Below are 140,856 nucleotides of genomic sequence, written 5' to 3' on the forward strand. Positions count from 1 at the left end.
GTATGGTGCCCCGGTGCCTGCGGACATATTGGCCTCAAACGCTATAAAAAAAAAGCGAGGTGACGAATATGGATCGGGAGTTCCTCACTACAGTGTGTGCCATAATTATATCGTGGTTTGGCGCGTAAAACCCCAGGATTTAGTACTCGATTTCCTGTTATAACACAAATCAAACATGTAATGTTGCAGAAAAATCACACTAGCATGCCCCAAAAAGAATTCGTTTTCTTAGGCATAAATGTATCAGACATTACGCGAACTATATGAAGTATTACGCGAACTATATGAAGTTGTATTTACTGATTTCTTTCGAACCGTGTGTTTTCTTTTTAGGCGTCATAACATTGCACAACTCTTTTTATTTCCAATTGCATTCCTGGCGTTACCGCTGCCGTTCGGAAAACATGCCGCTCATTTTCTAGTCTTTTTTCTACGTGATATCTTGCGCAGCCAGAGCCATCGCTCAAGCTACTATGCGGCTTCTCGTCAAAGTAATTATGCACGAAATTATTCGTCGTAATATCCACCATGACTCGGTGTGATGACGTTTCTTTAATTGCGTTGACTCCTCGAAACGTGGGGCCCACTCAGTACTTGCTGCAGTGACAAAGCGTTTCTTCTTCCACCTGTACGTTTTAGGCTGCATCTGCTGCCGACACTGCAAATACTGCCCATACTTTACATGTCCAGCTAGCGAAACCCTCACTCGCTCTCCCTCTTTTACTGTGTGAGGCTCCCGCCAGAGGCTCGTCCCGGTGTAACGGCTCATCCATATTGCAAAGCATGCGAGAACAAATCCGAGACATTCGCGCTTTACTCCACGCTGAGAGTGATAAAGTATGAAGGCGGGGAAATCAACGAGGCACAATACGCAGGAGTGCGACTCTATGCGCATAAAAAGGGGGTACATAAAACGAGGAATACAGGGCAAATAACCGACAATTCACGCTTTCGCCGTTTGCTTCCAGAGCAAGTTCAAGAGTAGTGAGCTATGGCTACCGCCTATGCACTCTCATAATTCCTTGCGTCTTTTTTTTTTTTTTTTGCGACAGAGTGCTCGTCATTTCCGTCACGCCGTCAAGTCGCCGCCAGGTCACCTACTCGTCTTCAGCTTAACTCTCGCCATATGGCGAAGAAAAACAAAACTTTGCGCCTATCCAAGTAATGCCCCTGTGGCAATGTGCACCAGATAGCCGAACTTGCGAACCACTGCGCTAACGGACTTGAATTTTTTTCTGGGCTTTGGACGCCGCACAAGCTCTAGGAGTTGTGGCATCTGTGCATGTATTTCAGAAGCCACGCTAGACAACACTCGAGTGAACAATTCAAGTCAAATCAAATTATGGGCTTTAGCGTTCCAACGCACCACACTGGCAACGATGGACGCCGCAGAGTGGAGAGCTCGATATTAATTTTGATCGCCTAGATTTTTTTTTAACGTGCCCGTAAATATCGCACGGACGTTCTCGCATTTCGCTCCATCGAAAATGCGGCGGCTGTGGCCAGTAATCGAAACCGTGACCTCGTGCTCAGCATCAGAACTCCATAGCCACTGAATCACCGATGCGGTGTCAGAATTTGGAGGGCGATCTCACCGCTGGCATCCAGTTGTAAGGCTTGTAATAATAATAATATATGGGGTTTTACGTGCCAAAACCACTTTCTGATTATGAGGCACGCCGTAGTGGAGGACTCCGGAAATTTCGACCACCTGGGGTTCTTTAACGTGCACCTAAATCTAAGTACACGGGTGTTTTCGCATTTCGCCCCCATCGAAATGCGGCCGCCATGGCCGGGATTCGATCCCGCGACCTCGTGCTCAGCAGCCCAACACCATAGCCACTGAGCAACCGCGGCGGGTTGTAAGGCTTGTAGTCGGGCATGAACTATGTGGTAGCTGGCCCATGCCGTCGTCCAACTCACCCACGCTTGGGACGTGGTCGTAGGGAGGAACTTGCTCTCATCGAGAACTATAGGAGTACAGGATTTAATTACAGTATTTACATTAAAACATGAGATAGATTTCAACAGTCTAGCATGACTCCCAAAATAGAGCACGCAAGACGAAGCACACAGCAGATGAGCTCCAAGCACCAAGCACTCCGCTTGTCGAGCGCACAGCTGCTTAAAAACACTCTGTCCTCCCTAGATCCTTAGGTGAGAGAAAACTGTTGTCCAACCTTCGTCCAATCGGACCGTCCACAGTCGTTGGAGGCATAGTAGACCCACCTTTGAGGGGGAGGGCTCACACACTCACGTACGCACTTCGAATTCCCAGAACCCACCGAGTTGAGCGGGTCCTCGGAGCCAGATTGTCACGCTTGACCCCAGCCGGCGCCTCTTAATTCCAGAGCTGACTTCTCCGGTAGCATCCACGAGTGTCAGAAGACTGTGACGAATCCTGCGGATCGAGGAAACGCATCGCAAAACACCCTTTGTTAGAGAAGCTCTCTTGCTGCAAATAGACCACGAAGGCGACGGCGAATCAAGCAACAATACTCGGTCCGCCGAACGGCTAGCCTGGCCGACGCCGCTGGGCTGTACGAGGAGACGCATGGTTGATTAACTTTGCCGTGGTCTCCAGTTCTCCGAAGGAAGTGCATGGTCGGTTAACGTTGTCGGCGTCGCCGGTTCTCTGAAGGACGCCACCCCCGCGGGTCGATCGAAACAACTGCAGCGGGCTGAGATAGGTTTGCAGAGCAGTACCCCTGCAGGCCAATCGTAACAGCGGGTACAACCGCGGACGAAGACGGTGCTGTGTGCATCGCAAAGTTGGTTTTTATGTTAATGCGAATATCATTGTTGGCATACTCAGACCAGTTTTCTCTCCGGCTATCCAACCAAAAATATGGGACGATCCCGGAGATAGTGAAATATAAATATGTGGGCCTATCCCGAAGGTAGCGCCGTCTAAAAATGTGGGCGATTCGCGTGGGTATGTGTCACTGGATATGTGCCGCTCTTCAATGAACCTCTTTTGCGCCAACTTGGGTATGTGACATTGAGTATGCACGGCTCTTCGACGAACCTCTCTGAGAGTAACTTGAGTAATTGTATAAAGTGCCACTGAGTATGAGCGGATTTTACGGCGGCGCCACCAGAAGGCGCCACGAGTCGAGAGGGGATCGGCGAGTCCAGAGGAAGTCCCGAGGTGCTCCTTAGATGGAACAAATGCCGAGAAAATAAAAGTAGGGCGAGTGCGCTCGTGCAAGAGAAAATTAAATGCGCGAGTGAACGTTGGGTGCGTAACATTCGCAAATGACACAAAGGCGCACCAAAAAGATCCTCGAGCCATCTAAGAACACTCGGAGCTCCAACTAAATATTTGTGGACGGTTATAAGGGGTGAAGACGGTAACATCTTCGAAGGAGACGATGCCTTGCGATACATCACAGACACTGTTAGGGCTAACTTCGGCACAAAAGAAAGCATATAGTTGAAACCCAAAGAGATGAAGCATCAACAGAGAAGTCTGAGAGATCAAAATTTACCATTAAGAGCTTTTACTGGAAAAAAAGAAGAAGAAAATGTCCCTAATAACACCGCCGCTGAACCCGATGCAATTGTAATACAGCTAATCAAAGACCTCGGTCAAAAGAACAAGACACTGCTGACTAATGTCATTGAATAAGTGAACGAAGAAAATTCAAGTTGGATGGCATGAAAGCAAGATGAACCTCATCTACAAAGGCGAAGGTGATAAGAACAGGACAGCTCTTATAGGCCAGTTACAGTATAACGTCAATGATATATAGAATGGCAATGCAAACCATAAAACTAGAACTGCCGAAGTGGGTGGAAACAAATAATGTACTGGGGGAACTAGGTAGAATGGGCTCAGACCAGGCAGACACTTAGAATATTTTTGTTCGAACTCAGCGTATAGAGATTTCAGTAGCTCATAATAGACCTTTGTGGATAGCGTTTCTATATATTAAGGGAGCTGACGACAACGTAGACAGGGAATTGTTATGGGATGTTCTCAAGCACAAAGGCACAGATGGCGATTTCGTGGAGCTGCTGAGGGAGATACATAGAAACAACCGAGTAAAAAATTGTATAGGTAGGCCAAAATTGTAATGAAATTGTGGAAATTCACCAAGGACTGAAGCAAGGATGCCCTCTGTCTCCATTGTTGTTCACGCTTTATGTTAAGGGAACAGAAAGACGACTGGAAAACAGACAATTAGGATTTTATTGATCACACGCGTGTAGTGGACAAATGGCGCAACAGAAGGTCTACGCACTGATGTATGCGGACGAAGCTATAGGACAATGCAAGAGATTTACGGACACTGGCCAGTATCTGTGGCAATGTAACGACAAATCTAGGCCTTAAATTTAGCACAGAGAAATCGGGAATTATGACCTTAAATGAAGAGAGGAACTACGTGCTGTCAATTCTACAGCAAGTCATACCCATATAAAGCAAAATGAGTACATCGGCATATAGATAAACGAAGGAAAGACTCGAGCGCCCACTAAGATAATCTGAATATAAAAGGCAAGCGGAATGCAATAACCAAACATAGGGCACTTTGGGGCCACAATAAACATGAGGGGGTGCGTGGTATCTGCAATGGATCGAGTAATGGCGCCAGCGCTGACGCTTGCAAATGCACTTCTGTGCCTAAAATCGGATATATTGTCGGGGTTAGAAGTTAACCAAAGATCGGCGGGCCGGTTGGCTTTGAGAGCCCACGGTGAAACCACAAATGACGCAGTGCAAGGAGACATGGGTTGGGCCCCGTTTGAAGTCAGAGAAGCGCAGAGCAAAATTAGTTTTGAAGAAAGACTCGAGAACATGGATCAAAATAAATGGGCGGCTAAAGTGCACAAGTATCTGTTTACCTAAAAAGCGTGGACACAGAATGGAGGAAGAGGTCAAGAAGGTTGGCAACCAAGTGCAGGGTAATTGAAAGTGTACATAGACAACTAGAAGTAATCAGAAAGAAAGTGAGAGAAACAGAGGCAGCGAATGAATGCAAAAATGGAAACGAAAAAGACGATGGAAATTCACAAGAATTAGAAAAAAAAAGAACTTAGAAGGAAAAAATCTGTACGTTAACACGAAGGGAAGTGCTTTGCTATTGAGGCTCGGGCTTGTTGCCCAAGGACAAAAACATACCGGAGCAAATATCCGCAATTGGGTGAAGCATGTGTATGCTGCAACAAAAAACCCGGAGACCACTCAGCATATCCTAACGGAATGCGAAGGAATTCGCCAAGTAAGACCAGTACGTAACGTAGAACTTCCAAAAGCGCTTGGATTTAAAGTAGACGGAAGTATCAACCGTTCAGCAGTCGAGATAAGCAAGAGACGTTTAGAGTATTGGTGAAAAAAAAAGCAGGGAAGAGACTTATACGACCGGATCCATAACAGGCATAGGTAACGGTACAATTGGTAGATAGAGAAGATTAACGATATGTATACAAGAATGTTAGAAGGAGAAGCATTGATAGCATACCTGAGTAACTCAAGCAGGCTAGGTGATGATTTGTCCCCGCCTCGTTTCAAAGGGGATGTCAATAAATAATCATCATCATCAATATCCTCGAAGCGCGAGAGCGGAACCACGCTAGCGTACACGCCTCACACATGACGCGTTTCGACTATTCGCATACCTGGATTGTCATCGTAGATGAGTTCTGCCTGAATATATTTATTTATTTATTTATTTATTTATTTATTTATTTTTTATTTATTTATTTCTTTCTTTCTTCTGTTTTAGGATCTACTTTTGCGAAAATGAGGGGGGAGGCGCTTTACACGGAAAAGAAGTTTGGTGTTTCTGCGAATATTTCTGTCTCATGAATCTTTGCCTTGTTTTCTTGTGTAGGTCTCCCGCTGGCGGAAGACGCTGCGCCATTTGTGTTAACCTCATTTTAGCTGTGGTGAATTGTTATAGTGGTATTCGATAGATTAATAACTCCATCAAATAAAGGATATATTGAGTAGCACATAACCCGGTTTAAATAAGCGTGGTTAGTAAAAGCGAGTGATTAGGCTCAAATTCTAACTTCAGGCAGTCAACAAATGATGACGTTTTAAGTATAAACCACCCAGACATGATTCATCACCTCGTTATTTGCCCCTGGTTTGAGACTGTCTCGCGCGCCGTGGAGCGAACCACAACGGGTGCTTTCATGGGCAATTGCTGCTTTTAGCACTCGCGCTTCGTTGATGTCATAGTAGCCCAGATATTGAATTATGTATGGAGTGATGTTTATATCTTTCTGAAGTGTTCTTTGAAGAATATTCGAAAAGGCAGCAATGTATACAAACGAAACATACCCTTTACTCTAACCATGTTTTACTGACGGGAAGAGTTGCCGAATATTTCTTTTTTAAAACTATCTCCCTTTTTGAGCTGCTTTTTTATCATGGAAGAAGGTAAGGCGTGCAGACACGGACACAAGATAAGAGAACCAGACAACACAAACGGCGTTTGTGTTGTCTGGTTCTCCTCTCTTGTCTCCGTCCAGAAGGCGAATATACTTGAACCACATGAATGAGTTGTACCTGCGGTACAAAACAAATGTCAAAGGAGAACAGTTTCTATGAAGGATATGTTGAAAGATTTGGTGACGGTGGAATAAAATCGACGAGGGTGGTGATATGTATGGGCTTGTTGGTTGGTCATCATGGAATTGTATCTGGCATACATCGCCGCAAAACTTGAACACAAGAAGAAACTACAGACGGACAAAACGCTATCAACAACGAAATTTTAATTCCGGGATCGGTCGTACCTATATGCACACAAAACCACGTGTACAGCGATATCAAACCCTAAGATAAATGACGGCATGAAAACAATATTAACATCGGACATTACAAAAACACAAAAAAAATCCTAAATGATACATTGCAGATGAAGTCAGCTCTCGAGGCATGCGCAAATAACCAATTTTTTTTCGCGGACAATGGCAGTGAAGCTTTGCTTTACATTCGTCAGCGGCCGAGAGGGTGTGCTCGGTTTCTATTATTAATCTTCCGCACTCACGTTTATTCCTGTCTTTAATAACGGTGTCTTCAAGAAGAGAGTGACATTTACATGCTTTGCAATGAAACGCCAGAAACCGTCACCTGATACACTTTTCACTTCGTTTCCGTGCTCTCCTAAGCGTTCATTGATGCATGGCTTTCTAGAAGACACCGCTATTATAGGCAGAAATAAACGTGAGTGGGTAAAATTAACTATAGAAACCGAGCACACCCTCTCGGCCGCTGACCAATGTATAAGCAAATCTTCCCTGTCATTGTCAGCAAAAGAAATTGATTATTTGCGCATGCCTCGAGAGCTGACTTCATCTGCAATATATCATTTAGGATTGCTTCCTGTTTTTGTAATGTACCGGAGTTAAGATTGTTTTCATGCCGTCCTGTATCTTAGGGTTTGATATCGCTGTACACGTGGTTTTGTGTGCCTATAAGCGCGACCGATCCCGGAATTAAAATTTCGTTGTTGATAGCGTTTTGTCCGCCTGTCGTTTCTTCCTCTGTTCAAGTTTTGCTGCGTTATGCCAGAGCCCTTTCCATGGTGGAAGAAAAGCCATCTCTAGGACCACATGTAGAGCCGTCTTGTACAATTGTAGACATACGGAGGACGACGACGAAGTGTTTCTATCATAGAGCGCTTGAACCTTTGTCTCGCTTTGTTTATTTCCAAACTCTTGGAGCTGCCGCTCCCTTGTTGCGGCAATGGATGAAGAAGCCCTCGAAGACCTTCCTGGAGTCAAGCCATCACGTGGTGTCGCGTCCAGGAAACGTGGAAATGCGTCAAGTGACACGGACAGCGAGGCAACCGAGTTGTACTCGGACAGCGTCGACTCGTCGGACGACGATTTCACACTTGTCATGAGAAGAACCACAAAAAGAAGACTGCTACGGAGGTCATCGTCGCCAAGTGTCTCCACCGTGAAGACAACACCACAGCGCTGGCCGTACACCATGCTCTTTATGCCTGTGGACCCAGTGTCCAATCTGCGACTCCTAAACAGGCAAGTCCTTTCTGCGTTTCTTGAGGGAATCGCGCCAAACGAGATAAAGGACGTGAGAATAAACTCGCGGAAGAATGTCCTAGCAGTAGATGTTCTACACCGTAGTGCACTGCAAAGCCTACGGCACGTAACGGAGATCGACAAAATACAAGTGCGATCCATCATACCTACAGGCTGCAATGGCACTGTCGGCGTCATTTATGATGTCGATATTTCTATACCAACCGACGACTTACCTATATTAATAAAGCCAACTACAGAAGGAACTCTTATCACACACATCACAAGACTTGGCAACGCACGTTGCCTGAAGCTGTGGTTTGAGGGCGACAGCCTTCCCTCACACGTCAAAGTTGGCCACGTCCGCCATCCAGTCCGCCCATACGTACCGAAGCCCCTGCAGTGCTACAAATGCTGCAAGATGGGACACGTAAAAGGTGTCTGTAGGAATAAACTCGTGTGCCCACGGTGCGCTGAATCTCATTCAGCAGATGCCTGCCGCGCAACTGTGTTGAAGTGCCCTAACTGCCATGGTACTCATGAGGCCTCATCCAATGATTGCCCGCAGGTGAGGAACGAGCGAGCAGTGCTCAAACGTATGGTACGGGACCATTCAACACACAGAGAGGCTGCCGCTACTCTTAGGCGACGACGACATCGCCATCGAAGAGCATCACGAAGAGTAACATCTACTGAAAGATATACACCATCATCTTCCGGCAAAGCGGCTACCGTATCAACGCCGACTTCCACAAAGACAGACACTGCGAAAACGAAGAAAGAGGCAAGACTCGCACCTCCTGAAGAGTGGCCAACACTTCCACGAGCACAACCTGCATCGGAGTCACATCAAATTGCACCGCCCTCAATGACCTCACGAACCGAGGATGCGACGACGACTGAGGATCGCCAAGTCATAGTGATGCTAAAATCCCTTATGGACGCCATGCGTATTCTACTGAGCACCATGAAAACCCCGTCTGCACAGAGCGCATTGCAGGTGCTGGACACCTTGAGTCCGGTGCTTGCGGCTCTAGGGTAAAACCACGGCCCGAAAATTGCCGTCGTTTCAAGAGGAGGTCAAGAATGCATCTGTCTTTCAGTGGAACGCCAGAGGGCTTAAGTCACGCATGTCCGACTTCACACAGTTTGTATTTACGCACCAATTCCCCATTATCGTGATTTGCGAACCCAACCTATCAGCTGCCATCAGACTGTCCGGGTATGAGTGCTTTATGTCCTCTGCCCACGGAGAGTGCAGCAAGGTCGTTGTGTTTATACGCCGTGACTTGACTTATGTACATCACACAGTGACTCCTGACGAAGCAAATCAATACGTTTGCTTAACGGTGAAGAAGAAAAAGCTCACGTTCACAATTCTTGGAGCCTATTTATCTCCAACAAGCCGTCTGGATTGTGAGCGCTTACGGGGAATTTTGACATCGACTCCACAGCCGTGGGTGCTCACTGGTGACTTTAACGCCCACCATTACCTATGGGGAAGCTCCAAAGTGAACTCCAGAGGCAGAACGTTGGTGTCCTTTGCCTATGACCTCGAATTTTGCCTGTCTGTCACAGAGTGCATGACCGCGCCCCTCTCAATATGGCCGCCATTGCCGCAGCAGCAGCAACGCCGCTTGAACGGCGATGGGGAAGAGAGCTTCCCATTGTCCCGAGCTCGCACGACCTGTTTGGTCACGTGTGTCGCCTGAGCGCGGCGGAGGGACGAGGCGGCTCGGCGAGCCGGCAGAGTGGCTTGGAAGACGGAGCAGGGTGGTCGTGCACCGGGAGACAGCTGAAGATGTGGTCGGCAGGCTGAAACCTCCAGGCCGAAGTCTTCGCCGTTCGACCGACAGACGGTGCAAGTCCGTCAGGATCTTCGGCAGCGAGGTACCAGCAGCCCGACGCTCTTCAGACCGGGATCTCGGCAAGCACGCCACAGTTAAGCCTCGTGTTCCAGCCCGCTCTCAGAACTTTCCGCCGGACTCTCTTTTCTAATCGCGTTTAATCTTTCATTTATTTATCCATCGCGTGTTACTTCTTTTATGTTCTGTTAGTGTAGTGCTTGCCGTATTTATTGTCGCGTGTATTTTTTATTTCTGTCGCGTATTTTTTGTTTATTCGCGAGTGTTAGGAGCTCCCACGTGGTGGGCTTAGTGTCGCGCGAGTGGCGTCAGGGCGTGTGCTGTGTGACCCGCACGCCTTCCGCGAACTAGGCCCCACGGCTTGTAATTTGTATGTTCTTTTTCTTTTATTATGTTTTGCCCATGATTTTATTTTATTAAATTGAATGTGTTAGTGGTACGTCGCCCCCCGTCTCATGCCTCTGGTTCACGGTCGATCAGGCGTGGACCTTATCGCCGGTCAGCAGTCGAACCCTCACTAAACGCACGCGGGGTGGGTTTGTTGTCGCCCCATCCCCTCCGGTTCGGAGAGTGCGACTAGCTCACCATCAATCTTTGACAACTGGCGTCCGCACGACAGGACTTGCTGACCACGATCTTCCGTGACCACGAGGCATAGCGGGCGTAACAGACGCTTATCGCCGAGAGCGGGAGAAGGCCGAGATATGGCTGATGGACTCCTCGAGGAATTGGAGCGCATCGTGGCCGTCGGGAGGCAGATGGGCCTTGAGGGGCCAGCGCTCCGGGAGTTTGTGCGCGACATGCGCTCCAAAGAAGAGGCGGATCGTCGCGAGCGCAGGAAAGCGCGAGAGCTGCGACAACGCGAGGCGAAGGAGTGCGATGCGGCACGGTCTTCCCAGCGCGTCCTCGAGTTAGAGAGGGAAATTGCGCTGTTGCGCGCGAGGGAGGGCCGTGACGAGAGCATTCGGAACACAGAGTGCCTGCCGGGCTCGACCGTCGCCGCTGACCAACCTCATCCCTCTGGAGTGAGCCTTGCGCAGGTTCGTGCCCAGCCCGAATCCTACCTCGTGCCTCAGCCCTTGGGCGCCGGGGCCTTCGAAGCGAACGTGAGGCCGGTGCTCCGAGAATCAGGCGGTGTGGCGGGTAACGATGGTCAGAAGCCGACCACGAAAAACATCAGCCGCCGCGCAGGCAAATTGTGCCATCGCAGGCCGAGAGAGGCGGCGAAGTGTGTGGCGCGGCGGAGGCTGGCGGGTTACCGCACACCGCGGAGGTACGAGGTACGGACCGCTAGCAGATTGCAGAGGGTGAGGAAGAGGCCACGCAAAATGGTGCAGAGGTCACGGAGGCGTCGACAGAGCTCGGGGGTCGCGGAGCGTTGCTCGTCGCCGCGAAAGAGAGCGCGAGCGATATATTCGCCGCGGCAGGTGCCGCTAAGCCGTGCACTTCGTGACACCCGGTTGGTCAGGCGCTGCGCGTGGGTGAGGACCCGGCAAGGTTCGGTGTACCCCAATCACCGAGCCAAAAGGAGGCAACCGGGGCGCGAGGTGATATGTCGCTGTGGAGCGGCTAGTGCGTCTCCCCACCTATGTGTCGGGAAAGCTCGGGGGACGGCAGGAATGCGACCCCAGCGAGCCCGTTTGAAGAGCAGGGGGTAGTGAGCAGGGCAGCCGGCACTATGTTGACATTTTAGATTTGTTGATAGTGCCACGTAACTTTTTTTGTTTGATTGCATTTATTAGCGATTAACTTTTCGGCCCTTCAATTCACCGATCTGTTATTTTGTATGTTTTGTTTTGTGTGTGTGTGATAGGTGTTCCGTGTAGACTGCGCGTACCGGCTCTGCCGTGGTTTGCGCCAGTCACGCGACCCAAGGGGAACAATACAGTATCACATCAATTTTTAGCAGCTGATTTTCAGTAATGTTGTTTTATCCGGCATTGTAGTTGTGTTGCGGAGTGCACTGACTGGCTGAGAGCGAGGCGGCGATGTGCGCGGCGAAGTGCCTTGTGCGGAGGACTTCACGAACCGTGACCCACACGACGACGTGATTGTGCGCGTGACCTTCGAGTGCGTGGGGAGTGCGGTCTCCTTAAGGTGCGCGTGCATGACTATGTGTTAGTTTGAATGTTATTAGAATAACATTCTTGTCGTCGGGGTGGTGTCACAGAGTGCATGACCGCGCCCCTCTCAATATGGCCGCCATTGCCGCAGCAGCAGCAACGCCGCTTGAACGGCGATGGGGAAGAGAGCTTCCCATTGTCCCGAGCTCGCACGACCTGTTTGGTCACGTGTGTCGCCTGAGCGCGGCGGAGGGACGAGGCGGCTCGGCGAGCCGGCAGAGTGGCTTGGAAGACGGAGCAGGGTGGTCGTGCACCGGGAGACAGCTGAAGATGTGGTCGGCAGGCTGAAACCTCCAGGCCGAAGTCTTCGCCGTTCGACCGACAGACGGTGCAAGTCCGTCAGGATCTTCGGCAGCGAGGTACCAGCAGCCCGACGCTCTTCAGACCGGGATCTCGGCAAGCACGCCACAGTTAAGCCTCGTGTTCCAGCCCGCTCTCAGAACTTTCCGCCGGACTCTCTTTTCTAATCGCGTTTAATCTTTCATTTATTTATCCATCGCGTGTTACTTCTTTTATGTTCTGTTAGTGTAGTGCTTGCCGTATTTATTGTCGCGTGTATTTTTTATTTCTGTCGCGTATTTTTTGTTTATTCGCGAGTGTTAGGAGCTCCCACGTGGTGGGCTTAGTGTCGCGCGAGTGGCGTCAGGGCGTGTGCTGTGTGACCCGCACGCCTTCCGCGAACTAGGCCCCACGGCTTGTAATTTGTATGTTCTTTTTCTTTTATTATGTTTTGCCCATGATTTTATTTTATTAAATTGAATGTGTTAGTGGTACGTCGCCCCCCGTCTCATGCCTCTGGTTCACGGTCGATCAGGCGTGGACCTTATCGCCGGTCAGCAGTCGAACCCTCACTAAACGCACGCGGGGTGGGTTTGTTGTCGCCCCATCCCCTCCGGTTCGGAGAGTGCGACTAGCTCACCATCAATCTTTGACAACTGGCGTCCGCACGACAGGACTTGCTGACCACGATCTTCCGTGACCACGAGGCATAGCGGGCGTAACAGACGCTTATCGCCGAGAGCGGGAGAAGGCCGAGATATGGCTGATGGACTCCTCGAGGAATTGGAGCGCATCGTGGCCGTCGGGAGGCAGATGGGCCTTGAGGGGCCAGCGCTCCGGGAGTTTGTGCGCGACATGCGCTCCAAAGAAGAGGCGGATCGTCGCGAGCGCAGGAAAGCGCGAGAGCTGCGACAACGCGAGGCGAAGGAGTGCGATGCGGCACGGTCTTCCCAGCGCGTCCTCGAGTTAGAGAGGGAAATTGCGCTGTTGCGCGCGAGGGAGGGCCGTGACGAGAGCATTCGGAACACAGAGTGCCTGCCGGGCTCGACCGTCGCCGCTGACCAACCTCATCCCTCTGGAGTGAGCCTTGCGCAGGTTCGTGCCCAGCCCGAATCCTACCTCGTGCCTCAGCCCTTGGGCGCCGGGGCCTTCGAAGCGAACGTGAGGCCGGTGCTCCGAGAATCAGGCGGTGTGGCGGGTAACGATGGTCAGAAGCCGACCACGAAAAACATCAGCCGCCGCGCAGGCAAATTGTGCCATCGCAGGCCGAGAGAGGCGGCGAAGTGTGTGGCGCGGCGGAGGCTGGCGGGTTACCGCACACCGCGGAGGTACGAGGTACGGACCGCTAGCAGATTGCAGAGGGTGAGGAAGAGGCCACGCAAAATGGTGCAGAGGTCACGGAGGCGTCGACAGAGCTCGGGGGTCGCGGAGCGTTGCTCGTCGCCGCGAAAGAGAGCGCGAGCGATATATTCGCCGCGGCAGGTGCCGCTAAGCCGTGCACTTCGTGACACCCGGTTGGTCAGGCGCTGCGCGTGGGTGAGGACCCGGCAAGGTTCGGTGTACCCCAATCACCGAGCCAAAAGGAGGCAACCGGGGCGCGAGGTGATATGTCGCTGTGGAGCGGCTAGTGCGTCTCCCCACCTATGTGTCGGGAAAGCTCGGGGGACGGCAGGAATGCGACCCCAGCGAGCCCGTTTGAAGAGCAGGGGGTAGTGAGCAGGGCAGCCGGCACTATGTTGACATTTTAGATTTGTTGATAGTGCCACGTAACTTTTTTTGTTTGATTGCATTTATTAGCGATTAACTTTTCGGCCCTTCAATTCACCGATCTGTTATTTTGTATGTTTTGTTTTGTGTGTGTGTGATAGGTGTTCCGTGTAGACTGCGCGTACCGGCTCTGCCGTGGTTTGCGCCAGTCACGCGACCCAAGGGGAACAATACAGTATCACATCAATTTTTAGCAGCTGATTTTCAGTAATGTTGTTTTATCCGGCATTGTAGTTGTGTTGCGGAGTGCACTGACTGGCTGAGAGCGAGGCGGCGATGTGCGCGGCGAAGTGCCTTGTGCGGAGGACTTCACGAACCGTGACCCACACGACGACGTGATTGTGCGCGTGACCTTCGAGTGCGTGGGGAGTGCGGTCTCCTTAAGGTGCGCGTGCATGACTATGTGTTAGTTTGAATGTTATTAGAATAACATTCTTGTCGTCGGGGTGGTGTCACAGAGTGCATGACCGCGCCCCTCTCAATATGGCCGCCATTGCCGCAGCAGCAGCAACGCCGCTTGAACGGCGATGGGGAAGAGAGCTTCCCATTGTCCCGAGCTCGCACGACCTGTTTGGTCACGTGTGTCGCCTGAGCGCGGCGGAGGGACGAGGCGGCTCGGCGAGCCGGCAGAGTGGCTTGGAAGACGGAGCAGGGTGGTCGTGCACCGGGAGACAGCTGAAGATGTGGTCGGCAGGCTGAAACCTCCAGGCCGAAGTCTTCGCCGTTCGACCGACAGACGGTGCAAGTCCGTCAGGATCTTCGGCAGCGAGGTACCAGCAGCCCGACGCTCTTCAGACCGGGATCTCGGCAAGCACGCCACAGTTAAGCCTCGTGTTCCAGCCCGCTCTCAGAACTTTCCGCCGGACTCTCTTTTCTAATCGCGTTTAATCTTTCATTTATTTATCCATCGCGTGTTACTTCTTTTATGTTCTGTTAGTGTAGTGCTTGCCGTATTTATTGTCGCGTGTATTTTTTATTTCTGTCGCGTATTTTTTGTTTATTCGCGAGTGTTAGGAGCTCCCACGTGGTGGGCTTAGTGTCGCGCGAGTGGCGTCAGGGCGTGTGCTGTGTGACCCGCACGCCTTCCGCGAACTAGGCCCCACGGCTTGTAATTTGTATGTTCTTTTTCTTTTATTATGTTTTGCCCATGATTTTATTTTATTAAATTGAATGTGTTAGTGGTACGTCGCCCCCCGTCTCATGCCTCTGGTTCACGGTCGATCAGGCGTGGACCTTATCGCCGGTCAGCAGTCGAACCCTCACTAAACGCACGCGGGGTGGGTTTGTTGTCGCCCCATCCCCTCCGGTTCGGAGAGTGCGACTAGCTCACCATCAATCTTTGACACTGTCAAATGATGGAAGCCCTACTTTTCTGCGTGGATCAGCGTATAGTAGCTGCTTGGACCTTACCTTCGTTTCACGTTCGCTTTCGAGAAGAGTGCACTGGTTTTCGGATTTAGAAACGCGGGGCAGCGACCACATCCCAACCTATTTGAAGATCGAAGGTTTGACTAGCTCCAAGTCCTCCAGAACCGTACAGTGCACCGATTGGCCTAAGTACAAAATAATAATGGAAGACTGTTGTCGTGACGGCACCTCCTATAACCTACAGGGCGCGATAAAGGATGCCATACATACAACCACGCATTTGCTTTCGAAGAGTTCTTCCCGCACCGATTTCGACATCGAACTAGCGAAACTTCGAGCAATTCGCCGTCGTGCGGAGCGAATATATAGACGCACGAAGTCCAATTATGATTTGAGATTGGCTAGACGAACACAAAAGAAAATACAGCGTCACATGACCAAGCTGGCTTCGCGACAATGGGTATCCTTTTGCGAGTCCCTGGATCCGCGAAAACCTTTGTCGCTTATATGGAGGACTGTTCGTGGCCTTCGCACAACCTTTGGTCAGCGCCACCCGTTTAAATCTCTGGCACTCCATCTACAATGTAGAGATATTGATGTCGCTGAATCTTTCTGCAGAAAGATTGCTGGCGAAACAAATTCCGATGGAACGGGTACGGGAACGCTCGAGCACCCACCGTTCTCACGCGATCCCCGCATGGAATGCCCTTTTTCTATGGAAGAACTAGAAGCTGCGCTGGCTTTGTGCAGGTGTTCTTCAGCGCCAGGACCTGACGGCATTACATACCGTGCCCTGTGTAAGCTAGGAGACCAAGCTCGGAAGGCACTCTTGCTCCTGTACAACGACTCCTGGCAGACGGGTACGGTTCCGCAAGAATGGAAGTCAACTCGCCTCATTCCACTTCTGAAAGCTGGCAAGTCGCCTTTGGACATTTCCTCATACCGTCCGATAGCACTTGCCAGCTGTGTCGGAAAAACAATGGAAAGAATGATTTTAACACGTCTAGAATGGTACTTAGAGTACTATGAAATCTACCCAGATGCTATGGCCGGATTCAGACGCGGTCGTTCGTCAACAGACAACGTTGTTGACTTGGTAACATTTGTGCAACACCAAAAGGCCTGTAAGCGACTATCTGCTGCTCTGTTTCTAGACGTTAAAGGGGCTTATGATAATGTCACCCATGAAGCCATCCTTAGCACGTTAGAAGCTGTCGGACTTGGTGGTAAGATGTATATGTGGGTGTGCAGCTACTTACAGAGGAGACCATTCTATGTAGACACAGAAAATGGCCCGACATCCGAGCATTACGGTAGCCGAGGAGTCCCTCAAGGCGGAGTGCTTAGCCCGACTCTTTTCAATCTCACCCTCTGTGGATTAGTTGACAACCTGCCAAGCACCGTACGACTTTCGATCTATGCGGACGACATCTGCATTTGGACATCAAGTGTGACACGACTTCAGCTTCGCGCTCGGCTTCAGAAGGCTGCCACAATGACATCTTGCTACCTTCGTGAACAAGGACTCGAAATTTCATGCGGAAAGTGCGCAATGGTGGCATTCACGAGGAAGCCAATGTCTGGTTACGGCGTATCTATTAACGGACAACTTATACCATACAGCAGAAGTCACAGGTTCTTGGGAGTCGTAATTGACAGAGACCTGTCTTGGACTCCGCACGTCAATTACGTGAAAAAGCGGCTGACTGCTATCTGTCACCTGTTCAGGTTCCTTGCAGGAAAAAGTTGGGGAGTATCTGTACACGCTATGTTACAGCTGTACATGGCGTTGTTCGTTGGATTCCTGCGATACAGCCTGCCTGCAATATCCAACACCTGCAAGTCTAACCTGCGTACGATACAGAGTATTCAAGCCCAAGCCCTTAAGATATGTCTTGGCTTACCACGCAGTGCATCAACGGCTGAAACCATTGCCCTTGCGCAGGATTACCCAATCACGACGCACATTACCGTTGAGACAATGCGCATGCACCTCAGGCATTATGCTAGGACCCCTTCCCACCACTTGGCGAGCCTCACTGCTGCAAGGCCCTGCTCGACATTTAGCGGCATTGTCAGTGCACATCGTCCGTCGTTTACTTCAGGGTACGCACCTGCGGCCAAGCCAGCGTTTCCTCCGTGGTGTTTGAGCCGTCCACAAGTACATCTAATGATTCCAGGACTACAGAAGAAGACAGATCTACCGGCCTCTGCTCTAAAACAGTTGACCTTACTTCTTTTGCATGAAAAGTACAGCAACTACGTGCACATCTATACCGATGGATCAACTACGTCGTGCAGTTCCGGTGGTGCCGTGGTGATACCAACGCGAGGAATGACACTGCGCTTCAAGACATCGCATGTCACGACCTCAACGGCGGCAGAACTAACGGCCCTGCGTCGAGCGCTGGAATTCATTGAATCTGAAAGAGCTAGAAAATGGGCTGTGTTCTGTGATTCAAAACCGGCATTACAGTGCACGCAGTCAGTTCTCCGACACGGATGCCATGACCAACTGACATACGAAATCGCGAAACTTTACCATCATGTCCAACAAAAAGGTCACGAGGTCGTTTTTCAATGGGTACCTGGCCATTGTGGAATCAGTGGCAATGATTCCGCCGATAACGCTGCTCGCACAGCACATCAGGAAGAGCAGAGCGTTCCAATTCCGCTTTCGAGGACAGACGCCGCTAGGCAGCTTCGATACCTGGCACGCAGTCTCACACTGACCGAGTGGAAGTCGCCAAACTTACGACTCACACGACTGCATCGACTAAACCCCTCCCTGCAACTCCGGCCTCCACTCGGACTTCCTCGACGTGAAGCTACGCTTCTCTGTCGCCTTTGGTTAGGAGTTGCCTTCACAAAGGCATACTCTACATTAATTGGACAGACTGACAGTGGAGCATGCGAGGTCTGTGGCACGGAAGAAAACATCGACCACCTGCTGTGCCACTGTCCACGATACACCCCTGAGAGACAAGAACTTGCCAAAGCTTTTCATAAACTGGACAATCGGCCGCTTTCTGTGCAGGTGCTGCTGGAACACCGCCCCCATCGCCCGTCGGCCCATAAAGCGGTGAAGGCACTTTTGTGCTTCTTAAGGACGACGGGCTTGTGCGACCAACTGTGACTATTAATGCAATTTCTGTAAGGCCACACACGTCAGCGAACTCACTGCAATTTCCTTCTTTCCTTCCCTCCTCTCTCTCCCTCTCTCTCCCTGTGACCGGACATATGCCACGTTTTTGTTCGCATAGCCTCTGACGTTGTACGATGTGCGAAAGATTTGCTGAAACGACTAGAGGTTCATTAGGTCGTTGCTTCTGGAATAGGCCAGTCATATTTGCAGTGCTTATGGCCCATGCGGCCAAGGACAACCTTACTGGACGTTTGTAAATCTTCTGAACTTTCAGAACATGTGGTTAAAATCACTTTAACTTGCTGCAGTATATTTTTTTTTCTTTCCAAAACTGACATTTATTCTTCTGTAAAAAGAAGCAGCGTTAGCTATTATTTTGGTATAACCGGCCCTGTTTGGCCAAACTTCTCTCGCAGCTAATAAACAACAGCAACAACGACAACAACATTCCTTTGAAATCAAATGAGTCTGTGGTGCTCCCAATTACCCTGTACATAGGGGAAAAATGCATATGAATATATATGTGGTAGCTTGTACGTGAATACTTTATACGATTAAAAATTTGACACATGGAAATCATACTTGTATCTTGATATCGCAAATAATAGTTTTATCGTGGTTAGGGCCCTGCAGCTGCCTTTGCTAAGCTGGGAATTATTTTTGTATTCACAATGCGGCAATGCGTACCTCACCAAAGGGAGGTACGCATTACTGCGGTGTCTTTGTATACATCCCAGCGTGTCTTTCGAGCTTGGTTGGAATGCATTGGTCGGACAGGACCACCGCACACTTTGGACTGTAGCAAAGCGTGCGACGCATCTCACAACCGTCGTAATTTAGGATAAAGGCACTGAAAGTGGGCAGTAGTTGGTCGTGATTCATCTTTAAAAGGACACTAAAGTGAAAAATGATTTCTTCTGCATCAGTAAATTACCGTTCTACAACACCAAAAACACCACTATCACAACAATAAGACGTTTGGTAAGTCAGAAAAAGCGCAAGAACGAAATACGGGTGGCGACGCCTATTTAAGTTTCCGCACCTGGGGGCTGTGACGTCTGGGATTTTGATGGCATCTTCTAGAGCCTACTAATTAAATATAGCGGTACAGATTGACTACATTGTGTTCTAAAGGAACCAAATATTAAACATGGCAAGTTTCGGGAACCTTCATTCAGCCAACGCGGCCCAAATGCGAAAACATACTTTGGAATCCCTGACGTCACGCTGACGTATCGGCGCGAAATTCAAATACTAATACCTGGACCTTCATTTTCTCATCTAATAATCAAACTATTTTTTGAAATGACTGCCTGCAGGGTTCCCAAGCAATGCTTCATTAGTCTAAACTGATTTATTGTTTCGCTTTAGTGTCCCTTTAAATGATTTTTTTTTCACCGCCAAGTAAAGACAAAGCCGACAGAGAAGCACACATGGACAGCGCTGATTCGCAACTGAACTTTGAGGCAGCAACAACTGAACGTTTATTGCACAAAGCACGAACGCCAAATGGAAATGCGCATGTGCAACAGGGCAAAAAAAGAAGGAAAAAAAAAAACCAGACGAGCTAAAAAACATGAACAGCAGGGCAATCTAGCGCTTGTGTCTTTCCGAAAATTCCGTCTCGCACAAAAGCACAGCGACATGAACGAAAGAGAGCCTTATCACATAAGCAGGCGCAGTGCGCTGTGCATCGGCCAACCTTCTATCTACTTGAGTGATAACGAGATAGAATTTTTTTTTCAGAAACACACACAAATGTTTAACACAGATTGCCTTGCATTTCGTGCTTTTGTTGTTTCGCCTTTTCTCTTTTGTTCTGTTGTACATGCGCATTTCCCTTTGGCGTTCACTCTTCGTGCAACAAATATTCGCTTGGGAGTCAGCTCTGTCCGTGTGAGATTCTTTGTCGTTATTGTCTTTCCCCCTTGCACTGAAAAAAAAAATAATCATTTTGAACATCGTAGTTACGTCGCCGTTGGTGTCGACGATTTCGAAACCTTACATTTTTATTTCCTCGTTTGCCTCGTTAAGAGCAGGTGAAGAACTGAGAACTTTTCGGCGCGCCGTGGTGGCTCAGTGGATGTACTGCTGAACACGAGGTAGCGAGTTCGATTCCTGGCCGCGGATTCCGGTGTAGAGGCGGAATCATGCACAAGCGCTCGCGCTTTCGGTGCACTCTTGAAGAGCCTCATGTTGCGAAAATGAAAGCTGAGCCCTGCAGCTACGGCGTCTCTCGTAGTCGGGCTGTGCTGTTTTGGGACATTAAACCTCACAAGGTCATCACCATCATAGATCTTTCGCTGCCAGGACGAAAAAAATGCTAGAGTTTTGAACGGTTTCCGAGGTGTGAGAATAGGACGCTCTTCGCGTGGAGCAGAGATCAGTATTGTGTAGTTCAGCGATGGGGGAGGCCTGTAGGCTCGCTGCCCGTGCAACGGAGTTCGAGTGGTCAGGGCATATGCGCGCCGGGCGGTCACGCTCTATCTGGCGTGCTAGACCTCCCGGTGGCGCCGGAATCAGCGGTGCGATACAGGCGCGCTGTAACAGAAATGGAATGGCCGGGCACTGTGCAAACTTCCTCCGCGGATAAGGCGCCTTCACTTCCAGCACTGGCCCAGCGCGAGCAGCGCGGACGTTGACACTGTTGAGCGGCAGGAGTCACTCGCTGATTTACGGCGCCCTGATGGGCCATCGGAGCGCACGCGGGGGAGGATAATCGAAAGAAAGAAAAAAAAAAAGGAGGAAAGCTTCTCGTATTGTGTACGCGGGCGCCCTTGGCGCGATAGGCACGTCCTTTCGGCTATGTGTTTCGGCACTTCCTATACAAACGCCGGCCGATTGCCTTCCCTATAGTCGGTGCTCCAGAAGGCCTGCACTCGCCTTCGCGACGTCATTCATGCGCAGGTGCGACGAGGGCTGCTCGCGAAAGACGAGCGCCTGTCGATGCGGTCACGGTGTCGGCGCCTCTCACGCAGACGCGCCCTTCGTTCGCATCACGCTCGCTGAGCTGAGCACCGTCTTCGGGCAGCTCGAATCCGGACGCTCGGGGTCAGCGCGCAGCTGCCCGTCTTCGCACAAACCTGCAACAAGTTTGACATGTTTCTGTTGGGATGCAGGTACAGTGTATACCCTACGCAACAAGGAGTTTTGCAGCAATGGCGTCTTGCGTGCCGTAGAGTACGCGCATTTAGCGTGCGGCATACAGAAAACAGTGCTTTGAAACCTCGCTCTTTATTTATTTATTTTGTTGTATTTGTAAGCCGGTGCTGGTCATTGCGGCTGACTCAAAGCTAACGCAGCTGGCTTGATATCTCGGTTTTGCGCTGACGCGTGGGTCCCGTGCTCCCGTTCTCTTGACTTATTTTGCTCTTGGCGGACAAAACAGTATAACGAGATTTTCCCTCCTATAAGAAAGGCTTTCCGTGCCCGTTGAAAAGTGCATCACGTAGTGCCATCAGGAGCGACTTACGAGACCTTGAGGTCTGGAAAGATTGTAATCAGCGAGTTGCAATCAAAGTCAAGTTGAGGTCGGCCTAAAAAAGTGCATGGTGCGCAATCAATATCAAGTAGGATTTATACACCGAGAACACGAGGGAGGAGTTGGGGACTCTGGGGCGAAGTGAAAGCGAGAAGTCTGAAGTCATTAAAAACGACGACCTCACATGTAGAAATGGGAAATAGCCGACAGAAGGAAATAACAAGAAAAAAAAATACTAGTATGGAGGACAGAGTGATGTACCAGACAGATATATTTCGGCACAGCACCGGGTAAGTGCTCGAAGCTCTATACTGCGCATGCTAAAGGCCGAGGCTTCCGAGGCGCGCATGTGCACGGGCTTAGGACCAATCCATACAGGAAACCTATTTCCGGACTGCGCCACCTCTAACGTTTCTCGCGATCGAAGCTCGCTTACATTGCGTCTAGACGAAAAATGTGAGGAACGTGTTGACGCAAACATGGCGTTCGTGCGCAAGCGTTGTTGTGCCTTTCCCAGACTGGAAACTGCGCGAGAAACGGGGTCTGGCAGACACCACACGAGCGCTGCAAACAATTGGGTTTGTTTATTGCGTCGCTGATAAGCCCCGTGACAACACGTGTTTTGCCGCATGACGTCAAATTAGAAAACACTAAAGAAGGGAGAGATAGTATAAAGTCAACAGAACAAAAAACCTGAGGGCTCCTATAAGCACTTCTTTGAGTTGCGAATGCCAAAGCACGAGCGATCCTTCGAGTTATGAACTCGCAAGCAAGCGAGTGCGTTGAGACGCTTTGCCAATGCCTGAGCACAAGGCCGGCCGGTGCGCTTCGATCCATGACGTCATGCTACCTTGTCCGACTGCCATAGAATCTAATGGAGACGCTCCCGAGCATAGAGTTTCCTACAATATACTAGAGGGAACTCTGTCGCTGAAGTCGTTGACCCACCATGGGAATGATGGGAAGTACATGGATTTGTGTGATCTTCGTGCTTGTGGATTCAGACGTTCTTGTGGATTTGTTTATTACGCTTTATATGCATTCATTGTCGTAAATTTCAGAGAAACCTATACTCTTCGAAGTGCAGAAGACGCTGCGAACACGCACAATCGCTACTAATTGCAACGGTTCAGCTTGTTGAGGTCGCCAAACGTCCCAAGGCACTGCCTTGCCCGCGATAAATTCATAAGGGCGTTTCGTATCGCTAGTCGATGCGGGCGTTTGTGGCGTAATGGTTTCAATATCGGGCTTCTGTGCTAGAGAGGTCCTGTGTCCAAATCCTGGCGTATGGTAAGTTTAATGATGTTTATTTAATTATGTATTGCGCAGTACTTTGTTGAAAATGACGACTTTACAAAGTCACGAAGCCATTTGAAGCCAGAAGGATGAAGTTTAGGCAAATCCATATACTTCCCATAATTCCCTGTCTGGCTCAACCACTCCCATTGCAGCTCTCGTAGACACCAGCACCAGAGTTTCCTATATAGTAACTATTGTATGAAACTCTATGCTCCCGTGTAAGCCACGGTGATTTTGACGTCACCGCTTTCGTCATGCCGGGCTGGGCAATGGAAATTTCGGCGCAAGTAGCATGATGTCATAAAGCAGAGTGCACAGGCCTGCTGTCTAGGAGGCACTCGTTTAACCCAGTGGGTCGGGTTTATGAGCGTGTGATCCTGGTTCGAAACTCAATTATTTCTTTCTAATATTAATTCCCTTATAGCGATTACCGAGGCGAAGTTCGAAAGCAGGCGAGAGCTTGCGCCGCGCAAGCCTTGTCGCGCAAGTTGCGCGACAAGGAACGCGCGGATAACACAGGATTCCGAGAGCGATAGCGAGGTTGACGTGGCGCCACGGCGATGCCCTCTCCCCTCACGCTGGTGCGCCAGCGTGGCAGCAGTTGTGCCCTTTGCCCTGCTTTGCTCCCTCGATGCGCGCACGGGACGTGGCTTCGCAGCCGATAAAATTTAGGCGCCGTTTCGCTGCTACAGACGTCTTCTTTCTCGCTCAATTGGCAATTTGATGCTTTCGCATAAAAAATGCGCATGTCAAACGCGCCACTGACACCGTCTAATCGCTAAGGCATTCTAAGCATAGCTAAGACACACTATTTAGTCGCTGGTTAGGCTAGTAGACGGCGTGTTGGCACAACTGTTGGGTATTAGAAGAATTCCGCGGGCTTCGAACACCAAACACTCATATGGGTCCTATAAATGGCTTTAGCACTGTGCATTTCTTTTTAAATCCAGTTTGCACCCCTGCACAGGTTTTGCAGGGGATGGTCACTATGCTACCGCTCTTGATTCGTATGTTGTGCGCGTACTCACCCAGCCCTGTATTAAGACATCACCCGGTCTGTCCCACGCAGCAGTGACCGCAAGACGACAAGAGCACATTGTAGATCATTTACTTTACTCCGCCTTTACTTTACAAACTGCCTGGTGGGACCTTCACACTTAGCCGAGCGTAATGCGCCTTTCATAACACATTACGGTCGCCCTTAGCCTCCCCCCCCCCCCTTCTGGAGTAACACTCCGTGTGTATTGTCGAAACGAAAGCGCACGCCCTCAACATCTGCGCTACAAGTTACCTTCTGTAACTGCACCCCCCCCCCAAAAAAAAAAAAAAAAAAATTCCTTTCGAAGTTCCATGTTTTCACAATTCTATTACTCAAACTACGCGTCAGTCATCCGTTACAGCCGCAAAGTAGCATGCCCATGTTTAACCCCGCGTGGCACCGTTGCAAAGAGAGCTGTGTGGGAACGGACAGATAGAAAGTGATCCCAACATCATTGTTTTGCCGACGAGGACTTCACGTGCGGTGTGCATAGGATGCGGTGAACACAAGTAATACACCTGCTGGGAAGACGACGCCGTTCCGCACGCACTAAAGGCACAGAACGGCGCACACAGCCAGAACCGAGGGCACGGGCTCCATTTTCGATGCCGCATGCCTCTGCTCAGGCAGCGCCCTGTGAAGAATATTTGCGCTGAGGCACGCTCAATCGAAGCAGCCGCGTCGGGGAAGTCTGTTACCAGAGACTCAAAACCGCCGCAACTTATTGTTTGTCTAGAGGGACTTCGGGAACGCTAAATACTCCATTCATTAATAAGCTCGACAAGTCTGCACAGGGAATCATGGCAGCTGGTGCAAATAGGCTATGCGCATGCATGGGTACATTGTCCTATATGTGTAACCTTATTTCATGTCTTCCGAACGGCAAGCTATAGGAAAATTTAGCCTGCCACAACTGTTCTTGGTTATAATAAATAGACAAAAAAATTGACATCTAAAATGGCAGTTCCATATGTATGAACTAGTACTTTGCATTACACGATAGCGGTTTGTGCTTTACGAAGTGCAGAGATTAAGTGATGGTTCACATATAAAATGCAAATGAGTCGTTGAAAAGCAGAAAAATTCTCTCTCCTTCTCCTTTTTTTCACGTCCAGCCATTCAGTGAACGTATGCCTAGAAATGGTATTACTATTTGAATAAGAATGCTATCTACACACGAACAAAAAGAACGCACACACACCTGTGCGAGGAGCACATCCATCATTTTGCAACAACTGTATACATAAATTTACTCTTAATTTCGTTATTTGGCAGCAGCATCGTGAACAATAGGTAGTCATTATTCTTGTTATGTGGTAATTTTATATGGCTAAAGGCTTCAGAACAAGTCACTCCGTTGTTTTAAATGCGGTCTTTACTATCCCTGTCAGCGCGATAAGTTGCAGAGAAAGGGGCGGGGCTCGTACTTTATTTGCAGTGCTGAGTCTCACTCTGTGCCCCTCCTTCCTTCTCGTAATGCGTTTGTCTAAAGTGGTGCTTGGCATTTGTACAGAATCGCACTAAGATAAATTGAAAAAAAGAAACGTTTTAAAGCGACACCTAAATATCATGTGGCAGTGCAAAAAGAACTTCGGATAGGATAACATCTCCAATGCCACTCTTACCAACGCTAGCATGTTTCACAAACTAGGAAGACATGCAGATCAGATTGATGGCTCTTTACGTGTCACCTGAAATTCTCCCACGCCGCCTAGAAGCCTTGCAATACTCGCTTGCAAGCAGAGACACGCACACCTCATCGCTCATGGGCACAATGGAGAGCGGTGTCAAAGGAGCGGGTTTCTTTGCAATGAAGCAACAATAATCCTGGAGAATAGTGGCAAAAATGTTTTATTCGCTAAGGCAGAGAGCCGCCGCCCGCGACACAGAACGCGCGCGCAGCCATCGGAGCGGTTGGTGCTGTCGGCTGCTTGCCCCCGGATGAGCGGGCTTAGCCACAATGCTCGCCGCCGCCGCCACCGCCCCGGACTACTTTCGTCGCGAGAGTGCGCGTCCGCGCCGCCTTCTCACGCCGCCTGCGCAGCCCGCGATGCGCGCGCGCGTTGCTTTTCTTCTAGCTGTCAAACGCTGCCGCCAACTGCCACCAGTTGAGTCACAGTTCGCTAGGCTCAGTACGTCTGCTTCTCGGTGATCCGCTGTCGCAGGCTGAGCACCGCTCGAGTTTTTCGCGTAGGCATTTAGCTGAAAAGAGCAACTCGTCATGTCCGAGACCGAAGCAGCAACGAAGACGGAGGAACAGAAGCCGGCGGCAGCAGCGGCCGCCCCGGCGGAGGAAGCGGCGGCGGCCGCTCCACCGGCCAAAGAAATGCGGGCCATCGTCCTCACCGGCTTTGGGGGTCTCAAGACTGTCAAAGTCCTCAAGAAGTCCGAACCCACCGCGGCCGAAGGAGAGCTTCTCATTCGAGTCAAGGCCTGGTAAGCATGGCTGCACCGCAACGAGCTCCCCGGGCGCTCTTTTTTCAGTGCGTTCACGCGGATTCGAACTGCCGAATTTCGGAATGGGCGGTGTCTGTAAGATTGGCCGCTGCGGACAGGCTACCAGACGAGGTGCTGCTACAGCCGAACCGGGCCCTTCATGAGCCCGCTTTGTGGTTGTGACAGTTCCTCCGGTTGGAGCCAACACCCCCGTCAAGTGGGATCGCGCTCCCGCCTACCTACATCAGTTTTTGGGCCGATAGGCGCGACAGGCGAGCGTTTTTTTTTTTTTTTTTTCTTTCTTTTTTTTTTTACGTTGGTTTGGCTGCTGTGCGTGCAACAATTCTGCTAAGAACGGTCAGGTGAATAGTGCCCATTTCTTGAGCTAGTTGTGCGTATTGAATTTTTGTTTTCGCCACTTTCTTTAAATTTAAAATTCCAAGGGAGCGGAAAATACGACCGTGCGCACTCTGCGGATGAGTAAGTATAGTGCGCTGGGAACTGCTGAGATTCCGAGTGGAAGGCGGCGGCTGTTGTTGGTACTTTTGTTTTTAATGCAACAGCTGTACGATTCGTAGCAATATTTCTTACGCATTTCTGCGGCGTTAAAAAAAAAGAGTAAGAAACAGTCTGCTCTAGTTGCGTTTGTTGCATCATACTTATTGTCTGAGACACCTGTGTACATCTTAGAGAACTAATACAGCTGCTGCGAATTACTAATGGTTGTATAGTGACTTAACAGAATGATGGATAACGTTTTCAACCGGTTAATAATTTGAGAGGGGAAAGGGAAGCGAACCGGCGATGCGGTGTCGGATCACTCTTGGGATGACAGGTTTTGCAGCCAGCCCCCCGCACCCCTCCCCTCCCTCATTTTTTTAAATGTTTCTGCCACCCTTTTCAGACTACACGAGTGAGCCATCCTAGACAAATACATGATTTATTCATTCATTCACTTCTCCGGTTAAGGATATTTTGGGCGCAATAGTGCGACAGCGAGTTCGCGAATGACGTGACGTTTGACGTTGCCTTAACTTGCGCCCACTTCCTATATAATTCAGTTTAGCACCGATAGCCCGGCGATTCGCGTCCCATCCTGCTCGGTTGAGACGGTGCTGCACATTAGTGTGCGGGGATAAAGCAGCTGTCATATTCTCGGTTAGGTTGGAACATGGCGTCAAATCTTTACGCATGTGTATAACACATGCGTGTTTGCACGGTCAGTTAACTTCAGACAAGTTACGCCGCTTGAAATTTTCAGCGCCTGCACGCTTTATCGCAGGAAATGGCTAGCCGCTGGGTTTGCGAGGACGGACGAACGGAGGGAGTGACAGAGGAGGCTTTGGCAAACTATACAATATGCATGCTGACTGCAACAGGCAACTCTGTTTTTGTGCGAAATCAACGAGGTCAGTTTGTTTCCGTAGTTATGACTCAGCGCCGCCAGCGCACGCTCAAGGCGGTGTCGCTGAGTCACTATGATGCGCGGCGGTGAACGGCTCACAGGATGCGTGACCGCGTAACGCTGAGTGTAAGTGTATGCCCTTCGTACGCTCCGTGTCCAGTTTGTTGCCATCTGCCAGCATGTTTGGTGTGCGGTCAAGCAGAAAAACTAATCTTGCCATCTCGTAGAAATACAATAGCTGCTTCATTCTTTGACGCATTACGCAATAGCGCGCCTTGCCACTTGTCCAAATGAATCCGTTGCGGACAATGCAGTGGGGTATTGCGTAAACCCTCAAACGAGCACAGTCTCGCTGCATTTGTTTAATTTGTGATTTAGTACTTAATAGGATGTCATGACCTTGGGTCTTAAAACATAACGAGGTGTAGTATGGGCCTATAGTTGAGTGTTAAGTGAACGATAACCGGGTTGAAGCCGCGTCCCTAAATGTTCGGCGTGGCCTCTTGCTTATCTAATCAGTAAAGTGCATCGCCCCTTCTCCTACGCCCTCACTTCCCCCGCCGCCTCGCTCAGCCATTCTTTCCCGAGAAACTGGGTGGGCGGATAAATGGCTGCTACGTGGACTATACCAAGTGTTCCACTGTTACATTTTTTATTTCGCTTGGGTTGTCACGCGGCTATAACGTCACAATGGAGCTAAATATAAGCATTCATGCCCGTTTCATAGATACTGCAACAGTGACTTCTAAAATGTGTTGTCCATAATCCACCTTTCATAGTCTTCAACTTGATCTCTGTTCAATTCACACCTTTAAAAACACTTTGTGGTTTGTCTTTGTCCCAGGGTACGTCCAGAGTAGATAGCCGGCATCCGCCCTGTAGACGCAGGTGCAGAGCACTTCGGACACTACTACATGCATTTAGGCATAACCATGGTATACAGCCGGCGAGAACGCCCAGCACAATACGTACATGCTTAGTTTCGCTGCTAGATATATGCTAACAGATTGCAAATTTTCGGCTCGCATTTAGTTTACCAATTACAGTTAGCTTGTCGAACTAGTGGCACCGGACTCAATAAGTCGCGGTAGGGCGTGTCTGGGTTGGGTCGGATACGCGTTTAGCGCACACGGCGGATGGTGTTAGGCAAGTGGCTACATCGCAGCGCAGCTGCGTAGCCTTGCTTAAAGCATTGCTTACCGCCGGTGCTTCACACTGCTGGCAGCATCTTTTTCAAATGCCGCTTGCGGGCTCAAGTGATCGCCGTTGTTGTAGCTGAGCAAAAATGCGCTTCGAAAGGGCGGCAGTGAAGGTTATTGCTCTGCGTGATTAACGGGCCGCAGTCGTTCGCCGCGCTGAAAATGGGATTCAAATGCATCTGGCTGCTAGCAGACGACAGGAGAAGCGAGCTGGTGGCGTTGGGTTCTTCATGGTTCGGTTCAATACGAGAGTGCGCTGGCTAGCTTTCCGTGTCATTCCCCTACCCTAAAGCAGACTGAGCTTTCAGATAAAATGTGCCGAAAAAATGTAAATTTCATGTGTACAAGCACACAACAGCGGAAATTGGCATGCACCTAAAAGTAGCACGAAAGCTACGCAGGAAACTTGCTTCTTGCTTATATATCCGCAGGCTTATTAAGCGAGCACCTTCCAAGGGCATGCAACCACCTCCACTCTTGCCAGCTGGTGTGCGTATGACTGGCGAAGAACTTCAGTAGTGTTGAGAAGCATACATGAAAAGCGAACGCTATATTGTCAAGTGGCCTGTCATTCAAGGTCGGCTGCACAAGGCTCCAGCCAGTTAATGCATTTTATTGTGAAAACGCTCGATCGCACTAGTCAGCTGCTGTGAAGTGACACTGCAGTCTTCGAACCTCTCGTCGGGTCGACATGTTCGCAAATCGGAGCGCAGCTGACAGTTATCGATTTGTATTCTCGTCCAACTGTTTGGCAACGCCTGCCATGCACGGCTGCCTAGGCCCTCCCTATAAAGCGTGCTGAGACATGCGCTAGTTTTCAGTCGGCGGTTGAATGCATCGAATCCGCGTCGCAAAAAGGGCCGACGGCGTGCAGTCGGCCATCTTGCCTCTAATAGGTCCCGGCAGGCGGGTACCCATGTCGAATGCAGTAAGGTTATTCGCTTCTCTCTCGCCCCCTTCCCGCACACATATTGTTGGAAATCTCTCCCCTGCGTCGCATTTTCTACGCGTTCGAGTCAAGCTAGGCTAGCAGTCTGGGTGATTGCAAACTCAATCGGCAAGTCTAAATGAGTCGGCCTGCGTTGATGTCTGCGTTTGCAGTTTTTTTTTTTCATTTGCTACAGAAATTGCACCCGTGGCACGCGCTTCGATGTGCGGCCGTTATCGCCGCCGCGTCGTTCGCTCCTGGTCGCCCGCTTGTGGATCAAGCTTTTCTCGATTCCTCCCCTGGGAACTTGTTATCGAGCGCGCGTGACAGACGAACCTTTGCGATAAGGGCCGCCTGCGTCATGGCGGCGTGGGCTGTAGTCGGTGGGCTGCTTTCACAGCTTTTGTCGCATGTCTTCTCTCGCAGTTCCGTGCTGTCGCCAATTCGAAGTTACCGAGTTGATGGTGGGCGCTCGTCCTGTGTCCTTCAGTGGCGTTTGTCAGTTCGCGCTTTTCCTAACAATGAACTCGCACAAACTCGCCCAGTTCGCCAGTTTAATCGGGAGACGGGCCTGCGATCTACAGTTCCCGCCGGACGCTATCGAGCAGCGTTCTCGTTATCCGTACGACGACCTCCGAATATTTTTGCCGAAAACCACTTAAATGAGCCCTAGCTAAAGGTGAACAAATTCGTCGCTATTCGAGCGGGGGAGGGTTATACGCTTCGAGCGTGGGAGGGCTATACGCCGCTGAAGTCGTAGATGATTTAGAAGTATACGTTAAAATGAGCCAGATCTTACCGATTTATTTCCCTACAACAGCTCTAAACAGCAGAATAAGCACATGTACAACGCTCGTATTGTTGATTTTGTGTGTGTGTGTGCCTTCTGTTTGGTTTGCGTTGTGAAAGGGGAAAGAAAAAAATCGCTAATTTTAAGTGCCAGGAACACGATCTGATTGTGAGGCACGCTGTAGTGAACTCCTGTTAATTGTGACCGCCTGGGGTTCTTTAACGGGCACCCAATACACGGTGCACTCGCGTTTTTTACTCCGCCCCCATCGGAAGGCGGTGGCCGGGATCGAAACCACGTGACTCATTGCGCCCAGCAGCGCAATGCCATAGCCAGTGGGCAACGGGTCCGCTGTGAAAGGGAAATGGTAGATGAGGTTTGGGCACATTTCTCTTGGGGGCGATAATCCGCAATAAATCTGCAAAAAGCGGTGCAGCTATAGGGTCGGTCTCGCACGGTTTCTGGAAGTTGCCGGTCTCGCGGAATCGACGTTTGCAGGTCCCTCGGTTGACATCCACTGCCGGCTCGAGGGAACCACGAGATGGGTAATATTAGCTTTACCCACTACTGCAGTGGCCCGGCCTTCGCGTTCGCCCAACCGAATCCGCACCCTCGACTGCTTCCAAATAATGGGCCTCTAATTTATACTTCGGAGACATACTGGAGCCCGGCCACCGGAGTTCAGTCGAAATATTATTGACAAGTAGCGCACCTATATGCAAGCTTAATATCCAATATTAAGGTATTAAAGTTGAGTAAACGAAAACTAGTTTGATACACCGCATTTCTGCGGCGACTGTCACAGAATATGAAAAATAGGGGATTCGAGACGAAATGATATTTATACACCAAGATTTGTAGCAGCTGTAGACATCAGTTTCCGTAGCCATCGCCGATACAGTAAAAAAAATTCACTAATTAACTTTTAAGTAATGGCCTTGAGGAGCATGATGTAATTTCAGAATTGAAGTCCAAAGCACAAAATCATACCTTCTTGCTAGAAACTGACAGTACACGTTTCGAGAAACAACTGCTCAAAACGAAAAGCCCTTTATGCTTGAGTGCCTTCAATTCTGCAATTGCAGCGTGATTCGTAGTCGTAAAAATAAAACGTGAATTTTTGTTAACCATAATGGTGATCGCGCAAACGTATGTCCGCCACTACCATGAAGCTTCATCAGTAGAAAGTATCCCGAATCCCCTATTTTTTACAAAGCAGAGTGCCTTCTCAGAAACGCGCGGTATATATCGCTTCCAGAAGGGATATTGCAGACTTGAGTATAGCCTGAATGGCTCCAAGGAGGATGCGAACCTCTAAACCAATCGTACAATGTAGCAGCGCAGCTATACATTCGATGTGTCCAGAAAATGGCGTTTCTAAACATTCCCGAAGCAAGAGATTGGTTCACAGGAAGATGGAGGATAAGGAATGTCGCTGACTGTTAATCACATAAAAACATTACCGAGATTTTTTTTTTTTTTTTGCTGTAAGCTTATCGCAGTATTTTAAACGACCTCCCCGCAACATTAGTCGGATCTTCCGCCCTTGCGATACCTCACGAGCCGCTCTGGACGTCTCTTAAGCGTCAAATAGGTCGTTTACATCATAGGTCGGAAAAATAAACTGATACTCGCTATTTTCGTTGGCTATGCACTCATTCACTACGTTGCTGGTCACGCCCACTCATGCATACCAACACTCACTCCACGTATACTGACGCCCATTCAAAATCGCCGTCACTGATTTTCGTTCGTGTTAACCAGCCCTCCTTGACGCTCGTTGGCCCATTGAGAACTCATTGACACTCTCTCATTCCTGTCCCACGTCCACTCGATCACACCCATTGTCTGCTTCATCTCACGCCTGTGGATCAGTGTCGCGCGCGAGTATGAGTCGGTGTGCTTGCGAGTATGCCGACCTACGATTTACATGAACCTGGCAAGAGCGGATCGAGTGTCTGAAATGCCTGTCAGGTTCGCGAAAGCCGGACCGGCTGGGTCGGTCCGCCTGCTTGAGTCGGTCTGGTTCGCTTGTCAATGTGCATTTTGGGCCAGCAAAGAACCCGACACTGTTCCTCTTTCTGCTGCTCGCCTCGACTCTGGCTGCCGCTTAGCCCTGTCTTCGAGAGAAGCGCGTTTTGTGTAATCGATGACGGGGATCCGGACTTGTGTGAATCAATTCGCTCTCCTCGCGTTCATAACGAACCCAGTGGTTTCTGTCAATCGACATTTTCGGAGTGTGCCTCGTGCTCTCGTCAGTGCATGCCCGCCGACCGCGGAGTCGGTGGTCAGGCTCCGGCACGAGTATTCGTCGCAGAAAAAAAAGAACTCATTATCGGCGACAATGTTTTTTGCAGTAATTTGCGCAGAATATATCCTTTTTCCATGCGCTTAAGCGGCGCAGGCTCGATCCTCCGGCCTCCATGCTTCAGGTGAAGTTTCTGTGGAAGCTTCGCTATTACGTACACATTGTTTTATATATTGTTTTCAGTTAATTGCTACAATGGGTTTTGAAGCAGACCCGAGCATTTGTGCAGGTTTGTGCAGGCATTTGTGCAGGTGCAGGCATTTGTGCAGGTGCAGGCATTTGTGCAGGTTGTGCAATTTAGCTTAACACGCTATATTTATTTGGGCTAGTGACTGGATATCGATCAGGCGCGCGAATGCGGACTAGTATAAAAGCGAGTAATTAAATCGGGTGGTGATTAGTTCGACATCAAGCCGAGAACGCAAAGCTTTGTGTGCTAGTTGGCGCCGAACATTTGCCCAGCGTTCCTCGTTCTACGGAGTATTGGTTTTCGTATTCTTTGGTCTGATCGAACGAGCACTTGTGATATGACTAATAAAAATCGGTCCCTGGGTTAACACCCTTTTGTTCTAGTTAGTCTGATCGAGTCGTATGACTCATGAGGCCAGCGGCACAGCGTATACGTACGTCAGCACTTCGGAAGTCGAAAAGCATTGTGCCCTTTCAGGAGGCTCCTCCCACGCGAATACGTTGTGTTCAGCGTTGGCTGGAGTAAACGGAGCTGCGTGTGCGCACGCAGAGTATAGACGCTTCCTTTGATCCAGAACTTTCCTCCTTTTTAGTGATGAAAAAAATGATGCGTATTATATGTAAGCGGGGGAGCTAGAGCAGCTGAGTAGAATAACATATTCAAGTATGCCGTGGTGCCGAAGATCATACGCTCCCACTCCGGAAACGTTAATAAATTAGATCTATTTTATCTGCTTGACACGCTAGCGTAACGTAAGTGTGTGGCGACGCACAATTCCTTGCGTCCCAGGGGATGCTTGCGGCGTCAGCGCAGCAAATGCTGCAGTGTTGGAGGCGCTTAGTAAAGCTGAAATATGAGGTGCTGCCTCGCTTGATGCGCCTATGCAACTTGTTGCATGTACGTAATTGTTTGAGTGCGTTGAGTCTATACCCTGTAGTTGAGTGGTTGTAGGCTACTGGTGGGATTAGCCTTGCAGTAGCTGCCGGCAATTGCTCCACCGTAGCGACACTTAAAATACATAAATTAGACACAGACCTCACAACTACATAGTCACTCCTAAAACACTGTCACTCCGGGAAAACAATGTCCTGCAGAAAACTGAGGAATTCCTGTCTTCTTTAGGGACCCGAATAACACACTCCTTTCCGCGTTATACAGAATACAGCACATAAGGTAATGTTTTATGTCACCGCACACACCACACGTTGAACATAATGGAGACAACGCCAGGCCAGTCTTATAGATCCACGCAGGGGTACGAGCAGAGCCCGTGCGAATGCGGAGCAGTAAAGTGGCTTGGTTTCTTTTGAGACCCTTGGTCACACATGGCTTGTGAGGTGAGCTCCACAAAGAGCTGAAGTGGCACGACACCGCTTCTCTGAAGAGTCTCTTGTCCTCTTGAGGCACTTTTCTCAAAAGATTCCCAAACAGCGCTCTATTGGCGAGGCTGTCCGCCATCTCGTTGCCTATGATACCTATGTGCGAGGGCACCCATTGGAATCGTATGGAGAAGCCTTTGATATGGAGACTGTGCACCGAGCGTAGGGAGCTTAGACATCAGGCATCAGTAGGCAACCCGTGCTCTAACCTTTGAAGGGCGGATTTCGGATCTGTAAGAATGACAACAGGTTGAGGCGTACAAAACCGTAGCTTCTTTAGAGCTGCCTCATTGGCAACGCTTTCGGCCGTTGTGGAGGACACGACTGCAGTGAAGCGAACCGACCAATCATACTTCAAAGAGGGAATGTGAAAAGCAGCTGCACTAGATCGTCTGACCTTGTCCACAGAGCCATCAGTAAAAATTTGAAGATGGCGTGCATATTCAGTTTCAACATGTTCCAGTACGAGCGAACGCGTTGCCGCCAAAGAACTCCGCGTAGCACGAACGTGAGGAATTGTCAACGAACAAGCGAGGCTCGCGAAAGACCAAGGTGGTTTCAACCTCTTAATTCGACCTCTAGTGTCAAGACCCAGGTAACCAAGAGTATTTAGTGCCAAGTACGCTCGGGATTCAGATCTCTTTCGAAGGCGCTGTAGAAGGGCTCGGCCGGCTGCCGTCTGTTTGAGGCGGCCAATTTGCATCAATAACCTTTGTGAAGAGACTAGGCTAAGAGGTCTCGATAGACTCAAAGTACTGCATTGTTGGGAGCAGTCTGCGGAACGCTAAGAGCCCTCCTTAGGCCTTTTCTGTGCAAAACCTCAAGTCGTTCCAGCTGTGATAGCGAGGGGGAAATTAAAGGAAGCTGGTACGTTATTCGACTCGTCACTAGTGCATCGTGCAGCCTGATCATTGAAGGGTGATTTCCCCATTGCTCACTTGCAACTCTACGGATCACATTGAGACGCGGAGATAGTGATGTCACAATAGTCCACAGCTCGTCGCCACTGTAGACGGTAGTCAATAATGACGCCCAAAAAGCGCTTGTGCTTCACTTGACGAAGGCAAGATTGATCAAGGTCTATCTTCAGCCGCGCATATACCGTCTTCCTCTACCCGGAAACACGAAGCCAGATTTTTCCACCGAGAGTCAACCCAACACCTTGAAGGTAATTTTGAACTGAAAGTAATGCCTGTCGAGCAATCATAGCTAAACGCTTGTGTTGATATCCGCTTAACCAGATACAAATGTCGTCCGCATATGTCGACAAATGGATATGCCTGCAATGTTTTTGCACTTCAGCGGGAAGACCAGCCATTACAACATTAAACAGCGTCGGGGAAAGAACACTTCCCTGAGGTACACCTCGCGATACCGCCCTTTCGGTGCTTATGGTACTTCCTAACCGCACTTGAATTTTACGATCACTGATAAGTGAGTGAATGAATCGCTGAAGATAGCCCTGTACGCCTATGGCCTGCAAGCTATTTAGTATTGAGCTCTGAAGGACTCTATCATAAGCCTTTGATACGTCTAGGAAAATAACTAGTGTTGAAAGGCCGAAAGCTCTATGATGTTCAATATGGCTTATCAAGTCCAAGACGCTATCTTGCGCGCTTAAACCTGTTCGGAATCCAGTCATGCATGTTGGCAGAGCCCTTCTACCTTCGAGCCACCAAGATAAACGCTTACTTGCCAGCTTCTCCATGAGCTTAGCCACACACGCCATTGATATAGGACGATACGAGGCCAAGTCTGTCATTTCTTTGCCGGGCTTCAGCACTGGGACAACACAAGCCACCTTCCATGAAGGAACGTCACCAGTCTCCCACACTCGATTGAGATAGCTTAGGAGCATCTTCCGGTGTTCTAGAGGTAGGTTCTGCATCATCTGGTTGGTAATGCCGTCAGGACCTGGTGCACATCGACGCCGCAGGCTGCTGAGTCTGTAGCTCTCGAAGTGTGAACGCGGCGTCCATAACGGACGAAGATGTTGCAGGCCGAGCACATGGATGAATTCCTGAGCTTGCACGTACAAATGCATCTGCAAATTCCTCTGCCAAGCACGCGAGAGGTTTCTGCTTGAGCAATGCAAGCGCTTCGGAAGGCTTACTAGGACGAGAATCACCAGCAAGGCTACCATTGACTCGCCAAATTGTCGTCATCGGTGAAAAAAGTCAAGCTAGCGCAGGACACCCACTGCAACCTACAGAGCTTGTTCTTATGGCGTCGAATGGCAGAGTTAAGCCTGTTGAAGGTCGTCTTCAAGGATCTGTCGTCCTTCTTCCGCATCAGTTGTCGCTGCGCCCTTCTGCGCGCTGCGCAAAGGTTCCCGAGTTTTAAATCCGGAGTCGGAAAATGATTAGGCAACGTGACCGCCATGGTAGCAGCCATCTTACCATAAATCATTCTATCACATCTCCAGAAACACTTGCAAGTTGCTCCCTGTATTTGTCCCAATTAACAACATGGCTCATTTTAGCGCCGCGCATATGGAAGTCGGCAGTAAACACTAAAATTGGATAGTGATCACTTCCCATGCTGTCAGGTGCAGTTGACCACTTCACACGTCCGTCAGGTGGACGCAAGGTTAGGTCTATAGATGTGGCTGAGGCTGGAGGCCGGAAGAAAGTAGGGCTTCCGTCATTGGCCACGCACAGGTCCAAACTGTCGATAATTTCTACAAGTTTGCGTCCGCGGGAGTCTGTTCCTGTCACCCCGGACAAAGTGATGGGCGTTGAAGTCACCGCAGATAATTCGGGGCGCTGGGCAACGGTCACAAAGCTGCTGGAGAAACAAATCCATTGCTACCTTCTTCCGCGGAGACACGTATACGGATGCAACAGAGTTCGGAAGCCGAGCCGTATCCTCACAGCCGCTACCTCAATACTATCGGTGCAAAGATCGGTGACGTTCACAGCCACATGAGGAATCTCTCTTCGTATGTAAAGGGCGGCACTTCCTGCGGGAAATGACTATGCTGCAATTCGTGTGTGCGACATATCCAGTCAGATCTCCCCCTTGGTAGGCCAGCCTCCGAGAGGGCCAATACTGCAGGGAACACAAGTTTCTTTCAAAAGTAATTTCAGTTCTGCTAATCGACTTATAATCCCAGCGCAGTTCCATTGCATAATAAACGGCACTTTTCGGTGATTTTTAGTTGCACGAGGTTGAAGAAAACTAGCCATATTATAAGGTAAAGTTCGCTGCGAAGGCGGTAATCATGGACTCAAAGGAAAGAACGAGCTGTAGAAAGTTCTTCAGGGTGCCAGTCTGCATTGCTTGAACATATGAGCGGAGGACTTCAAACAAAACTCGCAGGTCTATACCCTGTAAAAATGTTTACACCCTTACGGTTGTTTTGTACTGGTAACACTTACCCTTAGGGCCTTGCAAAAAATTTAGAGGCCAACAACGGAGCTCGAACTGAACGTGCGATGACAAGACTTAGTTGAAAACTGTGTAATCATTCTGACAGCCTTGGGCGCACCGTAATATCCGACAGGAGTTTGATATCTCTCCCTGTGAAACTACCGGCCGTAGTTGCTTAGTGGCTATGGTGTTAGGCATGCTAAGCACGAGGTCGCGGGATGCCGAGGCCACGAGGCCACGGCGGCCGCATTTTTATGTGGGCGAAATACGAAAACAGCCGTGTACTTAGATTTAAGTGCACGCAGTGGGAACATCGGAAATTTCGACCACCCCAGGTGGTCCAAATTTCCTGAGTCTTCTACTACGGCGTGCCTCATAATCAGATCGTGATTTTGGCACGTTAAACATCATGATTTAATCTTTTTTCCTGTGAAACTCTCCTGTCGTTATTTGTGCGCGCCCAAGGTTGTCAGAATGATTACATTGTTCTCAACTACGCCTTTTGTTCTCGCACGTTTAGTTGGAGCTCCGTTGTCGGCCTCTATAAATTTTTGTAAGACCCTACACTCTTCGGCAAAAGTACACCCTTTGGAGTACATCGGCCACGCAATAATCGTAATCTGCCTTGCTTGCGTTTCCTCTCGTGAAAACGCCGCGCCCGCTACTTTCCTGTCGGGAATGCTGTGTCATGCTGATAACACGCATGCCGTTCGTTACTGGGAAGTACCGGGCTCGCCGCGTTAAAGAAAGGAAATGCAGACAAGACATGACGATTATCGTTGTGGCAAAATGGTGTAATCTTAAGAGTGTAACGGTAAGGGTGTTACCAGTGCAAAAACCCTTACGGGTGTAGACAGAGCGCACTTCGGTAGCACACACCACCTCCGCTCGGGGACAGCGTCGCTCGGCACGTTGGTTCCCGTCGCTAATTGAGATGTTAGCGCTTTAATTCGTGCTTCCAAATGACCAGAGTAGGCGTCGCCAGCGGATACCTAAGGTTGACATAGGTCTGGTTTGTGCTGCTTATGTTACGTTTAGAAGTATAGGCATTAACATAACGTGGAGTCGGTGCAGTGCGCTTCCTTGGCTTTGCGGCTAGTCTCTTCCGAGTGTCGCCGAACCATTTTCCGCGTGCTCTTCGCCGCCAGCAGCTCGCACTCTCGTCTGAACGAATGACCGGCGGCGTCAACAGGCTGCTATTGCCGTCCGTTAGTTTGCACAACCAGGTCGATACTGAGGCGACGGCGATCGAAGGGCTCCAAGTGCCGACTCGCCGGACCGACTCCGTGCGGCCGGAATACTTTTGTTTGTAAAAGCTATTAAAAGGCGCATATTTCAGTCGACACGGAACGGCTGGTCTCTTTGTAATGGGCGATTCAATTAAGCGCGTAGAATTTTTCAGAGTTTGAGAATTCTCGAGAATAGATTTGCATGCTTGCGCGGCATAAGTATGCTCTGCGATTTGTGTGCATAAGCTGACGGAACTTCCTATTCCAGCAGTATTGCAGAACATGGCAAGAGACGTTGAAAGATCGCGAAACTTCACCGGTCCGAAGGCATGCATGCATGCTGTATTGGTTGTCCGTCGCATGCTGTGATGTGTAGCAGATAGCCCAGCGCGCCCTGTTAGCGGTGAACTGGCAGCGGTCAACGGTTTGTTGTCGACCTTTGCTGGCGTGCCATTAACATGTCGGCACGTAGTTACTCACCAATCTCGGCTGCTAAACAGCGGGCGTGCCTGTGTCGAGCACGCGACTGACCGCAGCTACTCGACTTTGGCATGCCGCTGTGGGGAACGCGCTCTCCCTTATCGTTCCTTTGTTTGAACTTGGGCTGGGGTGGGGCCTGAAATAGACGGCCTCTGTGTTCCTTAGCAGCGGAGCAGTTGCCTCAATGTCCAAAACACTCAAAGAGCGGCTGATAGTCTTTCCGTCTCCGTATCGCTCGGTGTTTCCGTCCGTGACATCCCCTCTCCCAGTCAGCTACCGTTGTGCTTATCAATGCTTGCCGATGGGAGAACGGTCAATCGATAGTTTTCGAGTGCAGCAGTTGGTGGTTGATCGGCTGCATGTTGCGAAACACGGGATTCAGTGCTACGCTGCAGTCGCCGCTCTACGGGGAACACGTCATGGACCCCATTTTCCTGGATATGTTCCAATGAAGATGGAATTCCAGTGATGCATGTTAGGCGAAGTTGACCGCAGTACCGAATTGGGCGCGTGGCTTAAGAGCTCGCTGCTTTAGTTTTTCTGTGCTTTTGTTTTATCCCCTTCTCCACTTCGAAGCTTAAAAATTCGCAAATGTTCAACTGAAGGCTTTCTTAGTGTGGGTCATCATTGGTTGTGTATTCTGTGTAGCAGTGGCGGCGCAGTATGCAGTGCCGCTAGGTAGCGATAAGCCTTACTCGTGTAATACCCAGTCTGTCAAAATTTAAAGGAAAATGTGGCTCCTACGAGTCTGTCAAGTTTTTCAATTCAACGTACGTACGTACAATGTCATCTTTGTGAAAGGCAACACGCGAGCGTATGACAGCCGCGTCGTCATGTTGCGCGGTGCGACGGCGAGATTTGAAAAGGAGTGGGTGGTGCCTCTACTGCCTGCACCCTTTCATTCTGTGTTGATAATGCATGCGAGCGCAGAGCAGAAGAATCTGATTGGACAATGTTATCTGTCACGCTCACCGTTTCTGAAGTTACGATAGCTACAGTGCGTCCATATATATAAAATTAAATGGTTTTGTTTGCGGGTGTGCCACAAAGGATCAAGGTAAAAGTATCATTCGGGACGGGAGTGCAAGCAGAACGCGGAACGGTGGCCTCATCTCCTTTCGTTTTTGCATCTCGCCGCGGGGCCGCGCAACATGTGGCCGACGAGGCTGCTTCCCGCGCGCTCGCGTGTTCTTTCCTGCAGATGACGATTGTACGTACAGTAATGCCACTGCATTCGCAGAATGATAGTTGGACTTTTTAGAAGTATTTTCACAAATCCTCGTATAACGGGTTTTATCTTGAATCGGCAAACTTGTTCTAAGCTGTCCTTTACCGAGACACGGGAAAAATATCCCGGTAACCGGTCGAAACAATTGCATCGCGGCAACACTATTAATTCATGCCTGATATCATTGTTTAGCACGCAGGTATGTTTCTTCACAATAGCGCACTATATGTGGACATGATTAGGAACTATTTGAGAATTCCTGAAATTTCTAACAGTAAGCAGCCACTAAACAGCAACTTCGGCGAGCTACACTCTAAGAAAAGTTTACACCCTTTGGAGTGTATATTTGCCACACAACAATAAGTCATCTCTTGCCCGCATTTCCTTTCTTGAAAACGCTGCGCTCGTTACTTTCCTGTCGGGAATGCTATGTCATGCTGATAACGAGCCTTTTGGCTCGTCGTTTTAACGCAAACTGCTCGTCGTTACTGGAAAGTACCGGGCTCGCCGCATTAAAGAAAATGCGGACAAGACAGATCACGATTATCGTTGTGTGGGAAATATACACCCCAAAGGGTGTGCAACGGTTTTTAGTGTACTTTTAACAGCAAATGGCTTCCTCGTACTTGCAGTGACAACGATCTTGAGCTTGCTGTGACAAGGGCCCGGAAGTTTGCTACATTTGTGTCACGTTACGGCGGAATCATACTTCAAATAATCGAATCGCGTTATTTGTTGACGCCAAGAATGGTTTTGCCGAAACAGCCTCGCACTGCTTACGCAGCCGGCAGGAATTCGCGCTGTCGGGGTGGCCCGGGCTTTGTATCGAATGTAGCTCTGTAGAGTACGTTTCGTCTGTATTCATTTTTAACGTACATAGCTCAGATGGTACCAAACAGTGGAGCACGGCTGATGAGCTCCCCCTCTTCTTTTCTTTGCTTTCGTTAACCTTTAACTGCGCTTTTATACAGCTGTCAGTGAGCTTCAAGACGCACGCAAACCACCTGAAGACAACTCAGTAGGTATACGCCTCAGCCCTGAGCTAACGTTTCGACGAGAGTACTTGGTATTCGTCAGGTCTCCCATCTGCTTTCCTTGGCAAAGTTACCTCTTTCAAGGGCGATGAGCCTAAGGTAGGAAAGAGTAAAGTGATGACTGGGTGTAAGGGGATTTGTACACAAAACATCTTACCCCAGTCATCACCTTATGCGATTCCCTACCTTCTGTAGGCTCTTCGCCCTTGGGAAAGAGGAAACCTTGCCAAGGAAAGCAGATCGGAGTTCTGACGAATATCAAGTACTCTTGTCAAAACGTTAGCTCAGGGCTGAGGCGTATACCTTGCTCGCTCGCTCGCTGTTCGTTCCACTTCGTCTTCCTGTAACCCGTTTGCTTTGATGTAAATTCGAAACTTTACCTTTGATCAGACTGCCCGTGCAATTTTTCTTGCCATATTTGTGCAGGCTAGCCTGCGTACGTCCAGCGTCGGGATAATAGATTTAGTTTAGGGGACGCAAGCGGCTTGCGTCCCCTAAACTAACTCTCTAATGGGAGAATGCCACTAGCGTTTTTGGTCGTACGTCGTCCGGACGCGCACGCTAATGGCTTTTGAAAGCCGAACATTTATTTTCCTTACGAAGACATCTTCGGTTACAGAGGCTTACCAGTTAAATATAATGGAATATAATGTCGTCAGTGTTATGTAACCCAATTGGCTGGTACGTTGTTCGCATTAATTTAATCAGTTTTATAACCTGTAACACAATCGTCACTTGTCGACGCTTAGATTCTGCCAGAAGCTTGTTACGGATCCGTGCAATTATGTGCAGGAGACGCGAAAACTCAACAGTACATCAATTTAATTTGACAAGTACCTCGAGAATGTCACTGTAGCGTTGTATTACTGCTTTATCTCGGATCATAGTCGAGCTCTCCCTAAACTTTCACAAGTCTCACCGTACAGCGTATATGCCGGATGACTCTCTTCCGTATTTTTCCTTTGCGGCCGGAAGCACAGTCGTTACGCGGCGTCGTTTCGTATGTTAACGGTTAATATGGAAAGCGGAACCTTGCGTTTCATCTTTTGTTCCGGCATTAAGGTTAACCTAAGTGTAAATGTTTAGGTAGTGGAAAAACAGCTGCAGTTATCCGGCGTCATTCTGTTAACAGGCCCTTGTACGTCCGGAAATTCAGTAGTAGACACCTCTGCCAAGCAAGCATAGCTGTCCAAGACCGTTTAGCATATGCTTGCCGCGTGTGTTGGCCATTCTGGCTTGCGCTGCCGTTCCTCAGGTCCGGATGGAAGTCGTGCCGCATCGAAGGCGCGTTAATCAATGTTACTGCTTACGTCCCCGCGCAGCTGGCGCACGGTCAACGCGGAGCGTCCGAACGCGCCACGCGCTTTGACAGTGTGGCCCATTGCTCTGCACGTCACTGCTTGAAACTAGCATTGCTCCTTTTACAAAATGTGCGTTTTCTAATTGATCCGAGCTCGCGCAACTTTGCGCACACGAATTGCATGTTTCTAGCGGCACGTTTTTGAAACGCCGTGCTTTCGTCTGCTGCGCATTGTTCGTCCTATCGACAGCCTTTCCATGAATTGTGTACTACGGCTCCAGGTCTAAACGCATAATGCCAAGGTTCTGTTCTGTGTTTGTGTTAGCGAACTTGCTCGCTTAACTTAGCTCTTTACGCCGTATACGCGTCAGCAAGCAGCCGAGTCGCTGCAAAATATACACGGCGGCGGGACAACTGCTTTTCCAGAGCGCGGTACAGGGACGAGGGATCTTGCGCGCAGCTGTGGACTTGTGTGGCAGCCTGTGTGCTGCCACTGCTGCTCCTGCACTGCAGCAGTATAGTGCTTGTCGCGCGTTACAACCTCCCGCCAGGTTGGTCCACGCAGAGACGTTCCAGATCTTTGGCTAAAATAACTTTACTGCAAGTGGCTTTCCCCGTTCTCTCCTGTTGTCGGGCGCGCCTGTCTGGTAATCAAATGAGTGCAATGGACAGATTGCATTGGAAGATTGTATACATCAGGAAAATCAATTTGAGGTGCTTTCCGACAAGTTTCGTCTTCCATATGTTCAAGCGCCCTTCTAGCTGAGCTAAGTCCAACGTTGATACTCGAAATATGCAGGTTTGGTTTGATAATGCGATGTTGCTGAAGTCGTTAGCTTCAGTTCGCACAAACTTTTCGCACGACCGCGCTTGCATTCTAGCATCATCTTTGGTGTTACTGTATGTATTCACAACCAAGGCGGGGGAAGCAGGTATCGTGTTTGATGGGAAGCATGTATATTTAGAGTAATGTTTATTTTCAAGAGTGCGAAGCTTCGCATCCGTTGAAAGACGCCAGCTGCCGTCCGTATAAACACATGATCGAAAGTCCCCGCTCTGTTGCGTAACGCTTTGTTTTGTTAGGAGCAGGTTTACTTCGAAGAAAGTAGTCCTGTTAGCGAGCTTACTGTTCTGTGCATGTTGATGTAAGCTCGATAAAGTTGGCGTTTCTTGCGCCATTATAGTTCTTTTCGCTGCTCCATGGAGTACGTCCTGCAGCGTCGTCTAGTAGCTCTGGTGACGCGCTCAGCGCATGAGGTGTAGAAGAGAAAAAACTATAAATGAAAGCAAGTGCGTAGTATAAGGTCACTACTCTCTGGCATTTCCGAGTCCGGTGTGCAAGTGTTGATTGGGAACGTTGCGCGCGCGCACACACGCGCGCGCTCTGTGCTACTTTCGTTGCGCCGCGAGTCTCCCGTGGCGGCCGTCATATACGCAGCCGCCACAGCGCGAGACCGCAGCTGTTGTCGCCGTTGCTCAGCTGTGAACTTTGTTGCACCCGCACGTTTGTGGTGGCAAGCCCCTCCTCGCACGAACGCGCGCGCGCGTCGAGCTGCGCAGATTAGACATGGTGCCGGTCCGACCACTGTCATTGACGAGCACCGTTTACGCGTTTTTGTCCAGGTTGCGCGGACGAGGTATTCGGCGAACGTGGTTTTCGTGAGATCCATAGGCAAACGCTCTCCCCTCTGTTTGCACTTCCGTTTTTCTTGGGCCGTCATTCTCTGCACCCACTGCACATAATTTGATTATGCTTGTTAAAGAAAACTGCAAAATCGGGGAATCGGGGGGCGTGTTCTCCGACTAACTTTCGGTGATACTATCGCCTTCGCGTGTCGTATAGTGCTCAACCAGCTCACCAGGTTTTGCTGATTCACCGTAAGTGATCGTCCCAGAATATGTGCCCTGGTTACTGTAGAACCAGATTAATTTAGGCAGTAATTTTTTTTGCGAAAATTTCTTGCCAATCCCAAAATTAAGAAGCGTCGACATTAATGAGATTAGCAAGCAACGGAGCGAACTGCCACCGCCGAAACGAATCACGTAGCAGGTTGTACTACAGCCGGGATCGCCTCTCGACGCTTGCCTTTGCACACGCTGCGCCATGTAGCGGCGCCGCCGCGAATCTGCGCGTGGCTACCGTGATGCGCGGTGCGCTGCTGTCCGAACGCTGAGTAACGCTTCATTTGTGATGCATGTAGTGCTGCCGGACTCCATGGTGCTTAGGTGATAAATTATTGACCAACATCTATTCGTAACGAACTAGAAACTATTGGCCATTTAATTCCTTTTTGCCGCCGCTTCTTCTTACTGCGCACAATATTTCTTATTTCCGACTGGTAATCTGGTTCTATCACTTACAGCTGCAAACATATTTTCCTTTGTCAATTAGGCACAAGCCACGGGTCTAGTAATACTGCCGTACTTATTGAAAGACTCTAGTACTGCTCTGCCTAAGTTCAAGCGTCCGGAAGATTACGCTGCTAGGGTACCGACCGTGGTATGTTTTATTCTTTTCTATTTTTGAGTGCGACCTCAAATTGTATGCTTCAGTTGCCCTAAGGCTTCGTTTTTGTTTGCTTTTTAGCGCTCTGTCTTTTTGGTTGCACTTCATTAAATCATGTTTGACCAATCGCTTTCGTGGGTATGAGCCATAGCTTGAGGCAGCATCAACCTGAGCCGCCACACTGGTTCGCTGAGTATTAGATGAACTTGCATGTTTAAAGAAGTTTCGCTTCCGCCATTTTTATTTGTATGTGTATGAGTGTGTGTGTTTACAGAAAGCTACTTCAACGGAAATGTCACTTTTGCACTGAAGTTGTACAGGCAGTAACGAAAAAACTATTATTGGCGCAACTCGCTAAAGCGTAAGGCTTCTGTGCTGAAGAACATGTGGTGGCGGTGGCTCGATTCCGCCCACCGAAAAATTTCCAGGTTTTTTTATGGAAGAGACCGTTGAAAACGGTTAAAGGGCCCCTCACCATGTCTGGCTATTTTGAGCTGACAAGCGCAGTGCATACAATGCGCGCCAACGATCGTGTCTGCTAAGTATCTCATCCCTACGTGCCGCGGAAAAAGCTTAACATTTAAACCGAACGCCGTCTTCCCTTCTCCTCGGGGGCGCCGCGCCCCCAGCCAGAGAATTGACGTATATCGCGCAAGTGCGTCTGCGTACATGTTAGTACTGTGACGTCACTGAGTGACGCGCGGCTTCGATAATTATTCAAAGCAACATCAGTTATTCGTTGAATCTGTGGCTTCATCAGACGGATTATAAGAGTAATAAAGCATACAAACCGAATCTCTGCGTGTTTCTTGCTACGGTACGAAGTAAAACAAGAGATGTATGTACTTCCGTTTCGTCTGCTTGTTCCCACGTCGTGCAGTCGTGCGCGAAGACAACGGAACTGTCATTTTCTACCATGTTCCAGCGCCGCGATTATGCTTTCATCCTCTCGCAGCTGCTTCAGTGCTCGTGACTGTAGCACCGGCTTATACCGCTAATCGGGTGTTGTCGTGCATAGTGCGCAAAATCGTCCGCTGCGCGAAACGACACACAACAGCTTGCGCGCGATACCTGTCACCGGAAGTGCGCCACACAGAAATAACGCGACAGGGAAGAAAAACGAAGGCAGCGTCCGTGACGTATTCGTCACGCGCTCCTCCGGCTCTGACATGGGAGAACGCAGGGAAGCAATTTCGCATGCGGGAAGCTACACGGGGCAAGTGGAGTCTTGTTGGCGGTGCTACTCACCTCTTGAAATCATCGGTTCGCAGAACTTCAGTTATTTACCTCTGCTATTAAATTCTTGCTGTAGAACATGCCTTAGAGGGCTCGTAACTTCCAGCGTATAACCAAAATTTCCTGTGTGGCCTGGTGATGACTCTTTAAGAGACATACTGAAAAGTGCATTAAGTGTCATGAGAATGCTAATCGCATTGAAACGGGCGTATCGAGGTTTCCAACTCTAAATCAGTAATAAACGCAGTAATAATCGCAGTTTCGCCCGGAAGAATCAATTGCGATAGCAAATGTAGACAGTTATACGAAGTAAGGATAGTTTTATTGGCCGTATAAACTTCGAAACATTCGCTTACCAACTGAATTAGTAAGCATGGTGTCAGTGCGAACACGCAAACATGAACACATCACTCGATGAGCGCGGACACTCGCTGTCAAAACGCTGGTGTAAGCTAGTGCGGCAGCAGCAGCAAGCTAAGTGACCTTGCTGTCTATGGCTTCAGCGCAAGAGCGGCGAGAACAAAGGTATGAGCAGTCTGCAGATCCCTTTCAAGATACGGCGCGCGCGACCGTGCATAGTACGCACTTATTGGCGCTGTCGAAGCCGCGCCTCCCTCCCACCCGCGCTGCCTCCCCGCTTTCCTTCCTATCGTGCGCGAGATTGAGCCGCCGTCGTCAGTCCTTGCGTCCGGTTGCCAATGCGCTGCTGCTGCCGGAGCCCAACACCGCCCCCCCTTTCCTCCCCCACGGCCTTTCGCGCGACGGAAGACGGCGCGTTTTCTCTCCGCCTTCCTCCCTCGCGCGCGCCCGATAGAGCCGCAATCGTGTGGTCCCCTCGCGTGCTTTCACTCGCACATACAGCATACGGCGCGCTACGATAGTGTTGTCGCCTTTAGTCTTTATACGCGAGGCGACGGCAAAAGTGCGCCTGGAGTGTCCATATAATTGCTATAGCCATAAAACTATCACAATTGTGCATACTGCATCTGTCAAAACATCTAAAGCGTACAAATTTATAACTGCTCTCAAATGCGTACACCGCGGATTTGGGAGGACTTTTGCAAAACACTTGTAAATATTGTAACAATTTCGCGTAAGCTGTAAACTATATCAAATTTGTCCGCCTTAGATGCTTTAACCGATGGCAGTTTACAAAACCGCCACGTTTTTCGTGCAGAGCTATGGATTTGTAAACTTCATGGTTTTTTTCGCGAAGGTCCTGAATGAGGTTCAAGGGAGCTCCTAAATGAAGTTTCCTACAGATGCTAGGACTTTCTCTCAAATGCAACAAACTTCATTCAAATCGGTGTAACGGTCGTGTCACGTTCGATTCTGCGTGCACATGAAAGGGGAATTGGAGTTAACCTCGAGCGAAAGCCTCCTGGGCAATTGGCGTTGGCCCCGAGCTAAAGCTTCCTCTTAACAAAACTTCATGTGAAAGTAACCGCTGCTAAAACGGAGTGTCGGTGTTCAGTAGAAGTGGGATTTCGCGCATACGGTTAATCACTTGTGAATTAGCGCGCCGTTTGTCTTGCCTTGTGGATCACGTATGGGCATTCATAGCGCCTGCTTATTCCATTCCACTTCATGGACGCACGAAAGTAAAGCACCTAATTGCATTGCATTTAAAATGTAAAGATGAGGTGAACAAACTTAATTCTTCCGGTCTCACTGCGTACGTAGTTGTCTTAACACAGGTCAGGCGTCTGCGACGATATTTAGGAAAAGGGTGGTATCCATGATAGAAAGGGCAGCTGCAAGCAGTAAAGCCTGCGCCGAAAGTTCGATGCCCAGAACATTGCAGTCAACGGGAACGCTGAAGTTCCGCAGATTTCTAATGCGAAGTCGTTTTGCAAATATGCATTTCGGCGCGTAATCGCCGCCAGTATCGACACCCGACCCAGATTTACTTGGACATCGGCGACGTTTCCTTGCTCACGTTTGAAACCCACCGAAAAGCTCTGCGAGAGGCCGTTTGTTGACCGACAGCCGCTTGTTTGTCACGAATTTCTCTACATAATTACTGATATTGTTATCGTGTAATGGTTCCATCTGACGCGCGCCGCTTGCCGACGTTCTTGCGAGTCGCATTTGCACTGCCGCAGCGCCGGACACTCGTGTCGCCGACGCCTCGTCGACCGAGTGAAGCAGGTGGCCGGTGCTCTACACGAATTCTTTGCGCATTCGCCTTGGAAAGTGAAGACTGCCGGAGCAGCCGCTTGTTCACCACGTGCCAGCCAAGTCTTCAAACGCGAACTTGATGTGCAGTGATCCGAGCCAAGTCGGTCGCGTGTTTGGCCGGTAGCTCCGAAGGCGCGGGTTAGGTTCGGCACAGCCCACGAGACCCGTTTCGACCGAGCTGCATGCCATTGACAGATTCCGCTCCACAGTCAATGGTCTCGTTTCATGCGTTTCTTGTTTCGAGCCACTGTTCAGTGTCTGGCATCAAGCTGGGCTGGTCGGTTTTCGTACATGGCGAACTGCACAGAAGAGGGCCAAGGTGAACGCATATGTACTGTTCGTATCTCTTGTATGCGCTGTTCGTCAGCCCCTGGTTCCTTTCAGCTCCTTTCTGTTTATTACAAAACAACCTCAAATTCGGCTAGCTTCGTGACTCGAGACCGTCATCAAACATTTCGGCTGACGTACTGTCCGGTATATCACTTACTGTGAAATAGTCTAAGGCGCACCTTCGCCCTGGACGATTTTCTACTCGTGTCCGGTTCCTGTAGTACGCCGCTGCCAAAAATGGCGTTCGCTTGCGAACCTGGCATGCAATGTTTGGGCTCTCTCGAAGGCAGTCACGCAAAGCCGTCGTCCGACCTTCGCTCTATATTTAGGATGCGTGCCCTCCCGCGGTGCTGCCTTTGTTTATGGCTGAGCCTGCGTCTCGGGGGTGTGCGGTTCAAGGGGCGCGCAGGCCATGTGCGATGGACGCTGGGTTCGCTGCATGCGCTCGCAACGATTTCAGCTTGTGCAGCCCTTCGCTGTATATGCTCGGACCGTCGTAACGTCGCTTCGCGTGGTTCAATCGTCGCTTCTCGTTTCTCGGAACGGCCTACAGTTGTAGCATTTCGGCGCATTCCTGTACACCCCAGCGATATCACGTTAGTCCATGGCGCGGGCGTACTTCAACATCAGCTGCAGCCACGTATGGCAAACAACTAGCATACGTTTGACTATGTGGCCCGCACGGGTCGCACGTATATCCAACTCGATCGCTCGGGTGTCGGAGAGCCTGAACATTGCACGTTCAGCCCTAATTATACAGAAGGGCACTTGCAGGTTTGGTTACGAAGTGTAGTTGCTACTAAACGTCAGCATTCGCAGAGATTTTCCTTAAGCAGGATCAAATGACGTGGTGTTGACAGTGCTCGTCATCTGTGAAGCGTTTTATGGGGTCGAGGGACGTTTCGTTGTTCGGCTCGCCTTTTTTATGCTCATATTGCAGGGTTCTCAAACACGAAGCACACTCGCCATGGTGGCGTAGTGGCTTTGGCGTTGCGCTGCTAAGTCCGAGGACGCGGGATCGAATCCCGGCCGCGGCGGCTGCATTTCGATGGGGGCGAAATGCAACGCCCGTGCACCGTGCATTGGGTTCACGATAAAGAACCCCTAGGGGTCAAAAATTATCCTGAGTCCCCCACCATGACATGCTTCATAATCACATCTTGGTTTTGGCACGTGTTTAAAATCCCAGAATTTAATCGTAAACACGCCATACGCGAAGCCCTCTTATGTGGCCTATCATGCCTTCCCTATAGCATAGTAACCAACCTGGTTGCCGAAAGCTGTTTCTCACCTCCGAGCTCCATCCCTGAGCATCCAGGGGGAACTGAGTAATTTTGTGCTGCCTGCATGATAGTTAGACCCATGTTGGTTTTTCCAATTAGTCTGACGTTTGCCGTTAATGCATGCGCCGTCGTGGAGCTGACTTACGGCGCGCTCGAGCTACTGGGCGGACGCACACCGGCCAGCAGTGTAAGCAGGTGTCATTTAGTCTTTCGAAGACACGTGGTAAAATTTCACGCTGCACCACCCCTCGACAACATGCATTCGCACAAGTGTGATGTACACGATTGATGCGCGCAGCGACCTCTCCGAGAAAGCAGCCGCGCCGATATGTCGTCACTATAGGGTGTTCTTATAGTCATTTCAGTGCGAAAGCATCGTACGGGTCATGAGGCGGGAAATCCGGCGTATATATATAGTTGGCGTGACCACACGATCGTCCAAAAAGGCTACAAACCCTCGACCTTTGGTGTTCAGGCAAATTAAGGCAGTGAATTAAGGTGGAGTTAAGGCACTCGAACCTTTGTTGGGAATCGAACCCTCGACCTGTGGCGGCATGTCTAAGCATCGCGCGGTAGTCGCAGTGCTTTCGCATTCATCCACATAGGGATAACTAAGTGCTCCTTGAATTTTTTTGAGATCGAATCGAATGCTCCAAGAAAATGGAATATCGAGTAGGTGTCTAATAAACAGCCGTCATCAGTTATTATAAAGCGATGTTCACATCCTGGTATTTCTAAACTTCGCAAGCTTCTTACATAGTAAGTTATGTAGCGTGGTTTATTAAAAGCACGAATGTGGCATCAGGTGCAAACAAGTAGTTTCTTTGCATGCACAGGATTCTTCAGTATGCGAATGATCGCTGTAAAACCTGTAAAGCATGGCTACCTAAGCAACGTAGCCTGCTCCACTAAGCAAGTTTTATGTCCATACTGTGCCCGCGAGGGTGAAAACCTAACGTAGTTCTACTCCATTTCTCTTTAATTGGGCGCAGTTGACGATTTGAAGTATTCGAAAAGTATTCGAAAAATATTCCCATTTGAAAAAGTTTCGTATATTCGCAAAGCCCTGTCTCACCGTATATATGGCTGTGGCGTTAAGGCGAGATGAGCCTCCGAAATCTATTCTCATTACAAACAACGCTATGACCGGATGCAATTTATGAACTGTATAGTTTAAGCTCTCATTTTTAAACCTTGTTTTAATCGAAATGTTATGTTTCTGTTCCCCCTGAAAGTAGTAAAAGTAGGGTCTTGTGTACAAGTTCGGAGCTTCATATCATGACAAGTGTTGTAAGATAGCCTACATTGTTCCACATAGAGCACAGATTGCAAGGAATCTAAAAAATAATCGTGTTTCGCTTCATTATCATGTTTTTTTGTATATACCTAAAGAAACTGCCATTTTCGAGAACATTGTTTAGTGGTTTCCGAAAAATGCACGTAACCAATATTACTGACCGTTATAAGCATATTTTGCGTGCATATGCAAAATGATGTGTAAAATGCAAGTATCTGGGTCTTAAAAATTTCCCAAATTTTGGTTATGTGCATTTAGGGAAACTACTCTGCAATGTTGTCGAAAATGGCGGTGGAGATTAAACATTTACTTCAAATGATAAAGCGAAACAATTTTTTTAGCTTCCTTGCAATCTGTGCTCTGTGGAACGGCTGTTTGATAGCATTCTATTAAAGATTGATACGAAACTCCAAACTTGCCCAAGAAGCCATACTTTTTTTTGCACTTTGAGTGGACACAGAAAAATAAGACTTCGATAAACTGGACATAAAGCAAAGGTTGAACTCTGTAAATTTCGCCCAGTTAGCTTTATTATTAATCCAAATACATTTCCGGGGTGCGTGCGCGGCGGCCTCTGTAGCTATGGTGGTCCTGCTGCTCAGCATGACTCGCAGGTTAGACTCCCGGTTGCAGGGGTCGCATTCCCGTATATGAGCTGCACTCGGGGCTCGCCGCCGTGTAAATAGTCGTGTAGTTCTCGGTTTGCACTGTGAAAGTGGGCTATAAAAGGCGTACGCAGGAAAAGAAACGCTTCGTTTGTTCGCGTTTCTCGAATTTTCTCGGGAAATTCTGATAAATAGCAAGGAACGTTTGAACGATGCTTGCGAAAGCGTCTGGCGCATTTCTGCACGACAGCGGTGCACGAGCTCCCAGGAATCATCCGAAAGCACGCGTATCCGAATCGATGTATACTCTCTTAAAAAAGTCGGTAAATAGCTAGTAAATGCACGCGTTTATTAGATTATACTCTGCATTTTACTACCTTCTTTACTCGTTCCGTACGAGCCAGCGGCTAGTAAACCTAGTAAGTGCTGCCTTTACTATAGCCAGAAATGCTTCTCAGTAGTTCTAAGTAAATACTAAGCCCACTACTTATGCAAAGTATTAATTGTCCGATTAGGCATTTTGATTTGTCGTAGAATGGCCGCCTCATCGAGGAACTTAGAGTAAGGGTTAAAATTGTGCTATCTCCCGTGGGCAAGTCTTAAAAATTTGGTGCCGCAAAAAAGCGAACACCCTGCATAGTATATAGCCGCCCGGATTCCCTATTGGAGGCCTCTCGTTAAAGCATGAGCCAATCTAAATAGCTATAATGGCCACAACGGTATAATGGCCACACGCGGCTTCGGAGCTGCAATTTAGCCTCCTTGGCATCATGACATGCTCTCGGCTTCGCCGCAAGATTCATAGGCCGGCAGGGACCTTTCGTTGGGCGATGCATTTGCACGCTCCCGGAATCCATCGTTGGATCGATGCAAACAGGAATGTGTTACGGATTTCGGGAGTCTTATTCAAAGTGCTTCACTTTAGAACAAATTGTATACGTACGTCTTATGTCGTATCGCGTCTCGAACTCTTGACATTACGCCGCATGTTTCTTCTAAATTCTTGCAATTCTTCCCAGAGTTCCCTTTTTATGCGGGGCGTCACGGGTAACTTGCGGTAAGTTGACGCCCTCTGTTCGGCGCTAAACTCGTCCTTCGCAAGAATTTAGTAGCGTCTACACCGAAGATATATGCCCCGCGTCATATCTGTGCATTCGCATGGTCCGGCACGAAGCTCGTTTATTCGCGTCTCATTTGAGCGCAGCGTGAGAGGCTTGCGAATTGGCTACTTCGTGACCGTCTTTTTAAAAGAATTTACAGCACGTTTTATTTTAAGCGCCAGAAAAAAAAGCTACACGAAGCAGCTTGCCACGAGCAATTCACTCTCGTTTTCAAAGGCTGTCTGACAGTCCGGTACTCACGCTTAAACCTTGAAAGTAATAAAAAATCTACGAAGTAGTTCATTAATCATAACAAATAGACCTTCTTCAAAACTGTATAGCCATTTTTACCGCAGCGCAGTTTGCCAAGCTAATGGGCGGCATGGTCAATATTTTACCAAGTCAGTGAAAGCTCTTTATTCGAAGGCAGGTTTTCGCAGGCGCGCGTATCGCTGACATGCAGCTCTTCCTCGGAAGGGGAAAGATAAGTCGAAGAAAGGAAAGTAAAAAGAAAACGCGTCAGTAAACCTGATCTTTACAGTTGAGACGTTAGTGGAAACTTTGGGCCTTTCTCTATCGGGAACCTTTTTTTAAAGATTTTCGAGTAGGCCCATTTGAGAGGTATCAGAACAAATCCAATGCCTGCTGGTTTGGAGGTCAGGGGAATAGGGAACTAAGGCGCCACGGCGGTGCATATTATGAAGTGGAATATGTAGTCGTGGTTCTCGTCATACCGAATCAGCGTCGAAGTATTAGCCTGTACAATTCGCGCGTCGTATGGACGATGACGTACATGTTGCCAGTACTTATGCAAATGTGGAATGTGGTGAAGCCCACTTGTGGATTAGAAAAGGGGTCCAATTCGGAAAAAAAAACGATGGCAGTTTCTCCAGCGGCAGCTTACATATATTTTACTGCCGTACAATCTGTGCGCTTTAGAACTTCAGCTAAGCATTTGGCCGCCAAAAGGCTGGATTTCGCACTAGCACATCGCTGTTTGGCCATTTGTTTCACCATGCGATTTTGCAGTTTTTGATGGTATAGTTAGGCATTATTCACTGCGAACACAGATTGAGTCTTCAGTGAAAGAGAGTCGTTGGTCTAGATCTGTACATGTGCAACTGCTGCATTGCGCGCCGGAAGTTAACTAGATTTAAGACGAACGAGATGTACTGAAATAGCCCCTTCAGCCACGAATCATGGTCGACTGTCGATACATGTGTGAAACATGGATAACTTTATGTCGGGGTGCTGGAGACTTCTCTGAAAGAAATTAAAGTAGTAGAATGACTTGGTGCATTTTATGATCAGTCATTATTAGAGGAACTGTATATTTGAATATTGTAAAGTCAGTCATGCTACCTTCATAAAAACGATTGAATCACCCGCTAGAATTAGCCGCACAAGTTATTGGCCGCAACCATTTCAAGAAAGAAAAAAATTTCGAGGTTGCTACTGACATGCCTCATGTCAAACGTCGCATAAAACACGGTAGTGCCTTCACCAAAGCGGTACTCTGTGACGATACATGTCACTCAGAAGTAAGATGCAAGTAATTTAGTTAAGTAGGATGTTCAATTTGCCCTAAGCTTAACGTCTGTTCTATTCCTTGCTACCCCTGCACAGAGATTGCAAAAGTAGGTTGCGTCCACAACTGTGTACGCCTCGACTGAAGGGGATAGGGACAGTCTTACGCAGTCAAGTTAAAGTGAAAGCAGCAGGCCATACCTGTGGTGCGTACGCTTACACTAGGCGCCTTTCTTGTAGCAGCTGAAGCTAGCTGGGCACCTGCGTTTCCATTCCTGCGTCCGGAGGCCTCATGGAGCGCGGTTTATTTTTCCCGTAGATGCTGCATCCGTTCAGAACTCTTGTTCGGTAGGAACAGCGTGATTAGGGGCCTCCATTCTAGAATCCGGAGGCCTCGCGGTTCATTGTGGATTTATAACTCAAAAGGAAACTCTTAATTTTCGAGGCGAGATTAGGATGCCTTAGAACGCGTCGCTTTAAAGGGACGTACACGAAGGAAGGAGCATGTGCTTGCTGCGGTAAAGCTAGGTAAACGATGGAACATATTTTACTAGGTGACGATGTCTACCCGGGTGTCCGTCTGTAGGATCCGCTGGCCTCCTTGAAGCCCTTTAATTCAGGGATAGCAGAGGGAAGGTAAGCATGTCCGCATCAGATTAGTAAAGGGCGGTTTGAGGTTCGGTGCCAGAAAGGTAGACCAAACAACGAGGCGTACAGAAAGTTCCCGATAATAGTTCATAAAGTTTGATGGTGGTAAATTTGTCTAAAAAAATAGGTAAGACATTCGGCAAATTAACACGAGCTTGCATGGTGGCGCAACCCACCGCCCCGTTTCAAAGGGGACGCTCATATCATCCAACCATGCCTCCGAGATTGCGTGCGCTGGCAGGTTTTTCTCTGGCTGTCCCTTGCGCACGGAGAGAGCGTAGTTCAGTGGTGGGTGTGGTCGGCACTTTCGCACCGCGGCGCACGCCACCGAGGGCTTTCATTGCGCTGAGGAGGCTTTGTACGCACCGATACAGTTGCTGCGGCTTGGATGAAGCGACGAAATTTGGCACTGCTAAATATCCTTCACTGATTTGGAAATGACTGCTAAAGGTCTACGAGGGGCGAAGTCATGGCACCCATTTAATCTCTGCACCCACTACATTCACGTGGGCATGTAGAAGGGGAATATCTGTCGAAAACCCCCATGTACCGTAAACGCACAGTACTTCAGATTTTCCGGGTTATGTGTATATAATTTTATGAGCTGGTTTCAAAGCTCACGAAATGATATACATATAACCTGCAAAACCTGAAGTATGTCGGCACTTGCTTTTTTGTTTGTGCACTTCTCCGTCTCTTCTCCTCTCTAGAGGATGCTGCTGTGATAGTAGTCCTTGTACAGCACACGCCTTCAGGTCCTTGCGCTTCAAGTACTGTTAGGGCAGTAGTGCTTTTTTCGAATTTTTATACGAATGACCAGTTTTAGCACATTGTAATTCTTTTACAATGCATCTTGCGGGTCCTTGGCACGCTTGTCATTGTCATAGTTCTATTGCATGTAGCTCTTACACACTTTACAGTAACCGTCTTTTAGGCCCCTTTACAGCCCTGTTACATTCATTGCTCGTAAGTTATCGCTTCACTTTGATCTCATTACCATTGGCTTGGCGCTCTTTGGCCAAACGTGGCCCTTGCGCCATAAAACACCACACATCTCCGTCGTGATAGGACGCGACTTAAACGAGACGTAGCATGATCCGCCCACAGAAACGTATACCGCAATCGCTCGTGTACCTAATTTAGGTGTCCATTAGAGAACCCCAGGTGGTTAAATCTAATCCGGAGTTACCACTACGGCGTTGTCAAATGATACCTTGTCTCTGGCACGTACAGTTAACCACAATTTTACGGAACACGAAAACTGAACATGTGCGCATCCTCACAACGCAGCGTATAGTATTCGCATTTACAGCCTCTGCCAGTATATGTGACCAACGTTGTGATCACTTTTAATGACTGCTACAGGCTGCTCGGAAATTGAACGTTTTCTGAGATCTAGTTGTCCGTAAACTTATGTGGTTGACTGTACACCACAGAATTCACGTTTTTTGTCGCAATCGCGCAGTAACGCTTCGTTGTGCCAAGTCAAACTGTAATGGGGTCACTTTGCCATTTGATGCTGAAATTGTGAACCCTGTTTACCGACAGGCACCAGCGTTGTGCTTATTGACATGACATTGGCTAACAGAAGGCATTCAAAATAATTATACGAGAGTACAGAAATATATTGTGCTAATCTATGTATATACAGTAGGATATAACTTCAAAACGCGTCGTACTTGATACCTCCAGAGCGGCTGCTGTTGGTCATTTCATCGGCGGACGCGATGAGGTGTGCAACAGACATGGACAAAGTGACAAAGCGTATATGGCTATGCTTACGCGAGTCCGACATGATCGGTTCGAGTCGGAAATAGGGCTGATCGATCCTGACGTAACCGCGTCTACATTAACTCGCTTCTGAAGAGTCTCGACAACGACGGCCCGCAGCGTCGAGCCGACATCAACGCGTTCGAACTGGGCTTCCGGTTCCCGCAGCAGTCTACAAGTCTTAATGTTACGCTGGGGTTCCACTGCAGTGTTTCTATTTTCCCTTTCCTTATGCCGTACATTTCCGCTGCCGGCACATAACGACGTTTCAGTGCACGGTTCCGCGCAAGTATCGGCGCTGGCCAGCCTGACCAGTCCGTTTACATGCACGCTGCAAATGGGTCGGTCTGGGTCAACCTGCTCCATGCAGTCGGGCCGCCTCAGCTTGACTAGACGTTCGTTCAACCCGACCGGCCAGCGTTTACAGGAACTTCAGAGGCCGATTTCAAGTCGACGGGACCGGCCGCTTCTGTCGGGTTCATGTAAACGCCCTGTAAATACATTTCTAGCACGGTGGACCGGCGCTTGCCGCCGCGGAAAGTTTGCTGCTAGTGTGGATGCTCTCACGTGCCGGCAGCAAGTGCTCGGGCGACGCGGCGGTGCCTGCGCACCGGATTCTCACCGCAACAGCCACGGGGCGACAGAAACCGAGGCAAAACGCGTGTGCTTTCCGCACAAAGCTTTACTACTCCATACCTGCCAACTCTCCCGAATTTTTCGTAGTGTTTGTCCACGTTTTACAAAAAAATTGTTGGTGAAAAAGGTTCGCTCGTCCTCCGACCATACTTTTGAATTGTGAAAGGACACCAGTGGTGCCCGCTTAAAGCATGTTTATTCAGGCAAGTTCTGGAAGCAGGCAAAATTTGTCAGTGAAAAGTCGGTGATCTAAATAAGCGTTGCTTGTCAGGCTGTGCTGTCCCAAGTTTTTTTTACGCTTGTGTGTGTTGCGTTTAAAGATAAATAATCCGTAACAACGTACTTGTGTATCCCACATAATGTGTGTATTCTGGGCAAACTTAAGAAAATGCATGCTATTTCGCAGGTATGTGGTGACTGATAAGGCCCGCTGATCAGATAGCATCCAGTCTTTGTTGGAAGGCACATTTTAGTTACATAATATCGTCGCCGCGTTTGGATGCCTGCGACGAGATTTCATAAACTCTTCAGTAACTTTCTGATGCTCTATATTCCACTGAATATTCGAGGACGCTTGATTAAATGGGATCTTGGCCTTGTGATAGCCTCGTTACTTCAGAATAGGTTCAAAATCCCAGTGCGCGTTTTGTTACTTCTAGCTTACCTTGAACCGGACAGTGTAAATCAAACTAAGCCTACACCGTCCCATTGTTTCTTCGCGCAGGAAATTGTTGCGTAGTTTTTTGCCGACCTTAATACTTTGATAATGGATGTTAAATGTACGCGCTTCTTTCCGATCATCTCATCTTCATAAGTCGCACATTTACTGATACCCACCGCCGCCATTAATGCGCTGTGGAAGAATCTCCTTGGAACATCGCCAGCCAAAATAGAGCGAAAGTTTGACAGTGCAACGGTGATGTTCTTTATTCGACAACGCATTATCCACTGTTCAAATGTGTTCGCGAAAAAAAAAATTGTAATGCCTTTTCTTTCCTCTTCTCTGTTCATTTTTTTTGTTTTTTACAGAACAAGAAAGCTTATTGCTAGCTTATGCAGCTTTCATGTACAGTCGAGCGCCTCTGCAACGAAATAACCTTTATAACGAAATATAATTATGTCCCGGTTATATTGAGCTGTGCGGTACGCCGCTACCTTTCCAACAGTGATCCCCCTCCCTTCCTCCTTCCCACTTCGTGCATGCGATTTTTCGATGTTCGCAGCGCTGAACTTCATTTCTAAAAGGATTTACTGCCTCGATTTTCCATAGAGTAAAGCGCATGTATTCAAATCTGCTTAGGGAAACAGAATGCACTGAGTGAATATGGCCACCTAGGAGGCGAAAAAGAACAAATCCCGTGTAAATATGGCAAGCTAAGAACGTCTACGTTTGCTATAATAGCGTATCATACACATAACAGATCTATTATGCCATTCTCCATGTACATATGTGTAAAGGCTGTTCATTTGCTGACAGTCCTTGTAACATATGTACCCTAACAGAACAAACCGATAGGCCATAGCTAATGTTGCATTACGCGATGTGTAGCGCAAAAGGGGCAAGCAAGAGTCGACAAGAGTGATCTTCTTCTCTTTCGTCTTACGTGCCCCGTTTTTCCAACGCATTACGTTTGTCTAAGGTTTAGTCTTCCTATGAGAAATGAGGTAACCGTTCTTTTGCATTCGCATATGGCTTCAAGTACATGAAATTTGACTCGCCGCGCATAAAAAACGCAGTGATCCGCACTTGCGTTGAGCTGCATAAGGTGCTCCCACTGTTCCACGAATTCAGAAGGGCTAACGTGGTGCAAACACGAGGTCATCTCAAAACCTGCTTGGGTGGACTTTTTTCAGCCCAAGTATTTTTATGATCGCATAAATGGCTATTATGAGTTGGAGTTCGTGAGAAGCTGATTGCTTCCACGTGGTCTCCTCCCGGAATGTCTGGATTACGGCGCGTGTTCTTGAGGGTTCCAGCCAGGTGTCCATCCGTTTGGTGAGCTGCCCTCGTGGCTTTTTTCTGCGCTTTTTTGCTCCGTTTAGCTCAGGCGTTTTAGCTTTTGCTCTCGTGTAGTGTTAGCTTCACTTCGGATAGGCGCGGGCGCCATGTGGTTTTCACCGTGATGGCCCCTTCGCGGCTTCGTCCGCTGACTTTCTTCGGTCGTGTTCGGAAAGGTTCGACCAATGCTGACGTTTGTAAGGCGCTTGTGCAGCGCTTTTTGCAGTCCGAGTTGAATTCTGTTCAGGGTTTTGGTGCGGGTCGTTTTGAGGTGACATTCAAGAATAAGGCCGCGGTTGATCGCTTCTCAGCTGATCCCGCGTTGAAGGTTCGCGATGTCGAGGTTCGTTTCGTGTATCGAGGTGTTCGTGTGAAGATTTTGAGGGTTTTTGGCTACCCCGCGAATCTTTCAAACCAAGCTCTTGTCACCGAGCTGCAGTTCTTTGGTAGGATCCACGGGATCCCTGAAGAGTACGTGCCGGGGTTCTCTGGCAGGGAACCGGCGCATTCGGATGGAGATCGCCCGGCCCGTTCCTAACCTTCTTCGCGTAGGAGAGCGTGTCGTGCAGTTTGAATAGGAGGGAGTCGTTCGGTTGTGGCGTAAGGGTAACCTGGAAGATTCCCACGCGGCCGTGTGCGACACGCAGAAGTGCTTGCGCTGCGAGCAGTTCGGCCACGTGGCCTCTGACGCGGCGTGCGTACGATGTGGCGGAGACCACGCGGTCTCGGCGTGTAGTGTCCGCACCTACTTGTCACTAGCCGCGCTGCCAGAACAGCAGGAACTTGCAGCAGTGGAGGCGGTTGCTTCGCTGGTAGCTAGCACAGCAGCCGACTTGGAGGACGGGGACAGCCGGGCTTCTTTGAGCGTGGTAGACACCGCCGAGGGCGGCGACGACTGTTGCGACTGTTGCTGCTGCCCCCTTAGTTCTTGCGGCGCCGGCCGCGGCCTCTGGCAAACCGGAGTCGCTGACTGGCGCGACCGACGGTGTTTCTTGGACACCGAAGGCGAGCAAGAAGCGTAAACAGCGCAGTAAGTGCGCTGGCTCGGCTTCCGGGGACGCGGCCGCGCGGCGGGCGTCACTCTGATGACGGTGGCTCCCATAGCTCGGAGCCTGCGCTCCTGAATTCAAGCGTACTGCGGCGGAACCTTTAGATTCAGACTCGCAGACTGAAGTCCCTTCGGACACTCGAGTACTTCTACTAGTGTACACAGTAAGGGGATCGGATGCGACTGCTCCGAAATGTCATACCATGTACGTTTCTACTTATGAGGGGTTCCCAATCTCAGACTACCTCATAGGCAGTTCTAGGTTTTCTAACTTATTCGGCTAGTATTACTCAATATTAGCCAATTTCCTTTCTTGCCTTTTTCTTGTCTGCTTTTCTTAGCTTTCCGTTACATTTATTTCATCCAATATGGCTCCTTCTCACTGTAGCTCCTTTCAATTGTAGAGGTTTGTCTTGAGCTTCCAAACAGTTAGAGGTTGTCCATGTAGCTAAATCCAAAAAGGTATTCTCGTGCTCCAAGAAACTTATGTCAATAGATCAGATCATAGGTCAGATCAGCCACATTTACAGGACATTTCGCACTAGGTTATTCTGGAGTTACGGCAAGTCGTGCTGCCGAAGTACAGCCATTTTGACGCCAGATTTTAGTCGCCTTGTTCTTCGTCATGTCAGGGATGCCGAGGGCCATATCCTGTCGGTGGATCTTGATTGTGGCATTCGAATTAGTGTCTACGCTCCAAACAAGGCTAGAGGTCAAAGCGAGCTTTTCGCTGCATTAGATCCATACTTGGTAGGCCCCTCTCGGCTTATTCTTGTGGGAGATTTCAACTGTTAGAACAGGATGAGCGCGTGTTGCATAGAGGAACTCCAAAATTCAAAGATGGGGCTTGAAATGCTGTACTGCGAAAGCTCGTCGATCGGCTGGGGCGGGTCTATGCTTGGCGCGTGCTTCGCCCTGGACAGTCAGGAATGACTTGGACAGGAAGAGGCTTGCAGAGCCGCATCGATCGTTTTTAAGTCTCGTCGTCACTGGCTTCCAGTATGTATTCATGGTTGGTTCCTTCTGGTCTTAGTGACCACTGCTTCCTACTTCTGTGGTTTGCCGACTCGGAACAGTCTCGCAAGGGAAGAGACTGGCGCCTAAATCCACGGCTCCTAAAGGACATGCAGGCAACTGCAAAGGTATCGCACATTCTCTTGATCGCTGCACAACAGAGAATCTAGATGGCATAGAATGGGATGAAGTGAAGGCCAGTGTGCAAGAGAGTGCTTCAGGTCTTGGTGCAAGCGTCGAGCGCGCGAGATTAAAATCGTCTCCGACGCGATCCTCCTGCTCTCGAAGCCACTGTCCTGCGGGCCTGGTGTTGCTCCGGCGCTGGCCTCACTCCGAAAGGAACTTCGGATCCTCCTACAGCGACGTTAGGGTGACTTCAGAGCCACAACCCGAGCAGAGCAGAGGGAAATGGAAGCGCGGTCCAGCAGAAATTTCCTCTTTCTTAAAAGAGCACAACTCTTTCCTAGTATAGATCCAAGTGATGGAAGCATAGCAGATTCACCAGACGGAGTTGCACTGGCGAGACAGTTTTACACGAACTTGTATGCCGATCCCAGCTGCCACTCCAGCTGTCTTTAGTTTCACCAGCTGAGTCGCCGGAAGTCTGACTCAGCCATAGTGGAGGACTAGCTATTCTCGGCTTCGAAGTCTATGAAGCATAATCGCAGTCCAGGATCTAATGGTCTGACAGTTGAATTTTATGTGAACTGTTGGCCACTGTTAGAGAAGCCGTTATATCATTGGTGAACGGGCTACTCAGTGAAGGCTCTGTTAGCGTCTCAAAGAGAGGGGATAATCACTCTCCTTTGTAAGGATGAGTCAAGAAGCAGATTTAAGAGCATGGCGTCCAATCACACTTCTGAACTGCGCTTACAAGCTGAAGTGTCTGTATGTGAATAACTCAAGTACTCAACACTGTTTTGGGTCCATACCAGGCATGTTTTGTCCAGGGACGTTCCACCCTGCTTCACGGTTTAGCAGTCGGGGACCTTCTTATGTAGGCAAATGCCAGGAAACTTCGAGGTATTCTGTGCTCCTTCGATCAGAACGCTTTCGATATCATTAGCCATAGGTACTTGTTCCGGGTTTTGGAAGAGGCTGGCTTTAGCGTGGGTTTTCGGCAGATGGTCCAAGCTTTGTATTCTCGACCGACTTCTGCTGTTCTCATGCAGGATCGCATCTCGGAGGCATTCATTGTGGGACGTGGTGTACGGCAGGGGATCCTCTCTCGCCTGCACTCTACGTGATCACTCTACGTGATTACTGGCAGATGACCCGCTAGTTCCACTTACTAACCTATTCCACTTTTTAGAAACTGGTTATCTACACGAACTATAATGCAATGCAGGTTTACCTGGTCTAACCTTGCGTTTCCTTTTGTCTTGTCTGGCGCAGCACGGCATTAGTTGTCTTTGTGCCATTAAACCCCAACCAATCAATCTACGTGCTCGCTTTTAAACCGCTTCTGCAGAGGTTGTCCTTTGAGAGTAGAATTGGCAGGTTGCTATACTTTCACCAGGTTCCCCTCAGGTTGCACTCTTTGCGTATGCGGATGACGTGTCTATTGTCCCAGACGAGGCATCAGCTTGCACAGTCTTGGAGGTCATGGATAGTTACTACGCCCAAGTGGCGCAAGGTTGAATAGGTCGAAAAGTGCAGCCATGTACCTGACCTCCACTCCGTCTAGTCCACAGCCCATTCATGGTCTTCCAATACGCGGCTGCGCATTCTGTTTCCAATTCGATCCAGACGATCTGTCTCCTGAAAACTGGCAGCAAGCTAAGGATAAACTTGAAACCGGGATTCAGTATTCAGCGCGTTGCCATGTCCATTGACGGCTCGATTTCAGTCCATTTTCCCGCAATGTCCCTCGTTCAGGTTCCCTGTCCACCATTTATGCGGCGGCTGCGAACTCTCTGGTATGCCTCCGCAAGGTTCACCCCGGCATCGATGTAGTTTCAACTCCAATCCAAGAACTAGTCAATATCCTCAGCCCAGGTCTCCCTCCGCATTGCCAAAGGTACAATCTGTCCATCCACAGGCCAAGCTGGAAGCTCGTTACGGCCAATTTCCTCGATGCCAGGCGAGCTACGTTCATGTCCTGCCTGGTGCGAGGGTGCCTGCCATTGAGTGTGCCCCTTTTTGTGGCGGTCGTGAGGATTGGGCTCATATCTTTACGCAGTGTTTGCTTCTCTCAGCTCTTCTCCAACGGATTACTAGTCTTTTTAATCTCCCAAGTATTCCATATCAGACTGTTAGATTTTTGCACCCTTTGCCTAAGCAAGCGATCAACCAGTTCGTGCTTCTCGTGGAGGGCTCATACCAAGTTTGGTTGGCACGCTGTGATACGGTTTTCGAGGGGCGGGCACTGGGCCTTCACGAAGTGCTTGCGAAAGCACGGAAGGAGGTCTGGCTCTATCTCACCCGGGAGTGGGCATTACTTGGGCGACAAGAAGTTTCTCGAAGTGTGGGCTCGTCCTGCTGTGATTTTTGATGAGTCAGGTGGAAAGCTCTCCATTAAGTTATAATGCATGCTCCTAAGGTCGTTCGACTTGGCCGTGTGTGCCAGTCGATCCACGGGGTTTTGTTTGGCTCAGTGGAACCCAGAGCCGGGACCGGTCGTGGCGCACCCCCGTGTGGTCGCGCTGCTCCGCGGATGGCTTTGGTGGTAGTCTCCATGGTTGTATCACTTGACCTCTTTTGTGTTAACGCAATCCTTACGTGTCCTGTAAGACCGGCATAGCTGTTTGTGTTGAGTGCAATAGCTTGGTCGCGCTGCACCACAGCAGCCCCCCTTGTCCGGGAAGGACCGTTGGCCCGAACCAACCGGGTAGAGGGGGAGTGCCCAGTCAACCCGGGTAGAGGGGGAGTGCTGAGGTCAATGTACCGAATGATGGTGGCTTGATGAGTACATGTAAGCTCTGGGACGCGGCACCTCAGGGTGCCAAGTCCTCTTCCCATCTGACAACGGCACCTCGTGTGCGGATCAAAATCTGACCACATTCCATGCTTCTCGCGCCATTTCGGGCCTTTCTGAGCGTGTACGTTGTGACAACTGGAATTGCGTCTTGAACGCGTTAGTTCATCTTCTCGTAGCGTGATGGTTAAGAGACGGAGGCGCTCTCGAAAGGACCTTGAAGCCTTGTACGCCCGCTTCAAACTATTTAACCAGCCAGCGCACGCACGACATACTGTCAGACGGTTAAGGTGTACTGACGCTTCCGTATACAGCGCTTAAAATTCAGCGTATCTTCGTGACCACGACACTTTCATTCTCGGCCCGTTTTCTCTTTCAGTAAGATCGTCTGCTGCGTTTGTGAATGGAAGATGGTGGCTTCAATAGTAAAACATCAGAAGGTAGACGTACCTGTTCAAATCGTCAATCGTTTCTTCCTGAAGGAATGCCTCGTCTGCTTCATCACTGGTGTCACTATGCTACGTTCCATACATAGCAGTCAACTCTCTGGAGGCTAGACTTGATGCAGTGGCTTCGTTGGCACTTGGACATTATGCGAACAACGAAAAACTGCGCAAAGAGAACAAGACAGAGAAAGAACCACACGACACAGGCGCAGGCGTGTCGTGTGGTTCTTTCTGTCTTGTTCTTTTTTGTGCAGTTTTTCGTTGTTCGCATAATGTCATACCAACTAGCCCCTCACCGTACGCTTCTTTACTTGGACATAGTTCGATGTTTTTTTACAATTGTGCGCAACTGTTTATATACGCTCAGTATTGAATGAAACAGCTTTTAATCCTTAGCAACGCACTGTGGTATGCGGTTGCGTATGCGTTGTTTTAGGTCATTCTTATTTTTGTTGTGCTTTTCGGGTTTGCAACCCGTCGCGAGGAGCCACACATGCATGCTCGCGCGAGCGCACGCTGTTGGCGCTGTTACGAAGTCGGGGGTCCGTGCGGCCAACGAAAGTACCATTGGTGGTGCCGTGCCAGGTGCCGGGAGAACGAACTGTTCCGATCGACGTTGAAGAGAATGAAAAAAAATGATATTCAAAAAGTACATGGTTCAGTTTTACAACACGGCTCCAACTATCGGAGCACACTATGGTAGAATCTCTGCATGTCTGAGCGTCTCATGTCCGAGAGTCTCCTTCCCCACAGTCGTCCGGATCCGCTTATGTCCTTTTCTTCCCTCTTTCCCTCATTGAGGGAATTCACTGGCCAATCAAAACGCTGAATCGTTCACCTCTATCGCCCCTTACTGGTCTTCTACGTGCTGCTCCTGTCTTCAACGTGCTGCTCGTGGTGCTTCAGTCTTCTACGTGCTGCTTAGGTCTCCAACGTGGCTCACCTGTCTCCAACGTTGCACAATAGGAGGCAACCACCCGCCGTCGACGCTTTTCCCCGGGACTTACCCTGTCATCGATCAGTTGCCTCTTCGTGACGGTCTTCCACCGTGGTGCTCGGGCCTCCATCGTGGCACACTGTGAGGCAACCGCGTGGCAAACCGTGAACCCCGCCGTTGGTTTCCCTGAGTCCCTGTCAATGACCCTGTCAACGATTAGTGGCCTCTTCGTGACGGCCAGGAGGGCGTCATTGCTGTCTTGAAGCGAAGTGAATGATAAGGCGTGGTGAACATCAACCGTGACAACTGCATGTCGCTGGTGGTGCATCCCCCGCTCTGAAGGACCGCCAGGCACACCAGCGCCCAGCGAAGCATGGACGGAACGCGCGGAGTGATAACTTCTCTTGACCGATCTTGCGTAGCTTCCGCAGCGTTGACTGCTATGTATGGAGCGGAGTATAGATGGACAGGATTTCCATGAGGCGCGTAAAGCAGTGCTGGCCGACCTTATCGGTGTCGCGAATGTCATCAGCCTCTGGCAGTAGCTTCTGCAGGGAGGCAACATCCAAATCGTTTACGCAAGCTTTTTTTTTCTTTTTTTTTCTTAGCAATCTTGTGAACGCGTAAATAATCGGCACAGAATACTCGGACCGAGCTATGAGCCGCTGTCAGGATTGGGGGCTCAATCCAATCGCTCGTAATCAGTTGTCAAGATTGGAGTCCGGCATGAATTAGAAGGTAGCTGGCCCATGCCGTCGTCCAACTTATCCACGCTGAGGACGTTGATGAAGGGAAGGACTGCTTCTCATCGAGAACGAGGAATATGGGTTTATTTACAGTATTTACATGCAGTTCATCAGTCTAGCATGACTGCGAGAGAAAAGTACGTCAGTCTAACATGACTGCGACAGAAAGTGTACTGAGCATCCGCACAACAGCGGTTTATAAACACTCGGTCCTCCCCCGATTCCAAGGTGGCGGAAACGTTCGTCCAGTCATCGTAAACACGCCGCCTCTCCGCGGGACGATTTACACACACACACGCGCACACGCACACGCGCGCACACGCGCACACGGACTTCGTAGAACTCGGGGCTTATTGCAAGGACGGTGCGTGGGAAGGGGTCCCCGTCGACGTTGCCGCGGCGTTTCCACGCTCGCGGCAGACCAGGGGTGGCGAGTGCAGGCACAAAGCCTGCTTCGTCGAACTCGGCTCCAACGACGGAGAGTGGAGGACGCGCGTATTGTTCTCGACACACAGTCGACTTAGTCACGCCGTGGCTAGAGGTTTGCGGCGACGCTCTAGGAAAAAATGACGCCCGCGGTCGCAACTGGTTGGCAAAACTTGCACGTCAGCGGGCCGTTTTTAACACTGCATGCATAGCGTGTAGTGCACAGCTAGACCAAGTCGAAACGTTTGTACGGAACAGCACCACACTTTTTCTGCGTCGCTGTGGTGCCTCAACCTCCAGAACGTCACGGTTTCATCATATGGTCTCATGTTTTATGAACAAGGCAGTCTAAAGCTTTTCACTGTGAAAACGTGTGGGCCATGCTTGTTATCGAAGGACGATGTCCGTCTGGCGCTACCAGTGACCTCTGCTGTTCTCAGCGTGGGAAAGCACGTCACTTAGGTGCTAACAAATTACGCAACCTCGGCAGCCTTTGGCTCAGCCACGCCCCACTGCACTTTTCGGGACAGCTGAAATGAAGAGGTGAAGACGTTATCTGAGCGACGCGGAAAACATGTGATAACGGAAACGAAACAAACAGCTCGGGAAATTATTTGGATAAGTTTTTAGACAGGCGCAGTGCGAGTCGCACGCGGTGGTGCCGAAGGTTCCATTTAGCATATACAGTAACTCTAGTTACAGTATCCGTTGTATGTGGGGAATGGGGAGCAGGTAGTGAAGTCGCACCTCCATAATGGCGCACCTGCTGATTATGGAAGCGCTCCGTCGCTTACGGTTTAGCCTGCCTTGGCGACGCTTCTGTGTGCACCAGGCGGGTTTTGGGAGTCTGCCACAACATGCACTCGCGGTGTTTCGCATGCTGTGTGTTTCAAGCGAATAATGGAAGCGTAAGTGCGATGCCCACAGAGGTTGTAGGCTGGAAACTAAGTACGCGTTACCACTGTAGAGGGCGGCTTCCCCGCTAGCCGTAAATAAAATCAGACAATACATCTTCGTTGACAAGCTGCCAGAGCGAAGTTATCAAGCAGCAAAGAAATTAGAACTACATTTGTGTACAATGCAAACTGAGACAACCGCCAAAGGTACTGAAGCCAGCACGCTGAACATGGGCCACTTCGGCCCGTTAGGTTTCGTGAATAAAGTAAGAGGAAACATATTATTGCACCCACGTTTTGCCCGGCATAAGCGTACTTAGATCCATGTTTTTTTTTTTTTTTCAAAAATTGCAACAATTTACTTTTTTGAGAACTATTCTTTTTTTTAATCTAGAAAGCGCTGGGAGAGCACGACATCGTTCCAAACCTTCTCTACAATTTAACTACGTTTTCTTGTTTCATGTAGGAAGATACTCTGCATAAATGTTGCAGAGAACGTTGTATGTTCGGCACTTCTATCAAGTTTCTGTGTGAAATAGAAAACGCGCCAAGACGACTCAGTTTCATTTTTTTTTTTATTCGGGCCATGTTTGGAATATTTTTACATTTTGTTTCGATTGTGGACACATAAAAAAACTGAAGCGTACTAAAATGAAACGTTTTTCGACACGTTTCTAGTTATCATTTAATTCAGCCGTGAAATCTGAAAATACTGTGGTAAGCAATAGGACAGTCGCGCCGCCACCTTGAAATATTTTTTGGGGGGTTGCTGGGAACGCTTTTCTGGAATAAAATTTACGGTTCCGTGCAGTTTGAATATTCCTACATGGCACAGAAACCATGCAAAACAAAAATATCAAGTGGATAGGCATGTTTGATCTCTTGTGGAATCACCCTTGAGCGTTCGCACGGGATCGGCGAGAAGCGCTTGCGCCCACGCAGTGGGTGTGGGCGACCCGGCATTTTTTCGCGGCCGGAAGTGTGTGCACTGGTGGGGGAATGGCTTTCGCGGTCGCTGTCTAGTGACTGGTCGCCGCGGCATGCTCGACGAATTACTCCGGAAGCTGCGCGCTCTTGGCTGAGCAACAAAAACGGCATCTTTCCGGGTCGTCGCTTTGGGGCGTGACAGCACGATGCGGGTCCAGAGTGGCGTGCATGAGCGTTCGCTGCTAAAACTGCGCTCGATGTTAAAGCGTGCTGTGCGCAAGCTAATTCTCTAAGTTAATTTTTTGTGAAGTTTACACAAGCTGGGCACTTTCATGCATGTAGAACTTGCAGCAGTTAATATTTCACCTTAGACCTCTATATATCTGTTTCTGTTTGCTATAACCTCAAGCAAATTTGGTTAACACTGTGAAAATTAAGTACTATGACTACACGCACCTCTGTAAGCTGACAGTTTGACTATTGATCAGTTTTTTACATGCTTATTTGAGTGGTGAAAATTTGAGCAAGTACTGCTAAATGTATGTCACTTGTTTAATACAGTTGATAGCCTCATTGAATATATGGAGTGAACTTTAGTTATAGCAGTCTACATGCCTCTGTATGTTGCAGTTAAGTGCTTATCCCTATGCATATTTATCCCACCCATTAAAAAGTGCACTGTCTGAGCAACTGCCAGCATGCCTCTGCAAGGCTACATCTTCCCATAGCTAGCACAATCTTCCTCCTCTACCTGTCACATCAGCAGCTGCAGAACTATCAGCTTGGGGCAGTTTTGTTGCTGCTCTAAGCCAGCTTTACAGTGCATATGACAGTGCTTTCATATGGACCACATGACCAGTTGTCGTAGGAAATTGTGGAAATAAAAAGCTGATGAAATTACTTTTGTGTAGTTCCACGGTCATGGCATCAATGACACTGAATATGCAAACAAAGCTGCTCAAACACCACATGGAGACTGCTGCATTCCAATTACATCAAAGGGCACACTGAGGCAGCTTTGCTTTCTTACACGTACACTTGTTAGCTCAATGGAATGCCCTTAATACGCCTGCTAGACTCTACACTGAACTCCTAACTGCAACTCTGACCTCCACCTACGCTTTTCAGGCGGGAGAAATATATTCTATATTCGGTAGCTACGATCAGGAGTTGCCTTCACAGAACCTTATTCAACACTAATTGGAATGATTGACACTGCTGCATGCGACGTCTGTGGCGACAGAGGGAGCATCAACCAACTGCTGTGCCACTGTCCTCAATCTAAATTGCACTGTATACTTCAGTGGATTGCGATCGTAGGAAGATATCTACTGTACAGTAAGTCTATTTGAGTAGTGACCTAGCTGCTCATTGGCCTGCTAGGCAGTGAAGGCACTTATCTCTAAGAATAACTGGTGTGTGTGTGTGTGTGTGAATGCTAACGACTGCATGGTGCTGTCCATCTATGTGCATGTATTCAGTCTCCCCTTCCTATCTTTCTGTTCCTCTTCCCCAGTGTACGGCAGCCAATATTCCTTATTGAGAACCATACCTTTTTGTAACCTGTTGTCCTCATTTTATGCATTTGCTTAACAGAGCATCTGACAGGTTAAAAAGTTTACTGCTAGTTTTCTCCAACTCAAACCTTGCATCAAGAGTTCAGTTAAGTTAGGTGGAAGTTTGCCTAATAAGTGTGGCGTTGAAACCAGTATACTTGGCACAAATAGCCACGTGTATACAGTTCTACCTGGGTTGGGTGCTGTCAACTTCCAGAGCAGCGTGCTCCTGATTCCCACATTGTTTCATTTACCTTGCTGGGAGATGTTGGACTAGTTCCAGTGAATTGTATCAGTGCCACCAAAGCGTCAGTTTTATCACAAAGCTGCAACACAGGAAATTACCAACATTTAATGTTTGGACCACAGATCCTCTGAAAATGTAAATTATCTGTGTAACATTGCTAACACAATGGCATGACTCCTTGCTACTTGCTGTGCCTTCTGAATGGCCTTGCAGGGACAAATGTGTTTTGGCCACTTTACCGAAGGTTTGAGCAGGCAGGCAGTATTTTGCAGGAACCACCAAGCCTGCATGCTCAACCTATAGTATGCACACAGTATGTAGCACTGAAAAGTGGAGTTAAATTGTTTCTTGAAGCCACTTCCTGAATTAGTTTCTTATATGTTGCAGCATGCATATCTGTAACCATGTTTGTCTAGGATCACTTTACATGGTGTACTTGTCTCATTTATGCAAACCGTTTTCTTATTACTAGAAAACTATGGCAGTTTATGATTTAGCAGTTGGCGTGTTGCACATTCCATGCTTTTCTCACCAGTATGGCCTTTATTGCAGCGGGCTCAACTTTTTGGACCTTATGGTGCGACAAGGAGCTCTTGATAACCTTCCAAAGACACCGTTCATCATGGGATTTGAATGCTCTGGCGAGGTGGAAGCTGTGGGTGAAGGCGTAACAGATTTTAAGGTGAGTGCCTATGTGATGCATAACAGGTTGCAAGAAAGCTCGAGCCATTAATTTACATTGAGAGTGTTTTTGCATTTTATCCACTATAATCCAGGGCTGTAATATTGCTCCATCTGCAATAATAAAGTCCGCCTGACTAAGTTTGTCTAAAGAATGCCAGTGATTGGTAAACTGGGGATGTATGCTCAGATTATCACTTTCAGTAATACTATCACTTTCAGGTGACTTTGTACATGACTCATTAGAATATTCAAGCAGTTAGACTCAGTGAGCCAATTGGCATACACTGAAAAATGTCTACAAGAGTAACCGTTCGAGAATACGTCCAGTGATCACATGCTGACTGCATTTTTTACCCTTTCAGGCACCAATTATGTCCAGTGAAAATTAAGTTTTGAGACACTTTTTGTATCGGAGTCATGACAAGCATACTGCTGCTGAATAGGTTATGCATTTTCTAATCATTGAGTTTTGTCAAGTTTACAGAATGTGAACTCCATGTGAGTACTCTCTACAGGAACATCAGATATGAGAACATTAACTATTTCAGTCTAACATACTTGGAAACCACTTGCCTAGCACTTAAAATGTGCTTCATGTAAAACATTCTGCAAAACGATACATTTAACCTGATGCACATGACAACATACGACCATGAGCAAACACCCAGCAGTCTACCTTTCAACCTGTTTTACTAAAACACCTTACACAATATCAAACTTGCAACACAGGTCCAATCAGAAGTGTGAAGGTGTTTGGGAAAAATTTTCATTTTCATCAGTCTTTGCACTATCTCTATGCTCTTCCTAGATGCACAATTGTACATTCACCTCAAAGGGTTAAGCATGATAGATTGTTTGCACATGTACTGAAATTTTCATGCACCATTTCATGCCACATCTAGCTGTCAGGCTTTTCATTTTTGCTAGCACTGCTGTTCACACCAGATATCTGATATCCTGTTAACACAGTTAGACCCTTTGGAGTGTATTTGTCCCACAATAATCATCTGCCTTGCTTGCATTTTTTTCTTCAAAACGCTGCGCTCCTACTTCAGTGTCGAGAATGTTATGTCACGCTGATAACGTGCATGCCGTTCGTGACTTGGAAGTACCACCGGGCTCTCAGCGTTAAAGGAAATGTGAGAAAGACAGATGATTATTGTTGCAAGACAAGAAAAGCCTCAAAGAGGGTAGTATATGGCATATGGCAACTTTATGTACAGAAACTGTCTTCCATTGTCATCTGACCTACACACATTTCACTGTTAGAATGACTGCATACTTGTTTTGTAAAGTGAAAATTGCATATATATATATGCATGCATGCATACAGGCATACAGCCGCTTTAAAAATATGCAAATACCATGTAGCTGGACCGAACCAAGGTAATCTTTGCTGTAGCTTGGAAATACTCGGATTTTGTGCATTCTGCCTAATTAGATAATTAGTCTTAATTAATCAACTTCTCTATTGTAATTAGATGAAAAGTGTGAATGAGAAAATTGTAGAGCCACATGGGTACTCTCGATACAGCTTTGTTTCTTAATAGTACGTGCCACGTACGTTTTCACAGCATGAGAGGCCCGCGAATACACATGTAACTGGGTGCTCATGGAACTTTGCGTGTATCCGTGGGCTTCTTTCACGCTCTGAAAAACTTTTATGTCGCATGTATTCAGCAACTGAAAGCTGTATCGGGAGTTTTTCATGTTGCTATACAATTTTGCTTTACAATGGAACAAATCTGAGCATCTCCACGTGACTCCAAGCAATATTACCTTAGTTCGGTCCAGCTACGCGGCATTTGCATATTTATAAAGTTTGGCTCAAGTTACATGGGCCACTGTCTGTGCATGTGTGCGTGTGTGCACGCACACGTGCGCACAGTTCCTTTGAAGCCTGTTAGCCAGCCACACGCAGTGCTGCTGCTGGCACCATTGTATTGAAAGCACAGTACGTTTCAATAGTCTGCATTTATCTGAAACAGTGGCTTAGCACCTATGGTGCTTTTTTTGCTAAACACTGGTTACAGGTTCAATTTCCTGTGGCTGCATTCCACGTAGGCAGAATACAAATGTTCATGTACCACACATGTTCAAAACCACAGGTCAAAATTAATCCAGAGCACTGACATCTTTCATATCTAACTTTCGGGACATTGAATCCCATCAAAACAGCATGCAATTTTTATAAACAAAATGGCAAGAAATTCAGCCTTGTTGAATTTCAAAGTTCAACAATCACGTTCAATCAACAAACACTAGTCATTCGAAACACTGATTCTTGATATCGTAAGAGTTGAAATAAATTCTTGCTGTGCAGGTTGGAGACCGTGTGGCTGCTCTGACAGAATACAAGGCTTGGGCTGAGCTAGTTACTGTGCCAGCCAAGCATGCTTACATACTGCCAGCGTCGATGTCCTTCGATGATGCTGCTGCTGTGCTCATGAACTACGTCGTGGCCTATGCTCTTCTTTTTGACATAGGCAACTTGCGAGAGAAGCAGACTGTGCTGATGCATTCCGTTGGTGGTGGAGTGGTAAGTTGCACTCAATGAGTCATACAGTGCTCTTCTTTGAGCAATACCTTTCTTTAGCTACTTTGCCCACCTGTTGGTTGGACGAACTCTTACAATACAGTGGCACATACCCAGAGACCCAAGTTGTCTACTAGCTTGGCTCACTGGGTATGTGCCTGAACAACTTTAGCACTGCATATGTGATATTAACCACTACATATACCACTACCACTACATATACCTTTTTGTCAAGCACAAGCTGCTTGATGGAGAGCTTTTGCAATGAAGTTGCAGCCAGGATGCTAAGCATAGCAGGGATGCCCCAGTTTCAACTTGGGCGTAGTGATTACAAGATATACTGTCATGGTATCGCACAGCATTGTGGTTGGCAGCAAGATTGCCACTTCATGCATCTGCTGATGTACCCATAAAGTTTTGCGGTTCACGATTGGCATGGGGATATTCTGCCCATTGCAGCATGCAGATTACTCAAAGCTATCACTGACCTTGACAATCTTAAATTGTTTCTGCCACAGTTTTGTCCCCTTTGTGGTGTATCAAATGTTTATCACAATTTCTGGCCTATGCACCAATGTGTGCATGCTGCATTGCATGGTAACTGCTTTTGTCTATTTTATCATGGTTTACCAAAATGGGCTCACTTCATTACATAATTCCACCTGCACTTCGTCAGAAAAATTGTATCCCTAACATACCTAGCTATTACAGAAATACTGTGTTGTATAGTTTGTCTTTGCTGCTACTACTTGCCTTGTGAAAATGGCACTCGACAATGTCCATTGTTTTCTAGGGACATGCAGTGGCTCAACTTTGCAAGACGGTTCAGGATGTGACGCTTATTGGAACTGCCTCCAAGAACAAGCACGAGTCCTTGACAAACTTGGTTACTCACCTCCTTGACCACAGCTCTGACTATGTTCAAGAGGTCAACAAGTATGTGCAGTGCATTTTTGTGCTCCCATTGACTTTAAGTTTGCTCTGGATGAGTGTACCAGTTTCACTAAAGGTCTCCCTAAATACATGTTCAAGAGACCTTTCGTTATTCACTCTTGCTCTGTAAAAGTTATTGCAGCTTATAGTTCAATGTGCTTTCTTCATGCCTCCCTCTTCATTATTCATTGTTAAATTGCCATTTACAAATCAAACACCACAACTGGGTGCATTTAAAATATCTTAAATCATGCCCACTGCCATGTCATCAGTTGTGCTAGCAACTCTCTGTAACTAGAAAAGTAGCATAGCAACTGCTCATTTTGTTCATGTTTACTATTTCATACACTTCCGCGGTTTGTGTTCAAACTAAAACACAATACATACATTTACGCTCGGTGATATTCAAATGGGCTCAAATCATTGCACATCCAAGCCCAGCTCAAGTGGTGCGACACCTAGAAAGTTAAACAGGTTTCACTGTAAACCTATTCGAATATGAGGCCTCTAGTGTTGAAGCCCAACATATATATATTAGTAACGCCTATTTAATGCTGTAGTGTATGCAATAAAATGAAGCTATCCTCTGCTCACAACCACAGGGCTTTATTCTAGAGCTTTTTTAGGTATTCACCTTTAACTGTATTAAACTTTTTTCAAAATACATGTTAAGAGCTCAGTCCAATGGCATATTTCACTGATATGATTGAAGCATCAGGTCACTCATCCCTTTCCATTGTCCATTGCTGCCTATAGAGTGGCGATACACCATTGCCACTATTGCCGCATGGTTCTGTCAAGCCCTTCACCATGTCACTGCTTCATCTGACAAGGCACCACATTGGCCTCCCTAGTGCTTCTTCACGAGCATGCATTGCACGTATAGCAGGCTGCGTGCCCCCATGAAGCACTGCTCGCCATATGTACCACTGGGTCCACAATCATGACTGTGCCCATTTCCCTAATGTAGTTGCAAATGAAGTAAACTTGCATTTTTCATGCAATGTTAGGATTTGGTACCCTGTAGATGCTCGAATCCTAGAAAAGCATACTGTAACACAATCCCAAAATGCATCATTCAATGCATGCATTTGGAACATACATGATTTGCATTCCAATGTTGCACTCACTACAAATGCATTACTACTACTTAACTCATTAATGTTCTACATAGTAATTCATACCACCAAGGTAGCAGCGATTTGTTTTGCTTGTTTGCACATTCTGCTTGCTAGTTATTTCAGCTTCATATGACACTACAAATATGTTACACGTGGATGAAAATTTTCAATACAATAAGTGACCCTTGTGTCCTTCCTTGGTGACAGCCCAGTAAGCCTCTCTTCAGCTCATTATTGCACTTTGTGCCCATCATTGAGTCATGTTGACTGACCAAGGGAAGTGGTATCTTGCAGGTACTTAAAGGGACACTAAAGTGAAATGATTTCTTCTGCCATCAATAAATTACCGTTCTACAACACCAAAAACACCACTCTTACAACGATAAGACGTTTGGTAAGCCAGAAAAAGCGCAAGGACGAAATACGGGTGGCGACGCCTACTTAAGTTCCCGCACCTGGGGGCCGTGACGTCTTGGATTTTGATGGCATCTTCTAGGGCCTACTAATTATATATAGCGGTACAGATTGACTACATTGTGTTCTAAAGAACCAAATATTAAACATGGCAAGTTTCGGGAACCTTCACCCAGCCAACGCGGCCCAAATGCGAAAACATACTTTGGAATCACTGACGTCACTGACGTAGCGGCGTCGGGGTTTCGGCGTGAAATTCAAATACTGATACTTGAACCTTCATTTCCTCATCTAATAATCAAACTATTTTTTTTATATGACTGTCTGCAGGGTTCTCAAACAATGCTTTATTAGTCTGAACTGATTTATTGTTTAGCTTTAGTGTCCCTTTAAGTGCTAGCTAGCTGAAACACTCAACTGCTTCGTTGGCAGTATAGCATAAAAATTTGCAGCACCTTTGTGCACACTGCTGCAAGTACTAACATGTGTGAAGAGTGGTGTGCTATAGCACAGTGGTTTCATTGTTTAATGCTTGCTGGGAATAAATCTTGCTCAAGCTAAGTCATAAAGGTTGGCACACACCACCTGCTTGCAGTGCACCACTGAACAACGCACTAGCATTGTGCAGCATAGCACCAGTAGCTGTGGCTGTCTTGGACACATAGCTGCCTTGCCATCAAGTAGCGGCAACCAGATTCTTTTAAGTTCAACCACCTTTCCAGTATAAAAAAAATTCCTTTAATTTATGGAGCATTCACTGCACTGCCTGCACTATGTAGTGTGCTCTTCCACTAGTCAGATTGGCATGGTGCAGCTGTGGTGATGCTGCCATCGTACCATCATGTACACCTGCTGGCAGCTATAGCATATGGCATCTTGCAGACTGCACTTGTCACTGAGTAGGTGCATTTAGAGGATGTATGAGAGCTTGCGAAATTCTTACGACTCTCCAGTATAGCCAGAATTGCCTCAGGCACTTCAGTATTTCTTAGGGGCCCGGGTGCTCGAATAACAATTTTCCAATCGATTGCGAATGTTCAGGGAAAACAACCTTTGACTATGGAATTGAAAACCATAATTTTTAATTTTTAAACAATCAAATATAAATGTTGCTGGGAGTCTGTTGAGCAACAAAAGGCTTTTACATAAATACATCTAATGGCTTCAACATATGGATGTGGAGTTAGTGAATAGCTTGTAAATGAGAAACAAGGGAAAGTTGATATCTGGTGCACCAAGACAGTGACAGTAGTGAAACAAAGGAACAGCACGCAGTAGTGTACTGCTTGGTGAAGGAGCTAAGTGCAATGCTACAGCACTGCAAAGCATTTTAAGGGAACTTAAACATGCTGAGATTAACCAAATAATGAAATGCTTTTCCCACACAGAGACAAATTTATAGGCTGCCCAATTAAATAGTGGTCACTTCTACCCAAGTTCCCTTTCCTCCAAGAGTTCACTCAAGAATGGGTTCAGAGAACTGATTCTCTAACAGTGGAATCATTTGCACGTGTATCCACTTACATCAGTCGTTCTCCTGGTAGACTGAAACATATTCTTGTCCTTCATTGCTATTCAATTCAATAAATAACTATTTGAAGTTGACTGTTTGTTCTGTTCAAATATTCATGATTGACAAAAATATATGAATTGAATAGCAATTTCTATTCAAAAGTCTGAATATTCGTACTGTTCGTACTATGTCTTCAAAAGAAGACATTTGGCTGTATCAGTCATTCATGCCGCTGCAGTGAGCAATTATAGTTTATAGTGATTCAAAGGAAACTGACTAGAAGCTTGCTTTGTGCTTAAAGGGCTGCTGCAGATGTCGGTTCATTAGTTTTAGCAGTGTTGCTTCAGCTCCACTCCGCTCGGATTTCATGCGCTAAAGTGGCTGCAGAGAAGCGCATCTCCCAGAGACTCGACTGACGTGCAGTCAGCTTGGCTACAAAACATTAAAGGAGCAAGTGGATGCACACTGACGCTCCGCTCAGTAGTCTCCATAGTGGGGTGGAGGCATGCAGCGTTCTGCAATCCACTGCTGGAATGAGCGTTGCATGCACACACACTGCCGTTCCCGCTGTTACAAGACGCACTGTTCTGAGCGGAGCAAACCGTAAATGCTCTAAAACTGTCTATTGAGCTTATGCAAAGTTGAAAGGCATGTGCAACATGTTGCACTAGCACCTTTAATATTCTGTCTACTCTGCAAGTGCACCAGCTGAATTCTTGTGGCACCATGTACATACGACTCAAATAAGGCAGCTGTATAGGCAGATGTATAACATCTACAATTTCTGTCACTCTGACAGTGAAGACGGATGAAACGGAAGGTAACTTTTTGGTATGTTTGTCTGCTAATTCAATCAGGTCGGTTTATTTCCTTAGAGGCCCCTTTATCAGGGGTGTTACATAAGGGGTAATATGCTTGCATATTTCCATTTATCTACAAGTTTTAACTGCAGTTCAGGATATATTGTCACAAAATGCCCCCTTTTTTTAACGCGATGTAATCGATGCTTTCTTTAGCCATAGAAACAGTCCTGTGCATTCTGTTGTACAGCACATGCACCTGTGCATGGTAAGCTTGCACCCACCAGTTGGTGCCCCTATGCATGCTGAACGAGTGTTTTATGGGTGTGATGAATTTTTACTGAATTCAAAGTAAAATGTGTTCAGCTTTCAATTCAACAGGAAGTTTCCTATGTACATTTTAGTGTTTAGCTATAGTATTCAACTTCTCCCACTATTTTTCATTTCTTGTGCTATTCCTAACTGCAAAGGAGTCCTTGCTCATTCCTCAAATCATGCAGCACCTGTGTCAGAACATAAATTGCAAAAGTTCTTACAGATTTAACTGACAATTTTTAGGAGTCAAATTTTATACATTGCTTGTTTTCCCACTGGTTGCCACCTATCATTTTGCATAATCGCACCATAAGTTCCAAATGCAGAGTCGTCCACTTGACCATATAACATCATGTTTAAGCCTCTTGTCTCACCTTCAGGCATGAGCATGCATGCATAACCCCATTTTCTTTACCAGAGCTTTCTTTCTTTTTTGTGCAGGATTTCCCCTGATGGAGTGGATCTAGTCTTGGATTGCCTTTGTGGTGAAGATTGCAAGAAAGGCTACAGTCTCCTGAAGCCCTTGGGAAGATACATTCTCTATGGTGCGTGTGCGTGCGTGTGTCGGCTTTCCAGTACTGACATTAAGCCCTACTGGTTGACTGAGTAATCAGTGATGATACTTATATAGGTCTTTTGACTTGCTTGTGGATGGAATCATGGTGGAAAATTTATAAACCGGTGCATCAACTTGCTGTTCACTTGAAAACTTGGGGTCTAATTTTTTATTGAGCTTGTATATTCAACACCACCTTGCTCAAAAGTTGGTTAAACCTTGCTGCTTAGCTTTCAGTGATTTCTAGGAATTTTTTGCCCATTTATACATTTTTCTATATACATGTGTTACATTTCTTACATCCATGTCTAAAATGTCTTTTTGCAGGAACATCATGCATTGTTGCTGGAGAAACAAAAAGCTTTTTCAGCTTCGCCAAATCGGTAAGCTGTGCTTGCATATTGCGCTTTCCACATTGTCAAATCGTTAGTGCAGCAGTGAGTATTGTATTACATGAAATGTTGCATGTTCTAAATCAATGTTCTTCACTTATTAAATGTTCCATATGCTTCATAAGTTCATTTACTGCCTACCAATTCTTCTATTCGAAACAATTACCTGAAGATTATGAGGGATATATACTTCAGCAAAATGGCCATAATTGGGATTGTTACACATAACCTTTTACTGCCGCAATGCCTCAGTGGCTGGTGTTCTGGTGAGTATGAGTAAAGTCAGATTGGTGGATGTGGTGGCCACTACATTCTGATGAGGGCACAATTCTTGTGTACTATGCTTTAGGTGCATGTTAAGAATCCCATGTAGTTGAAATTCAAAATCTTGCATAGTTTCTCGTAGCCTGCAGCTTGCTTTGCGATACACTAACCCCCACAATTTCCATATTAGCCTGTTACCTTCATCTCCAGTGTCCTGCCTGGACCATTTATATGCCTTGCATCCCCCCTCCTCCCCTTGCATAAGAATTACCTGAGCTTGCCAAAGCTAAATCCACTACCCATGTACAATCAACTTACCTTGCTACTGTGTAAACCTGCCTTTCGCCCAGCATCCTGCAGTTTTGACCTTTTGCAGTACAGAGTTCCCCACTATTATGGAATCTATGCCAATTTCATTAGGTGTACTCATCACTTGGCTGCCACAACTGATCATGCCAAGCAGTCTGCCTATGTGGTGACTCAATATACCGGGTGTCCCAGTTAACTTCGACCAATATTTTTAAACCCAAGAGCTCTAGAGAAATCGTACTGACTGCATAGTAGCGGCAGTCGTGTGTACTTACAGCCAGTATTTTTTTCATCATGAGGTATTAATTGCTTTTAATTAGTGCATTTTTCTAATTGCTTGAATTGCAAACATGTCAATTACAAATTTGTAGAACACCTTGAATAACCTCTGGATCAAGCATTTATTTGGTGCTGAAGTGTGCCTGGTTGTTTTTCAGAGAAAAAAAACAAAAGCCCGCAAATTACGTGAACTATGAAAAAGATGCGCACTCTCACACTGTTACTCGGGCGCGTCCAAGCAACTTTTGGAAGATATACGGCTGCATTCATTTCTCGCATCGTACGAGGGTTCGTCATGTAGAATGGCTCGAGAGGTTTCACGACCTAAGTAGCGTGGTGCGATTAGTCGGCATCTGCGGACGCAAGGATGTTGTGCTCGATCATGAGGCACTCGGGATAGCTTTAACTTTCACATATCGTGAAACAAAGCTACAAAAGAAATTCAACTAACGTTTAAAAAAAGTGCACAAAGGAGCACGGAAAAAAAAAAGGCAGCTATAGGAATAACAAAGAGCTACTCAGGAATTCATTTCAATAAAACAAACAAAAAGCATGTAAGGCATCTCAGCCACCCACAAAGACGCACCCAAAGGTGCAACTGGTTTAGCCATTTCCCCTTTGTCTCTTGAACTCCGGAAAAAAGGCAAGTCTTTTACTTATTTCTATCTTTGTTGCAAGCTTTTTTTATCCAAGGATAGGGTGATATCATAAAGGTGCGTTAGTCACATTTTACACCAGTTTTGATTGGTTATTTTCTATTGCTATTTATAGCACGTGCTCAAACAGGTCAATCTGAAGAAATACAGTACTTGCTTCTTTCAAACACTTATGCTGTTGCAGCTTTGACCAACGACGTTGGAATCTTATGGCAAACTCTGCTTATTTTTGCCTTTAGGGCGTCCTGTGTGCTAGTTTTGCTGCTATACACGCAATCTTCCGCGTAGCCCCACAAGAAGTCCAGCGGTGTCATGTCTGGCGACCTTGCAGGCCAGGGTACACGTCCGTACTGGCCAATCCACTGTCCAGGAAAAAGCTTGCTGAGCCAAGCTCAAGACTGACTACTACTATGCGCAGGAGCACCATTGTGTTGAAACCAGGTGTTCTGAAAGTGTGCAAGTGGAACATTGCAACAGACGTTGTTCATTGGGCCCTCGATGATGTCGATGTAGCGTTGCGTCATTAGTGTAAAAAAGATGGGTCTGATGATGTTGCCATCAAAAATACCGCACCACACATTCAACGACCCCTGGTATTGGTGTCATGTTTGTGCCAGCCAGTGGGGATTCCTATCGCTCCAGTAGTGCACTTAGTGAAGATTAACTTGTGCGTTTCTGGAGAAATTAGCCTCGTCCATCCAAAGCACGCGAGTGAAAGTCTGGTTCTTCACATTTCGTAAAAATCTAATTGGCAAGGTCAAGTCTCTTTACAGAATTTCGTTTTTCAAGTTTTTGATGAAGATGCACGTGGTACGGGTGCATATTCGGAATTTTTCTTTTCCCACCTGCTGTTACAGTCATGTTATAGTTGGTCGGTGGAGAATTGGATACTCTTCAGGAATAAGATGTCTGCTTTGGTTAACCAATATGTCCCTTTCATTAAGATAACCAATGGTAAATCTGGTCGAGCAAACCAATAAAGTTCAAGGTGTCGCATGCCTCATAAATAACCTCAAGCTAACCACATCTTGTGGCATTGACGGCATTAATTCTAAAATTCTGAAAAACATTCATAGCATCTAGTAATATTGTCTCGCATCTTCAGGCAATCTTTAGAGGCTGACGTGCTGCCCTCAGACTGGAAAATAGCAAAGCTCATACACATATTTAAGTGAGGTAATAAACATGCACCAGAAAACTACCATCCGATATCATTCAAATCTATATGCTGCAAAATGCTAGAAGATGTAATTGCATCCAATGTCTACAGTCACCTGGAAGCCAACAAATTTTTCTTTTCTAATCAACACGGATTTCGGAGAAACTTCTCTGGTGAGACGCAATTATTAGAATTAAGTGATTTGCATACTAACATGGAAGAGGATCTACAAACTGCTTGTGCTTTTCTAGACTTTTCAAAAGCGTTTGACCTTCGAGCACATTGCCATTTGATTTTGTTACATAAATAACATCAATATTTTGCATGATGCTCAATATAAATGTCGTGGTGTTAACCTAACTTCAACTCGCTTGTAGTCGACGCACATGGTATACATCTGTGCCAATGCTTCGAGATCATTAGGGTACATAAGGTGCAAGTTACATAATTCCACTAAAGACATTCATACACTAGCTTATCTAACATTTGTTCGACCTCAGCTTGAATACGCCACATCCGTCTGGTCTCCCCATCAGAAATACTTGACCGAAAAACTCTAATCTATTAAAGGCTTCCTCACCATGTCTGGCCATTTTCAGCTGACAAACGCAGAGCATACATTGTGCGATAACGATCGTGTCTAAAAAGTATTAAAATGCTACACGCCGCAGAAAGATCTGAAATTTCAAACCAAACGCAGTTTTCCCTTCTCCTCGTGGCCGCCGCGCTCAAAGCTGGAGGATGACATACTCGTATACCTGCGCCTACGTACTGGTGTCAGCAGTGTGACATTGCTCGTGGTGACGCGAGACTTATTCGACTTCTGTTATCCGTCTGATCTGTTGCTTGCATTGACGAATTGAAGTTTAGATAAATAATAAAACACAAATAGAATGCCTGCATGCTTTTGTTTTACTTCGCACCGAAGCAGGAAAGATGCACTTCTGCTTCGTCTGCTTGTAATCGCATGCGCAGGTACCGAAACTACGCTATTTTCTACCATGTTCCAGCGCGTGATCATTCTCTGTGATCCGCTTGTTCTCCCTCATTATTCATGTAGCACTGAATTATACCGCTAGTCATGTATTCTTGTGCACAACACACAAAATTGTGTGCTGTGCGAAACAAGACAGCTTGCGCACGACGCCGTCAGCGGAATTGCGTAGCGCCGAAAAAGCGAGAACAAAATGAAGGCGGGGCTTGTGACGTATGCGTCGCCCGACCCTCGAGGTCCGGTATGGGAGAACGCACGGAAGGAATTTCGCTTGCGGAGGCTAGGCGGGGCGATCGGAGAGTCTTGCTTGGCAGTGGAGCCCGCCTACTGAAATCATGGGTTCACGGCACTGAAATTTCTATCTTGGCTATGAATGAGCCAATATGAAATTTTTATGGCAGAACACTCCCTAGAGGACATGTAACAACTTCCAGAGTACAACCAAAATTTGCTGTGGGGCTTGGTGAGGGGCCCTTTAAGAATAGGGCTGCACGTTTTATTTCACGTTATGACTAACAAAAGCATAACTCAAATTAAACTCGACCTCTCACTACAGCCCTTGCATGATCGTCGTGAAATAGCCCTGCTATCATTATTTTATAAATACGTCCATAATACAGCACCATCAGTTCTGCCTCTTGAAACTTGTTTCAGGTCACACTGATTGTACAATCGGTTCAATTTCATGCGCATCTATGGAAAGACTAATTCATTCAACTACTCCGCTCTTCCAAGAGCCATTCACCTTTGGAACAATCTTCGTAACACCATCGCTTAGGGTGACCGAGAAAATTTCCGGAGTCTTCCAACAACTAATTTTTCAAACTCGACAGAACCTAACATTTTTTTTCTTGCCTTTCCCGTTATTAAAGTGCTACTATCCCTTGAATACTGTTTTTTATAGCCAAATATGTCCTGCTCGCTCTGTAATTCTATTCATTACATTTTACTTTGTGAAAATTTCTTGAGTGACCTCTTGTGTTCAAAAGCATTTGGTTTGTCCATTGTACAATTTTAACACCACATTACTGTATGTTAGTGCATTTCCTACACATTTTGTATATGTATTCACACATCTATTCTAATTATTGTATATTCTAATCTGTGTGTATATTCTAATCTGAGTGTCTGCAAATATTCTGAGTGTATATTCTAATTTTACGCAATGCCTCTAGAGGCCTGTAACGTATCTTTAAATAAACCTTTTTTAAATCCTCCACACTAATGACCTTGAGGTTCCAACATCCGCACTAGCGTCGCACATACTGCCGTGAGGGTTAGCAGCAAAGAATGCCAAAGCATCAGTTTTCGCTTTTTGAACTACTGCCGCAGTCCTTTGTTGCTTTCTTGTGAAGCTACCCATCTCGCAAAGGACTTTGCACATTCTAAGTATTGTTGATGGACTAAGCTATTCTCCACAATGCCACATCCAGAATAGCTTGGCTGGCTTCCTCTTGTTGCCGTGCGCTGCCCCCAGAGCCAGGATCATTTTAGCCTTCTGATCATTCGTGAAGGTTACGACTGTCTTCTTGAAGAGCAGGTCACTGGCGTGGTACCGTTAACATCTCCCGTTATGATCTATGCACTGACACGTTGAGCAAAAATTGTGTAATCGACAGCAGCATATGCTGGCTGTACAGATCTGCCAAAATGCATTAGATGGACGTAGCCTGTGCAAGGCTTGTTTCTATTGCTAAAGCGAACAAAAGGAACATACGTTCCAGGCGCACCTATCTACAGAACAATGAGTGGGCAAAATTGGTCTCTAGTGCGCTGTCACGGTTTCCTGGTTTCAAATCCCCCCTCCCTCCCTACAGCTCCGCTTCACTTATCAATGCATCAGCGGCGTGTTCTCATGATGCCGTGACCATCACATAGCATGAAGCCCTGTATCGAGCTGCCGCCGCTAGTAAAGTCATGTATCCGTGGCTATGCACTTGGGAGTGCTTGAGTAGCGGTACGCGAGCGCTTATCTATTTCGTATTTTAGATGTTTTGCGCACTTTTGTTCTCTGAAAAACTGAGGCAAAGCTGAGCACGAAACAAATGCTTGATTCAGGTTATTTGAGGTGCCCTACACCTTTGTAATTGATGTTTGTGATTCAAGTAATAATTAAAAAGTTCACTAATTAAGAGCAATTAATACTTTGTGATGAAAAAAATACTGGCTGATGAAAAGTGATGCTGATAATGAATGATACTAGATGAAAAAGATTTAGCGCTTGTTTTTTTTTTTTTTTTAAATCTTCGTCCAGGTTAACTGGGACAACTAGGGTGGTTGCTTGGGCTAGTTGGTAATTCATTATAAAATATAAGTTGCAGCGTGAAGGACAAGGTCTCTGAGAGAACATACACTGTGCTGACTTCCAACAATATTTTGTGTTGCCACATCTTGTGTGTATATTCAAGAGGGGCATGCGCAGGCATGCGTAGAACACCCCTTGTGACTGCCTTTCATTTGGGAAATACTGTCATTGATTGCTGTGCAGCTTCAAGTTAACAGGGCAGTCCCCCATGTCTGCTTGACCATGCACAGCAGTTCTCATGGTATCATGTGCAGTACACTAGGTGCACTGTACTTTGCATACTGCTATATAGAAAAAATGTACAGGACTGCCATTGACAATAGCAAGATTATACATAGGTTCTGGGCAGGTTTGTGTGTATTGTGCAACTCTTCTGGATAAGTCGTTCTGCAGGTAAAAGTACATTGCAGTGCTTTAATTTCTAACTCTCGGCAGCTTGTGTACCTGTTTTGTGCCATGGTATCTCAGTAGCTATTGTGCGCTGCTGAGCATGAAGTCACTTGTTTGATCCCAGCAGTGGAGGCCACATTCTAGTGGGGGTCCCAGAGTACCTTTAATGATTTGAAGTCGATACTCGAAACATTATATTGTTTGTAATAAGTTTATAGGCCTGTGCATGCAAGGTCATTGATATAGCAGTTTCCATGCATGGCATGTTAGCAGTTCGCCATACAGTGTGGGGCAACCTGCTGTGGTGGCTTAGCAGCTATGGCATTGCACTGTTAAGTACAGAATCACGGGTTTGATTCCTGGCCTCGGTGGCCACATGTCAAAGGGGGAAAATTCAAAAATGTCATGCACTGTGCCTTGGGTGTACATTAAATAACCCAAGGGGATCAAACTTAATTCATAGTACCCTACTACAGTGTGCCTCATAATATCCTTGTCTTGGCATTTAAAACCTTACAAGTGTGTGTGTGTGGTGGTGCATTTTGACTGTTACTGGAAATGAAATTGGCCAAAATTTATGTCATCTTAGGTTAAAGCCAAAACTGAGATTTCTTTGTAGCTGCTTTGTTGTGGTAAGGCTGCTGGTTATGCGATGGATGTTAGATGATCTCATTAATAATTTGAGGTTGTGTTAATCTTGGTTGCTTCCTCATTAATGGTTTGATCTTTGACTCTGGGCATCAGTTATTTGTTAGGTAGTTCACAGGTATTACAGCAATAGTTGTGCTCTACACAGAATGAATCGCAGCAATGAAAACCATAAAACAAGTGCTTGTACTATGGTCTGTCTCGTTCATTTAATTGTTGCTGCTTGATTCCATCAAGCAGATCGACTGGCCCACAAGGGTTTCTTGTAACCTAGAGAAATAACAGCAGGGAATCTTTATATATTCAACCTTTATGCTGAAAATTGTGGCTAATGAAGTCGTTGAAATTTTCCTTTTTCTTCTGCAGTGGTGGCAGGTTGATAAAGTAAGCCCCATCAAGCTTTATGAAGAGAGCAAGGTGATCTCTGGTTTCAACCTGCGTCATCTCCTCTACCAACAAGGCATGCACGACTATGTCAAGGGAGTTGTCTCCAAAGTGTTCTCCCTCTACGAGCAGAAAAAGATTACTCCTGTTGTGGACTCATCCTGGGCTTTTGAAGACGTACGTGTTTTCTCCTTATTCCTGTAGTGTCAAAAATATAATTGCCTTAAAAATGCGATGTTAGTTTCACACATGGTTCCCATCTAATTTATATCTGGAGTGGTTGAGGCAGCACTTGCCCTTATTCTCATGAATGCAATTGCAAACAGCGAATACTGAATTTAATAATTTTGCCCAGCAATTCCCTAATAATCATGTACTTATTAGATCCTTACTGTGGTTTACTGTAAACCATACTTTTATATATTTGAACCTTATGCTGTGAAACATTCCTGCAGTACCTCGCCATTTGTTTGGTTTCACCTGCTCTATTCTCTCCCTCCTAATGATCACGCATCAATTGGTATTTTTGCAAGAAAATTACAGTATTAACTCTATCCCCACTGGCATGCCAGTGTTCTTAGATAAAACACCAGTGTGCTTAGATTTAAGTGCATCTTAAGAACCCCTGGTGGTCCAAATCACATTAGTCCCCCACTACGGTGTGCCTCATAATCAGATAGTGGTTTTGGCACTTAAAACCCCCATAGTTAAATTTTTTAAGCAAGCCATACCCCTTCTTGATATTTTAATTTTGTCTTCAAGCTATAAGAACACCTCTGCTTCAAATACATCAGTGACTATTAAATTTTCTCAAAATAACTTAGCGTACATAAAAAAAATTGATGTAACAATGGATTTGTTTTCAACAGCAGTTACGCTGCTTACATTTCACTATTTCCTCTCTTCAGCGTTTCATAGTACTGAGCAACTATATTTGCTTGCACTAATAAAAGCATCTAAGCAGGCATTGCCTTTTGCAGTTACATCCATTTTGCACTTAAAGCAAAATGAATGTCAATCAACTCTCCTGTGAACTTTGCCGTGCACTTAGAATTATGATCACTGTTTTTGCTCACTAAACTAGCTGAGGTGGCTTGGTAGGCAAAGAAGCTGCTGAACTTGAAGTACTGCTGAAAACAATAGGTGCCATTGTTGCAAAAAGCACTCCTAAAAAAATGCAGGCAATCTGAGAAACTGATCTCTAGTAGTAGTTTGTTGTATTAAGGACAGGAGGAAGGCAAATCAAGGGTAGCAGACATCCAAACTGTCTTGCTTCCCAGTGGACACCTGAACTGTTCCGCAACTGTGAGAGAGACTAAGAGAAAAGATAGGAGAGGAAAGTTACAATAAAATCTATGTGAAAAAAATTGAAAAATTGAAAAGTGAATATACCTATAAGTATGTCTAAAGAAACTGCATTTACAATAAGCACTACCTCACCCTGGCCACCTTACATGGGTGAAAAGTTCTGGCATGCTCATTCGCATGTGTTCTGCGAGTTGCCACATACAATAGCAGCTGTTTATTCTGTGCATTAATGGCAACTGATTATCGATGCTTAGCTGGCAGTTTTTGTAGCATCATTCAATGGTGACATTCTTTTCTCTCAGGTGACAGAGGCCATGCAGAAGATGCATGACCATAAGAATGTTGGTAAGCTGACGCTGAACCCCAGCCTGGAACCAAAGCCCAAACCCCAGCCAGAGAAGGTAGGCACACCTGACGCACACCCACGCCGTTTTAGTCTCAAAGTGAGCACAAGTCAGTTATCTCATTTCCTCACTAACACTAGCATGCTCATGTAATGCTGACTGGTAGTGGTTACCAACAATGCACTAACCTCTTTCCTTGTGAGTTTGCATTTATTTTGAATTTTGTGCTTCGTGAAATTCTGGTAATCCGACAGCAAGTCAGTGAGTTGCATGCTAGGGTTGTCCAGATACTGACTTTAAAGTATTTCCATTAGCTACATGTTCGGTTGAGCTGGGCAGAACCTTGATGTAACCATTTTCAATCAAATGAAATTCGGTTGCCTTTATGTAATAGACGGGCATTTTATTCAGTTCATCAAAGTAGTTCTGCATTGCAGCTCTTCAGGAGCCTACATGAGGACTTGCATGGACTTGATGAGCACAATTGCTGCTATTAGCTAACCTGGCAAGTGCAGCAAGTGTACTCTCCTGTTCACATATCACCATTCATGTCACAGGCTCCTGTTGCGATGTAATTGGTCATACTCTGCAATGTTGCAATAAGTTCCCAGTAAATTCAAGGTTGTGGTTGCTACAGAAGCTGCCATCACAAATGTTTTTGCTGCAACTCTGAACTCGGAACACATTAAAGCATTGGTGCAGCGAAGTTTTCATTCAGGCTTGAGTGCATTGGGACACTGACATGTGTACTACTACAAATTACTTGCCGAATATTTCTTGCGATATCAACTTGTTGATATCCCAGGACACTTGCCTCTTCCATTACTGCTGTTGCACGAGCCGTACCACAGTTCAGCTAGACTACCTTCTAATATAACCCTTTGAATCTTCGTCCACTTGCCTTCTGTTAACCCTTTCTGGTTCAATGATTCCTGCAGGAATAACACTTTACAACAAATATCAGACATAGAAAACAGACTAATCTTGGAAATCTGAGCGTCGCCAACTCTATATAATTTCTCAGTTTGGTGTTGCACATAAATGTGGTTTGCTCAGACATTTCGTAAATGTTCCTGCATTGCATCCTGCTGAGGTTAAGCCTTTACAGTCGACTTCAGTTAATCTGACCCTGATGGGACCGCTGAAACAAATAATTATGCGGTCGGTCAACTTAAGCAAGATGCAGAAAACGTCCAAATGCACCGCTGATTCGTTTGACAGTACTTTCCATATTCAACATGCCACCAAATCAAATGCACACCCACTTTCTGTGTCCAAAGTAGAGAACTAATGCAGAGATAACATTAAAGCTCTTAAAAAAAGCAGAAATTAATGTGCAGCTGTTCGTTTAGCAAGAAAAATGGGCTAGGGTCTAGTGTTGCACAGTGGTGGCCGGTTTATTGAACTCGGCTTCGCCGCAATACAGCAGTGTTATGCAGCAAAGCATAAAGGCCTCGAGTGTAGTTTTCGGCTCAATTTTCATGCAAAAACAAGATGCACCTTATGGTCCGGCAAATACTGTAATCTGACATTGTGAGCTACTGTTGCCTGAAAATCTTCCTAAGGCAGGCCACAAATCGTAATTTTCGACTTGAGTTTTTGACACATGTTCAATGCAGTCACTGTCCCCAAGCTCTGCCGAGACACTGCCAGTAAAGGGGTGGTTATTGGGGTCACCATAGGGGTCAGGTGCGTGCATGCTGACTGGTCAAGCTTGAATTATCTGGCAAAGACTAATTTTAGGGCCAAAATAACGAACTTTGGCCTTCAAGAGTGGAACACGATAGCATTCAAAGATCCCCAACTGCTTCTCGCACTTCCCAGCAACTGCAACTTATGTAACCATAATGTTTTCCTGGAAACACTGGTGGCGAATGCTATGCACGAAGGCGAGCTTTCTGGTTCTTTGTTTGTTCCCCCCCATGGCAGACGCTGTGGATGCAAGTGCCATGTGGATGGTTTCAAGGAACCGTGTGGGGTGCACCGCTTTTACTAAGACGGACCTCAAACAGCAGCTGGAAAAGGGCTTTGAGTTTCCGTGTAACAGAATTGTTTTCTCGTACATTAAAATTACACACCAACACTGTCTATAGCTTGTAATTCATACTTTACGAATTTTCTAATGCGTTTGAAATTCAATTAGTTCAGTAACGCCTATGCACCACACGGATTTTCCTTGTACGGACATCAGCGCCGACACTGATGCTGGATTTTCTGTGACACAGGGCCCTTAACGCTGTCACGTTAAAACTTATGCCCATAGAAATGCATGGGCGCCGGCTGGGACCTTCAGTCAGGATTAATCGGGATCAGGCCAGTGCATGTGGTGCAACTCGGTCTGCAAAAAACTCTCCTGCTCCTATATTCACTTACCTTGATATTACAAATGTCGCACCTTAAGTAACAGGCCTTGTGCTTGTGGCCATTCCTCTTTCTCAAATGAATATACATTCATGCATTGCCAAGTTGCATTTTCATTGCTACAAAAAATTGTGGCGCAAGCTTCGCAATAGTCAGTATCAGAATTTCTAATTAAATCTTGCTTAATGCTCATTCACATGCTTCACAGTACTGTTACAGGGACAGAACATTTGCACTGTTTGCAGTTTTCAACGCAGATTTAGTTACCTGGTTAGGATTTAATTTTGGAGAATGTTTAAAGGTACAGTCAACCACAAAAGTTTATGGACCACAGGATCTCGGAAAACGTTCAATTTCCGGGCAGCCTGTAACAGCAGTCAGTAAAACCGAACATCACAATGTTGTTCATATATATTGGTAGAGGCTTTTGATGTGAATACTTGGTGTTGTGAGGGGCTGTGCAGATATTCAGCTTTTTCTGATTTCATGTTCCGAAAAATTTTATGGTTGACTGTGCATATGCATGCAGTTCAGTTGCCATCCCTAGTGCATGCATGTGTACTGCCATAGGAAAATTACCACTGTCATGCATTTATACGTTTTCATTATATGTGTAGCAGTGCATGTCAAGGTTATGTGCATGGCAATACCATTGCTGTTAAGTCATTACTAGTGATGTGATCTCTTCTTTCATTTTTATGCACAATGTTTATAAACATTTACCAATTGCTGCCTTCAGTCAAAGGGAAAAGACAAGGAATCAAAGGACGGGAAGGCCCCTGTGCCTTCGGGTGAGAGTACGGATACAGAGAAAGATGCCAAAGAGGAACAGACCCCTCCTGCCAGTGAGTTTTTCTTCAGTGTTATTTGTGTTTGTTTTTAAGTACTTAACAATCTTTCCCAACTTGGTTACAACACACATTACCCAGACAACACAAGACCTCTTGGGGGTATCCTTGCAAGGTTCAAATTTCTTTGTTTGCACGGACGTCCCGGGGACGTCCTTGGTATGTAGCCTATAGAATCGTTGTAGTATACACTTGTGCTCCATCTGAAAACCAATATAGTGATTCCATTAGGTTTTAAGATCACTTAGGGATGTCATTGAAATACCTCACAAGTTTCCATATGAACAGTTTCCCTGCGTCGGCTTTTGTGGCAGCTATTTCACTTACATTTATATGATAGTACAAGTTTTTTTCAATTTGTGCAGTAGTTTACAAAACATAATAAAGTGCATGCAGTATATAAGATCAGATATGAGGCTGTTTTGCATATGCATGAAAGATGTGTATATTACAGCCTTGATGACTGCATTGCAACGGATATTTTAATTTCCTGTGTTCGCTAAGAATAGTGGCAACAAACAAGTTCATGCGGAACACTGTCTACTCTGAACCAGAATTCAACCAACCAGGTTGCTGGCAACACAAAGCACTTTCCAAAAATGTTTACTGTATTTTAATGTAATAATTTAATGTATTTCACTGAAAATGTACCAGAAAGTCTCCTGAAGGTGTACCCTCCACATTGGCTCACTGACTATAGCTGCTGCCAAGCACAAAACTGGGTTTGATACCTGCCTGTGGCAGCCACTTTCCAATAGGGACGCAGAAATGTTTGCGTGCTTACATTAATTGCAAGTTGAACTTCAGGGGGCTGAAATCTGGGGCAGTCCACCATAGTGTCTCAGAGCCTCAGTGTCTCTCTGGGACTAAACACCATGAATCAAATCCTTAACTCCCAAGAACATCCTGAAGTTGAGCAGTAAAGTATGAAAGCACTAGATACATTTGTGGGAAGGTGGGTATTTAAGAACGCAGAAACCAGCCTCCTGCAGATATGCACACACACGCAGACACCAACTCCATGCCTGCAAACTTGCCAGTACTTGCTGGCTATCCTTACAATTTACTAAAAGTCCTGTGTACTAAAAGTTTCCTTCGCTCACTGAGGGGTAGCAACTAGCAAAAAGAAAGCTTGTGCAGAACACTGTGCTGAACGGGATTCTTACACCAGAGGAACAACCAGAGCAAATTGGTTTAGTTTGTTGGCCAATGTGCCTCAGCAAGATACGACAGACTCGTAGTGGCAGTACATTTAACAGCACTGACCTGCTTTGTGTGTGGTTTTTAAGCATCCTCAAGGCCTCTTTAAATACTTTGAAATAAAGCCAGTGCCGACATCACTGCTGCTACATAACTGTCGTATTCAGCTGAATGTGCTTTGGCCTGATGACTTGCTTATGCTTTGGCTAGTCCTTATAAAAAGCCCAATTCTTGACCAGCTTAAAGAAAGGGGAATAAATCTCTCACCAACATGACTTCTTGCTTTCAAAATTGCTATCAAGGCAAATTTCATTTCCTTGCAAACCTGCCATGTGCTGCCTATATGTCAAGTTCTTGTGCTTCCCACCTTAAGGCATTCTTTGTGCTTTTCTGTGGCCGGTAGTCTTTGGCATACAAATAAGGAGCCTGTGTTTAAATACTTTACAGATGCAAGCTAAACAGCTTGCTGAACATGGGGCCCGGACATCTGTTGTTGCTGCAGGCTGCTCAGGAGCGTGAAGAAAACATTGCATGGTGGTCAAAGGAAATTTGTGTACTTCAATCTTGTCTGGAAGCTGCTTTGAAGCGAAGGGGTTTGGGACTAGCACTGCCAGCCCAACTCCTCCTAAACATGTCTTCAATCTGTGCTCGAATGACATTCCCTTTACGTGCAACTCTTTAAAGCCTATGCTTTGTCAGTGTTGTTCGAACAGTATCTATTCGAGTCTATTTGTTGTCTTGACTCCCAACTCTTGTTGACACTTAAATGTGCAGTTTTTCCATTGATTACATACTTTTGGGATGTTGTATCATGTGGTCAATCAAGATTGTGGCTTTAATGAAATGTGGCTATTGCTTCCCTTCCCTCCCTACCTGCCATTGGGGCTGTATCTTGGTACGACATATCATAATAGGCAGTTTTGCACAACTTTGGAGTCCCTGGCTGTGTTCACGAACGAACAGGTGCAAGTGGCTATTGATATTAAAATTATTGCACACATGTAATGTGAGCCCAAAATTTGCAAGCTTAATTTACAGCCTTCTGTGCACCCTTTGTAGTGCTGGTAGAGTGGTCCTTTCCTGCCCTTTTGTGGAACCTTTTCCTAGCATTGTGCATTCTCTCCAAAGAGCACTGCAAGGTGTGCCACTCCTGATTTCATCGGTTCTTCAGGCTGTGCATTACAGTGTTGGTCGCAACTTAATTGAAGGTTGGCTCTTGCAAAGATAATTTACATGTGTCGCTTTAAAGATGTGTATTTTTATGGCCGCTGTGCGTGCTGTGTTTCCACACTGCCTGTGATCTTGTTTGCATTAAAACTGTCTGTACACATATCTTCAAGTGTTGTCTGAAAAGAAAATGCATGAATCTAATGTCCTCATGAATGTTCATACTTTGTGTACACAATTGCACATTGCAGATCGAGCTTTTTTCAGTGCAGCCTGCACATTACTACCTCAACCACTTGCATCATATCACTTGCAAAACACAGAATTCAATAACAGTAACTTAGATCTCAGAGCTTAACGAATCATAAATACAGACATATCAAAAAGACAGGTACTATGCTCTTTGTCTGCTGTGTATGCAACAGCTAGTTAACATTTTTTCAAACAGCAAATGTTGTACATGCAGCAGTATACACTATACTAGTGTAAGGCCCATACTTTAAGAAAAATATTTTCAGTGTACAAGCCTTAAAAGAGGCACGCTTACAGCTACTTGCAGTAGCCTTGAACTGAGCATGAAGTGCTATGCAAATGAATGCAGACACTGGCAGCAGGCTATGAACACATTTAGTCAGCTTTTTTTCCATTGCGTACTAGTACAATCTTGAAGTGGCTTGCAGGTATTAACCAGCGCACGGGTATGCACACAATTGGCAACTTTTTCCAAATTTTCATGCTCCAAAGTGTGTGCGGGCCTTGCACTACTAAATATGGTGATAGCACACACTAACTAATCGGAACTTGCACACTTTTAGTCAATGTAGACTCGAAGCAATGAGTTCGTGATGCACTGCGCCTTGCTTTGTCGAAAAGCCCTTTTGACACAATTGGCTCAGCAGCTTTACAACTTCGCAATGCTTTTTCTTTGCTGTACGCAGCACAAAATTGAAAATGCATTAGTCGATGACTGACAGCAAAAAGCACTTGGCTTTGAGGTTTTACATTGTTCAGTTAACCATTGCCAGGTAGGAGTTCCAATGAGCCTTCACATTGCAAATATGATAAAAGGAAAATCGGACATCCACCTGTTCACAGCAATTGCTACAAAGGAAACCCATAAAAGTTCCTCGAAAGAAAAGCCTCAGAGTTGAAGAAAAATTGGTCCTGGTCCGGGACACTAACCCGGGACCACCGCCTTTCCGGGGCAGCCGCTCTACCATCTGAGCTAACCAGTCTGCTAGCAGATGGCAGAAGAGTCCCGGACCAGGATGAATTTTTCTTCAACTTTGAGGCTTTTCTTTCGAGGAACCCATGTGTGTTTCCTTTGTAGCAATTGCTACGAGCGGGTGGATGTCGGATTTTCCCTTTATCAATTCTCTCCACCTTGCGGGTTTCCGCAGAACTACTATGTCAAACATTGCAAATATAGTCATTCTGCACAAAATAGTAGTAATAGTCGTCAAACTTGCGAGGTGCGAACTATGCGAGCTGAATGGTGATGAATTAGGTATGCACACACTTCTCCACAGCAGCATGTAGTGGAGAACATTGCGGACCTTGTTTTCAGCAAGCAATGAATTGCGTACTATAAGGAATACTGCGCATGTTTGTGCTCAATTGCAATTTTTATTTCGGAAAATACATTTGGTAAAGATAGTATTAAATTGATTGGTCTAAGTACATTAATTGTGCTTGTCGACCAACCAGGCAGTAGATCGAGCATCTAAATGTGTACAACAAAATTGTGCCACAGTTATTGTATCAACATCATATGCTACCCATTATTTTTCCAAATTCAACTGTGTTCTACACAAAATTAAAAAAATGCCATTCCAAGCATGTTGCAAAAGCCGGATTTCATATACAGAAATCAATGATGTGTTCGACGCTGTTAATGACAGTTGGAGATCCCCTATTTGCAGAAGGGTGCTGCAGCCACTGCCTTTTTTGAAACTGATTAATGTCCATGCACTCGAACAGTAAGCTAAAGCAGCCATCTGTCTTAGCTTTAGCCATTGGGCTATTACTTTTGCCACATTAAACTTGGGGGAAAATACATGTGCAGGTCTGACTGGTGTGCACAGCAACCCCTGTATAGTGAAAAGGTAACACAGCAACTTGCACTTGGCAAGCCATGAACACGTTGGAAGAGGCACTCCTGCAAAGCACACACACAATCTGCACTTAGTTACATGTTTAGTGTGCTAGAAGTATGGCGCTAGCATCTACATGAACTGCTAGTATGACAGCTCCACGAGCATGAGAAAGACTAGTGCATGGATTTGCACAAACTTCCTGCTCCAAGCACCTTTCATATGCAAGTTGCCTTTGAAGCAAATTTTTTAATGTAAATTTGTTACATGAGAATTCAAATTTCCAATGCTGAATGAGGTTGATGACTTTCCTAGTGTGGTAAAAGATCTTTCAAAATATAAATTTTGCATGGCGACTGTTACACCCCTTCACTTGTAGGCACATACACATGAAAATGCTAATGTTCCAAAAATTACGCAATGGCAAATTGTGGATGTGGACCCCTTAACTGCTCTAAGTGTTGGGAAAGCATGTACTGCAATTGAACTACAAATGAAAAAAACTGCAATACGTTTTCTCAACAAACCCACCCTAAATTACAGAAAAAGTCATGTACTGCAAACATTTCCCATGGTGGTAAGATTTCCCTCTAGTAGTGTGTAAACAAATCAATGCTAAGGCCTTCATTGATGAACCACTTCACTGGAAGATTGAACATTTGAATTCCCAGTAAAAAATGTGGCAATATTTTTAAGATCTACTTTGCAACTTTTTTGCTCTTTGTCATGACATTTTCACATCATTATAGCACCAGGGTCAGCTGCTTGGCACGTAAAAACAGGGTGTCTACCAACCGGAAAAACCGGGAATTCTCAGGGATTTTGAGTAGCCTGGAAAAAACTCGGGGATTTGTGCTTCTATCAGGCAAAATTAGCTGTAATTTTATTGAAAGGGTCGAAAGTCGCGGTAATGCTGGCTCGAGTAATAGACAGGAATCGTAATGAATCGTCTTTGATGCCTTGTCGTCGGTTGGAGGAGTTGCCAGTGTACAGTCAACGACCGACTTTCTAGATGCCCGATAATTTGGATGGCTTCGCGGCACCACCACGTACCCCATAGAGTCAATGTATCAGAACGTATGAAATTTCGGACGCAAGAACCCTTCGCCGTCCGATTTTCTGGACTTTTTTCCGTGACTGCAGGTCCGAAACCGCATTAATCAAAGCCACCACCGCTGCCATTTTGATTACCTCGCCGCCTCGAACCAGCGCTCTCGCACGCAGATCCGCTGGCAGCCGTAGCCACCACTGCGGCAACGCTAGACCTAGCTGCTTCGACGTTCGCTGTTAAGCGTGCCGTTAGGTGCAGTGTTTTCATTGAAAGAATTCGCTGCTGTCAGCAGTGGCACTGACTCCGCCTTTGTGGTCCTCGCGATTGGCTTAGCTTGGCAAACACAGTGCGTTGCATAAAGCCGCTTTCCAAAAGTCAGCTTCGCCTCTGTACAGAAATGTTACTTGGTGAAGCATACGCAAAAGTATTGCAGTGAAGCATAACAAGCGTGGGAAGGGGCTATTGCCACGGGACACCGCATGTATTCCTTCATTTACACGCGTGCACCCGGTATCTCCTGTCACAGTACGAGCACCGATATGCCTAAATACGTGCACCGATAGGCCTTCAGAGCGTTTTCGAATGTGCCTGTGACGGTTTTAGCCCTTAAGGGCAGTAAATGACATGCATTCATTTTTCCCACTGGCCGATTTTTCGGACGTTTTCGCTTCCCCGAGGCAGTTCGAAAAATGGGACGTTGACTGTACAACTGACCAAGAAGATGCTTCAAATGGTCCGTCGGGTGAACGAGTGGCAGAAGGAGGACGAGAACAGAAAGAACCTATGCATTGACGAATGAACGGGAAAGGAAGCGTGCTGCCGCCGTTTTGAAGGAGCTTGAGCTCAATTTGTTCACGGGCTGAGAGTAAGTCAGAACAGTTGAGGTTGATTTACGAGTTGTTGAGAGAGAATGTCAATTGTGACAAAGTTCGGGCCTCATACCACTGAGCTTGCTATATCAGTTGATAGAAATAGCTCATATTCGAAAATATTTGCTTCTGTATGCATCTCCTTTTTATTCGTATTTGAGAATGGCCGGCTCGATTTGCAATTTCTTTCGAGGACATCTTATTTGCTGTGCATTTTACTAACCCCTCCCTTCTATTCTCTTTGAATAACATAAACACTACTTCTTAGTATGCAAATTGTATTAAGTCGCTTTTTTTGTTTTTTGTTCATATGCTTACTAGAGTGACAGCATCGGGCGATACGGTTTCAGCCCGTCTTGACATAAAACATAGTTCTGCATTACTCAGGGAATTTCGCAAGGGCACTCAGGGAAAACCTGGAAAACTCGGGGAATTTGGAAATGTCGACTTGGTAGAAACCCTGAAAAAAAGAATAGTTGCACAATAACACCTCTTTGTGGAGCTGGGATGGCCCTTACACCTTCCTAGGTGGTACAACATCTGTGGACCCAGTGAACTGCCCAAAGTGTTCTGCTCCAGCTTCTATAGCAGACATTCACCACCTGTTGTGACTCTGCCCAGGAATGAGGACTACTTTCAAAAGTATGCCAAGACCTGCCAAGCTACAAATGGATTGGGCAGATAGTTATATGGCATTGGCTCATGGACAAAAAGTTCACTAAGCCACTACTGCAGTTTCATCATGAGGATTTAAATATCTGACGCAGGATAAGCTTCAGGAAAAGAAAGCTGAATTTACAAAATTTTTAAATGAATTGAAAAAAACAATGTTTACTATGCAAGAGGGAGTAAGAAGGGGAGAAAGGAAACTTTCCAGAAAATGACTTTGCTGAAACCTTTAGCTCCCAGTCTTGAGCCCTACTTGTCCAGGACATTTGCTTGCCAGAAGGCATGCTTAAGTTTGCTTGCGTATTCACTGAAAACATTGCTGTCCAAATCTGGGAGTTCAAGGGTTACGTGGCTCTTAAGATGTGCCAAAATCTTCACTGCGTCTGTCTGTATACTGGCCAAACTCCATTTTACTGCCGAACTCTTGCACACAGCATGCCATTCCATTCGGTGAAAAATTCAGTGTGGCGTCTTTGGGCTTCATCCTAATACTGGAGATAAATCTGGTGGTGAAATTCTTCAACCACTACAAAAAATTCGGTATTTTTTCTGGCTGATCTGCGTGCAAGCCTGGAAGCACTTCAGGGCATTCGTCAGAAATTTTGCATTTCATACCAAATTCATTTTGTCAAGGAATTTCGAGCCTGCAAGTCATTCTCTACACTGTTTATGTGACATGTTCAGACAGTGGCACCAAATTTCAATATATTGTTAGTAGTGTGAAACTGTGTGGTGCAGACATTTTTTTCCAAAATGCAAGTGGTAGCAGATATGATGAAATGTGATGTGCACTAATTAGTAAACTAGAGAATATGCTATGTGTACCTTAAAGCTACAAATTAAAAATTATGTTAAGACACTAATTGTAACTGCACATTTCAAGAACGTCTATAGTCGAGGCACATTCATTCTTTTTCTTGAGCCACCAATATGTGCTACGAGATAGTGATGTTCCCACAGTGGTGTTTCCAAATGTATTTTGCAGTACATTTTAGGGGACGTGTCTTGAAGCCAATGATAGTCCAGAAATCCAGTGCAGCACATGCTTTTACAGTATACTAGAAAGGGGTAGTGTGCTCAGGGAGGGCCAGTGGCTGAGGCTCCTTTTGTTAATGTCGCCAGGTGGCACCATTTCAGCGTGGGCAGTATGGAAGCCACCGTGTTTTCCCCGAAACGCTCTGCAACGGCGTCTTGTTGCACCAGTTGCGCTTGTGAATGTTTGTAGCTTTATTTTTTATTCAAGGTCCTCACATGCTCCGAGGTGGGGCATTGCGTGAGGGGGTCGAAGAAAGGCTAAACATACTGAAAAGGAGAGCAAGCAAACTCGTTACATAAAATTTGGCTTTATGAAATCAATTGTAATGCAATAGTTAGCTGTAGAAGTCACAATTGTTGCTCATACATTGTTAGACTGCAGAAAATCAACAGCTGTGTAAATGGACATGCAATTCTTACAATTACGTGTCGCACATGAGAAAATTTATCAATGCAAACCTGCTCCCACCTCCCGTCACTATCTCCCGGTCCTGTGGTGGGTGGAGCAACCAACTTGATTGGGGAGCGATCAAGTTCCTCAGGACCCTTCAATAAAGTTCTTGTCAATTGTCAATTGCTCCTTCATATGCAGATATCATTCAAGCAGTACATGGACATTCTGTAAAGAGACTGGCGACTTAATTTCTAAAAGTCCCAGGATCAACTCTATTGGAGATTGCAAAAGTAATTAAGGAAATTATTATTTACCTAATTACTCAATCATTTAGGCAATAGGAGCAATGCAAACCAACAGCAGTTTTAATTAAACAGTGAACTAACAATTCAACTAACTGAACAATTGCATGATTTACTCAAAAACTATTACATAGCTAATTAGTTAGACTACATTTCACTTGCACAAGTTATTTCAAAGCTGGATAATTAAAAGTAATTCCAATACCTTATATTGCATTCATATTATATTGTAGTGACAACCACTGTGTATAATTTAAACTGGAACACCTCTGGAAAAAGCAAGCCTTTATTTTAAACGAATGCATTGTTGACTAAACTAAAAAAATATTGCTACAATAAGTTGGACGCTCACGCTAGCAGCACACAACCAGCACAACTGACAACAGCACGAATGAGCGACTGGAAGCCCTATGCAAAGGATGTTGGCGGCAGCGCTACTGTCACATGGGCTGGCATCCAAGTTCCGGACTTTTCCACACTTTCGACCTCCCGGCAATGCATGGATTGTGCCACCCCTGAACACACTACCCCCTTCTAGTACACTGTAATGCTTTTTGTGAACTGAATTGCTTAATTGGTGCATATGGGATAGTTCATGGCATTTGCCATTGAAGAAAGGGACACTTCTACCTCTCCAGCTCCGTTATCGCAAATTTCACCGAAATTAGCAGTAAGGCAGAAGTACAACAGTACAGTAGAAATGTCAGCTATGCTTTCAGTATGCACCATACTTCCCAAATATACTTGCTTTCAAAATAAAACAATAGGCTGTTATGTTTGGATTGTGTAGCTCGACAGTGTTATTGGTAGGAAAGAGGGATAAGGTCAGTTAGTCAACCATTTATTCTCGTCATTCATCCAACACTTTCACTTTGTCATAAAGATGAAGAAGCCTAACCCCGGAAAGGCAGCATATAAGAGGTCTTTGGCAAGCTATCCCATTGGCCAAGTTGAAACCTTGGCCACTATAACATAAAACTATTCCAATCTGTTTTTATTCCAAATTGGCCTTTAGCCCTCCACGATAGCTCAAAATGGCTCGGGCTCTACCCATATGGGTGCGAGGCCCACCCATATGGGCTGGACCCAAACCATTCTGACCTATCGGGGAGGGCTAATGGCTGGTTTGGAATAAAAACAGATTGGAATAGTTTTGCGTTATAGGGTCCCTTGTCACGATTGCATTATGAAAGTCATTGATAAAGGATCTAATGGGATCAACATTTGAGCTAGTTTGTAACTATCTTTGACAACACCACTGCATTTGCAACAATAGTTGAAAGAGATCATTCATACACAACCCACAAGCTAATGCCAACTTTAGGACTCGCTGCACAGGGTGCCATCAGGCTTGTGCATGGTTTTTACATGATAACTTAAATGTCAGTCATTCAGGTGCCTGCTTGTGCATTACATATAAATGTTTGCTTGCAAACAAACTTTAGCCCCAAGTGTAACGGTGTGCCATCGTCTCACTTTTCTGTGCACGGATCAAGTCAAAGAGGACAGTGCCAAACTCCTGGGTACCCAAACCATGGAAGATTGATCTTGTCTTGTGAAAACTTTATAAAATTACAAAAAAAAAATGTCTTGCGTCATTCCACTTGAAGGGCTGAACCTAATTTTTCATGGTAAAATTTCATCTATAGGTAAGAATGCTGAAACAAAAATGTCTCGCGTAAGGAACATCTAAGTCATTGAGCGTGCAATGTAGTACAAATTTTGCATACATTTGCAAACTACTAGATGAAATAAATTGGGAACACCGCATTAAGATGGGACACATTTCTACAGCTTTTATTCTCTTCAATACAGCACCTGATTCAGAGGCTTTATACAATACATATTCAACTAGCCTTTTGTTATGTACGAGGCCTGCCTCGGGAACACCTTAAGCCAATGCTAGTAATTGTACAAGCCCATGGGGCAACAGAACTATACAAAGCGAAACATTGCATTTCTTCAGCTTGGTGCTCAGGCCACAGTTATTTTACAAGTATGTAGTAGCTCTTCACACAGCATTTTGACCATACATCACTTGTCCGCTTCTTCAACTCCTGCTTGTGCCATGAGGTCCGTGATGTTCCTTTCCAAGTCATCTATGCGATGCCCCATTTCATCAAGTACACATATTAAGGAAAAGATGCTGTACACAGTGTCTTTAACATAAGCATTTTATCGCATCATCATGTCCAACTGTAGTAGTTCACTCAATTCGCTGAATACTCTTGGAACATGTCAGAATTGGAACATGAGCTGAAAAAGGGATGGTTACCAACGAAAAAAAAAATATATGGGGTTTCACATGCCAACGCCATGATCTTATTACGAGGCACACTGTAGTGGGGGACTCCAGATTAATTTTGACCACCTGGGGTTCTTAAGGGGCACCAAATGCATGATACACATGTGTTGTTGCATTTCACCCCCATCAAAATGCGTCATCCACGACCAGGATTTGATCCCACGGCCTTGTGCTTAGCAGTGCAATGTCATCACCGCTAACCACTTAAAGCTATGGTGGTTATTAATTTAGAATGCAATGGTTCAAGCATATACCAGGCATTTCTTTTTATGCAGAACACTTAAAACAAAATATTATTTAAGCCTCTGCCATTACCGCTGATGGGACATGTGGCTAGGTGGACATTAGCAGCAAGAAAAACTTCAATGATTTTAATAATCAACTAAAATATGTTATCTAACTGTTTAATTCCTAACTTTAGGACACATGTTGCAATTGCAAAATCAAGCTGAGGAGTAACAAACTCGTCTGCTTAGCAGAAATCCTAAAAATGGCACCACTTTCGAGATAACCTTAAATTGTGCTATAAAATACGTTGTCATTCCAGTTATGTTACCCAAAAGCATGCCTCTAACAGTTTGGGACAACCTTAACTGGAATGCTGAGGACTTGCTTTTTTATATTTTGGGAATGGATATCTCTGTAGTACTAGTCATACGACTTCTGCAAGGCAGACATGACTTCACTGCTTGGCTTCAATTTTTCAACTGCAACATGTGCAGTAAAGTTATCAATTTAAAGTTAATTAGCTTATCTTAGTGTGAAATTATCGTTAACATTTTTCTTGCTGCTAATGTCCACCCAGTTGCGTAGCCTATATGCAAAAATGGCAGGAGCCCAGATATGACAAGATTTTCAATCAATCAATCAATCAATCTTTTTTTCTTTATTTCAGACATAAATACAATGTAGTAGGTATGTCCACGAGGCATGGCAAAAGGAAACGCGTATGTTTCCTGACAGGGCCTTCGCCTCTGGAGTACACATCAGACAGCATTGGCACTAAATCAAATACAGTGTGCAACCATATAATACCAAATAAGTAGAACAAAACAGAGATATTATAATACATAGGGAACACAAGCAAATGTACACTTTACATAAAGTATAATAAACTGAATAACACACAAATAGTAACAAGTCATACAAAGTAGTGCAATACGATTGTGTCACTATAAAAAATATGAATATAAAGGGATGAACACGCTATATATATGCACTACATACAACGATGAATTTCATTACCTATTACACACAGGTCAAGTACCAAATAAAATCAGATAGGATCGGGTATTTTTAACAATAGTAGTTTTATTTTCCTTTTGTAATGCCAAATAGTTTTACTGTTGAGAGCATGATCAATTATAGAAGGATGTCTGTTACAAAGGTATATTATTTATGTATTGTTTGGGTACAATAGTTGGTCCAACTAAAATATTCGTATGTAAATTATATACTACATCCCGCTTTAAATATTTTTCGAAGAAAAGTGTGTAGTAATTCTTGATTTGACAATAAACAAAAATTCCTAGTAAAAGTGTTCTGCATAAAAAAATACTTTGCATACTGAGATGATAAAGAATTCCTTTACTCCTGGGGATGATCTAGCTGTCTGTTGTCATCGCGGTGTTTGGTTGCTGTGAAAAAATTTTCAGTTGCGAATGATAAGCAGTCTAAATGATAGTTTACAGCAAGTGATCAGCAGTGGTCGAACAAAGGAAGTCTTTGGAGCCAATGTTTGGACAAGGAGGTTCACAAAAACAAGTCAGTCGACCACTATTGATCGCTGGAGATAAGCTGGCATTTATTTGTGCAGACCAAGCTTTATCGCAATATTGCTGCAATAGAGTAGTCAGATATTGTTAACCATTTTGTAATTCAATATATACAATCTAGAAATCTGGACTGCAAAAAGTCACTATCCAAAGGTTTCCATACTTTGTGCGCAGCTGCAGTAACACCAAAACTTGACAGGACCGCAAGTTTGTAGTGAATTGAGTTTGATTCTTCACCACCCTTATCATCCGCCATTCACGGCTGGCTGCGATCTCATTGATAATGCAGGTGGAGTGTTGCTCTGACCCCTATCTAAGCACAAGAAGGTACACATGACCTCCACGATATGCATGCTCATGTGTGCTCGGAGCATCGTCAGTATGCTTATTCGCCGTGCTCTGCGTTTCTACGCTTGTGGACCTGCGTACTAGGTTAGCCGAAACAAGAAAAGTCATTTCTTAACACGGGATTTCCAATGCCTTTTTCAATACAGTTTCTTATCGCGCTTTGTCGGTGGTCACAGCAACGGGCTGAATGTGTTATCAATGGGATAAGCCAGCCAAGAACGGTGGACGAAAGAGTGGCATATAATCTAGCGTAGGGCATGGCTACAAAATTGCTGCCCGGGGGGCAGTATTCCCGGCCAATTATCCCTTTGGTATACGTGCACCAGCGTTTACTTGGCTCTGTGCGAGGATTGCTGTTGCCTGTAGACGCTCGACGTGGTGGGTGCCAAGTTGCACACCTTGCAAAAGTGACTTACCGAAAATACCGCTCCTGGTATAGCGAGCTCTTGCGAGAAATTTAGCAAATACTGGCACTTATTTCGAAAGGCTGTGTGCCGTCTATGTGCAGCCAGGGACTTGTATTTTCTTGAATTCGCTTATCTTTAGATTTTCTCGGTTTTTACAGCTTCAAGTTAATGGGGCTTTACTGTACTTCGCTGGTGCTTCCAACTGTTCCAAGGCAGCCTTGGTTAAACATAAAAACACTTGAACATCAGCTCACAGGGACAGCAAAAATATGTTGCAGTTTCACCCGCAATGCAAATAAGAGACACGACAGCTGGTGCAATATTATGTGCACTGAGTGTTGCACTGTTGGAGTAAACATCTGCAGACATGCACGAGCCAATATACTTTCAAGGAGAAGAAAACTTCAGTCTGATGCCTCTAGTTTCTAGTGCGCCTTACCTCTAGTCCGAGCCATCATTTATACAAGTGGCACTCGTTCGACGGTGGAGAAGCAGAGATGCATAACTCTTTCTTCCTCTTTCCTATCCTGCTCTTTGCTTCTTGCCACTGGCTTTGTTTAATACTTTCACCTCAGTGCCGGTCAATGGATAAGCTACAGAGTGTGGCGGCAGCCAATCATTCTTACAAGAGGCCAAGCACAGTACTCTTCAGGCACAGTTATCCTTTGCTGTAACATCAGTGTAGAGAGGTAGAATGTTTGACTAGCAATCTGTGGGGCCAGAGTTCAAATCCCTAAGGGGCCCTGCAGCTTTTTTTCGTTACGAAATTCTTACAAAATACTGTGGCATTCCAGCTATCAAAACAATTATGGGAATGAGCTTCGAACAGCTCCCTCTGAAAAGAATGCACCATAATAGAATTCCTGTTTTCTGTCAACAAAAGCACTCGCAAAAGGGAGCAGACCACAGCAATTACAATACACTTGCAGTCTTGATGTGCCCTGTTCAGACTTACACCTCAACATGACATTCATCTCTAGGGCTATGTGAATAGATTTTTTTTTTTTTTGATCAGACTACAAATCAAACGGTGATTGAACTGAACAAGCTACAACCAGAATATTTTAAAGTGAGGCATATTTAGCCTCTTCCCCCCAACTTTTCTGTCTGTTTCCAACTGCAATAGACTTGCTGCAAGCGCACTACATGTCCACATTGATGCCGAGTGAAAGCTATCGCTCAATTAAAAAAGAACATTTCCAATGGTTGGTTTCGAGCCTGGTTCTCTAGCACAGAAGCCTGGTGCTCTAATCAGCTACAGAACCATTTATACTCTGTATGCACAAGATGCCAGACATTAAAATCAGAAAAGACTGCACTGCATAACAAACTAAAAATGCCACAGATAAAATGGAAGTTGAGACATTGTAACTGAATCAAATTGTGCAGAAGTAATGCAAGGATGCCTTCAAGCATACATAAACGCTTTTCAGAAAGAAGCTTTGCAACAAGGATACATGAAGCAGCAATTTTAATTTGCCGACTATTTGGCATCACTAATGATGAAAGGGCAATTCACCTCAATAAATCTGGAAGTGAGCAGGAGGGCCTAAAATAATTGTTAGGAACAACTCGGCTTAGAATACTAATTCTACCAGTGCACAACAGGCCATCAGTCCTGTCGCAATAGTGAACCAGATGCAAAATTTTTCAATGAATGATTTGTCGAAAGTTGAATCTACCTGTTCAGAAAAAAGCTCCATACTTCCAACTGTTTTAAAGCAAATAGAAAACAAGAGTATTTCAGCCGACACTGGAGTCAAACTTTCATACTATGCTACAACTGCTAGGTGCATATTTTTCCTTTGTACTTCACATGACGAGCCACACTGTGGTTCATGTGGCATTTATTTATTTTATTTATTTATTCAGTACTTGCATCACCAATAAGGCTTTACAGCAGAGAGGATTTCATTCGAAACGCAAACGTTTATAGAAGGATATTTATACGCTCAAAGCATGGTAAAAAGCATCAATAGATGTAATTAGTACACTATCAGGCGGAAGAAGGTTTCAGGCGTGCACTACTTCGACAAAAAAAAAAAAGAAGAACACAAAATGTCACCTTTAAAAGCAAGTTCCTTGACTTTCAAAGGATGATCCTTTCTTTTGGATATATACAAAGGTGGTTTCATGTATTTCTCTCAGCTAATGCCAGTATGGGAATGACATATGCCATAAAAGACGACGAGCAAAACGAGAACAAGGTGAAAGCAGGAGGCAATGTTTCGACAAGTAAACTTGTGTTCTTCAAGGCCTTGAAGAAGACATGTCCACTTGTCGAAACGTTGGCTCCTGCTTTTACCTTGTTCTTGTTTTGCTCACCGTTGTGAATTTCCATCTCCCGCCTTCCCCGTGTTTTCCCTGGATATGCTATAAAAGAATTTCAAACGCAGATTTCTTCTACGAGTCTTTAGGTCCGGCCATTGAAGAGTATGTTTAGCCTCTGTCATGCTGAATTTTCTGTCACTTTCGAAGGACAAATCTGGCAGCCCTGTTCTCTATTTTTTTCAAATTTGTTAATTCTAAGGTGTAAGGGCCCCAACGTACACCTGCGTATTCGAGTGTTGATCATGTGTGTGAAATAAGCTGCTGTTTCAGACCACTCGGTAGGGGACTAAAATTATGCCTCAAAAAACCGAGAACAGATGCCACTTCATTCCTTAAATAATTCCTTAAATAATTTATGTGCCTAGTCCATCGCAAGTATCGAGGTGAAAAAAAACGCCTAAATATTTCAATTCCTTTGCAGTAACTAAACTAGCCTCACGGATTCAATATGTGTGCTCTTGGTAGGAGCGCTTCCAAGTAAAGATGACATGCATACATTTGCTCACATTCAACATCTTCCAATGTGCACACTGTGTTGCCACATTGTCCCAATCATTCTGTAAAGCTACGTAATCACTATGATCATTAATGACTGTATATGATAGTCACTGGCAAACATCCAAAACGATGGTGTGATATCTGTAATGTCATTAATCAACAGTGGGGATAAGAGTGGCCCCAGTACTGATCCCTGGGGTACCCCGGAAGTGACTGGGGCGTTAATTGAAGAAAATATTCAAGGTGTTCCACAACACAAAACTTTATGGTACGGCTGCACAACTCTAAACTAGCATGGGCCAAGGTCAACTTCCTAGGGAGTTACAGGGGCCGCACTTTAGTGAGGAACGGTGCATGTTTTGTTTGCAGAAAGGTAGTCCATCTATTTTTGGTGTCATCGCACTTGTCGCTGTCTTCAGTATGCATTGTAATGTCACGTTGGTCAAAAAAGACAGAAGGCAGCTCTTGTTCATGTAGGTCAAACAGAATGTCTGCTCACAGACCTAAGTGCTTCGAAAGAGAGATGCCAGTTTTATTACCATCAGCCATGTCTCCGTATTAATCCTCATCGAGGTTATGAAAGAACCAAAGGAAGGGCTGCTGCCCCATTGTGTGCCACTTGGCTCCAGCGAAAAGAACACGTCAATGAGCTCTAGTTGCACTATATAGTCTTCTGGCATCCCCATGAAAGGGTCACAAAACACGTTCTCAAGATCAAATGACTTGAGACACTGTTGGAACTGTACCAGAAGGTTATCAACTTGTTCTGAACATTTGGTCTTGCACCTTCTACTCCACGTGCATGAACTTTTCCATTCGATTTTCCCAGTATGAAACAGACAAAAAACATGCTTTTAACCATTTGAATGAGTCGGCAGTGGCTATGTCTACATCTAAATACTGATATTGCAAACCAGGCTATCGGCATGTCAAGAAATTGGCCCACCAAGCTTTCACGACTTTATTACAAGCTCCTTAAAATGTGCCGATAAAGAGTGGCCTGTTAATTACCCTAGTACAAATTCTTTAACAAAGTTATTGATGCTTTAAAACTAGAAGTTTTATGGATAATTTATATAAGAATATTATGCTTTTGACTATATAACATTGATGAAAGCAAAAAATAATAGAAAATTGAGATACCACTAATGTAAAACAACCAAATATATTAAAACGCTAATTTGTAACCTATGCTGAGCTGGGTGATATTGAAACTTCGAAGTTTATTTCACCCAGCATGACAAAGGCTACAAATTAGAGTAAACTTTCGAATGGCAGAATGTAGAAGCATAATTATTTTTGCAATAGATAAAGAAGTGCTGGGTTACTTCAAAAATTAAAAAAGAATTTTTTGTATGAAAATTTGAAGAATGTCTTCATATTTTAATAAGTTTGTAATGGGAATGCGTGATTACGTGTGATCATGCGTGTGATTACGAGTGCTTGTTAGCATAGCTTTAATGTAGTACCTAAGCAGAGTTTATCAACCTGTGTCGCATAATTATAGATCCAACCAGCAGCTTGTAGTAGGACATCTGAATGCCCAGTCACCCAAGCTTGCAACATTATACCACATTTTACCTGTACTTCCAACAACTCAATCTAATACACAGATCAGTTCTACGGCAGCCATCACTATCCAATGTGGTGAAAAATTATAGCTGAAGGAAACAAACACCTACAGTCTTGTATAGCTCTCTTAGACATTCAACACAATGCATTAGAGTTCACCCAATAACCAAAGGATATTCCTTGTAAGTATCTGATCCGACATCACTTGAAATTTGTCTTGCATCTGCTGAAGCAGGGTCTGCACCTAAAAAGCAAAATATCATGCTCAGTGCATTAGACTACACACACAGATGTAAAGTGAAGAACAGTAAACCTTCATTATAATGAAGTCATAAGGAAGGCAACAAAGTCTACTTATGAGTGGTGTTCAAGGGTGGAGGGGCCTTAACACAGCCATGATAATGTAGTAATAATTTTTAAAAACCATGCAAGCTTTTAAAATAGCCAGACAAATGCTTCTCATTTGCAATACAAAAGGATTTTTGTGTACACAAGAAAGTGCAGACTGCCAAAATTGGCTGCCACCTACAACTCGCAACAGTGTACCTCAACTATAGCACACGTCATAAGGCTATTCTCCTTGTCATCACATCAAGAACGTGTCACACATGGTATGTTACCTAAAGGGAGAGGGGGAGCTTTTGAAATGGAAAACTTAAGTTTCCATATCACCACACGTATTTTAGAAATATCTGGAAAAAAAGGGCAGAATTGCTTGAGGAAACCAATACTAAGTCATCATGATACGTCGTCATCATGCAATATCATTGAATGAAAGAGAAAAAAAGAAAACTAATGTTGTCACAGGCACATCGTTACTATGCTACAATAACAATTAATGCTTGTTTATGTATTGCGACGTGTTCAGGAACAGTAGTAACCAAGAGCACTGGTGCTGCTATCTGCTGGCAGAAAGTAACCAAACATGCTACATGGCCAGCAGTAGCAGCGATGTGCTTTACCAGCTGATGACGGCACCAGCGCCATCAAAAAATTGGGCAAAATCGGGTAAAAAAAGGTAAAATTGAGAAGCTGTTGTCATCTGCACATCCATTGGCAGGATGTGCAGATGACAGCAGCTTCTCAATTTTACTAGACAAGCAGGTAAGTCCTGCTGCAAACTGGTATACTTACAGAACAGACAGCAATACACGACCTCAATGTGGCGGCAGACATCAGCTAATTCTGTTCTGACTTTCTAAGTAGATCTGGCATTCTAAGGTTCGTAAATGCATAGGCAAGATACTTGTACATAGTAGTGACTGTGACAGGTGAAGACAATGTCTTGACAAAGTTAATAAGCATGGTACACTTGAATTATTGTGACAGTTGAAGCAGTGCCTAAAGCAGTGAAGTTGAAGCAGTGCCTAAGGAAGAGAATTATGTGGTGCTCTTCCACTGGGGAAGTATTCTGTAAGTGTCCACCAAGTGGCCTGTCAATTTCAGCTTGTGCTGAATGGATAGAGCTTGAGAGCTGGCGGTAACAAATGGTGCCCGCCTACTGGCTTTGAGCTCTGCCCAATCAGTGCATGCTAAAATGGACAGTCCATTTAGTGGACACTTGCAGAATAACCTCCTGGTTATTCTGATATGATGCTCACAGGGCCCCTTACCCTTTTATTTAGGCATTCCCATTTAGAAGCACAAGCACCATATTACTTAAAATACACGCTGCACCTGGCACTGTGCACACCCAAATGCACTCCACACACATGTAACAGTACTAAATAATCTAATACTAGTACTCTAAAACACACTAAAAGAGGCAGTTATCATATTTCACTTCATTCACCCTATGTACTAAGTGCAGTTCACTACCACTGTGCCTTGGACAGTCATGTTTAAGAGAAAGAGGCTCTTCAATGAATCTTGGAAAGGTTTGCCTCAGTCATGTTTAAACATTCACACAGGACTATGGTAAACTGACTACAGCAACTATATGTGTAAAATCACTGCACCGTAACAACCATTTAACATATAATGTTAAGATCCAAGTAAACTTGCACATAGATTATGGTAGCAGCAATATAAAAATGGCAACCTACATTATAGTCATGAACAGATGAAAAAAAATGAAATGTTTTCGATTAATTACTTGAATGTATTCACTGTCAAGGCTACAGATCCCTTTTGGCTGCACTATCTATATGGCCCTGACCTGAGGCACAGTCAATGAAAATCACCTACAGTGCCTCTGGTCATTGAAATCATTAATGATATAAACTCATGCCTCAAATCACTGGCTACCGACGTTTGTATACTTCTAAGTGGTGCACCACTGAAATTAGGCAGGGTTAACATTGACGCACTATACTTTACTACGCTACGCACACTTTACTGTACACCTACATCCGCTTGCATTCTTCCCTGTCATTGTGCATGAGCACAATACTGCCAGAACTAGTTGCTTTGCACTCATCATGAATCAAACTTTTTCTTCGCCACAGATGTCCATCATGCGACGATCTTTTAAACTACATTTTGAAACATGTTCTGGCATATGCAAGGCCGCAGCAGTGTGCTATACACAGTGCTTCCATGTCTTCGAAATTTGCTTATACCCATGGTGAAATGAATGTTTTTCAAGCTTTTCAAACATAACAAACAGCTAACATATCGTCAACGCATCTGTGCATAATTAATCCTGTAATTTGCAGAAAAGCTAAATGAGGAAACCTTGGCCAGGTGTACCGAGCAACCTAAACGAGCTGGCTGGTTCTCCTACTACATGGTGCAGACGGACTGTTTTAGATTCATTATCGATACAAATGCAGCACACGAACGCCTGTAATGGTAGCTAAAAACAAGGTCGTCTTTTACCTTCTCTGAGAGGCATGGAGTGATCGATAATATATGCACCAGTCTAAAATATGCACCAGTCTAAAATAAAAGCGAAGTTCGTTGGCTAGAAAAGTTTTTAGCACTTCCAAACCGGTGTAATGCAAACACTACTACATGGTCAATGTGTAGCTTTTCGCTGCCAGAATGCAAGCCAACGGAGCAACAAAACGCCAAACAGCAAACAAGGACCTGATGGATACGATAAATCACAACAAAAGCACAAGCCCTGGGCTGAGGGCAATGGCATGCTTACGTATTGCGTCAGGTCTTGTATATTCTTAGGGTCCGGCGCATGGTCTCCTCCAGATGTAGATTTATTGAGATCAGACTTCGAATCTTGGTTTTTGCCAGAAGCGTAACCGGACTGCTCTGCCATCGCTGCATTAAAATAAGATCACATTAACTCCCATTATGCACGTAGCATAATGCAAGCTTTTCTTGTGACAAGGGTATCCACGACTACTCTGCCTGTTGGGTTAAGTTAGTGTAAAATGATCTGTTGGAAACTGCTTCAATACATTTCGAAAAAGAAGCGCTGCGTTCAACGAGATCTGCCAAATTTTGAAGTGGGTTACCTTGTATAGTGCGATGTACGAGTGCACTTCAGAGAGTGTTTCTATGTTGGCTTTGCGTTTTTCCTTAACAGCGCGCACAACAAGATCGTCGCCGAAGAGGGAAATCAGCTGAAGTTGGGCCGATTTTTATAACTGATCAGGCACTCCAGGTGCAGCGGGTGCAGCGTCTAGAAGGCATAGCGCATCATAGCGTCTCAAATCAGTCGCCGAGGAGGAGGCGGAGGCACTGCCGCTAGTCGACGCATAAGCCGCGCCGAATGCAATATGCTAGCCAAGTCAAGCCAACCAATTTAGGTTACAATCGTTTATTTTCTGCCCTCATGGTTAAAATCAGAAGCACTAGTTTCTACCTAATTAATTCAGAAGCCGACTTGGGAATAATATGTTCTTTTCGGCAAGGAACTTGGGCCGCGCCCCGCCCGGGCCTGTTTCGTTAACTTGAAGATGCGGTTCTACAAACATGACGATCCTGACGTCACTGATCGCCTCTTGCACCCGCAGTATGCCAAAAGTATGGCCTTTGAGATAAGGCGCCGCTGACTCTGTTGCGAAAATTAAAATCTTAGAGGCCATGTAAAACCTCATGCACGCGCAGAGCTATATACACATATAATGCTTACAAATCGCTTCTATACCTGCTTCGCTACCGAGATCAATCCATAAGGTCAACACAGGGCCATTCCTACCTTTATTTCCTTCTTATCGATGCCAAGTTGCATTAGTTTCGATTATATTAGTTCCTTATCACGCTCATGGCCAGTCGATGACGGCGATTGTCGGTGATAACGTAGGCGAAGCTCCCATTCTGTAGGCACCCATTTTGTAACCCTAATGGTCCAACGGTTATCTAACCTGCGCGGTTACGTGACCTGCCCAGTTCCATTTCTTTCTCTTAATGTCAATTAGAATATCGGCTATACCCGTTTGCTCTCTGATTCAAACCGCTCTCTTTCTGTCGTTATGCCTAGCATTCTTCGTTCCATCGCTCTTTGCGCGGTACTTGGTCGCAAGCTTCTTTGTCAATCTCAAGTCTGCCCCATATGTCAGCACCGGTAAAATGCACTGATTGTACGCCTTCCTTTTCAATAATAATGGTTAAGCTTCCAGTCAGGAGTTGGCAATGGCTGCCGTATGCGATCCAACCCATTTTTATTCTTCTATAAATTTCCTTCTCTTGATTAGTGTTCCCTCTGATTAGTTGACCTAGGTAAACGTACTCCTTCACAGACTCTAGAGGCTGACTGGCGATCCTGAACTCTTGTTCGATTGCCCGGCTATTCATCATTATCTTTGACTTCTGCATATTAATCTTCAACCCCACTCTTACACTCTCTCTGTTGAGGTCCTCAATCATTTGTTGTAACTCGTCTGCATTGCTGCTGAATAGAGCAATATCATCGGCAAACCGAAAGTTGCTGAGATATACGCCGCTGATCCTTACTCCTAAGCCTTCCCAGTTTAATAGCTTGAATACTTCTTCCAAGCCCCGCAGGGGCGTCTGCGTCAACAGGCGTTTGGTGTGTTGCGACACCACGTACCCGAGTACACGAGGGTTGGACCCTCCCGCGTGTAGCCGTGCGCGGCTTAGCCGTGTCCGGGGAAATGGGGATCCTGGGGGTTGAGCCGATGCCGGGCGTTTGGACCTTTAAGGCCCCCCGGCGGAGGCAACACACCTCTTTGGCCTCTGCTTCACGTAGACGGCACCTCCGGCCTGACCCGACCGGGGGAAATCGGCAGTCGCCTTTTCCTATCCTCCCCTCCACCTTTCACTTTCCTATCTTCTTTCTTACAACTTTCCTGTGTCCTCCTCTCTTCTCAGTTTTTTCACTTTTCATAGGCGGCGAGGGTTAACCTTGTGTGACCAACTACCCTGAGTTGTGTCATATTTGGTTATAGTTGAGGTGTACAGCTGGCGTGGGCAGGACTTGCTTGCGAGTTCCTGTCCCGTCCCCTCGTTGGGCTCCATGGTGGGCGGCTGGCATCATGACCGAACATTAAACGCACTTTATGGCTCCACCTCTCTCAGAAAATGATCGCACTCCAAAAAGAGTGCGGACCGAGGACATAACTTCCCAATGCTTCCAAAAAACAAACGAACATTTCCCCAGGTATCATGTCATACATAGTGAAGATCCAGATCAACCAGCTCGAAAAATGTCCCCATTCATAGTATCAAAATCTCTGACTTACGCCCTGGGCCTTGGCTACAAGGTGACGAAGCTAGCCAGTGGCGACCTACTCCTCCAAATCCGAGACAAAGCACAATACTCGAAACTCCCAACCTTAGTGTCCTTTGGAGACGTCCGGGTAACCGTAACTACTCACCGCTCACTAAACACAGTCAAAGGAGTATTATCTGAGAACGATTTCCTGAACCTTTCTGAAGAAGAGATGTTGGATGGTCTGAAAGACCAGAATGTCACCGAAGTCCATCGTATCAAAATCCGAAAAGACGACAAGGAAATACCTACAAAACACATAGTCCTGACCTTTGCCTCCAGCCAACTCCCCGAATCCATAGAAGTAGGCTATCTTAGAATAACTATAAGACCATACATTCCAAATCCGAGACGATGTTTCAAATGTCAAAGATTCGGCCATGGCTCTCAGAGCTGTCGTGACCGCCAGACATGTGCCAAATGTTCATCAAATGCTCATGAATCTGTGGACTGTACCGCTGCACCACTGTGCGCGAACTGTGAAGGGGACCACCCCGCGTACTCGAGGTCATGTCCGACCTGGAAGAAAGAGAAAGAAATCATAACGATCAAGACCAAGGAAAACATATCTTATCAAGAGGCACGAAAACGACTCTCCTCAACATTTCAATTCAGAGCAAAAACAAATTTCGCCGATGTGGTGCGCAGGGGCGGCACATCACACCAGGCCTCGGCCACCGCACAGGCAGGGCCACTCCCGCCCCCGGCAGACGCAGCGAAGGCTGCTCTGCCACCTCTGAACAAAGGCGCGCCGGCCTCTCAGTCGGCCGCCTGCAAGGCTTCCCCCAGTCGAGAGAAGCCCACAAACCGTACACCCGCGGGTTCACCGCGGAAGTCCAGAGCCTCTAGTGAGGCAATGGACATAACACAAAACTCGCCTCTGCTGCAGCAGAAGCACAGCTCTCTGGAGCGAAAAAGAAAAGAAAAAACCCCAGTATTGGCACCCCAAAAACCAGCATCCTAATTTTTTAACTACACTCATCAAACATGGCGTTCCTTATACAGTGGAACTGCCGAGGACTAATAAATAATTACAGTGACATAAAAGAACTGTTAAACACACTGTCCCCGGTGGCTTTATGCTTACAGGAGACCAACTTAGGTCCCAAACAAAAAAACATTTTAAACAAGTACAATGTCTTTCGGTCTGACCGAGAACACACAAGTAGACTGTCTGGAGGTGTTGCTATTGTAATTAAGACTGGTGTTGCAACCCAAGAAATCAAACTTAAAACCAAATACGAAGCTGATGCCGTCACTGTCATTCATTTTAAGACGATCACAATATGCAATATATATCTTGAGCCACACCTAACAGTAAAACTTAATGATTTAGAAACCCTTTTAGAACAGCTACCAGAGCCGTACCTGCTAGTTGGCGATTTTAACGCCCACTCCGGTTTTTGGGGAAGTGCACACACTGATGCGAGAGGCCGTATTTTGGAAGATCTTAAGTAATAATGTTTGCCTCCTAAACACCGGCAAAAGTACATACTGCTCTCCGAGCACGGGAAAAAAGAGTTCCGTAGATTTGTCTTTTAGTTCACCCTCTGTTTTTAGCGATTTTAAATGGGATGTCATCGACAACCCATACGGCAGCGATCACCTGCCTGTATTAATCAGCCTAACCTCTCCACCACAAGTCATCCCAACAAAACCACGATGGTGGAAGTTACATTTAGCCGACTGGGCACTTTTTAAAGAAAGGGCCAGCTTAGATAAAATAGTTTCAGATGATTTAAGCATAGACGAACTGAATGAAGCTATCACCAACTGTATTTTAACCGCTGCACGCCTGGCAATTCCTCGGTCGTCAGGAGTAGTAAAAGAGAATCACAAAATTTGGTACACACAAGAATGCCGAGACGCAAAAAGGAGACAAAACAAAGCCTGGGGAATTTTTCGTAGGTACCCAACGCAGGAAAATTTCATCAAGTTCAAAAAGTTCAGAGCAAGAGCCCGGTATATTCGCCGTAATGCAGAAAAAACTTCATGGCAAGGTTACGTGTCCTCAATAAATAGCACAATTACATCAAAACAAATGTGGGAGATGGTAAAAACGATAAATGGCAGCTACTCCCCATTCACGGTTCCATTTCTCTCTGACCCTGATATGCATACAAATATAGAAGAACAGGCAGATATTCAGGGTGAATATTTTTCTGCGGTCTCCAGTTCATCTCACTATTCAGAATCATTCCTGAAATACAAAAACACAGCTGAAAGACAAAGACTGCCGACAAGTGGCGGTACAAATGAACCCTATAATAACTTACAGTTCAGGAAATTAATAGAGTACTGTCCGCTGGTAAGCAAACTGCACCTGGCCCAGACGAAATACATAATCATATGTTAGCTCATCTCTCTGAACCGGCCGTGGAGGCACTTTTAAATTTTTTAAACAAAGTTTGGGTATCGGGGAAACTTCCCGAAGCCTGGAAGATGGCCATTATTGTTCCATTATTAAAACCCGGAAAACCATCCACCCTTCCTAGCAGCTATAGGCCCATAGCTCTGACTAACTGTCTAGCGAAGTCCTTTGAAAGTCTATTGAATATCAGACTAACATTTGTGTTAGAAGACCGGGAGCTCCTGGATGTCCATCAATGCGGTTTTAAAAAGGCTTGCTCCACCACCGACCACCTTGTCTGTCTTGAAAATACTGTTCGTGAAGCTTTTTTATACACAGGCAACAATGTCAATCTGTCTTCTTCGATTTGGAGAGGGCATATGATACAACGTGGAGGTTTGGGATCATTCAGGACCTGGCTGAACTGGGCATCCGCGGCAGGATGTTGAACTGCCTTAAGAGGAAGCTTTAGCTCGGGTGCTCCTATCTAAATACATGTAAAAGGGGAATTCGTTTTTCTCGGCAACCACTGCACCAAATTTGACGGGGTTTGCTGCATTTAAAACAAAAGCTTAAAATCTAGTGACTGTTGGTTTCGAATTTTCGATTTATGTCGTGAAAATTTTATAAAAATTTCGCAAAAATCGCAAATTTTCAGAAAACGAAACTATCAAGTTTACAACTCCGTAACTCAGCAAGAAAAAATGATATCGCAATTCTGTGAATTGGACCTGATAGCACATCTAAAGCGGACAAAATTGATATGTTACACATGAACCTCAAAAAATGGAGTAATGTGTAACTACAACTTTTGCAGAACCTTCGTAAACGACGTAACAAATTCACGTAAGATGTAAACTGACACACTAAATTTGTCCGCTTTGAATGGTCTAATGGATGCCGTTTACAGAATCGCGATATCTTTCTTGATGCAGAGCTATTAGCTTGTAAACTTCGTGCTTCTATTTTTTTCAAACGTCAGAATTTTTGAAAATCGATTTAACAAAATTCAAGCCCTAAATCAAAATTCCGCTTCCAACAGTCACTAGAATTTAACTTTCTCTCTCAAATGCAACAAATTTCATTAAAATCGGTCCAGGGGTTATCTCAGAAAACTGTTTTTGCGTTTTTACATGTATTTGAATAGGCCGCGTCGGAGTTGGGCCCGAGCTAAAGCTTCCTCTAAGCTTCCTCTTAAGAGGAAGCTTTAGCTCGGGCCACGGAGTGGCTCGGGCCCAACTCCGACGCGGCCTATTCAAATGCATGTAAAACACAAAAACGTTTTTGTGAGATAACCCCTGGACCGATTTTAATGAAATTTGTTGCATTTGAAAGAGAAAGTTAAATTCTAGTGACTGTTGGAAGCGGAATTTTGATTTAGGGCTTGAATATTCTTAAAAATATTTTCATATATTTGACCGTTTCAAAAAATAGAAGCACGAAGTTTACAAATTCATAGCTCTGCATAAAGAACTGATATCGCGGTTGTGTAAACGGCATCCATTAGATCATTCAAAGCGGACAAATTCGATATGTCAGTTTACATTTTACGTGAATTTATTACGTTGGTTACAATGGTTCTGCAAAAGTTGTATTTCCCTATTACTAACATGTTTTTATATTCATGTGTAAGATATCAATATTGTCCGCTTTAGATGTACTATTAGATACAATTCACAGAATTGTATTACCATTTTTCGTTGTTGAGTTACAGAGTTGTAAACTTCATAGTTCCGTTTTCTGAAAATTTCCGGTTTTTGCCAATTTTTAATAAAGAAGTGACAACCTAACTCGAAAATTCGAAACCAACAGTCACTAGATAGAGGAAGCTTTAGCTCGGGTGCTCCTATCTAAATACATGTAAAAGGAGAATTAGTTTTTCTCGGCAACCACTGCACCAAATTTGACGAGGTTTGTTGCATTTAAAAGAAAAACTTAAAATCTAGTGACTGTTGGTTTCGAATTTTTGAGTTAGGTCGTCAATTGTTTATTAAAAATTGGCAAAAATCGGAAATTTTCAAAAAACGAAACTATCAAGTTTACAACTCTGTAACTCAACCACTAAAAATGATAATACAATTCTGTTAATTGCATCTCATAGTACATCTAAAGCAGACAAAATTGATATGTTACACATGAATATACAAAAATTTAATCATAGGGAAATACAACTTTTGCAAAACCGTTGTAACCAACATAACAAATTCACGTAAGATGTAAAATGACATACGGAATTTGTCCGCTTTGAATGATCTAATGGATGCCGTTTACAGAACCGCGATATGAGTTCTGGATGCAGAGCTATGAATTTGTAAACTTCGTGCTTCTATTTTTTTCAAACGGTCAAATACTTGAAAATCGTTTTAAGAAAATTCAAGCCCTAAATCGAAATTCCGCTTCCAACAGTCACTAGAATTTAACTTTCTCTTTCAAATGCAATAAATTTCATCAAAATCGGTCCAGGGGTTATCTCATAAAAACGTTTTTGCGTTTTGCATGTATTTGAATAGGCCGCGTCGGAGTTGGGCCCGAGCTAAAGCTTCCTCTTAAGGACTTCTTGTCTAACCGTACATTTCATGTCCGCCTTGGCTCAACCCTTTCAAGGAATTTTATCCAGGCAAATGGAGTACCTCAGGTATGTATTTTGAGCACAACACTCTTTATTGTAAAAATGAATTCTATCAGGAAAATAATTCCAAGATCCGTTATGTATTCTGTCTATGTAGATGATCTCCAGATAGCTTGCACATCCTCGAACATATAAAACGTGCGAACGACAAATACAGCTAACAATAAATAAACTAGCAACATGGGCAGACAGAAATGGTTTCCGTTTTTCCCCACAGAAATCGGTGGCCATTCTTTTCTCACTCAGACGAGGCATACAAATAGATCCCACCCTACACCTGAACGAAATAGATCTACCCGTAAAAAATGAACATAAGTTTCTAGGTGTAACATTTGACAGGAAGCTCACCTTCCTGCCTCACATAAATGCTTTGAAAAAAAAAAAAAGCTTCTCAGTCCCTGAACATACTCAAAGTGCTGTCGAGAAAACACTGGGGAGCCGATAGGACTTGTCTCTTACAAATTTACCGCTCTGTAGTACGCTCTACCCTGGATTATGGATGTATAGTGTATGGGTCAGCAAGACCATCGTATCTGAAACGGCTAGATCCAGTACATAATTTAGGTTTGCGTCTCTCCACTGGTACATACAGGACATCACCGATAAACAGTCTGCATGTAGAAACCAATGAGCCATCGCTTACAGATAGAAGAGCCATGCTCACATGCTCGTACATTCTAAAAATCCGTTCGCTTCCCAAACACCTATGTTACCCCATAGTCACAAAGTGCCTATCAAGAACACTGTTTAACAACAAACCACAAGCTATTAGGCCACTCCTCCTGCGTTTCGAAGAGATGTGCCAAAACCTCGGCATGCTAGACATATTGCCAAACATTGCCCAAAGGCGAGGTCCACTGCCGCCATGGCACAATTTTCCTGAAATCTGCGATTTCACTCTGACTCACTTCCGTAAAAAACAAATTCCGCAACAACATATAATATAAGAATTCCCCACACTTGAAGAAAAGTACAGTAATTTTGCAGCTTTTTACACAGACGGTTCAAAAACAGATGCTTACGTAGGAAGCGCAGCTGTACAGGGGAATTGGAATAAAATAGTAAGACTTCCACAGTGTGCTTCCATCTTCACTGCGGAAAGTTATGCCATCTGTGTAGCCATAGAAAAAATAGTAAATGAGAGCCTCGCCAACAGTGTTATTTACAGACTCACTGAATGTGCTCACGGCCTTTCATTCTGGAAATGCAATGGCTCCTCTGCTTGGAGACCTCATACACAGTATTACAGCAGCCGCAGCTCAAGGTCAAAACATCAGGCTCTGCTGAGTACCAAGTCGTGTCGGCATAAAAGGCAATGAAAGAGCGGATTTGTGCGCTGCTCAAGCTTACGGCAAGCAAATTAAGAATGTAAATATGCCCTATAGAGATTGCATGAACTTACTACATAGTAATGCAAGGAAAAAATGGCAGTCCACTTGGAACAACGAACTAAATAACAAGCTACAATTAGTAAAACCAGTTCTAGGTGAATGGAAGTCATGCGTGCACCAGAAGCGTTTCAAGGAAGTCATTACCTGCCGTCTCCGTATAGGTCACACACACATTACACACAACTTTCTGCTGAAGAAAGAAGACAAACCAATTTGCACTTGCGGAGATGAACTTACAGTCAATCACATTTTAATTCCATGTTGTAAACTGGAAACGCTACGGAAAAAGTGCTTTTCCTCGTTTTATAACCAATGCATCCCCTTTCACCCAGCACTGCTCTTGAGTGATAATGCAATTGTGGATATGTCTAGCGTTTTTAGATTTTTAACAGAAGCTGGTTTTCTTAAAATTATGTAAATCATCACGAAGTACTTCACCTCATACACCACAGCCATTTCTCATTCCTGAGAAAAAGGCTGAGGACTTTGATTGGTTAGGAACCTCGAGATCCTTGCCCTGGCAAGGATGGCCGCTGAGGTTACCCGACCCCCTTTAAAAGTTTTTATTAGTACCCATTGTTAGAATCTTTTTCTTACTTCATCATGAGGTAGTTCTAACTATTTAAGCACTCAACACCACCGACGATTTTTTACATTTTCATAAAATTACACAGAAAATTCTCCTATACCTCGAGCTTGGCGCATGATGGCCTTAGCTTAGTTGCCTATGTGCCATAAAACACAACACAATACAACACTTCTTCCAAGCAAGCCGTGAATAGCATTGGAGAGATGTGTCTCCCTGTCTTACTCCTTTATTTATAGGTATCTTCCTACTTGTGTAGAATTAAGGTAGCTGAGGAATCTCTGTAGATATTTTCCAAGGTATTTACGTAAGCGGTCAGTACTTCTTGATTACGTAATGCCTCTATGACTGCTGCTATCTCTACTGAATCAAATGCCTTTTCGTAATCTATGAAAGCCATATAGAAAGGCTTATTGTACTCTGCGCATTTCTCGATTACCTCAATATTGACATGGATGTGATCTATTGTAGAGTATCCCTTTCTGAAGCCAGCCTGTTCCCTTGGTTGACTAAAGTGCAGTGTTGCCCTTATTCTATTGGAGATTACTTTGGTGAATATCTTATATAACACTGGGAGTAAGCTAATGGGCCTATAATTTTTCAATTCTTTAACGTCTCCCTTTTTTGCGGATTAGCATAATGTTTGCATTCTTCCAGTTTTCTGGGACGCTTGCAGTCGATAGACACTTCGTAAAAAGAGCCGCCAGTTTTCATTATCCCGGCCATTATTCAGAGGGATCGTCGTTGAGGGGTGTTACGGTTGGAGTGTAACACCCCGGGCAAAAAGGATGCTCAAAGACCATGCCTAATCAAAACGAAGAATGGATTCATAATTCGCTATGGTTGTCTCGAGTGGTTGCCGGTCTGGCAGGCGCCTCGCAGTAATGACAGGCCCCTTTGTGTGTGCGACTATAGGGGAGAACCCTTTTCACAAACTGTGCGACTCCAGGGGAGCACCCTTTCCGCGAACTGTCCGACTCTAAGGGAGACCTTTTCCGCGAACCAAACAGGACCCGCGGGTTGCCGCCAGAGGAGGCAAGCTCGTGCAACGTCACCTGAGAGAAGGGATCAGCCGCCCATCCCCGACCAGACTCCGTGGGTTGCCGCCAGAGGAGGCAAGCACGTGAAAACGTCACCTAGGAGAAAGGATCAGCCGCCCATCCCCGACCAGACTCCGTGCATGTCACGTGACGTTAATGTGAGCAAGATTCCGCCTACGATTTTAGTGGGCCTGTTTAAGGGGCCCGGCAATGTACTTTTTAATTCATGCATTCTCTTCTTATCCTTCACCAACTATTGAATAAGCAGTGCAAGTTTTGCACTAGAAATCGTCTCGTCCTTGCCTGGTCGCCATGGTCTGCCGGACGCCTGCAGCCCGCCGACAACGCCACGCTACCCAATAGTAACGCCGGTCGAGGTTTGAGAAACGGGCGTCGCAGCAGGGGCTACGATGTGGACAGCATTACAGAGCATGTCGTTACAAACACTGTGAATCCCAACAAAATTATACGTGGAATGGGCATGGGGAGGAAGGGCTGGGCTGGCCGCATACTAACACAGGTTTTCTTTTTTCAGGGGGGGGGGGGGGGGTACACACAAGCGTGTTGCTTACCACCGCGGGAATCGAACCCGCGACCTCGTTCCAGCAGTACAACCGTAAAGCCACTGAGTCAGCGCGGGTGAGTCCGACTAAACTTTTCTGCACTTGACTGCTACTGATTCTGAGTCCCAGTGAGACTGGCTGGGTCTTATTTTGGTGAGTTAATTTGAGTGAGTTTTGTGACTTAATTACGACGTGTGACTGTAAGTGGCTATCTTATTTCCGTTACTTATGAATGCTATGTAAATGATTAAACAGTTACTGCATAAGTCGTTAGCTTATGCAGTAACACGAAATAAAAGCAATAATGTTGAGCCACATGTCAATCACGTCCACTTCGCACATCGTTGAAAAGCGTCTCCGCCGGAGGAATAACTGAAGTGAGCAGGTTTTTCAGGAGCAAAAACACTTGAAAAGCTATGTTGAAAGCAATGTGAGCATTCAGCAACATATTCTTATTCCCACGTGCAATGAGACGTTAGGGCCAGTTTGCTACATTCATCTTTCTTAAATAAATATCTTGAACGTTGCCCTTCATGTACACAAGGCGGTGATGTTCTTTTTTTTTTTAACGACAGAAATTTAAAAAATCCTCTGGGCAGATAGCATACTTGTAGTCCTTGAGCTGAATTACTCGAAGCGGTGGACATTGCTTGCAGGAATCGAGATGCGTAATCGAATACTTAACAGGAAATTAATTAAATGTTAACTAATTAATTTATGGCACACACTGAATTATTAATTGTAGCTGATGAGTTTGTATGGAATATCGTCTTGGAACGAATTGTGAAGATGGTGCGGGTTTGGAGATATGCGCGGCTTGCTGTAAAAAAACACTGTACCGCTAACTTTTTGACAAAATGCAGTTTTATACATTGAAGCACACAAGTAACTGGAAAACCCATGCATCTTGTCGCACACTTTAGCATTTTTTATCCCGAAACTATTGTCACCCTGAAAATTCGTTCTAAATGGACACGCCTTTCGAACTCGCCGGCTACAATTCGTAAATTGTAATATGTGCCCTAAAGTAATTAATTTAAAAGGTAATTGGTAAGTGGATGTGTGTTAATTCGTCCATTTTGCATTTCGATGTATCATACAAGTAATGCCCGCCTCTTTGAGTAATCCAGCTTAAGTATTAGAATTGTGCTATCTGCCACAGGTGATTTTTAAAAAGTACGTAATGTTTGTGCTCCATACTATGTGCGGTACATAGCCAAGTAGACGCACAAAAGTCGCAACACGGCAGTAAAGACAATAGCACCACATTGCTGGGAAAATGCGAACCCTTGCCACAAGATGAGGTGCCGCAAATTCTATTCTGTAAAAATCGTCTCTCGACTTTTACCTGTCGCTTTTGTAAAGTTATATTTCCGGGAAATGCTGACAACGCAAATACTTGTAGTGTAAATAAACCAAAACTCTTACGCGTATGACCTTGTTTCGCTAAAAGACACTGGACCCGTGTGTTCACGAAAAATAAATTATTACGCTGAAATTTTTAGTACGAGCAAATGTCAGCTAATCGTGACGTTCGAGATATTATTAGCGAAGGAAGCCGGCCAATGGGAAACAGCCTTTACATCGTTTCGTATTTTTGTGAGGCAGCCAGAGCACCGATCAGAGCAGCTCGGCTTCCTCCTTATAAAATTTGTCGAGGAATCAAATAAATGAATAATAACTGCATTGCCATTGCGAAAGATGCTGCAAACGAATTAGTCCTTGAATGCTACGCTCTGTCAAGACAAGTAAAATATTATTTTTACATAAAGGGATATACTCGTATGTCGCAAAAATGACATCCGAAAAATAAGAGCCGAATCTTTCTAAGGCAATGACAAGGTTGTATTTGAAGAAAAAAAGTGCATGAAAGAGAACCAGCTGGAAAAAGAGCTGGTGCTGACAAATTTCAACTGGAAGAAAGCCGAAGAGAAAACTCCTAAGCGCACAGCCACAGGGCTAGACGAGGTTCCCGTTAGGCTGATTAATGAACTAGGACCAAAAAGTAAGGAAACTCTGGTGAAAGCAGCGGAAACAACTTTAGAAGATAGACGAACACCAGACAGTTGGCGATAAAGTAGAATGAATTTAATTTATAAAGGTAAGGGGGAGAAAGATAGAATTCACTCGTATAGACCGTTGACCATTACATCGGTAATATACAGGCTAGCAATGCAGGCAATCAAATTAAAGCTTCAAGCATGGGCAGAGAATAATGGCATTTTGGGAGAGCTTCATAATGGCTTCAGAATACGTAGGCGTTTAGATGATTCACGAGGGTTGCAATGTGGGCTTGTTGGTATTGCATCTTCAAGGGGAGTATGGTAGCGCGATTCAAAGACGGGACAAGAGAAGACACAAAGGGACACACACAGCGCTGACTTCCAACACTGTTTATTGTCGAAAACCAGGTCGTACTTATACACTCAGACCACATGAGTCACAGGCACGTGAACAGATTAACAATCAGAGCGATACATTTTGTGATATGCTAAGCCATGCGCAAAAATTTCAGTTCTTTTTCAGAGAGAGCCAATGATGGTTTGCTGATACATGAATCCTCTAGGGCATCAATCTGCTATCAGATGGTTTTCTCTCCCTTCATTGTAAGCAACATAAGTGCTCCCCTCTCTTCGAATCAACAATCATTACCGGTAGAAACAAGTGCGAACTCACTAGACTTATAATAGAAGCCGAGCAGATTGATGCCCTAGGGGACTCATGTATCAGCAAACCATCATTGGCTTTCTCTGAAAAAGAACTGAAATTTTTGCGCATGGCTTAGCATATCACAAAATGTATCGCTCTGATTGTTAATCTGTTCACGTGCCTGTGACTCATGTGGTCTGAGTGTATAAGTACGACCTGGTTTTCGACAATAAACAGTGTTGGAAGTCAGCGCTGTGTGTGTCCCTTTGTGTCTTCTCTTGTCCCGTCTTTGAATCGCGCTACCATACTCCCGTTTAGATGATACCTTATTTGTTCTTACTCAGTGTATTGAAATATCAAAAGTAGAAAGCAGACTGTTATATGTGGCCCTTTTAGACATTACGTAAGCCTATGACAATGTAGACCGCAACATTTTGGGGGATATTCTGGAAGGGGAAGGCTTAGGTGACGATAGTCTACAGCTTTTGAGACAGATTTACCTAGAAAATACCGTTTGCGTTGAAAGGGAAGGGATGAGGAGCGAGGAGAAAGTTGATATCAACAAGGGCTTGAGGCAGGGGTGCCCTTTATCCTCACTGATCTTTATGATGTACATGGTGAGGATGGAGAGGGCTCTAGAAGGAAGTAATCTCCGGATTAATCTCTCATACAAACAGGCGAGTACAGTAGTAGAGCAGCAGCTTCCAGGTTTATTTTATGCGGACGACATTGTGATGCTAGCTAACAAGCAAAGTGATTTGCAACGTCTGGTTAATATCTGTGGACAGCAGGCAACAATTTAGGCTTTAAATTTAGTGTTAGAAAATCAGGTGTTATGGTATTCAATGAAAACGGTGAACAGACAGTGGAAACACAGGGCCAGGAAATACCTCGGGTAACAGAATATAAATACCTTGGTATATGGATAAACGAAGGCAATATATATATATATGGAAACACAGGAAAAAACAATAACAGTAAAGGGGAAGCGAGATGCAGTCATAATGAAGCAGAGAACGCTATGGGGATACAATAGGTACGAGGTGCTCCACAGTATGTGGAAAGGTGCAATGGTCCCAGGACTTACTTTTGGAAATGCGGTTGTATGCTTAAATCAGGGGTAAAATCAGGACTCGATGGAAACTAAAGGTCAGTGGGACGCCTCGCATTGGGCGCTCACGGGAAGACTACAAATGAAGCTGTGCAGGGTGATATGGGCTGGACTAGTTTTGAAGTGAGGGAAGCTCGCAGAAAAATTGATTGTGAAGTACGACTGAGGAATATGGAAGAAAGTAAATGGGCTGGGAGAGTGTTCAGGTAATTGTACAGAAAAAAACATTGATTCACAGTGGAGGAAAAGATCTAGGAAGCTTACCAGCAAGTATTCGGCCTGTAGGGTGAGCAACACAGCAACAAAGAACGTCAAGCGGAAAGTCAGAGAGGCTGAAATAATCTCATGGGTGGCGCCAATGGAAAAGAAACCTGCCATGAGTAACTACTTAAGAGGAAAAAACGAAGTCAGGAATGACACAATTTATGATAACTCAAAGGGAACCTCATTACTTTTCGAAGCGAGATCAGGATGCCTTAGAACACGCACCCATAAAGCGAGATATAAGAAGAAAGAAGAAGCATTGTGCTTGCTGCGGTAAAGCTAGGGAAACGATGGACCATGCTTTATTAGAATAAAAACAGAAATAGCGCTACACAGGACGAGCGACTAAAGAGCATAGGACAGAGCGCTCCATTTATTAGAATGTGAAGATATCTGGGGAGTGGAACATACGGGAAAAAAGACACGATACAGGATTTTGTTCTGTTAATACAATGTTAGCTAAAAAGATGAGATAACAGCGGGAAGCAACAAAAATTCAAGCAATCAACCGACAACAAATATAATTACATACTTGGTTAGTTACATTGCAATACACTTGTGTTTAAAACATTATGAAACTGGGAATAGTGAGCAGTGGACGTGACTGATTCCGGAAGGTGGTTCCAGTACTGTGAGATGCGGGGTACAAATGATTGATAACATGTTTGCGTTAAGCACGACATTATTCCCACCTTTTGTGCATGATCGAAACGAGGGGAAATGTATGATGGAGGAAGAATAAGGTCGTAGTGTAGGGCGGGACAGTAGTATATTTTGTGGAAGAGACATAGGCGAGAAAACTTGTGGCGACAGGTGAGTGACGCAAGCTGTAGGGACTCTTTCATTAAAATGATACTGGCAGTACGACTGTAGTTTCCTGGAATAAAGCGGACAGAGTTATTTTGGACAAGCTCGAGGGCAGAGGTTAATATAGCACTGCAGGGGTCCCAGATGAAAGAGGCATATTCGAGTTTACTTCGGACTAAGGATTTGTAAAGGAGGAGTTTTAAAAAAAGAGGAGCAGATGAAAAATTGCGCCGGAGGTAACCTAACGAGCGGTTTGCATTGCTAATTATTTTGCTAATATGAAGAGACCAAGAAAGAGAGGAAATTATGTGGACACCTAAGTAGCAATAGGATGTTACGGATTCGAGAGCGGAATTTTCGAGCAAGTAGGAAGTGGGGCAAGAAGTTGTACGTGAGATACGTAATACCTTACATTTCGTTGTGTTGAGTTCTATCAGCCAGACTTTACACCAGTTAGATATACAGTTGATGTCGTTTTAAAGGATCGTAACATCATTTTGGTCAATAATTTCTCGGAAGACTACGCAATCATCGGCGAATAAGTGAATGTTAGATGTCACGCATTGCGGCAAGTCATTAATATAAATGAGAAACAGGAGAGTGCCGAGCACTGAACCTTGGGGCACGCCAGAATGAACTGGCCTCAACGGGGAATTAAAAGTGTTAGCAGACACGAATTGTGAGCGTCCGGTTAGAAAATATGTGATCCAGGAGAGAAGTTTCCTATCAATGGTCAATTTGCTTAATTTAAAGAGAAGTGAACTGTGGCAAACTTACAAGCTTTTGCGTAATCTAGGAAGACACAGTCAGCTATAGAACGACGACCAAGAACTGTATGTAGTTTGTGTGTAAAGGAAGCCAACTGTGTTTCGCAGGAAAGAGATCAGCGGAAACCATGTTGGGCCTTCGAAAAGAACGAGTTGGCATCAAGGAAATTAACAATGTTTGTGTAAAGGACATGTTCGAGGATTTTACACGGGATACTAGTTAGTGAAATCGGACAGTAGTTTAGGGGTGAATTTTTACTTCCAGATTGATGAACTGGAACCACCTTTCCGACTTTCCAGTCGGATGGCATTGTGGATTCATCAATTGATTGTTGAAATATTTTGGATAGCATAATATTATAGAATATACTTTGGTACTTTTTAAGAATTTAGCATTGATAAGGTCAATTCCTGGGCTTGAGGACACTTTTAATGATTCGATAATTTTTTTCGATGCTAAGGGGTTGAATAATTAATGGATCCATCGTTAGAGAATCAAAACAATGCACGTTGGGAAGTGTTGTAGACGAGGTTGTAACAAAATTACGGCAAAATACATCATTTAACACCACAGAGCAGTCGGCAACTGGAATTGCATCACCAGAAAAGTCAAGTAACGTGATTTCGCTGTTACGGTCGGGGTGAATGGTTCGTCAAAACTTTTTTGTATCATTACTGAGCATAGTTGGCAGAGTATTTTGTAGGAAATTATTACGAGAACATTTCAGTGCGGAGACATAAGCATTATTCGCTTTCACGTATGCGTCCCACCGCTGCTCGGAGGGAGAATGCTTGGCAGAGCGATAGAGCCGCCTTTTTTTTTTTTACGACGTCGTTTTAAATGTGAGTTATGCCAAAGTGCTTTTGAATGCGAAGAAATAGTGCGCATAGGTACGTGCCTGTCAATTAGTTCATGTACTTTTGTTGTAAACATATTCCAGTTAGTTTCGGTAGTACGGCTTTCAAGATCATCTAAGAAAACGTTAAGAAACGTAGACAGTTGGTTATTAATGGCTTCAAGGTTGGCTTTGCTGTAATTATGAAGGGAGTTTTTGACTCCGGTTTATTGACTGACACTATTTTACTTGAAAACAGAGCGCTAAATGATCGCTAATACCTGGCAGATACGATAATTCAGAGACCATATCAGAACAGTTCGTTAGTATAAGGTCAAGGGTATTTGCCGTATTGTACGATGGCCTAGTAGGTTGAGAGACGAGCTGATAAAGAGAAAATACCGAGCAAAGATTGATAAAGTCAAAGCTTTCTGATGAAAACGGTTTCAAAGCCGAGGGATCAGAAGACCAGGAAATGTTGGGAAAGTTGAAGTCTCCCAGGAGAAAAATTAAAGCGTTAGGATGACGTGTAATGATGGTATCAATGGCATCATTTAAATGGTCTGTAAAATTTGAGCAATTATTGCGCGGACGATAGCAAGAGCTTTGTGGCGCAACCCACCGCCCCGTTCCAAAGGAGACGCTCATAACATCCATCCATCCATTCATCCATACATCCGTAAAACCCGTAAATGAAATAAAAGTAGCGCCAACTCCTCTCTCCTCCTGCTGCGCCAGCGTTCACTCTCTCTTCCGTCGACCGTGGCTCCCCCAACGCGGTGCTGAACTAGCAGACGCTCTCCGAAGACTCTCCGCGCATCTCTCTTCAACGGTAAGTAAGCGGCGAAAACACAAAATGCGAAGCTAGAATCAGCAGTCGGCACTCTTTGTCGGCGTCGCAGATCGCTTTCAACGTACGGTCCGCGCGGCGGTGTCGCTGCCCGATGACGTTTGGTCACGGTTCATAACGGTTCTACGCGGATAAGGCGCTAAAGAGCGATAACGACATATAATGATCGGAACGTCATCAGCACACCTGCTTGCCTACGTACTTTCACCGCCTCGTAACGTACGGCGATACACTCAAAAGGTGCTGTTCGCATACATTCAGGACAAAGACAACGCCATGGAATGTTCGACTACGTCGACAAGAAGCAAGTGCGTTTGAAGACGACTTGATTGAAGTCGGGCACGAAAGATGCAAATAAACGCAGCGCGAACATGCGGCATCTAGGAGAGCGAAAAACTAACGAAGCCGCATACAGCAAGTGGCAACATATGAGATTAGTGATGAGCGAAGAATCGTTCGCTTACCTCACTGAGCCAGAACCATTGCGTTTGGTTAAAATCAACCCGGGTGATTCATTGAAGCCAGCTCTTCCTCCGTGCCGCGTCTCGCTTGGCAGGCGGAATACGGAATAGTCGCTTGCCGTCCCTTTCACTTATGCTGCACCCGAAGGCACAGCAACGTGGCATCGCGAACACGGAACTACGCTACAAAAGCGCAAAGGAAGCGCGAAACGGTGGTGCCTGCGCATGTCGCTCGCAATGTTTCGCATCGAGATGGCAGTGGAAGCAAGAACAAGCAAGAAAAAAGCGTGCGAGAGCACGCGGCGGCGTTCGGCCAATGGGAGGGCCGAGCGTCGAGTGAAAGAGCAGGGGAGGAGGACGGCGGCAAGCTTCAAAGGATGGCGCTGCTGTTTATTTTTATTTGGGGGTTTTACGCATACGCTGCAGAGGCGGCACCGGTGGTGCGGCGGAGAGAAAGGAAAGAACCAGAAAGCTCGCCTTTGTGCACAGCGTTTGCCGCGAGCGTTTCCCGGTAAAGATTACGGTTGCATAAGCTGCAGTTGCCGGGAAGCAGCAACTGTGTGGCCGGTCTGTCAGTCGGTGCGGTGATCGGTACGATGCCTCAATATATCGGGATATATCGGCCGTGGTCAGTTGCTTCGCAGCTGCTGGGTACTGAGGGGCCGGGGTTTGATTGTTGTATTCATATAGGAGGTTGTGGCCAAGTACTGCACCAGGGTGGCCAATCCTGCTCTGGTGAGACAGTGCGTTACCGGTTCTGGTCACCGGGATCAGGCCGCACTCCAGGCCTGTTTATGCAATTTTATCAACACGCGGATTTTTTTTTAATCCGGTGGAAAATTGCGCGGCACCGGGATTCGAACCACGGTCCTCTTGCACGCGAGGCGGATGCTCTACCTCTATAGCCACCGCTGCACCTTCTGCCACATTTGGCGCCAATCTTGACTGCTTTCCGTCCACTCCTCAAATCCCTCACCCTCACCCACGTCAAAGAACCACATCAAATGTACTCACGCAAGAAAGAAGCGCAGGAAGAACACTGCCAAGAACAAGTAACGCAGCGAAAGTGTAAAATAAAGATTACTTTAGTAGAATAGAACTTAAAAAAAAAACAGCAGTTGGCAAAAAAGGCACACGAAGCGCGTGGAGTTGTGTTACTCCGCCAGCCAATCACAGAAGCAAACGAAATCACAGTCATGCAGGCTTTTCAAAATGGCGTCGTACTTGATACCTCAGGAGCGTCTGCTGTTCTTGAATCTTTTCATCGGCGGAAGCACTGAGGTATGCGAGAGACATGGACAAAATGTATGGAGTCTGAGCATTTCGCTCTTCAAAAGTCTGCGGTGCAGTTCATTTCACTGCTGAACCCGTTTTACTCATGAAACTTCACTGCCAACTGAAGTGAAGCTTCACAACAAATAATTGTAGCGAAGCAAGCATGCTATTTCAGTTCAATAAAGAATTAGGCATTCGCCATTCCACTATAATAGGCGAGGGGAAAGGTATAAAATTACCCACTAATAATTTTATTTTTGTAGTTACCGGCTTATTTGGGTAACAGAAAAAGTTTGAAGTACGAATTATTTGCAGCCTCGCGGAGGAACAGTGGCTGGCGGTTATGAGGGCGTGGGCGGGGCTTCCTTGCAGACTTAAGTTGTATCCGACTATAGAGCGTTTGCTGAATTAGCTCTGGAAGAATTATACAGAAATATGTATTTGCGGAACAATCACAGTTCATTTGGACCCCTCGTTTACTGCTCTAACAAGTTAAGTGCCACAACCGACTCGTATTGTTATTTGGGAAGTTACGTAACGATGCGTGGCCGCCAGTCGCGTACAACCGCGTATAGCGCAGGAAGCTGCGATTCTTCACGTACTGCGCCCACCGCGGAAGGTTAGAAGAACACCTATAAGTAGAGCACAGAAGCGGTTACGTTTGGCGGCTCGAATGATAACTGTAGAAGCGTCATTCAGAACACACGGAATTGTCCTTCACTTCCGGCGGCGTTTTCTCTACTTCCTTTTTAAGTAAAAAGATGTTGATCCATAAATATTTTCATAAACAACGGTTAAATTTGTTAATTTTCGCTTTTCCTTCCTGTTTGGCTGTTGCCTTGGCTCTCTCCCTTAGTAGGTCACTTAATTTCTCAAATCCTTGCCACTCTTGTTGCCAGTTGGCAATTTGCACGAAAAGAGCTGTACAATTAGGGAAAAACCAGACGAGTTAACGGGTGACAGTCATATTGCCTATGAGTTTAAGGGTTATTGCAGGGTTTGGTGATGGACGCTGTCTCACATTATTTTATTTTCCACCTTATTTAACCTATATCACGGGTATTGGGGGCGAGGACTTACGGAGTCGCCATCTGTCGGAAGCGCCTCCCTTGCGTAGTATGAGGGATCACGCGGCGCGCTCCTCACAGGTTTCGCTTACGGCGCTCAATAAAAACACCACGCGGCAGCCCTCCTGGACATTTCTGTAAGTACTCTCAAAACGAGAAAAGTTTTTCACTGTCAAAATAATAATCTTTGGCAAACTGAAAGCACAGAATGGTTTACAGACGGTATCTCTTTACCGAATACGTACAGTGAACGCCACTGCGCGCGGTCGCCGCGATGGACTCTCCGAACCGGCTTCTTGCTTGAAAAGTAGGCAAACGCTGTGAGCAAACTATGTGAAATATGTTCTTATAGTGGGCTGTCTGTATAACTAAATGGAGCATAACAGAATGAGGCCTCAATGCAGCGATCGAACCGCTTCGCAATGACCGACTGCGCGCCTGCATCCATGTACGCGCGCATTGTTTCCCTGTCGCTGCGAGTGCGTTCCGTGCCCTGAGCTTTAGGCAGCAGCATATGAGCATTTGACGGCACACAAACAACCAGTGTTTCGTGGAAACTATCAAATCTGTTTAAAAATAATTTCGTTATAACTACGGACTTCGTCACCTACCAGGACGACTTGCAATTGGGATGTCCCCACACGATGATTGAATCATTATTTTTTCTAAGGTCTTGGACGTTTAAACACCATTATTTCTCAAGTTGCCTCGCACTGTATGTTTATCGGTCGTTTATTTAATCCAGTACATTTCATTGTTTGGTGCTACACAAGCGTGAGTATATGTGATGCCTCTCTTTATGTGCTTTTTATGGTTCCCTTTCCATTACTGTGAACTTGCCAGTATCTAGCATCAACAAGTTCATAGGCCAAAACTTCATGACATTAGCCGGGCAGCGCGCTTTGTGCTACTCACCGAACATCGCAGCCCCGACGCCGTATTAGAAATCTTCCTCGCATCTGTGCTTGCTGCACACTCTACTTGTAGCCGATGGCTGTCTGCCGGTCCTAAGTTCGCGAGCCTAGCTTCACGCAGCTTCTTGTCCTGCGGTTACGTGTGAATAAGGCTGACACCGGGCTCCGTTGCGCACGTCCGGCACTGCGGCACCGAGCAGTAGCCTATGCCATGTTGCACGCCTCCAAAGGCGGCCACTACGTATTATAGTGCTTTCACATGTTGTCAAGCAGACACCCAAGGCGGGAAATCCTCACCACTTAATCAGAACCGCAGCGCAGGTGCGACTTTAAACTTTCGTTTTGAGCTCGCTTCGGCGCTTCCGAAGCAGCCGATGCGGCCGCTGTGTCCACGTGATCCCTCATGCCACGTCACGCCGACGGTGGCGCCAGCTTTTCCAGTGGTGAAGCTCGCCCCCAATATGGTTCCGAGGATCTGTCAGCGTCGCGGCGAGCCGTCACTCGAGGAAATAATGAAACAAAAAGAAAAGTTAAACGCAATTGGCATTTTCTCTGGCCGCAACTCGTTCCACATGCATACGGACCAGCTGACCACGAACTGGATCCCTTTCCTGGTCCCTGAATCAGTCTAAACGAAGAAGGTTGAACTAACGAAGCAACAACGATGCGCGTGACCATTGAATAGACGGTGACAACTGAATGCATCTGGAGTTAATCGCGCGGGCACCGAATTGATGAGGAAACTGGCCTTAACATCCCAGGAGACGCCGATAACTACCGCCATCCAAAAGGAGTGAAAAACGCAGCAAAATGTTGACCGCCATATAGCTGTCAAGTCTCCAGCTTGATTTGGCGGCGCTTTAGGAATGTGTGTGAGAGGTGGTGGCGTGGGGCGGGGGGAGGGGGGTATGCGTCTTAATTGCGGGGGGGAGGGCTTGGGTACGTGTATTGCAAGGGGGGGGGGGGGAGGGCGGGCCCCCTCGGCTTACCCTTGGATACGTGCCTGATATATATATATATATATATATATAAGGTATAATTTTTTTCAGCAGGATCGGAGATGGTCGCAAAAACAGTATATTTGAGATAGAATGGCCGATATATCATCATCATCATCATCATATTTTATTTCCACTGCAGGACGAAGGCCTCTCCCCGTGATCTCCAATTACACCTGTCCTGCGCCAACCGATTCCAACTAGCACCCGCAAATTTCCTAATTTCGTCCCACCACTTAGCCTTCTGTCGTTCTCCACTGCGCTTCCCTTCTCTTGGTACCCATTCTGTCACCCTAATGGTGTAACGGATATCTAACCTGCGCATTACATGACTGCCCAGCGCCATTTTTTTCTCTTCATGTCAATTAGAATGTCGTCTATACCCGTTTGCTCTCTGATCCAAACCGCTATCTTTTTGTCTCTTAAAGTTATGCCTAGCATTCTTCGTTCCATCGCTCTTTGTGCAGTCCTTAACTTGTTCTCAAGCTTCTTTGTCAGTCTCCAAGTCTCTGCCCCATATGTCAGCACCGGTAAAATGCACTGATTGTATATCCTTTTCAATGATAACGGTATACACTCGTAAGAAAAATCCAGGGGAAAACGGGAGTAAAGTTAGTCCTAAAAAGGGCGCTTACGTCCCTCAAGGTACTAACTGCATGAATGTGCGTGCCGTGTGCAAATTTCGGAGACTAAGTGTTTAGTCCCTGGTCGGAAAGAGAGCAACGGGAGGTCGAACGACAACAGTTACTCCCCATGCGCTCCGCTGTTTTCGTCCGTGTGGTGTAGTGATACGGCAAAAATGGTATTGTCTATAAATCGTGAATAGTTCGAAGTTCGTGCATTGTCTATTGAACTGCATGCAAAGCAGCACTTTGACTCTTCGTGAGAATATTGCGTGAAATTTAAAAGCTGGAATGTGAAGAGCCATGCCCTTCGTGCGCACACCATAAGTGAGCGATACACATTAAATGTGCAAGTCATTGATAGACTACCAGATTTTGCTGGTCAATAGTACCTAAGTTCCTTCCGTTCCAAGGAGATTACGAACTTAACTGAAGCGATGTGTAGGTCAAACGGGACACACTAAGCGACAGAGAAATTGTTTTTCTCTGTCGTCTTAGGTGCCCCGTTTGAGCTCGCTACACGTTTACATCGTGTAGTGCCTCAGTTTAAAGCACCCTAAGAATACTCGGGCTGATTTCTTTTCGCACTCGCTTATGGTTGCAAGTACACTCAACGTTACACTCTCCCCGCACAGCATACACAAAATGCCGAGTCGCTTTTACATTGCCGCACCTGCGTTCAAATGCTTAATCACTATCCTGCCCCGTCAACTGATCTACCGTGGCGCAGTGGTTAGAGTACCTGACTTGTGAGCGCGAGGCCTACTCTCGAGGCAATTCTTTTTCCTTTTTTTTTCAACTCAGCAATTTTTTTATCAGGGTATAAATGCTTAGTTTCATTAATTCCACTTTTGCGGAGCATCGGAAGTAATGACCGTTACTCCCTTGAGCAGCATCGGAAAAGAGCAACTGTTAGTCCTCGAACGGCATGGGGAGTAACAGTTCATCCCCTCGCACTTACCCCCTAAGGGGAGGAGTGGTTGTGGCAGATCAGTTCCTCCCCTAAAGGAGTAACCTCAATACCCCATTTCCTCCTTTTCTTCTCAGAGTGCAAGCTTCCAGTCAGGAGCTCACGATGTCTGCCGTATGCGATCCAACCCATTATTATTCTGTGAATTTCCTTCTCATGGTCAGGGTTCCCTGTGATTAGTTGACCTAGGTAAACGAACTCGTTCACAGACCCTAGAGGCTGACTTGCGATCTTCAACTCTTGTTCCCGTGCCCGGTTATTTATCATTATCTTTGTCTTCTGTATATTAACCTTCAGCCCCACTCTTGCACTCTCCCTGTTAAGGTCCTCAATCATTTGTTGTAACTCGTCTGCAGTGTTGCTGAATAGAACAATGTCAGCGGCAAACCGAAGGTTGCGGAGGTACTCGCCGTCGATCATTACACCTAAACCTTCCGAGTTTAATAGCTTGAATATTTCTTCCAAGCATGCAGTGAATAGCATGGAGAGATTGTGTTTCCTTGTCTGACTCCTTTATAGGTATCTACCTACTTGTGTAGAATGAAGGTGGCTGTGGAATCTCTGTAGATATTTTCCAAGGTATTTACGTAAGCGGTCTGAATACTCCTTGATTACACAATGCCTCTATGACTGCTGGTATCTCTACTAAATCAAATGCTATGTCGTAATCTATGAAAGCCATATAGAGAGGCTTATTGTAATCTGCGAATTTCTCGATAACCTGATTAATGACATGGATTTGATCCATTGTAGAGAATCCCTTCCTGAAGCCCGCCTGTTCCCTTGGTTTACTAAGTCCACTGTTGTCCTTATCCTATTGCATATTATTTTGGTAAATATGTTATATAGACCGTTTTTTCGTAGGCGCCGCCATATTGTGAACGCAGTGGCGCCGCCTATGAGCAGCGCCATACTGGCTTGGGTGAAAGCATTCTTTTGCATGGCAGGTATACGATCGGCGGTAGGTTCTGACGTTTGTTTTCGCGGTCGTGCGGTCTGTTTAGTATGACGTGCGTCTTCAACGTGGTAAACGGTTCTTTGAGATGTGCTGAAGTGGTTTAAGGCGTCATGGCCGGAATTTCTGTTGGCGTTGAGGTGGACGAAACACGCAGCGCGATGTGTGCGCCCATATTTGAGCCTACAATCAGCCTCGGAGATCAGTTGTGTATTTCTGAATGTTCCAATCACTAATGTGACGTTATTGCAGTATTATCCTGCATTTCTAAGCTGCGGTTTAGGAGCCATGAAACATACGCGACGATCGTAACAGCGTGGGTACTGTTCTGCTATATACGATAGAAGCTGTGATGTTATACTTTGACAAGCGTTCAAACTGTTCGCTACAGGTTACATTGTGTGACTACTTGGTTCGATGGATAAGGTTTCCGCCCTTGAATAAAATAGTTTTGGCAAGTAATAGCAGCATACCTTACAGTCTGAATTAAGCTTGTCCAGCAAAGGGACTGTTTACGAACTGCGCGAGCGTCCTAAGCAGTGGTAGGTGATGGATTACAGATATCTTTGTTCTATATACCGCATGGTCCAAGCATACGGCATCAGCGGTTATATATGTATAGATATTGTGCGGCGTGTCTATGCGAGGTCGTATTGCGGC

At 45.9% G+C, this 140,856-nt stretch overlaps 2 protein-coding genes across 3 annotated transcripts; one reads left to right on the top strand and one right to left on the bottom strand.

The window, feature by feature from the left end:
* Positions 1-26,439: 26,439 nt before the first annotated feature.
* LOC126545583 (synaptic vesicle membrane protein VAT-1 homolog-like) lies at positions 26,440-95,971 on the top strand. 2 transcript variants are annotated; one of them, XM_050193503.3, is made up of 10 exons: positions 26,440-26,806; positions 72,479-72,608; positions 74,934-75,149; positions 75,940-76,082; positions 80,684-80,787; positions 81,126-81,181; positions 88,561-88,755; positions 90,189-90,329; positions 93,331-93,436; positions 95,087-95,971. In XM_050193503.3, the coding sequence occupies exons 1-10, from the start codon at positions 26,592-26,594 to the stop codon at positions 95,095-95,097; spliced, it is 1,317 nt and encodes a 438-aa protein (XP_050049460.1). In that variant the 5' UTR covers positions 26,440-26,591; the 3' UTR covers positions 95,098-95,971. The 2 variants fall into 2 exon arrangements, with proteins under 2 accessions (XP_050049460.1, XP_050049461.1); XM_050193504.3 differs by having other exon boundaries at positions 90,189-90,287.
* Positions 95,972-103,989: 8,018 nt separating this feature from the next.
* Positions 103,990-115,099, bottom strand: LOC126545728 (uncharacterized). The gene is made up of 4 exons (XM_050193679.3): positions 114,872-115,099; positions 114,550-114,674; positions 111,633-111,699; positions 103,990-104,342 (listed from the first exon to the last, which is right to left on the bottom strand). Exons 2-4 carry the CDS (start codon positions 114,670-114,672, stop codon positions 104,254-104,256), a joined length of 279 nt encoding a protein of 92 aa, XP_050049636.1. The 5' UTR covers positions 114,673-114,674; positions 114,872-115,099; the 3' UTR covers positions 103,990-104,253.
* Positions 115,100-140,856: the final 25,757 nt, after the last annotated feature.

This window comes from Dermacentor andersoni, chromosome 1, assembly GCF_023375885.2.
Source record: "Dermacentor andersoni chromosome 1, qqDerAnde1_hic_scaffold, whole genome shotgun sequence".
Lineage (NCBI taxonomy): Eukaryota > Metazoa > Arthropoda > Arachnida > Ixodida > Ixodidae > Dermacentor > Dermacentor andersoni.

Excerpts from the sequence above, each read along its gene's own strand:
- LOC126545583 (XM_050193503.3), top strand. The coding sequence starts at position 26,592 with ATGTCCGAGACCGAAGCAGCAACGAAGACGGAGGAACAGAAGCCGGCG. Across the intron at positions 88,756-90,188 it reads CATCCTGGGCTTTTGAAGAC|GTGACAGAGGCCATGCAGAA; the intron begins GTACGTGTTTTC and ends CTTTTCTCTCAG. Across the intron at positions 90,330-93,330 it reads CACGCCGTTTTAGTCTCAAA|TCAAAGGGAAAAGACAAGGA; the intron begins GTGAGCACAAGT and ends TGCTGCCTTCAG.
- LOC126545728 (XM_050193679.3), bottom strand. The coding sequence starts at position 114,672 with ATGGCAGAGCAGTCCGGTTACGCTTCTGGCAAAAACCAAGATTCGAAG. Across the intron at positions 111,700-114,549 it reads TACAAGACCTGACGCAATAC|GTGCAGACCCTGCTTCAGCA; the intron begins GTAAGCATGCCA and ends TTTGCTTTTTAG. Across the intron at positions 104,343-111,632 it reads GGATCAGATACTTACAAGGA|TTGATGAAATGGGGCATCGC; the intron begins ATATCCTTTGGT and ends TAATATGTGTAC.